At 36.8% G+C, this 141,895-nt stretch overlaps 11 protein-coding genes and 1 long non-coding RNA gene across 20 annotated transcripts; 9 read left to right on the top strand and 3 right to left on the bottom strand.

Annotated features, from left to right (window-relative positions):
• Window positions 1-9,703: 9,703 nt before the first annotated feature.
• Window positions 9,704-11,284, top strand: LOC115976491. The gene is made up of 3 exons (XR_004088324.1): window positions 9,704-9,767; window positions 11,026-11,128; window positions 11,216-11,284. It is a non-coding gene; the product is annotated as an uncharacterized LOC115976491 (long non-coding RNA).
• Window positions 11,285-21,220: 9,936 nt separating this feature from the next.
• Window positions 21,221-24,884, top strand: LOC115976487 (4-coumarate--CoA ligase-like 9). The gene is made up of 6 exons (XM_031097789.1): window positions 21,221-22,360; window positions 23,006-23,195; window positions 23,610-23,755; window positions 23,874-23,941; window positions 24,161-24,263; window positions 24,377-24,884. Exons 1-6 carry the CDS (start codon window positions 21,377-21,379, stop codon window positions 24,500-24,502), a joined length of 1,617 nt encoding a protein of 538 aa, XP_030953649.1. The 5' UTR covers window positions 21,221-21,376; the 3' UTR covers window positions 24,503-24,884.
• Window positions 24,885-26,878: 1,994 nt separating this feature from the next.
• On the top strand, window positions 26,879-28,144 carry LOC115970141. Its single transcript, XM_031089807.1, has 2 exons — window positions 26,879-27,216; window positions 27,358-28,144. Exons 1-2 carry the CDS (start codon window positions 26,879-26,881, stop codon window positions 28,142-28,144), a joined length of 1,125 nt encoding a protein of 374 aa, XP_030945667.1.
• On the top strand, window positions 27,895-43,528 carry LOC115976490 (4-coumarate--CoA ligase-like 9). 2 transcript variants are annotated; one of them, XM_031097791.1, is made up of 6 exons: window positions 27,895-29,618; window positions 30,010-30,199; window positions 30,611-30,756; window positions 30,873-30,941; window positions 31,161-31,263; window positions 31,345-31,433. In XM_031097791.1, exons 1-5 carry the CDS (start codon window positions 29,415-29,417, stop codon window positions 31,167-31,169), a joined length of 618 nt encoding a protein of 205 aa, XP_030953651.1. In that variant the 5' UTR covers window positions 27,895-29,414; the 3' UTR covers window positions 31,170-31,263; window positions 31,345-31,433. The 2 variants fall into 2 exon arrangements, with proteins under 2 accessions (XP_030953651.1, XP_030953650.1); XM_031097790.1 differs by lacking the exons at window positions 30,873-30,941; window positions 31,161-31,263; window positions 31,345-31,433 and adding exons at window positions 42,793-42,860; window positions 43,080-43,182; window positions 43,296-43,528 and having other exon boundaries at window positions 27,942-29,618.
• A 3,505-nt stretch (window positions 43,529-47,033) lies between these two features.
• Window positions 47,034-48,216, top strand: LOC115970134 (plectin-like). The gene is made up of 2 exons (XM_031089803.1): window positions 47,034-47,174; window positions 47,254-48,216. The coding sequence occupies exons 1-2, from the start codon at window positions 47,034-47,036 to the stop codon at window positions 48,214-48,216; spliced, it is 1,104 nt and encodes a 367-aa protein (XP_030945663.1).
• A 6,743-nt stretch (window positions 48,217-54,959) lies between these two features.
• Window positions 54,960-62,892, top strand: LOC115976485 (protein TPLATE). The gene is made up of 7 exons (XM_031097787.1): window positions 54,960-56,332; window positions 57,322-57,918; window positions 58,814-59,175; window positions 59,487-59,790; window positions 60,478-60,600; window positions 61,159-61,614; window positions 62,041-62,892. The coding sequence occupies exons 1-7, from the start codon at window positions 55,208-55,210 to the stop codon at window positions 62,563-62,565; spliced, it is 3,492 nt and encodes a 1,163-aa protein (XP_030953647.1). The 5' UTR covers window positions 54,960-55,207; the 3' UTR covers window positions 62,566-62,892.
• Window positions 62,893-63,759: 867 nt separating this feature from the next.
• On the bottom strand, window positions 63,760-69,837 carry LOC115976486 (COP9 signalosome complex subunit 3). The gene is made up of 11 exons (XM_031097788.1): window positions 69,526-69,837; window positions 68,887-69,002; window positions 68,541-68,787; window positions 67,614-67,671; window positions 67,418-67,507; window positions 67,192-67,257; window positions 65,372-65,461; window positions 65,033-65,191; window positions 64,827-64,948; window positions 64,184-64,256; window positions 63,760-64,082 (listed from the first exon to the last, which is right to left on the bottom strand). Exons 1-11 carry the CDS (start codon window positions 69,708-69,710, stop codon window positions 64,014-64,016), a joined length of 1,275 nt encoding a protein of 424 aa, XP_030953648.1. The 5' UTR covers window positions 69,711-69,837; the 3' UTR covers window positions 63,760-64,013.
• Window positions 69,838-70,917: 1,080 nt separating this feature from the next.
• LOC115976483 (phosducin-like protein 3) lies at window positions 70,918-74,422 on the top strand. The gene is made up of 4 exons (XM_031097785.1): window positions 70,918-71,303; window positions 72,238-72,381; window positions 72,468-72,673; window positions 73,964-74,422. The coding sequence occupies exons 1-4, from the start codon at window positions 71,056-71,058 to the stop codon at window positions 74,122-74,124; spliced, it is 759 nt and encodes a 252-aa protein (XP_030953645.1). The 5' UTR covers window positions 70,918-71,055; the 3' UTR covers window positions 74,125-74,422.
• A 1,427-nt stretch (window positions 74,423-75,849) lies between these two features.
• Window positions 75,850-79,837, bottom strand: LOC115976484 (50S ribosomal protein L13). The gene is made up of 6 exons (XM_031097786.1): window positions 79,713-79,837; window positions 79,511-79,610; window positions 78,299-78,370; window positions 77,813-77,979; window positions 77,271-77,382; window positions 75,850-76,316 (listed from the first exon to the last, which is right to left on the bottom strand). Exons 2-6 carry the CDS (start codon window positions 79,550-79,552, stop codon window positions 76,095-76,097), a joined length of 615 nt encoding a protein of 204 aa, XP_030953646.1. The 5' UTR covers window positions 79,553-79,610; window positions 79,713-79,837; the 3' UTR covers window positions 75,850-76,094.
• Window positions 79,838-81,996: 2,159 nt separating this feature from the next.
• LOC115978235 (mitochondrial pyruvate carrier 1-like) lies at window positions 81,997-84,245 on the bottom strand. 3 transcript variants are annotated; one of them, XM_031100256.1, is made up of 5 exons: window positions 83,998-84,236; window positions 83,199-83,315; window positions 82,995-83,049; window positions 82,738-82,873; window positions 81,997-82,234 (listed from the first exon to the last, which is right to left on the bottom strand). In XM_031100256.1, the coding sequence occupies exons 2-5, from the start codon at window positions 83,289-83,291 to the stop codon at window positions 82,183-82,185; spliced, it is 336 nt and encodes a 111-aa protein (XP_030956116.1). In that variant the 5' UTR covers window positions 83,292-83,315; window positions 83,998-84,236; the 3' UTR covers window positions 81,997-82,182. The 3 variants fall into 3 exon arrangements, with proteins under 3 accessions (XP_030956116.1, XP_030956115.1, XP_030956114.1); XM_031100255.1 differs by lacking the exon at window positions 83,199-83,315 and having other exon boundaries at window positions 82,046-82,234; window positions 83,998-84,237; XM_031100254.1 differs by lacking the exon at window positions 81,997-82,234 and having other exon boundaries at window positions 82,734-82,873; window positions 83,998-84,245.
• Window positions 84,246-101,248: 17,003 nt separating this feature from the next.
• On the top strand, window positions 101,249-117,034 carry LOC115970117 (beta-glucosidase 13-like). The gene is made up of 12 exons (XM_031089792.1): window positions 101,249-101,539; window positions 111,700-111,810; window positions 114,772-114,847; window positions 114,953-115,030; window positions 115,144-115,231; window positions 115,354-115,567; window positions 115,715-115,830; window positions 115,945-116,165; window positions 116,289-116,320; window positions 116,415-116,520; window positions 116,623-116,731; window positions 116,866-117,034. Exons 1-12 carry the CDS (start codon window positions 101,249-101,251, stop codon window positions 117,032-117,034), a joined length of 1,611 nt encoding a protein of 536 aa, XP_030945652.1.
• A 14,895-nt stretch (window positions 117,035-131,929) lies between these two features.
• LOC115976482 (beta-glucosidase 13-like) lies at window positions 131,930-140,544 on the top strand. Of its 6 annotated transcripts, none has more exons than XR_004088320.1 (14): window positions 131,930-132,281; window positions 135,407-135,517; window positions 136,077-136,164; window positions 136,253-136,330; window positions 136,461-136,548; window positions 136,665-136,878; window positions 137,028-137,143; window positions 137,248-137,468; window positions 137,592-137,623; window positions 137,718-137,823; window positions 137,963-138,071; window positions 138,205-138,427; window positions 140,040-140,183; window positions 140,314-140,544. XR_004088320.1 is itself a non-coding variant. In XM_031097784.1 (12 exons), exons 1-12 carry the CDS (start codon window positions 131,994-131,996, stop codon window positions 138,371-138,373), a joined length of 1,620 nt encoding a protein of 539 aa, XP_030953644.1. In that variant the 5' UTR covers window positions 131,930-131,993; the 3' UTR covers window positions 138,374-138,510. The 6 variants fall into 6 exon arrangements, 1 of the variants encoding a protein (XP_030953644.1); XR_004088321.1 differs by having other exon boundaries at window positions 140,305-140,544; XR_004088319.1 differs by having other exon boundaries at window positions 140,295-140,544.
• The last annotated feature ends 1,351 nt before the right edge of the window (window positions 140,545-141,895 follow it).

The following is a 141,895-nucleotide window of genomic DNA, read 5'->3' as shown; positions in this document are numbered from 1 at the left end:
ATTGCAGTTGTCCTTGCAGACTTTGTTTGGAGGCAACTTGGGAGCATATATTATCACCCAGATATCCGTGAAGTCCCAGGTGCCATCTCCTCTCCCTCTGCCCTTGCTCTAGAGACTTTTGAGCAACCTTTGACTATCCAAGCTGCTCTCCCTCTCCCTGAGGCTTCGAAGGGATCCAGCCAAGCTGGTGATCAAGACTAGGGGGCTGAGGGGGACAAAGACAAGGGTAAGGGCAAGAAGAAAAAACCCTCCTCAGAAGCCAAGAACGCTGCCCAGGACAAGGAAGCTGCAGCAAAGATGAAGGAAGCAAAGGCCAAGACCAAAGAAGTTGATCCTAAGACCAAGGATACTCCTACCTCCCAGCCGAGCCAAAAAGAAGACCCTTCTGCTCCCAAGGCCAAGGCTTAGCACTTAGGATTTTCTTTGCAATTTCTTTTGTAGTAGTGTTTTTTTCTTTTTTTTAATGACATTTTGTCAATGTATATAATGTATTCCCTTTTTCATTTAATGAGAATGTTTTTCTCTTCACCTCTTGCACTTTTTCTTTATGTGCTTTGAGGAGTATTACTATCATGAATAGCATTAAACTGTTGTTGCTTTATCTTTAGTAAAAACTGATAACAATACACTGCTAACAATTTAATCAATTTAACCAAGTAACAGCAATAGAGAAATTTACCACATACCTGCACTGTGAATTGATCTTTCTGTAATGAAAGCTAGATCTAATGAAGATAAGTAATATACTTTGTAAAGAATAAGAAGCGCAGATATCCTTCACTCTACCCAACGCTTAGATAAACAACTAAGGACTTTAACTTGCTCAGAGCCATCAATTTGAGGAGTTGGTTATAATCTTGGATATGCCTTGACACTTAGAAGGATGCTAGCAAGTATTAGCTTAGCCAGAGCGTATAGTCTAGCGAACCAGGCCTAACTAATGTTTTGTTTAATACTGAGAAAAAACGAATAGATAGATGTCTTTGAGTGTTAATTTTACCGAAGTATGTGGTCCGGGGATCCTGACATAATTTAGGCTCTGTTTAACACTTAGAAAAGATGCTAGTAAGTATTAATTTGGCCATAGCATGTGATCTGACGAGCTAGGCATGACTTAGGTTCTATTTAGTACTTATAAAGATGTCATAGAGTGTTAATTTCCCCAAAGCATCTAGTCTGAAGAGCCAGGCATGACTAAGGTTCTGTTTAATCACTTATAAAGATGTCAACAAGTATTAATTTGGCCAAAGCATGTGGTCTGAGGAGCCAGGCATGACTAAGGTTTTGTTTAATACTTGGATAAAGATGTCATTAAGTGTTAATTCCCCAAAGCATCTAGTTTGAGGAGCCACGCATGACTAAGGTTCTATTTAAACACTTATATAAGATGTCATTAAGTGTTAATTTCTCCAAAACATTCGGTCCGAAGAGCCAGGCATGACTAAGGTTCTGTTTAAACACTTATATAAGATGTCATGAAGTGTTAATTTCCCCAAAATATCTGGTCCGAGGAGCTAGACATAACTAAGGTTCTGTTTAATCACTTATAAAGATGTCAACAAGTATTAATTTGGCTAAAGCATGTGGTCTGAGGAGCCAGACATTACTAAGGTTCTGTTTAATACTTGGATAAAGATGTCATTAAGTGTTAATTTCTCCAAAGCATCTGGTCCGAGGAGCCAAGCATGACTAAGGTTCTGTTTAATCACTTATATAAGATGTCATTAAATGTTAATTTCTCCAAAGCATCTAGTCCGAGGAATTAAGCATGACTAAGGTTTTGTTTAATCACTTATAAAGATGCCAACAAGTATTAATTTGGCCAAACCATGTGGTCTGAGGACCAGGCATTACTAAAGTTCTGTTTAATACTTAGAAAAAATGAATAAAGGGAAGTACAATGCCTTTATACAACAAATGAACATATTGACAAAGGAAACTTTCATTAATAATAATACATTTTTAGGTTGTTTACATTCCAAAGGCATGGTATTACATGCTCATCTAAGTCTTCCAGAAAATATGCTCTTATACCAGCCACTAAGGTGATGTGATATGGTCCTTCCCAATTGGGCCCTAACTTTCCCCACGCTGGGTTCTTCGCAATACCCAGAACTTTTCTCAACACCAAGTCATCAGGCACTAATGGTCTCAGCTTTACATTGGCATCATAACTTTGCTTGAGTTTGCGTTGGTAGTATGCCAATTGAACCATTGCACTTTCTCTTCTTTCTTCAATAAAGTCTAAGCTCTTTTCTAGCAACTCATTGTTACTGCTTGGATTGAATGAACTGATCCTTAATGTTGGGAAGCCAGTTTCTAAAGGGATGACAGTCTCGACTTCATAAGTCCTTGAAAAGGGGGTCTCTCCTGTTGACCTACGAGGTGTAGTTCTATACGTCCAGAGGACATGTGACAACTCTTCTACCCATTTTCCCTTCACGTTATCCAGCCTTTTCTTGAGTCCGTTTACTATGACCTTGTTTATAACCTCGGCTTGTCTATTTCCTTGGAGATAAGCTGGAGTGGAATATTTGTTTGTAATTCCAAGATCACAACATATTAACCTGAAAGATTTGTTGTCGAATTGAAGGCCATTGTCTGAGATGAGGGTACGAGGGACCCCAAATCGTGTGACAATGTTTTCCCAAACAAATTTCTTGGCATCCATGTCTCTGATATTTGCCAAAGGCTTAGCTTCAACCCATTCGGTGAAGTAGTCCATGCCAACCAGCAAATACCTCTTGTTTCCTACTGTCTTGGGGAAAGGGCCAACGATGTCTAAGTCCTATTGAGCAAATGGCCAAGGGTTGGATAAGGGGTTAAGGACTACTCCTAGTTGATGTATATTTGGTGCAAATTTTTGGCATTGATCACATTTCCTCACATATTCTTGCACTTCTTTCTGCATATTTGGCCACCAATAGCTTTGAGTGATGGCTTTGTGAGACAAAGATCTACCTCCTGTATGGCTTCCATAGATCCCTTCATGTAATTCCTCAAGGAGTAGCTCTGATGCTTCAGGATGAATGCAGAGTAGATATGGCCCAGAAAAAAAGCGCTTGTACAATTTTTAGTCCTCAGAAAGCCAGAAACGAGGTGCCTTTCTCCGTACTTTATCAGCTTCTGATTTATCCTCCGGCAAGATGTCCTCTCTCAAGAATAGTACTATAGGATCCATCCAGCTAGGCCCTACTCTGACTTGTTGAACATGGACCACCTTTTCCTTTACCTCTGTGGGTTTGCACAAGTCTTCTATAAGGATAACCCGAGGTAAGCTCTGCGTCGAGGAGGTTGCAAGCGTGGCTAGCGAATTAGCATGCATGTTTCCACTTCTAAGGATGTGCAGCAGGCTGAATGATTCAAAATTTGGTTGCAAATGCCTAACTTGACTTAAGTATCCTTGCATTCTTTCATCTCTTACTTCTAACTAGCTCTTCACTTGGCCAACAACCAGTTTTTAGTCTGAGAACATCTTTAATGCCTTTCCCCCCATTCTTTGAACCATGGACATTCCTTCCAGCAGAGCTTCATATTCAGCCTCATTATTTGTAGTCGAGAAGTTCAGTCTTAGTGACTTTTCAATGGTGATTTGTTCAAGAGAAATCAGAACTAGGCCCACTCCGGAGCCCTTTAATTTGCTGTACCATCAACATATACCTTCCAAAATAAAGGTTCTTGCAGGGAGATTGTGCCAACTGATTTTTCATCCATGTTCTGTGTCGCTGCCACTTCTTCTAATGGAGGTTCAGCGAACTCGGCCACCAGGTCCACGAGGACTTGGCCCTTGACAGAGGTACGAGGCATGTACTTGATGTTAAAAGCCTTTAGAACTGTGCACCATTTAGCAATCCTCCCTGTGTAATCAGCACTTCGAAGTATAGCCCTGAGTGGAAGTTAAGTCAAGACAACAATTGTGTGTGCCTGGAAGTAATGGGGAAGTTTTCGTGTAGCATGCACCACCACCAAGATGGCTTTCTCCAATGGTAGATAACGAACCTCGGCCTCGTGTAATGACTTGCTCACATAGTAAACTGGTCGTTGTATGCCACTGTCAACTCGTATCAACACCAAACTTAGAGCATGAGGGGCTATAGCGATATAGGCAAATAGGACCTCATCCATCTCTAGACTGGACATGATAGGTGGCCGAGATAGATATTCTTTAAGTTGCTAGAAAGCCAAAGCACACTCTTCGGTCCACTCAAATCCCTTTCACTTATTCATCAAGAGGAACAAAGGTCTGCACCTATTTGCTGACTGAGAAATAAACCGGTTCAAGGTAGCAATCATTCTGGTAAGCTTTTGGACCTCTTTAGGATTTTGAGGGGGTTGTAAACTATTAATGGCTTTGATTTGATTAAGATTGACCTCAATTTCTCTATGAGTTACCATGTAACCCAAGAACTTGCCTTATCTCACACAAAATGAGCACTTGGAAGCGTTTAGGCGCAACTTGTGTTTCCTCAGAATTTCAAAGGTGTTTCCGAGGTCTCCCACATGCTCAAACACCATCTTGTTCTTCACCACCATGTCGTCTATATATATCTCAATACTCTTGCCCAACTATGGTTCAAATATTCTTGCCATCATCCTTTAATAGGTAGACCCCACGTTCTTCAAACCGAAAGGCATCACTTTGTAGTGGTAGTTTCTAATGGGAGTGACAAAAGCTGTCCTTTCCTGATCATCCAGGGCTAGTGGTATTTGATGGTATCCTTGAAAGGCGTCTAAGAAGCTCATCTGAGGGTATCCCACCGTTGCATCCACCAACTGATCTATTCGAGGCATAGGGAAGCAATATTTTGGGCAAGCCTTATTTAGACCTGTGAAGTCCATACATACTCACCACTTCTCGTTTTTCTTTTTCATAACCATTGTATTGGCCACCCATTTCGGGTAGAAAACTTCCTTGATAGCCCCTGCCTACTTGAGCTTTATCACCTCATTTCTGACAGCATCTGCATGTTCCTTGGAGGGGCGCCGAGGTGACTGCCTTTTAGGAGTGATGGATGGGTTAACATTTAAATGATGGCAGATGAAGCTCGGGTCCACCCCCGGTGCTTTGTAAGCATTCCATGCAAACACGTCAATATTTTTCCTGAGAAATTCTACTAGCTCTTCCTTCTCTTGGGGGGCAGCTGAGTTCCGATCAGAAAGAACTTCTCCGGGTCATCACAGACCATAACTGTTTCTAAACTTCACATTTTGTCTCTTCAGTTGGTCCATTTATAGGCAATGCCAAAGCCTTTGATTGCTACGAGCCCCCTCCAACAAAGGCCGATGACTCAGCTTCAAGTTGATTTAAGACGGCAGCCACTAGGCATTGCCTAGGTGTGGATTGACTCCCTACGATTTCTTCAATGCAACCCCCCAACGGATATTTCACCTTCTGGTGTAAAGTGGAAGAGACGGCCTCCTAGAGTATGAAGCCAGGGTCTGGCTACAATGGCCGTGTAGTGGGAATAGGCATCCACCACGATGAAATTTACCTCCACCACTTCTGAACCAGCTTGCACAGGTAGTCTTATCATACCCCTCAGAATGACTACCTTCCCATCAAAACTTACCAAAGGAGAATTGTAGGTCGTCAAGTCCTCAGGTCTCAAATTCAGCCCCCTGTATAAGTCGGGGTACATAATTTCGGCACCACTACCTTGGTCTACCATCATCCTCTTCACATCATACCTACCAATCCTGAGCGTGACCACCAAAGCATCATCACGGGGCTGTATGGTCCCAATCTTATCCTCGTTTGAAAAACTTATTGCCGGTTGAATATCCTTTCTAGCCCTCTTCGGCTCCAGATTATCCTTCTCGGCAGACGGCTGAGCCACTGAGGGACAAGAACCGGTCCACCCGAGAGCAGCAAAGATGACATTGATCGTTCTCAGAGGAGGTCTTGAAGAAGCATCTCTCTGGGGATCCAAACCTGTCTGGTCCGCCTGGCCACTAGAATGGTGCAAAAGCTACTTCAACTTTCCTACTCGGACCAGTTGATCTAAATGGTCCCACAAATTTCTACAATCCTTCGTAGTGTGTCCCTGGTCCTGATAGTACTAGCAATAAAGGCTCTGGTTGCACCTCATGGGGTTTCCAACCATCTTGTTTGGTCATTTGAAGAACGGCTCATTTTTAATCTTCTCCAAAACCTGATGCACCAATTCTTGGAACATCACATTAACCCCCTGAGTATTAGCAAATCTTGACTGCTCAGCAAAGTCTCTCGAAGGCCGGTTGTTATTGTTGTACTGGTCCAACTTGAAATCCCTCCTCTCCTGAGGGATTACCTTAGCTTTTCCTTTCCCCAGCTGCTGGTTTTCCTCAACCCTCTTGTACTTATCAATCTGGCCTATGAGTTGGCACACACTGGTGATAGGTTTGCTAATCAAAAACTTCCTTAAACCATGCTCGGCTGGGATGCCGGCTTTGAAGGTGTTGATGGCCACGTCATCAAAGTCACCATCAATCTTGTTGAACATTTCCTAGTATCGGTCTGAATACGTCTTCAGAGTCTCCCCTTTTCATATGGATAAGGATAATAGGGAATCAATAGGCCGAGGGACCCTGATACACGTAATAAAACAAGAGCCAAATGCCCAGGTGAGCTCCTTAAAGGAATCTATGGAATCTGTCCTTAGGCCGTCGAACCATCTCATCGTAACGGGTCTCAGACCGGATAGGAACACCTTGCACATCAAGGTTTCTTCCTTAGAATGAACAGCCATTCTCTGACTGAAATAGCTCACATGCTCCACCGGGTCTGTTCGTCCATTGTAGATGGTGAATGTTAGCTGATGGAAACTCCGAGGAAGAGTTGCTCCTTCAATCCTGCGCGTGAAGGGTGACTTGGAAATTTGGTTTAACGCTTTGCTCATAGCATCATTTCCTAGTCCTCTGTGAATTGGGCTCTTGTATCTATGCTTACGATGGTGTTCCTCTTCATATGAAAAAGACTCACTAGGAGGAGTCCTTGATCTACGTCGATAACTACCATCCTTCTCATCATCAGAGGAGTCGTCAGACCGAGAGGGAGTTCATCTTCGTCGTGCATGACATAATTCCTTCTTTAGATGGTCAATTTCCCTTTGCATGGCTCAGTTGTTCTGCTCTTGAGAGACATGACTCCCAGCTCAAGAATGACTTTTACTAGTATGTGTGGTGTGTATGCTACCTTTTTTATCTCACTTGCGTTCAAGGTTAAGGAAGTCATCTTGTCGCTGGGAACCCATGGATTCTTGTTGATGGGGACCTGATCCTACCATAGATGACCGTTGCACTCGCTGTTGCAAAAGTTCTTTCCATAAACAGTGACAATTGTAAGGACACGTTTTGCAGCCCAAGCCTAAGATGTATAGGATCTTGGCCCAGTGAGTCCAATACAATAAATTTGTAGAGAGTGTGTCAAAGAACTAGGCCCTAATGAAATGGACAACGCTAGTATGGATTTAAATGATGATCAAACAAGAACAAGAAGCACTGATCTGAATCAATTCACTGTTCGAGGAGGTAAGTCTTTATATAAATCAACTAGACTAAATACAAGTATAATTTTGATAGCTACAATGTTCTCTTTCTATTTTTCCAATCCCTTCCTCATGGAGGGTCTCTTACATTATATAGTTCCCTTTGGACTATCTTGATCCTACACTTGTTGGTCATATAAGCCTTTATTTGAGTACCTGTTTCATCAGACACCCTCTTTGGCTTTCTGTGAGTTGTGGTAGCCAAGGCAACATTATTCAGAGGTTTTCTCCACATAAATGCGACCAGAAAAGTAGCTGCAGTGTATTTAATGTGGTGGTAGCAACTTTCCCTTAAATATTTTTGGGTTCTCCTCCTTCTCGTATGTTCATGATGCACGTCCTTATCATTGGAGCTTCATGGAAGGTCACTCTGATCATTGGAATACATTTTTGAGCTGTACTTATCGTATCCGAAGAGATATTCCTCCTCGGACAACCTTCCCATTTGTATCTTGCTCATTGAATCCTGAGCTTAAACAGTTCTTTACCATTCGTTCCTCCTCGAACCATCCTTGCTCTCGGACAAGCCCAAGGCCCAATATATAATTTGGGCCCTTAATCCTACAAATGTCTTTTCTATATTAAAAAAAAAAAAAAAAAAAAATCACTATGCGTGTAATTTAATTGAATGGAAGAGAAAAACATCTCAAGTTTTATTTTTGAATTATTAAAAAAAAGGTGATTTTTAATGTACTCCTTTTTTTTAATGATTTATTTATGTTGGTGTTTGAATTGTTTTCTATTCACATTTGTTTGTACTACATTTTTTTTCTTCATTTTAATGAATATCTTTTCTATGTTCAAAATAAAAATCACTATGTGTGTGGTTTAATTGGATCGAAGAAATAAATGTTTTAAATTGAGATGAATGAAAAATTATGATACTAAACAAAAAAAAAGCCTCAACGCACGCGCTATATATATATGTAATGTTACTTATTGTTACTTAATGCACAACCTGTTGTTTAATAATTTATAAATATTTATACTAGTTTGCCTCCTGTGGGGAGTGGAAAGATCCCCATCCAAATTAAAGCCCACAAATGAAATGGGCCACAGGAATGAGTTTGGGCTAGGTTGGCTGTAAGGGGGAAGTCCAAGAAGGGAATAGGCTGTAAGAAAAAAGAAGTTAAACCTTATGCCTGAGAAGGAGAATGCCACGGTATAGTGACTCCTGTGAAGAGAATGGAAGGATAACCATGTGCTCAATCAGTTGCACAAATGATCCACATGCTGCCACCAAATGGCACTAGGAACTGTGGGAAACTTCCAGAACACGCAAGAAGATCGAAGATTTTTATCTCTACCTCAATTTGGGAGCCCTCACCTAACCTATGCTGCATTAAATTCATGTAAGATAGCCTGAATAGTAAAAATATCTCACTAAAGGCAGAGTTCAAGGATAAGGAAGGGGAAGAATCCAATAAAGTAAGAAAAATATCTTTGAAGACTAGGCCGGTAGTGTAACAGCTGTAAAAGTTGGAGTAGGAGTGAGGCTTATAAAGAAGAGGAAAGTTCAGCGGAGTGGGGGGATGGGCTTTAGAGGAGAAGAAGAAAAATCTATCTAGGGAGAGTAATAGAAGTAGAAAGAGAGAGAAACACCAAGGGCGTCACCACGGGAACAAGAGAGTTTTATATAGTAGTGCCTGTAACTTTAATTGTAACATGAATGGTCAAAGAAATCCACTGCTTGTGTTTTCCATTGTGGAGTGTTTATTCTTTATTGTTTATTTGTATTTAAGTTGTGTGAACTGTTATAGGAGAATTCCGAGGTGAGTATTGCTACACCTCCCATAGCTGATAGCTCAATGTGGCAATGGTTGGAGAATACCAAAACCTAAAATGAGAGTTGATTGCTGTTCTGATCAACCGTAGCCTTTATCCTTTCTAAAATGACTGTGAATGCGTCATGGGCGTTTTGTGAATTATTGCAGGTTATGTTGGTGATCCCGAAGCAACTTCTGCCACCTTAGTAGCTGATGGGTGGTTGAGAACAGGTGATCTTTGCTATATTGATGAGGAAGGTTTCCTTTATGTTGTAGATAGGCTTAATGAATTGATCAAATGTAAGGGATACCAGGTATTTCTCTTTTCATTTCTTCATACTATATGTTATGTCTTTAAAGAACCTCACCAGCGATCATGAATTGCTTTGTACATATACATTATGCAGGTACCTCCTGCAGAGCTGGAACATGTGCTTCAATCTCATCCGGAGATAGTTGATGCTGCTGTTATACCGTAAGTTTTTTAACTTCCTAGGATTTCGAAAACCCACAAACAAACAAAGAAGACAAAGTTTCTAACATGGTTAAGCCCTCATAACCTACATCTATAGATTGTGTTTTTTTTTTTTTTGGGAGGGGGGGAGGCGGGGCGGTATCAATCCCAATCTAGAGTTAAACCTTAAATTCTCTGGCAGTCTATGTTAATAACATTTTTCTCATTAGCAAACTTAAAGATAGCGATAGTGACTAGGAGGAATATTCTTTGAACTTTCTTGGGTTTACAAGAGCCCCAATATTTGTTAAGATTGAATTTTATAATACACTAAATTCTTTATTGATTATTTATTTATTAAAAATAGTTTGTTTACCTGATTTCATCGTTAGCAACAATTGCAAGGACGTCATGAATCATGATTAGAGGTAAGTGAAAATAAATCCTCCGAAAACTCACCCCAAAGTTTTCAAATGGATTCAATCTTCTTGCTTTGTTTTAAGAAAAGCTTTTGGATGGCGAAGAGGTTAACATTAATTGAGATTGCTATGATACTGTATGAAGTATTAATACAAATTATTTGTCCAACCTTTTGTATTTTACTTTATAATCCATCAATTTGGTACATCATGTTAAAATTTTATTTTTTTCAATTTTAAACTTTGTGTATTTATATAAAGTAAAAAAATTTATATAACAAAATGTGATTAGTGGAGTATAAAGTGGAACACAACGTACATGGGATTTGAATTCATGAAATGCTAGAAACAAAGAAAATAATACAAGGGGTTCAATTTTTTGGTTGCATTTTTTGGGGGATAGATACGCTAAAATTTTAACAAGTTGGTTTTGATAATTACTCTTTATTATCAAGTCAAGACACCAATTTATTTTTGATGTAAATGTGATTCAAACCCTAAATCTCTTGTTTAGCGACAAGAGATTTTATAATTTAAAACAACGTTGAGTTTTTATTTTAGTAGATTATTGAGTTTAAGTACATTAAGAAACAATTATTTTGTATCTATTTCTTATGTTTATATTATAATAAGTTAATAACACTAAATATATGCTAGTTCGAATTTTCATATATTACTTAATTTAGTTTTTGAATTATTATTATTTCTTATCCCCGAAATGGTGGAAATTTCAAATTTGATTCATACTTTGGTCTTCCCAAAGTTGAAATTTTGGTTCCATCCCTGACATCATATATAAAATTTTTATTGTTAATCTTGTGTATTATATTCGATTATTAAAATTTCATATAAATTGGTAGATACCCAGATGAAGAAGTTGGTCAGGTGCCAATCGCTTTTGTGGTGAGACAACCTCAAAGCAACCTTGATGAAGCAGAAATAATGGATTTTGTTGCAAAACAGGTGTCTTCATGATCACTAAAACAAAACTCCAATTGATAAAATAGTCAATTTTTGGTTTGTTAATTAGGACTTTTCTCTTGATTGCAGGTTGCACCATACAAGAAAATAAGGCGTGTAACATTTGTCAACTCCTTACCAAAGAGTGCGGCTGAAAATTATTGAGAAAGGATTTGAGGAAGATTGTTACTTTGAGCTCTTCTTCTAGGTTGTGATTTTTTGTTGTGCAATGTATAGTAAACATATGAAACTCGCCAATCATTTCTGATGGTGATGATGATAAATATGTACTAATTAGTTTGTTGGAATTAATTAAAGTTTCAAGGTAAAGTCTACCATTGCGATGAGATATTGCTAGGTTTGAGCAAAAACCTATGTGAAGATAGAATTCTTTTCCCTCACCCATTAGAGCAGTTTGTGAGGTCTATTCCCACTCCCACCGCTAATTTGCAATGCAAAAAATGTCCAAAACTCTAGGATGTAGAGTTTGGAGGTTATTTTATATTTTCCTCTATTAGTTTTTGGTTAATTACATTTTGTAGACTTATATTTTTGGTCAAGTTCATTTATTAATTTGTTATTTTGTAATGAACCCAAACTGTCCGCAACAAGTCCAGCTCAACCCAATTAAGATGGACATGAGTGAAGATCCAAAGCATGTGAATTTATAAATAAATCAGGAACAAAGAGCAAGACAAACTGACAAACCCAAGAATGCTGTGTTAATTAGTCACAGGCTGTTGTACAATTAGTTAGTTGGTTAAAGAGACAATTTTGATCTTTACTTGATACTTGCATTGTTGTATCCCTTGTCTAACTCTATGTTTGGTTCGAAGGAAATTGATTTTCGGAAAATATTTTGTACATTTACAGATGTTTGGGGCGACAAAAAATGTTAGCTAATTGAGAATTGTTTTCCGGTTGACCATAAAGGAAATTATGGTGGAAAATGGTTTACACTTTCATTTCCTGTAAAACCATTTTTTGCCTCATCCAAAACTTATCAACCAAATCTCCACCCCCCACTATTTTCCACTCAACCACCACCTTCTACTAACATATTCGGTCTTCGGTGGCCAACCATTGCCACTAATGGCCAGTGGCTGCCAAGCTTCGCCATCGCCGGTCCTCTAATCTCGATTTTTTCATAAAAAATTTTCTCAGTTTTTTATTATATATGTGTTTAGGAGATGAGAAAATGTGAGAAAGTTGTATAAAATATATTTTCTATAGTATTTTCAGGAATGCAACCAAACACTAGAAAATATTTTCCGGTGTATTTTTAGGAATGCAACCAAACACTTGAAAACAGTTTATTTTCCAGAAAATATTTTCTATTGAACCAAACACAACCTGAATACTAGGAGCGGTGTAACAATTCTAAGAGCACCCATATAAGTGAGTCTATAATAGAAAAATGTGTAAAATTTATATAGTTTTATCTAAAAATGACTCACATCAGTTAATGTATAATTGTATAAATTTATATATTTGCTACAATAATAGTGTAAATTTACACTAACATTATTCATTTTGCCTTTATTTATTTTATTCCTTCTTTATGATTCTATTGATGAAGGAAGACAATGAATAATGATTATCTGTTAAGAAAATTAAACAATTAAAAAAAATTAAGAAAAATGATATTTTAATCAAATGTGATGTAAAATGGATAATCTTTTTTTTTTAGGAACTAAAATAAATAATCTAATGTAGTGTTTTTTGTAAAGTAAGTAAATAAAATAGAAAAAGTAAGTTTTATATTAAATTAGAAAAAAAAAAATTTAATAAACATTGATGCAATTTCTCTACTTTTGCTCTAGGGTCTTTCCTAAATTCGCTTTCTTTTTTTTCAAAGGGTGACTTCAAAAAATGCTTACAGCTTACTAACGGTTTTAAGGGTTTGGCTTACCTCCAATACTTTTTTAACTGGAATCTCATTTTAATTTAATGAGAGACTGCCATGTCACCTACTAACTAAATAAAATGTGAAGATTAAAACTCAAACCACTTGCTATTGTATATTTAAAACAAAATGACATGTCCAATTAAAAAAGTATTGGAGGTAAGCCAAACCCCAGTTTTAATAAATTATCAAGATTTGATCTGGTAGTTATTTAGTCAAGATTCAAACCACAAGATTTGTGTGGATAAACATAAATAGAGCAATAAATAACCAATACACCCACAGCAAGAAAATGATCTATTCACAATGAAGAAGTGCCAACTATACCAATATAGTTCTACTATACTCATTACACGTGATTTGTGAGTGTAATAATGCTATTTTTTATTTATTTGTTTTTTTGGTTTAGTATTATTTGTATATATTAAGAGGATTTAGAAAATTAGTTATTACCTTTTTTTACTATCAAAAATACCCCTAATTTAATTAATTTAAACCAATCAAAATGAGGTTTCTTTATATAAAAGCAGCGAGCGTGTGGTTTAATTGAGTAGAAGAGAAAAACATACTGGAAACTAAAAGAGAAAAACACGTTCTTTGAGTGATACATCTGTTGAAGTGTGCTACAGTTGAAGTGAAAAAAATTGTTCTACAAATCTTGCTTTATTTCATTAAAAGGTATGTAACTTTTCTTCAACGTATTGTTTTTTTTTTTTTTTTTGGGAGAATTTGTCTATGATTGCTATAATTAAGTATCATAATCATGGTTTTAAAAACTGGAATTGATAAAGAACCAAAAAATTGATTGATTACCGGTTTTATAGTTCGACCGGGGTCGGATCGATGGTCTAACTGATGATGTCATAATTAATATAATTTAAATATTTAAATAATTTTTATATGAATTTTGAATTTTAATAACTTATTTTAAGAAAATATAAAATATAATTTTTTTTATTTTTTTGCATACTACTTTTTTTTTCTAGTCAGTAATTATTTACAAAAAAAAAAAAAAAGAATAATCTACTAATAAGGTTTCATATATTTATTTTTATAAATAGTAGTCTAACTTTAACTATTTATCTATTCCAAAAAAATTATTAAAAAAACCCCAAAGTCAAGCGACTAGACAACTCATTGACTTACCATTTGTTAGGACCAATCCACTTTCCCACCATCTCACTCCCAGCCACACACGTATACCCTTCTTTAATGAATTTTTTTTTTCTTAGGAGTGTGATGAGTACTATGCATTTATAGGTGAGTATGTGCGTGCTCAGATGCTAGTAATGTTTAAAAGTGATATATAAATAACTGTTTATTTTTAAAAAAAAAAAAAGAAGAAGAAAAAAAAAAAGGTAATGTAACATGGAATAACTAGTTATAGACCCGTGCGTTGCACGGTTTTATGAAAAAACTTATAAAATAAATTTATAAATAATTATATATTTTAATAGATTCAATAAAGATTAAAAAAAAAATTATCAAGTGTAAATAATTATCTCACTAAAATAAGGGATAAGATTTATTCCTAAAACTAAATTAAATTGATAATTCCAAATTGAATTTTAAATTGATAATTATTTTTTTTTAAAACGTACTAAACAATTGATAAATCTAAAATTAATATAATCTTGATAATATTATAAATTAAAATTAAAGTTGATAATTCAAGAATACACGTGTAGAATATCTTGATAATTTGATGTAACATAAAAATCAAATAAGAAAATTTGTTAAAATTAATCTATTAATTCTAACCATATTTAATCATTAATTCTAAGACCCTAACCCTAAGCATATAAATTAGATCAAAGCTAAGAAAATTAGTTTAAAGAAAAGGAAACCAATACACAAAACCTAATCGATTTAATAAAAACAAAATACAAAAACAAAGGAGCCTTTAGAAACTTGATAATGTTTTGAATTCATTAATTAAAATCACATGAAGAAAAAAAAAAACCAATAATAACACTAAAGAAAATAAATAAAATGAAAATAATAATAATAATAATAATAAAAGAAGAAAGAATGCATACCTATATTGTCATGGGATTTAGGCATTCACATATTGAAATAAGCTTCACTCCAAAAATGATATATAGGGTTATATATATTGGTAGAGTTCCATTTGAAATATAATTCATTTAAATCTTATTGAAATTAAAGATATCTAATCAATGTGTTTGTTTTTAACCCTTAAAAATTGGAATTAAAAAAAAGGTCATATGAATAGTATGAAAAAGAAGAAGAAGAAGAAGAAGAAGAAGAAAGAGTTGATTCAACATAACATAACATATAAAAAATTAAAAAAAAAAATTTAAAAGAGAGAAAGAGAATGTGGTTGATAACTATAAGGAATCTTGATATATATATATATATATATATTAAATGTTATCAACGTAGAAATTATCAAATTAATGGAGATATATACTGTTTTTTGAGATAGATAGAGATTATCAAATTATTGGAGATAAATACTGTTTCTTGGGATAGATTTATGTAGGGTCGCGTTTTTCTGCCCAAGCCCAAGATGTATGGGACCTTAGACTAGTGAGCCCAGTACAATGAATTTGTAGAGAGTGGGTCAAAGAGCTAAGTTTTAGTGTATGGACAACAGTTAACACGGTGCTTTTCATGACTAAGCTGAGATAAACCGGGTTTATCAAAGGGGGTCGGTCCTCAGCACGGTCCGAGAAGCTTTCTCTGGTGCCTCCTCTGTGGTAGGGGTTCCAACCCCCCTTTTCTGCTTCCCTTCCCTCTCTTTTATAGTAGTTTCCTTCCCCATGAATTGGGTTCGTAATGCTGATACTTGTCCCATCAGCCCTTTCCCCTAAGTTATTGGGGGTGGTTGTAAAGGTAAAAAGAAGTATGGCCATGTCAGGTACAAGACACTGAATGCAATGATAGAAGTGGAGTGGTTGTAAGGGCAAAGAAGCATGGCTACGTCAGGTGTAAGGCACTGAATGCAATAATGACAGCTCTTCCCCTAGACATTTACATTTTCTCCGTTGTCCTTTTCTGTTTTCGTATTCTTCCCGTTCCATGGAGTGACCCGAGGTGTCATTACTAGTATTGGGTTGCTCCCTTTGTCCTCGACTATATCCATGACCAAGGAGGGTTCTTCCTATGGCCGAGGAGGGATTCTTCCTGGGACTGGGCCCCTGGGCCCAATGTAGATATTGACATGGGCTTCCCGGTCTTTTACCCCTTACAATAGCCCCTCGAGATTCTTCTTTTCTTCCCTATGGGAGGAAAGGAGGATCTTGACGTGATGATTGTCCTTTTGCACCCATTTTGCACTATGCCTGGTTGGGAGACATTCTTTTAGTTTATCCAAGTTGCGTTCCTGCCGTTTTGGTACATGAGGTGCGCTTTCATTAAAGTCCCTTCACGTGGTGACGTGAATCCAACGGCTGAAGACTGCTTTGGAAGTTGAGCAAGATTTATCTCGCTTATAATTCTTTCCTGGAGATTTGGACAAATTGATTGCCACTAGTTTTGCCTCCCATATAAGACACATGGGGGGAGGTCGTTCTTCTATATTTGTAGACCCTTGAGTTTTGTGGGAGTTTCAGGCTCTTAACTCTCCAAACGTTCCCAAGGGCCCCACCAAGATAATGTTTGAGATTTAGGGAGTGAGATGGTCAAGGATAAGGGCGAGGGTGAAGGAGTCAAGCCCTCTACAAAAGCCCGGGACATCTCTGAGATTCAGAATGACACAGCTAAGGCAAGGGAGGCAGGGGCCAAAGATTTTTCTCCCCTTCGATTGGATAAGAAAGTGGTTTCTTTTCCTTCAGCCAAAATCCGAAGCAGGTGTAGGTTGCATCAGATTTTTGGTGCGACAAAGTTTGGATTCTATCCGGTGCCGTGTGTCACGCGTGTGTGGATTTGGGTTTCTCATCGCTGGTGCCATCCATACTTGCTTGATTGCTGCTAGAGCGATACTTGCTCGATTGCTGCTAGAGCAAGTATGTGGATTTGGCGTTTCTACTTCTTCCTCTCTTCCATCGCCAGTACCATCCATACTTGCTCGATTGCTGCTGGAGCAAGATTGGGGATCTGGCGTCTCTGCTTCTTCTTCTTTTCCACCGCCGGTACCATCCATACTTGCTCGATTGCTGCTAGAACAAGATTGAGGACCTATCGTTCCCGAGGACTGCTTTCTTATAGTTAGCTTTTGAAATAGGCTTGTTTAAGCCCTTTTGTGTATAATGTACTTCTTCTTTATCTAATAAAAAGATGACTTTATTTTATTTTGCAAACCCTTCCTTTTCTTCAATAATTGTCTTATGAATGGGTGTGTTGGTATCTTTTCCTTCGAATAGCATTTAGAATTGATGTCGCTGATGGTAAAGAGTTGTCACCTCGAATTCGTCAAAACGGACGGGCACACGATTGCTAACGTTAGATAAGTTAACCATATAGGACTAATCTGGAAAACAACCGCATGCTCCTCATTGCAAACAGTGCAACCGCCCAAGGACATGTAATTCAAAGTAAACAATCTGAGGGGATCACCAGGTACTTAGGTTCTTTTCAACGTTTACGATCATGTTTATAGCTTTGACTTCCTTTAGGCGTCTGGTCCGAGAACCAAGGCATGATTGTATTTAGCTTAAACGCTTAGAAAGTTGCCGGTGCGTGTTAGTTTCCGTAAAGTAGGAGGTCCGAGGACCATGCAAGACCTCGGTTCTGTCTAGCACTTAGGTTCTTTTTTGAAGTAACTAGTTTCCCCATAGGTTTGAGTCTGAGGACCATGCAAGACCTTGGTTCTGTCTAGCACTTAGGTTCTTCTTTGAAGTAACTAGTTTCCCCATAGGTTTGAGTCCGAAGACTGTGCAAGACCTTGGTTCTAGAATCATGCAAGACCTTGGTTTTGTCTAGCACTTAGTCATTTAGAAAGTTATCAGCTTGGCCCTCGGCTTCTTTCTCCGAAGGGAATTCGGCGAACCGGACTATTAGGCCCGTGAGAATTAGCCCCTTGACAAATGCACGGGGCAAACACTTGACGTCAAAAGCCCCTAGAACCGTGTTTCATTTAGCAATCCTTCCTGCGTAATCAACACTTCGAAGTGTAGACCTAAGCGGAAGCTGAGTTATGACGATGACGGTATGTTCTTGGAAATAATGGGGTGGCTTTCATGTAGCTTGCACCACCGACAAAATGGTCTTCCTGAGGGACTCTTGCTGATAGGAACTTGATCCCACCATAATTAACCGTTGCATTTGCCAACACACAAACTCTTCCTACAAACGGCACCAATTGTTGGGTCACATTTTTCTGCCCAAGCCCAAGATGTATGGGACCTTAGACCGGTGAGCCCAGTACAACGAATTTGTAGAGAGTTGGTCAAAGAGCTAGGCTTTAGTGTATGGACAACAGTTAACACGGTGCTTTTCATGACCAAGCTGAGATAAATCGGGTTTATCAAAGGGGGTCGATCCTCGACACGGTCCGAAAAGCTTTTTCTGGTGCCTCCTCTGTGGTAGGGGTTCCAGCCCCCCTTTTTTGCTTCCCTTCCCCCTCTTTTATAGTAGTTTCCCTCCCCATGAATTGGGTTCCTAATGCTTATACTTGTCCCATCAGCCCTTTCCCCCAAGTTGTTGGGGGTGGTTGTAAAGGTAAAAAGAAGCATGGCCATGTCAGGTACAAGACACTGAATGCAATGATAGCAGTGGAGTGGTTGTAAGGGCAAAGAAATATGGCTACGTTAGGTGCAAGGCACTGAATGCAATAATGGCAGCTCTTCCCCTAGACATTTCCATTTTCTCCGTTGTCCTTTTCTGTTTTGGTATTCTTCCTGTTCCATGGAGTGACCCGGGGTGTCGTTACTAGTATTGGGTTGCTCCCTTTGTCCTCGGCTATATCCATGGCCGAGGAGGGTTCTTCCCATGGCCGAGGAGGGATTCTTCCTGGGACTGGGCCCCTGGGCTCAATGTAGATATTGACATGGGCTTTCCAGTCTTTTACCCCTCACAATTTATATTAATCACCTCTTGAAGAATTTGGATTGTGTTTATCCCTTAATAATCAAACTTTGTAACTTGATATTCTGATAAAATAATATTAATTTAATAATATTAAAATTTTGAAAATTTAGATTATAAATATTATCTAAATTTAAATTTTTGTATGTTAAATATTATCCTCTAATTAAAGAAATATATCCAAACAAATAAAAAATAATGTTAATTAGATTATAAATATTATCTAAATTAAATTTTTGTATGTTAAATATTATCCCTTAATTTAAGAAATATATCCTAACAAATAAAAAATAATGTTAATCTAATTTTATTTAATGATAAGAATAAATTAGAATCCTGATAGTATACTATTCTTTTTTAATTCTTTAAAAATCTAAAAAATTTAATAAAATTTCTGCAATTTGGTGCTGCCACTTGGCGCAACCACTGTATCTAAACCCAACTTTTATTATATATAATTGTAGGGATATTGGGCCTGGGAGTCTGTCATTTGTTTGTGTTATGGATTTAGGGCCCAATTCGAAGACAAGGGTTTGTCCGAGAACGAGAAATCTTTGTTAAGCAAGGTTGTGTTAGTGAATAAAGGTCAACTTTGACCACTATGGCTCAAGGGATGGGCCGAGGATAAATTCATTCTTAGCTAACCAGGGCCGAGGTTCAAAAAGGTTGTCTGTCACTCAAGAGTAATATTCCAAGCAGTCTTGTCAGTAGTGGTAAGCATTGTTAGAGTGGTTATCAAAAGGATGCCCTAAAATATCTAAAGAGAAAGCAGCTATCACCACATTAAATGCACTGCAGCTAACACCCTGATCGCATTAATGTGGAGGTGATACCTGAACAGTGTATTTCAACCTTACAGTTATTACATGAAGACTTATGAAAGGTATAGATGGGACAAGTATCAACACCGACTGGCTAGGATGCACGTGGAAGAGGAAGAAGAGAAGGAAGGAGAGTATATAAAGAAAAGGGGGAAACAAGAGAGAGGGATCGAGAATTGACAAGAAAAAATATTATAGCATCTAAGAACTAAACTTGAGATCAATACATAAGATCAGACCTCCTCGGATCTTTTCGAGAACGATTTTTCTTCATTATGAACCTTTTTCCTTTTCATTCTCCTATGATCTGAATCCATTTTTGTGTTGTTTGATCAATTAAAGCCCAGCATCCAAACCCATTCTCTATAAATTCATTGTTTTGGGCTTTTTGGGCCTACGTCAATCCATGGAGTGGGCTAGGAGTTCAAATCTAGTCCTTACAATAATATAATATAATATAATATAATATAATATAATAAGAATAAATTAGAATCCTGGTAGTATACTATTCTTTTTTAGTTCTTTAAAAATCTAAAAATTAAATAAAATTTCTGCAATTTGGTGCCGTCACTTGGCACAACCACGGCGTCTAAACCCAACTTTTATTATATATATAATAATATGATATGATGTATAAAAATGAGATAGAGATAATCTCCTAAATTTTAGGTTAAACTGAGAAAATAAAGGAAAAAGCCTAAAACTTATGAATGATAAATTACCATTTTAACCAATTAGTGTTTTTTAATTTAAAGTTATTTAACTAAAAGATAGAGTTTAAAAATTTGTGTGAAGGTATTTTAGTACGCAAAATTTTGAAAACCAAATACAAAATCCTATTATTAATAGTATAGATGAAATATCTAAAAATGAATAAAATAAAAAGAGTAGATCTAGGGTCCTTTTGGATACCACTTATTTTGTTGAAAACAAAAAACTGAAAACACTTTAACAAAATAATTTTTAAATATGTGAATAGTACTATGGGACTCGTGAACAGTGCATAAATAGTGCACTTTGTCTCTTGTACAGTGAGTCCATGTGCATAAACAGTGCAATTACTATTCATACATGCTAGAAAAAAAACGTGAGAGAAAAATGTGAATCCAAACACTTACTTAGTGTTAAAAGCTTTTCTACAATTTTATTACAAATTTGTCACGTGGTGGTGATTCGTGGGTTGTGAAAATAAAATAGTGGTCTATATAGGTGTATAATTTCATTACTTATGAGTCACCGCATAACAAAATTATGGAAAAGTTTGTGAATTAAACTCACTGGTAATCGTATGCAAGAGACCAAGATGACATAATCAGTGACGTGAATCATCTACCATATCACCAAACACTTTCCCACGTACGTCTCCAACAAATACCCAAATGAAACGCGTTTCCTATTTTGACAGCCCCATCTCGGATCTCAATTAACCACGTCCACTACTACAACTCCTAGCAATCCTAGTTTCTACTCTTCAGTCTTCACCACCGCAAACCTCGTTCTTTTCATCACAGGCTCAGCCAATTTGAAATTCAGATGGACCCAAACAGCGGTTTCAACTCAGAGACAAAAACCTTCCACAGCCTCAGACCCCCAATCGATCTTCCACCACAACATATTACTCTATCAGCTTCTGATTACGCTTACTCGCTCCGAGCTAACTCGCCATGGCCTGACTCACTCGCTTTCATCAACTCCTCCACGGGTCAGCGAGTTTCATACTCCGAGTTCACTCGCAAAACCCAAACTCTGGCCTCCTATCTTCACTCATTCATCGGACTCTCCAAAGGCGACATCGCTTTCGTTCTCTCTCCAAACCTCATTCAGGTTCCCATCCTCTACTTCTCGCTGCTCTCTCTTGGGATAGTCATCTCCCCGGCCAACCCACTCAGCACCGAGTCTGAGATTTCAAGCCTAATCCAACTATGCAACCCAGTGATCGCATTTGCCACGTCATCAAGCGCTCACAAACTTTCAAACATTTCTCTCCGTTTCAAAACCATTGTCCTTGACTCGCCCGAGTTCGACTCAATGATGACGAGTCCGGTAATAACGATCGACCGCGTCGAAGTGAGCCAGTCGGATTTGGCGGCGATATTGTACTCGTCGGGGACCACCGGGAGAGTCAAAGGAGTGATGCTGACTCACCGGAACCTGATGGCGACTGTGTCCGGTACCTACGCGCACCGGACGGAGAGGAAGTCGCCTGCGGTGTTGCTCTATACGGTGCCGTACTTTCACGTGTTCGGGTTTTTCTACAGCTTGAAGTCGGTGGCTTTGAACGAGGGGGTGGTGCTAATGGAGAGGTTCGATTTGAGGAAGATGATGAGGGCGGTGGAAGAGTTTAGGGTGACCCACGTGGTGGTGGCCCCACCGGTGGTGGTGGCCATGGCCAAGACTGATGTAACGGACGGCTACGATTTGAGCTCTTTGGAAGGGGTTGCGTGTGGTGCGGCTCCAATTGCGAAGGAGGTCGTTTCCGCTTTCATGGCGAAGTTTCCAAGAGTTGTCTTTTTACAGGTATGTGAGTTTGCCTCCAAGTCAAAGTATGGTTTTTTTTCTGGGCAAAAATTTTCTTTCTACAGGTGCTACTTTGGAACGACAGGTCGTTTTTAATTGTAGCTTTCTTTTAAGTGCAGTGTTTGTTTTACACCGTATGTTAAAAATATTTTCAAAATGTTTTCCAATTGAAAAGTTATAAAATATTTTTATTTATAAAAACTTGGTAAGATATTTTACAAATATATACTCGACACTTCTCTCATCTCATCTGGCTGAGATGGAGTTGTATTTTCAAATTTTTTTTAAAAACAGCTATATTTCACGCCAAACTAAATAAATTAAAAAAAAAATTAGCTATCTTATGAGAAACTAAATAAAATAAAATAAAATAAAAGTTAAGAGATAATTTTTTAAGTTTGTTATCAAATATAGGAAAATAATATAGTTTTTTAGAAAATACATTTTTGAAAAATGATTTACCTTCTAGAAAATGTTAATTCCGAGGCAAACAAAATATGAGTTAAAAAACATGACTTTAAATCCCATTTTCAATTATCAATTACAATGTGATTGCGTAAAATAAGTTTTTGCTTGATTTGAATCACTTCTAATGGAAAAATGAATAGGAGATTTCAAAAATAAATATATAAATGATGGATGCAGGGTTATGGGCTAACTGAATCAACGGGGTCAGCGTGGCGAACAGTGGGTCAAGAGGAGAGTGTTCATTGGGGATCAACAGGCAGACTTTCAGGAGGTTTTGAAGCCAAAATTGTAGACCCGGACACAGGGCATGCTTTGCCTCCGTGCAAGCAAGGGGAGCTCTGGATTAGAGGACCCACAATTATGAAAGGTAAAGAAAAAAAATTATTATAAATAAAACATTTTGTGACTTTGACACTTTGTACTGCATAATCACCATTCACTAATCACAGTTCGCCGCATTACTCGTAATTATCATGTCTTTTTAGGATTAATGTTAATGATTAAAAAGGGAATTACCTTCCAATAATTTACACTACAAAAGATGAAAGTAATTTTCAAACATGTTTACTTTTGAAATGAAAACAAATCCAATGCAATCTCAGCTTGTTGTATATAATTCCTAGTTTGCCTCAGATAGCTGACGAGGCAATGATTATCAGAGGATTTCATATACATCCCAACATGAGAGTTGATATAGCATAGCTTTTCCGATCAACATTTTTTGTAACTATTGTAAATTTACATGTGCCATATATGCGAGTTTAATTTGTGATTACTGCAGGTTATATTGGTGATCCAGAAGCAACTTCTGCAACTTTAGTAGCAGACGGTTGGTTGAGAACTGGTGATCTATGTTATGTCGATGAGGAAGGTTTTCTATTTGTTGTAGATAGGCATAAAGAATTGATCAAATACAAGGGATACCAGGTAAATATAATGTCACTCATCCTTTGCATTCTTATTTTTCTTTTTATAACAAGCATATGTTATTCTTTAAAGAACACAACTAGGAGCTCATGCATTGGTATATATATACTTTCTGCAGGTAGCCCCTGCAGAGCTAGAACATTTGCTTCAGTCCCACCCGGAGATAGTTGATGCTGCTGTTATACCGTAAGTTAATATAACTTACTCATGGTTTATGGATGTCCCCTTGCCCTTGGAATGATAGAGTAGCATTTTTCGGTCTTTAATGTTACAGCATGCCATATATAAGAGCTATATTTTGCTTGTTTGTAGAACTAATATGGCATTAGCTATAAGTTCCTATTGACGATTGTCAAAATTGTGCATCTTATTTGATTATTAAATATTCATACAATAAATTGGCAGATACCCTGATGAAGAAGCTGGTCAGGTCCCAATAGCTTTTGTGGTAAGACAGCCTCAAAGCTCCTTTGGAGAAGCAGAGATAATAGATTTTGTCGCAAAACAGGTGCCTTCAAGTTCTCTGAGCTATAGTAATCTTTGTAACATAAAATTTGAATTGATAAAATAATCAATATTTTGTTTGTCAAAATGAACATCTTCTTTTTCCCTTGATTGTAGGTTTCACCGTACAAGAAAATAAGACGTGTAACGTTTGTCAATTCCTTACCCAAGAGTGCAACTGGAAAATTATTGAGAAAGGATTTGAGGAAGATTGTTTCTGTTAACTCTTCTTCTAGGTTATGATTTCTTGTTGGGTCAATATACATTAAGACAAACAAGAAACTCACTCATCATATCTGATGATGATGATGATTTCTCAATTTAGATTGTTGCAATTCAAGTTTGAAGATAAATTCTAGCATATATATAGCATTAAGATATTGAAAGGTTACCACCTGCCGTCAGTGGATGCTGGACTCAGGGACGGAGCCAGACTATCGTGGGGTTTGGTGTGCTAATGGTTTAGCTAGGATGAGTTTTAGGATGAACAATGATTTTCAATATTATGATAGTCCGCTTGTGGACGTTCTAGATGTTTTTGAGGGTGACCTCAATGGGATGTACTTGAACAGGATATGTCCTGAACCTTGTGTTATTCCTTAGTTGTTTTTCAATGGTATCGTCTTTTCACCAAAAAAAAATATATACAAATAATTTACATCCATGTGGCAACAGTATGTTGTAGGATATGCAAAACCACTTCTTTCTCTATGGAAAAAGGCTCTTCTCTACTCTCTCTTTTGCGAGAAGAACAAGAAGAGCTAGCTCGTAGTAACAAAAAAGTTAAAGACGTAAAACACGCGGGTTTCAGGGAAGATTCAGGCTTCGGCCCGTCATCACCAAACCATGGTCAGGGGGCATGGAATGGATCGGCCACATTCAGAGATAAACTTGTAGGTGAAATACCTGGTGCGTTCACTCAGGCCTTTAGTTTTGGTGAGCTCATGGAAGATGATGTAGAATCAGATGAAGAAGTAGACAACCTACGTACAGGGCTAGTTGCTGTCAAGTTTTCCAAGGATCTTAAGCAGCATATCAGAGCGCCATGGTCAAAAGCTCTTATAGTGAAGGTGTACGGAAGGGCAGTGGGACTTAATTTCCTCCACAGTAGGCTTCTCTCCTTATGGAAATCTGCTAGGAGGTTGAATTGTGTAGACTTGGAGCATGGGTTTTTTCTCACCCGTTTCTCTTTGAAAGATGACTTTGAAACCATCCTCAAAAAGGGTCCCTGGTTCATTGGAGAACATTTCCTCTCCATTAGACCATGGGAGCCAAATTTCCACCTAGCAACGACAAATGTCAATTCAATCGCTGTATGGATACGGCTAAATGCGTTACCTATAGAATATTATAATCCTGAGGCCCTATTGCATATTGGTAAATCCATCAGTATTGTGTTAAGGGTAGACTCACACACTGCTATGGAAACGAGAGGTAGATTTGCGAGGATTTGTGTCTAAGTTGACGTGGATAAACCGCTGGTCACTGCAGTATTAATCAAGAAATTCGAGCAACCTGTTTGTTATGAAGGTTTACAAAGGTTGTGTTTCTCTTACGGTAGAATTGGTCACTGAAAAGAAAATTGTCCATATACAATCCGTACAGAATCATCACCGAGGGTGTTAGAGGCGGAGGTGATTGGGATTCCGGATGACCATCCATGCGATGAGCGTGTTCCTGACAACGTGAGGTTAGAGGTGGAGCCCAGCAAGATCATGTAGGAGAATATGCATGAGGAGGTTCAGGCAGGTACATATGGTCCATGGATTGTTGTAACGCGCAGAAAGAATGGGACAAAGTTTCAGGGTAGTGGAGGGACCCACTCTGTGCAGGATAACAGCCGTTTAAAACAAGAGTTGAGAAAGAATGTTAACAAGGCCAGAATCAATAATGCGAAGGGGAAGTTTAAGTTCAGTGAGGGGCCTGCTAGGGAGGCTAAAAGGAAAATCACACCTCAAAAGCCTATTAATGAAGCCCATATGGCAAATGTTGCCTTCAGTGTAGGTAGTATTGATACTCTCCAAGCCCAAGCCTCTACGGAACAAAGCCCATATGAGATTGAAGTGGGTAAAGCTAAAGGGTGGGTTGAGGCCGAATTAATGTCTAGTAAGCCTAGCCTTATTGCTTCAGTCAAAGGCAAGAAAGCGTTGGCACGAGCTAGGGCTCATAAGGAAGTTTTACAAGGAGCAGCTAGGAATGGCCAAGCATTCTCCACACCAGATCAGCCCGTAAACCAGCTTCAGCAGAAAAGATCGTTTCAAATTAAGAGTGACGGAATGCCAGAGCAGAGAAGTAAAGGTGAACCACAATCAAGAACTCTGACGGAGCTTCAATCCTTAACCATGTCGTTGCCAGAGATGGGTTTTATGTTTAGAGGGAATTATGGTGGAGATTCCAGGAATCGCACTATCAGAGATCTGATGGAAGATAATTTTTCCATGGACTGAGATAAGCATGAGGGAGGGCGACCTGGCCTTCTCGAATCCAGCTTGGTCGAAAGCGACGAACCCATAGTGGGTACATGCGTTCCAGCCGATAATGGTGGTTCAACCGTAGTGGGTACTTATGGTTCAGCTAAAAAAGATGTTCAGTATTCAGACGTTATCGTAGTTATTGGAGATGGGTGTGATTGAACACAACCCTATAGTGTATCCAGGGGAAGGACAGACCATGGAGATATTGAATTGGTTCGGATGGATGTTGAGGGAGGAGGTCATATTGATGCCTCCTTTTGACGAGTGTCTTATCTTACTATACATTGTTTTCCTCATGAATGTCCTCATATGGAACTGTAAGGGAGCTTTGAAGCCCACCTTCCAAAGTCATGTTAGAGAATTGATTCGGATCCATAACCTGGCTATTCTTGTCTTGATGGAAACAAAAGTTGGTGGTGAGAGGGCCAGAGAAATTACTAACCGACTCCTTTTTGATAGTGTAATCCACACTGACACTATCGCGTATGCGGGCGGATTCTGGATGCTCTAGAAATCAGATAGGGTGGAGATTAATCCGCTGTCCAACACCGAGCAAGAGATCCACGCCATAGTTAAGGTACTAAACTCTAATTCTAGCTGGTTAATTTCTGTAATTTATGCTAGTCCTAGAAGTGCCGAAAGGCACATTTTATGGAATAATTTAAATAAAGTCGCAGAGCTTCATGATATGCCGTGGTTCCTTGCAGGTGATTTCAATGAAACTCTTATAACTGAGGATAAGTTCGAGGGTAGAACTGTTGGGGTTAGTAGTTCTTTGCTGTTTAAGGAGTGTCTGGACAATTGCAACATGATTGATATTGAATTCTCTGGTCTGCGTTTCACTTGGACAAATAAAAGAGAAGTCCATGCTCTAATTCAAGAAAGATTAGACAGATTTTTCGTTAATCCTAGCTGGTGCTTACTCTACCCGGATGCTAGAGTTATGCATCTCACTAGGTGCCACTCGAATCACTGCCCTGTCATGCTTGATATGCTCTCAAGAACAAACACTAGGAGAGCTAGACCTTTCAACTTCCAAACCTGTTGGTTGATTGATCCCACTTTCCCAAGCATTGTAACACAGGCTTGGAGACAGCCTCATAACCTTGGGGAGGCAATTGATCTCTTTTCAAAGAATTCCACCGAGTGGAATAGAAATCATTTTGGTAATATCTTTGTTAAAAAGAAGAGTATTATGGCGAGATTGAACGATATCCAATGGGTTGTAGCTTCTAAGCCTTCAAATTTCCTCCTAAACCTTGAGAAAGATTTGGTGAAAGAACTTGATACGATTCTAAGTCAAGAAGAGGAATTTTGGGCTCTCAAATCTCGAGTTAAATGGATGATACAAGGGGATAGGAACATCACTTTCTACCATGTCTCAACCCTAGTGCGAAGGAAAAGAAACTAGATTTTGGCAATTAAAAATGCAGTAGGGGAATGGATATATGAGGACAATGGAGTCAAAGAGCACATTAGGGCTGGTTTCAAGGATATATTTACATCCCCCTTCCTTAGAGCCCCTAGGGTAGCTCCGGCATCTTCCCAATGGCAGGCCAAACTCATGGATGAAGAGAAGCCCAGTATCAATGGGGTTGCAACGGAAGATGAAATTAAAGCTACCTTGTGGTCTTTAAAAGAATTTAAAGCTCCGGGACCAGATGGTTTGCATGCAGGGTTCTTTCATAGATTTTGGTTGACAGTGGGAAGCTCAGTAATTGATGAAGTTAAGAAGGTTTTTGTAGAAAGAAGAGTTCCTGATTATTTGAATAGGACTCACATTGCTCTTATTCTAAAGATCCAAGGCCTGAAGACTTTAGGAAATTATAGACCTATAAGTCTATGCAATACAGTCTATAAGATTATCACTAAGATCATAATGGCTAGACTAAGACCTTTTTTAGACAAACTCATCTCCCTCCTCCAAATTGCCTTTGTTCTGGGAAGAAGGGGTATTGACAATGCAATTATAGCCCAAGAAGTCATACATTCCATCAGCAAAAAGAGAGGAAAGGTGGGTTATATGGTTTTGAAAATTGATCTGTAGAAGGCTTATGATAAGCTCGAATGGAGCATCATTAGGGATATGCTTTTCAGAGCTAATCTTCCCATGGATCTCATTGAGGTCATTATGAGCTATGTTTCGACGGTATCTACCTATATTTTGGTCAATGGTGAAGCGCTTGATCCTTTTTACCCCTCAAGAGGGATAAGGCAAGGGGATCCATTATCCCCGTACCTTTTCATTCTTTGCATGGACTTTCTTGGCCAACTCATTGAGGAGAAATGCAGTAACAATTTGTGGTAGCCAGTTAAAGTCTCTCAAAGTGGCCCGGCTTTCTCTCATTTGCTCTTTGCGGATGATCTTGTGTTTTTTTCCAAAGCGGATCTTACCAATTGCTTAGCTATAAGAGATGTCTTGGATATGTTCTGCAGCTTGTCGGGTCAATCAGTAAATGAAGCAAAGTCAAGAGTTTTCTTCTCTCCTAATGTGGATAGGGACACTAGAGAGTTCTTGAGCGATGTTCTGGGTTTTGCATCTACCCCAAACATTGCTAAGTACTTGGGAATTCCTATGAGGGTGCCAGGTGCCTCTTCCCAAGATTACAACTTCATATTGGATAGAGTAAAGCAGAAACTTGCGAATTGGAAGGCCAATTTACTATCATTGGCTGGACGGAATGTACTCATTTAGGCCTCCTCGGCAGTTTAGGGTGACCCACGTGGTGGTGGCCCCACCGGTGGTGGTGGCCATGGCCAAGACTGATCTAACGGATGGCTACGATTTGAGCTCTTTGGAAGGGGTTGCGTGTGGTGCGGCTCCAATTGTGAAGGAGGTCGTTTCCGCTTTCATGGCGAAGTTTCCAAGAGTTGTCTTTTTACAGGTATGTGAGTTTGCCTCCAAGTCAACGTAAGGTTTTTTTTTGTGGGCAAAAATTTTCTTTTTACAGGTGCGACTTTGGAACGACAGGTCGTTTTTCATTGTAGTTTTCTTTTTAAGTGCAGTGTTTGTTTTACACCGTATGTTTAAGAGATAATTTTTTAAGTTTGTTATCAAATATAAGAAAATATATTTTTGAAAAATAATTTATCTTCTAGAAAATGTTAATTCCGACGCAAACAAAATATGAGTTAAAAAACGTGACTTTAAAATCCCATTTTCAATTATCAATTACAATGTGACTGCGTAAAATAAGTTTTTGCTTGATTTTAATCACTTCTAATGGAAAAATAAATAGAAGATTTCAAAAATAAATAAATAAATGATGGATGCAGGGTTATGGGCTAACCGAATCAACGGGGCCAGCGTGGCGAACAGTGGGTCAAAAGGAAAGTGTTCATTGGGGATCAACGAGGAGACTTTCAGTAGGTTTTGAAGCCAAAATTGTAGACCCGGACACAGGGCATGCTTTGCCTCCATGCAAGCAAGGGGAGCTCTGGATTAGAGGACCCACAATTATGAAAGGTAAAGAAAAAAAATTTATAAATAAAACATTTTGTGACTTTGACACTTTGAACTACATAATCACCATTCACTAATCACAGTTCGCGGCATTACTCATAATTATTATGTCTTTTTAGGATTAATGTTAATGATTAAAAGGGAATTACCTTCCAATTATTTACACTACGAAATATGAAAGTAATTTTCAAACATATTTACTTTTGAAATGAAAACAAATACAATGCAATCTCAGCTTGTTGTATATAATTCCTAGTTTGCCTCAGATAGCTTGATGAGGCAGTGATTATAAGAGGATACCATATACATCCCAACATGAGAGTTGATCTAGCATAGCTTTTCTGATCAGCATTTTTGTAACTATTGTAAATTTAGACGTGCCATATATGCGAGTTTAATTTGTGATTACTGCAGGTTATATTGGTGATCCAGAAGCAACTTCTGCAACTATAGTGGCAGACGGTTGGTTGAGAACTGGTGATCTTTGTTATGTCGATGAGGAAGGTATTCTATTTGTTGTAGATAGGCTTAAAGAATTGATCAAATACAAGGGATACCAGGTAAATATAATGTCACTCATCCTTTGCATTCTTATTTTTCTTTTTATAACAAGCATATGTTAATGTCTTTAAAGAACACAACTTGGAGTTCATGCATTGGTATATACTTCCTGCAGATAGCCCCTGCAGAGCTAGAACATTTGCTTCAGTCCCACTCGGAGATAGTTGATGCTGCTGTTAAAACCGTAAGTTAAAATAACTTACTCATGGTTTATGGATGTCTCCTTGCCCTTGGAATGATAGAGTAGCATTTTTCGATCTTTAATGTTACAGCATGCCATATATAAGAGCTATATTTTGCTTGTTTGTAGAACTAATGTGGCATTAGCTATAAGTTCCTATTGACGATTGTCAAAATTGTGCATCTTATTTGATTATTAAAAATTCATACAATAAATTGGCAGATACCCTGATGAAGAAGCTGGTCAGGTCCCAATAGCTTTTGTGGTAAGACAGCCTCAAAGCTCCCTTGGAGAAGCAGAGATAATAGATTTTGTCGCAAAACAGGTGCCTTCAAGTTCTTGAATTGATAAAATAATCAATATTTTGTTTGTCAAAATGAACATCTTCTTTTCCCCATGATTGTAGGTTTCACCATACAAGAAAATAAGACGTGTAACGTTTGTTAATTCCTTACCCAAGAGTGCAACTAGAAAATTATTGAGAAAGGATTTGAGGAAGATTGTTTTTGTCAACTCTTCTTCTAGGTTATGATTTCTTGCTAGGTCAATATACATTAAAAAAAATGTAAAGACTGAATTTGTAACGACCCCAAAATGATATTGGGTTCGCACATTAGGGGCCCAAACAATATAATTTGTAGAGCGTGGGTTTGAAATGCTAGGCCTTGGTCACCGGACGGTAGTTAATCAGGGTTTCCATAGCGATTTGTACAAGGATGAACCTGACGTGTTTAATAATAATCTCTTCCGGTACGTCATGAGTGGCTCCTGTCCTTAGACCTCGTCCAAAGAGCTCCATGTCCTTATTATTCTCCTTTTTTAGGACTCTATGGTCTGGAAGCCCCCCCCCCCCTTTTTGGCGCATAAGTCTTCACATTATATAGCCCTTCTCGGTTGATCCTGACCCTCCACCTGTTGATCAGGTAGGTACCTATTCAAATACCTGTCCCATCAGCCGCCTCCCCCTGCTTTTTGTTAGTTGCAATAACCGAAACCACACTGTTCAGGAGTCTTTTCCCATTAATACGGCCAGGACGTTTGTGGGCGCATTCAGTGCGGAGGTGACGTATTTACTTTGAACCACCCCCACTCCGTAACCCCATATGGGTCCCATTCTACTCGCCTCTTCTTCTGGGGGCATTTTAGAGGCAACCTTCGACGAGATGTCGCTCTTCCCTTTGAAGTCTTAGGATGCCGAGGACAGGGTCATCCTCGGCTGCGTCTCTAGGCTATTTGGTCTTTCACCACTTGTCCTCGGCAACTATTCTCCTCGGCAAGGGCCCTAGCCCTAATGGAAAGTGGGCCGGGTCATAAGTTCTCTAGCCCCACAATAGCCCCTCAAAATCCTGCTATCCAGATCCTCGGCTGGATAGGAGGGTTTTGATGACATCAGGCCTCTGTCAAAGCTTGTCAATCCTTGTCACCTATCGGTTCCCGAGACTCTTCGTCTACCCGAGACACGTTCCTAGAACCTTTGGAAGGCGAAACGTGTCCTCATTAAATGCGGGCGGCTCTGTGCTTCCCACGTTCAACGGCGTGATGGTGATCTGACGGTGGAGATCTCCTTGCCTTTATGGGCGGGAAAATTCGTGCAGTTACTTTCGATGGGAGGTATAAATGATATTTGGAACTGATTTGTCTCTTCACTTTTGCATTTAAGAGGTCTAGCGCATATACCCTGGGTTCCTCCAAACTTTCATCCAAATTCAAGTTTACCTTCAGCACAAAAAGCCTATCCGAGGCACCTTTCCTCTTTTCTGTAAGTTTTCTGCCTTCACTAACTCGTGCTTTTTCTTTTTCGGGTTTATTTTTCTCTTGTTCCTCTCCTTCTCCCGTCATTGGTTGAGTTTGTTTAGTAACTCTTAGAGATGGTTAAATTGAGACTGAGGAAATTGGTTGATACTGAAGAGGCGATGGAAAAGTTCATCGCCGATTATAGGATTCCTCCCAATGTGAGTTTGAGGCACTGTAAGATGGGGGAGTGGCACCTTCTGAGAAGGACGGGCGAGGTGGTAATTCCTATTCTCGCCTTCGTAGAGGGGGGTATGAGAATCCCCATGGGGCCGGTAACGAAGGGTTACTTTAGGCATTTCCGATTAGCCCCCACTCAGTGCGTCGCCAACATGTTTAGGATTCTAGGTTATGTGGATGCCTTAAACGAAAAGATGGGGCTAAGATTGACCCACCATGACGTGAATTAGTGTTATAATCTCCAAAATTTGAAGGGAAAATCCTATTACATGAAGACGAGAAACGAGAGGGTTCGACTAATCCAATCCTACCCGATTCCAACAAGGGGTTAAATAAGGACTTCCTTATCGTATCCGGTGAATGGCATGATGGCGTTCCATGCCCAATGGTGGAGGGAGAACCAGATGGGGTATAAAGAATGGAAGGGTGCCGATCCTTTGCGCCATTTTAATTTGATGTGGTTCGGTTACTAACCATGTACATGTCTTTTTCTTGCAGATCCAAACGCCTTTCACCAACACTTTCACCTAGTTAACCGGGTGGACTTGGAGACTGTTCTTCAAGCAGTAATTTTTGTAAATGATGAGGATGGTCAAGTCGGAGCTGCTCACAAAATCTTAGGGTATGCTCCCGTTCAGAAGTCATTTGTCGACCCAAGACACGTGATCAACGCTAACCATCATCGGCTTCCAAAAATTACCATAGTCGAATCAGGATTTTTAATCTCCGAAGAATCTTCTGTCCCAGAGGGCATCCCATTGGTGGACTCCTCCCCATCTCACCAAGCAGTGAAGGACGAAGGCGAGTTGGGTCAGTCCGAGGAGGGATTTGGGGCATTTGAGCAAGCCGACCCATCTGAGGATCCTTCTGGTGATCTAGGTGATCCAGCTTTGTCTGAAGCGGAACTGTTGTCAGTGGGAACATCCTCTCGAGCCGAGATGGGTCTTAAGAGAAAGCCCCCAACCAGCCTATTCGACCTCATTGAGGGCCAGCCGGGGAAGGGTGTACAGGGAAAACCGCAATCCAATGCTCCGTCTCCACCACCTCAGCCCCAGACCATCCAGACTAGGTCATCCTCCACTAAGTCGCAGCCACAATCTCCCCGCCACAAACTTCCTGCTCCTTCTCAATCAGCTTTGCCTCCTCGGCCGGAGCCCACTAACTCAAAGAGAAAGAGGAGTCCCAAGGGGAAGGAACCCATGGATGGGGGAAAATCTCAATCCTCTCAGGATAGGGATGAAGCCCCGCGAGTTCAGAAACAGTTAAAGATTGGGCACCAGAGCAAAGGGAAAGGGACCAAGGCCCAATCCACCCAAGGCAAAGGGAAGGGGATTGAAGCCTAATCCGCGTCGAGTGCTTGGCTTCCCACCCCCATGCTTCACGGGGAGCCATTGCTGGAAACCGCGTCCATGAGGGACCTTGGAGATGGCGAAGGCGGTTATGTGGCCGACGCATTAGGGAGAACCATGCTGCTTCCCACCGATGTGGAAGAGTTGAAGAATATGAGGATGCAGGAGGTTTTCCTTAGTGCGAAGAGGTACTTGGATATGGTAAGACTCTTGAAACCTAAAACTCCATTGACTCTTGAAACCTAAAACTCCATTAACTCTTGCTCCCGGTCTTTCACTCACGATGTATTTATCTCACCTGACAGGCTCTTCAGGCCACCTATAGGATGGAGGAAGAAGTTAATAAGCAGAGTAAGGCCGCCGAAGGTGAACGCACCAAACACATAGATGCTGCGCGAACCCTCAAAACTTCCGAGACTGACCTCGCGAAGGCTAGGGAGGACTTGAAGGAGGCTATCCGAGACAGGGATAGTGCCTTAGCGGGTTTAAAGGGCGCCCAAACGCAAGCCAAGGAACAGACAAAGCGCCTACTCGCCGTCGAGGAGCAGCTGTAAATAGCTAAGGAGCAGATCAGTGACTTGAAGAAGAAACTGATCATGGCAGACAACGCTAAGGGCGTGGCAGAGTATGCCAGGGACGAAGCCGTGAGGGCCAAGCAGGAGGCTGAGTTTGCCAGAAACGAGGCCGAAGCTACTAGGGACAAGGTCGAGAAGGAGGGTTACGAGACGAGGGTGGCTGAAACCCAAGCCTCCCTTAAAGCACAAATTCCTGCAGTATGCAGACTATACTGCTCTCAGGTTTGGGAAGAGGCCTTAAAATGAGCTGGGGTGGATGCTTCATCTGACTTGTGGAAGGCGGAGAGCATATTTTACCCTCCAGCCATCCGCGAGACTGCCTCCTCCAGCTCCGAGGCTATGTGCAATCCACAGAAGGCCAGTGCTGTTCAGTTAAAAGCTGCTCAAAGCATCGTCCCCTCCGGCGAGTCGACCGATGGAGGAGAGCCTCTTGATGCGACGGAAGCACTTGGAGGTCTAAATCCCGAGATGCCCAAGGAAGGTGCCGAGCTGACGGTCAGTGCTCAGATTCCTGGTACCGAGGAGCCAGCCATCCTTGCCCAGCCCCTGCAGGCAATTCCCCTCGCTGAGGTCCCCAAGAGCACCGACACCGATCTTGCTCAGCCTTCCCCAGAAGGGGCTGTCCTCCAGGGCGCCGAAGCTAGTCCTGCTCTGCCTTCCCAGGATGTGGCCGACACAAAATTGAAGAAGTAGAAGCCCCGGCCAGCCTCCGTATTTGTTTTTAGTTTAATTATTACCTAGTTTCCCTTTTGTTTTGAAAACTTTATAGTTTGCTTGTAGTTGAACCTGTTGACCACATATATAAAATTCTTTTCTTCCTCTTTTCTTTGGATTACATGTTAGTTGCCCTCGTCGATACTTACTATTGTTACGGACCTTATGATTTTTGAACTAGTTATCTTAATATGTATGTATGGTTACGCATATGATATATTTAGGATCATGTTTCGGAATGCTAGCTCACCCGTACCCATAGGGCATTGAACTCGTGTCTGAACCTATTTCAGTGGGGATATAGGCATCATCCGAGATATCATGTGTGTTGTTAGGACCAACTTGGTATCCAGATTTCCTTTAAGTAGTTGGTTTCCCCATAAGTTTGAGTCCAAGGACCATGCAATACCTTAGTTCTGTCCAAAACTTAGATATTTCTTTAAGTAGTTGGTTTCCCCATAGGTTTGAGTCCGAGAACCATACAATACCTTGATTTTGTCCAAAACTTAGCTTTTTAAGTAGTTGGTTTCCCCATAAGTTTGAGTCCGAAGACCATACAATACCTTGGTTCTGTCCAAAACTTAGCTTTTTAAGTAGTTGGTTTCCCCATAGGTTTGAGTCTGAGGACCATGCAATATCTTGGTTCTGTCCAAAACTTAGCTTTTTAAGTAATTGGTTTCCCCATAGGTTTAAGTCCGAGGACCATGCAATACCTTGGTTCTGTCCAAAACTTAGCTTTTTAAGTAGTTGGTTTCCCCATAGGTTTGAGTCTAAGGACCATACAATACCTTGGTTCTGTCCAAAACTTAGCTTTTTAAATAGTTGGTTTCCCCATAATTTTGAGTCCGAAGACCATGCAATACCTTGGTTCTGTCCAAAACTTAGATTTTTCTTTAAGTTTAGGGAGATCATCCCATCGGCCAAGGTGTGGGACATTGGTTTGGGGGGATTAGCCCCTCGGCCAAGCCCCTAGAACCATCAACGCTACTGACGCTTCGAAGCGTAGCCCCTAATGAGACTTTATGTTAGGGCACTACAACGGGCTGTTGGAAGTGATGGGGGGACTTTCTCGACCCACCGCTTGTGCCAACACATAAGCCTTTCCCACAGACGGCGCCAATTATAAGGACTCAATTTGTAACGACCCCAAAATGATATTGGGTTCGCACGTTAGGGGCCCAAATAATATAATTTGTAGAACGTGGGTTTGAAAGGCTAGGTTTTGGTCACCGGACGGTAGTTAATCAGGGTTTCTATAGCGATTTGCACAAGGATGAACCTGACGTGTTTAATAATAATCTCTTCCGGTACGTCATGAGTGGCTCTAGTCCTTAAACCTCATCCAAAGAGCTCCATGTCCTTATTATTCTCCTTTTTTAGGACTCCATGGTCTGGAAGCCCCCCCCCCCTTTTTTGGCACATAAGTCTTCACATTATATAGCCCTTCTCGGTTGATCCTGACCCTCCACCTGTTGATCAGGCAGGTACCTATTCAAATACCTGTCTCATCAGCCGCCTCTCCCTACTTTTTGTTAGTTGCAATAACCGAAGCCACATTGTTCAGGAGTCTTTTCCCATTAATACGGCCAGGACGTTTGTGGGCGCATTCAGTGCGGAGGTGACGTATTTACCTTGAACCACCCCCACTCCGTACCCCCATGTGGGTCCCATTCTACTCGCCTCTTCTTTTGGGGGCATTTTGGAGGCAACCTTCAACGAGATGTCGCTCTTCCCTTTGAAGTCTTGGGATGCCGAGGACAGGGTCATCCTCGGCTGCGTCTCTAGGCTATTTGGTCTTTCACCACTTGTCCTCGGCAACTACTCTCCTCAGCACGGGCCCTAGGCCCTAGTGGAAAGTGGGTCGGGTCATAAGTTCTCTGGCCCCACAACAAACAAGAAACTCACTCATCATATCTGATGATGATGATGATGATGATTTCTCAATTTAGATTGTTGCAATTCAAGTTTGAAGATAAATTCTAGCACATATATATAGCATTAAGATATTGAGAGGTTACCACCTGTCCTCAGTGGATGTTGGACTCAAGGATGGAGCTAGACTATCGCAAGGTGTTCATGAAAATTCAAATTGGTATATATTTAGTATTAACAAGCTATCAACACATAAAAAGATACAAAATAACAGCTTTTTTTAATACATTACAATGCAACTATCTATCAAAGGGAAATGTGAGGACAAATCACAAATAATCAAACAAAAAGATGCTAAACTAAAATATTAATTTGTTAGTAAGATTGTTGCTTAGATGAATTATTTAGGATAAAGTTTGGGTACAAAATTTTATTGTAGTCTAAGACTACAACTTTACTCAATAAAATAAATGTTATTACATATTTTGAAAATCTAATAGTTGAATTGCATGTTCTTTACGTTCTTAAAATACATGTCAAATTTTGTATCAATCGAATATTATTTGCTATATGATTTATAAGCTTACAGTTTATGCATAATTTTAAATTATAAAAACTTGCAATTTGAACAATTTATTGATGACATATCTATTAATCTTTAATTTTTTTTTAAAAATTTTGTAAGCATTGAGGATATAAGAAGAATATATAATCCAATGGTGGGTTTGACAAAAATTACCTCCAATAAAAATATATTAAGTAAGGTTGTAAATTTATGACAACCACCAATTTTGTAGCTAAATTTTGTCCAATTATTTATGCCTAATAATGCTTTGTTGTCTCTTTGATATAATTATAAAGATGTCAAAATATTTATTAAAAAAAAAGGTCAAAGTAAAAGACAAAACGACACAACCATATCAACAAAAAACAACACCACCACTGCCACGCACACTAAGACAGAATAATGCTAAAGACAAACTATTTTACAAAATTTTTTACATACTGTTTACGTGATAAGAGATTACTGGTAAATGAAAAAGTGATATTAATGGTGGGTTTAGATGAAAATCAATAAGAGGTTGATCACATCAACATTTTGTAAAAATATTGTAAAAGAATTTGTGACTGTAACATTACTCTTAATATATAACCCAAAATCATAATAGGATCCAAATGAAAATTTGAATAATCTCCAAAACATAAACCACCCCCCCCCCCCCACCCCACACCAAAAAAAAAAAAAAAAAAAATCCAAATCCAAACCTACTTTTTAAGGATCTTTCACCTCAGGTTCAAGTTCCACGTCCACCTTGACTTCCTCAAGCAAATTTGGTGGCATTTGGCTATAATTTACTCAAACACTCCCTTCTAATGGTGGTGGTGTGGCTGCTGATTGACTTTTTGTCTCTATTCAACTGAAACACTCTACGGATATTTGGGTTTTTTCTTTCCTTGAAATTTTGTTGGGAATTACGGTGAGACTGAGATACAAATCTGGATTTTTTATTTTTTTTAAAGATTTCAAGGATTTGGGCTGATTTTATATTGTTTGGACTTATTTGTGTTGTTATTTGGGTTCTTTTGTATTGTTATATGGGCTCTTTGTAGTTTTAAAGGGTATGTTGGGGCCTAATTTAATTTTTCATGGGCCTAGATTCAAATTCATGCATAATACATACATATTATTAAAAAAAAAAATGCAAAATACATACATAGAGTGCTAGTTGCTTTCTTGTTGGGTCAGGGGGCCGAACATAGCTCCGTTCGTTGGACCTCTAACACCAGAGGTTTGAGCACAAATAACCTTTTGTACAAATACAATCCTTCACTTTGGTCTTTGTAGCCCATTGGAAAACAACATTAATACATTTTCCTACCCACTCAATTTTATACAAATAATTTACATCCATGTGGCAACAGACAACAGTATGTAGTAGGATTCAGCAAAAAAAAAAACAGTATGTAGTAGGAAATGCGCAGATTGTCGTTGGGTTTGTCGTATTGCAATTTGGCATACTGCACTCATAGTAGCGTATCAACAAGAAGAAAGATACCTTAGCGTTCTTAAGTTTATTTAATGTAAAGTTATTGAAATCTTACCATTCCACTATGAAATGAGTGGTTTAAATTTTAACATATCATTCATCATTGACATTTAAATAGAAGTGGACTCTCTATCATTGATTGAAAGTTTATTCATACCTATAAAAATTTAAACAAAATCACCTGTTAACAAATTGACAACATTGTCTAATCAAAATAATACTTAAAAAAGTTTTGTCACATAATCTGATAATCCTCATATAGATTTAAAGCCAAATATATCATTGTACCCTAAGAATGATAGAAAAGAAAGGGAGCACCAAAACCAAGCCAAGAGAGATTTGTTTCGTTTTCCATCATGGGCCTAGGGTCCTTGACTTGCATGTTTACAATATTCAATCCCTTACACAACATTTCTAACTTTTTAAAATTTTTAACTTTTCTCGATCCAATAGTAGATATCAAAAGCTAACTTTTTAACTTTTGATTTGAATAATTGAAAGGCATTGCATGGTGCAATAACCCTAATTATTGTAACGGATCTCAATTCCTGGTGCATCCACCATCATGTCTAACAAATCATTTTCAATAGTAGATAACGTCATTTATGTCATCATTATATATATATATATATATATATATATTTGAATACAAGATAGAAATTCTACTTTAACCTAATTTATGTCATCATTATTCTTGTCATTTTCATTGTCGTGGTCATCATCATCATCATTATCATTCACAAACCTGGCATAAGTAGGGAATAAAGAAAAGATAAGTGTTCAACCCAAACTTCATTCCATTGAGACTAAGTTTGCCACAACACTAAAGAAAATTTCAATATTCAATGATCCTCAAAACTTCAAGGAAACGATGTCTACACTTGTAAACCTTCTAGAAATAGGTTGTCAATAATGAAATTGAATTCATTTTACAAAATCAGATATGGGAATTAGTGGATCTTATACAGTTATACCTAACTAAAAACTTAGGATATAAATGGATATTTAATAGGAAATTGAAAACTTATGAGTTAACAAGTATAAAGCAAGGCTAATTAGAAAGGGTTACAAACAAAAGGAAGATATGGATTGCTTTGATATTATATATTACTAGATTGTAATCCCATGCATATGCATGGATATACTTAAAAGATATAAATTAAGATGCATAGTATAATTCTTACATATATAATTTAAATATTATTGATAGTCATTCTTTTTTCTTTTCTTTTTTTTTAACTTTTCAAAAAGTCTTATATTATTAGGTAGGAAATGTAAATTGTCCATTGTTTTTATGTTCATTAATTCTAGACTCTTTGATTTTTGTACACAATAACTCACTTGGATGGATATTTATGATGTGGTCCCACATTTGACTCCAATATATATATATATATATATATTTTTTAGGGAGAACCAGATTGGTTTTATTAATTTGAATCAACTACATCCAATTGTAAAATTGAAACAATATGCGATGGGATATCTCCCATCCATACTTGAAAATCTAGTATGCGTAATGCATTTTTCGCCAGACTATGAGTTACCTTATTGCCGTTTCTCTTAACATGAGAATACAACAATCTTACATAATTTTTAGCAATCCTTTTCACATCTTCTATTAGCAAACCCGTTGGATATAGGCTACACTCCTCTGACTTCAAAGCTTGACTCCAAAATTAAGAAATAAAACTCTCTCTAAAAATAAATAATTTAAGACATGGCGCAAACTTAGACTTCAATTGTAGAATTTAATTGAATTTTCTCTCAACTTTGGCTATTAATATATAATATATACATACATATCCAATTATAAGAGTAACAAATGGATCCATTTGTATGTTAATGGATATTGCAATGTTGCATAGCCAATATACATCAAATGGATTATAAGACTATTGTAGGGATAAGGGCCAAAATTTGCATATTGGGCCTTGGGCTTTGGCCGAGAACGTTGATTGGTTCGAGGATGGATAAACAGTAGTGAGAGTGTTAAGTTCAAAGTCCCATAAGTAACATGCAAGCGGGAAGACTAGGAAAGGTGGTTCGAGGAGGAATATCTCCTTGGACAAGCCAAGCATAGATCAAATGCATATCATATCACTCAAAGTGACCTTCCATGAAACTCCACTGCTAGGAGTGAGCATTATGGACGCACTGGAAGAGTGGAAGCCAAGAAATATCTAAGGAAAAGTTGTTGCCACTGCATTAAATACTCTGCAGCTAACTTTCTAGCCGTATTTATGTGGAGAAAACCCCTGAACAGTGCTGCATTGGCTATCCCAACTCATAAAGGGCCAGAAAGGGTGTCCGATGCGACAAGTACTCAAGTAGTGGCCTGGATGATCAACAAATGGAGGGCCAAAATCATTAGAAGGGAGATATATAATGTAAAGGACCCCTGACAAAAAGGGGGATCGAAAATTAAAGAGAGAAATCTAAAAAGAAACACTATAGCAGTCAGGAAATGATCATGTAATCATACTTAAGATAAATATACAAGAACTGATCTCCTTAAACCTGTCCGAGGATGACTTTCTTCAATTGAAATCCATCTACCTTTCTGTTCATGTCATTGGAATCTACTTTGTTAGCCATCCAACTCATTTTAGTCCAGTTTTTCAACTCACTCTTTATATATTCATTGTTTTAGACTTTTTAGGCCCGAGCTTATTCATTTTTTGGGCTTGGGACCTAAACTTGGTCCTTACATAGAATATTTGGGAATTGGGGTGAATCGGTGAAGCTTCTTAAGAGGTTTGATTGACCATTAGAGAACGAAGTTACATCTTCGAGCATAAATTGTTATGAATGACAAAATATACCGGTTGATATCTCCCTCAGATGTTTCTAAAAAGAAGAAGAAAAGAAAAAGATATCTACCTCAGCTCCAATTACGATGAGAGAAAAACTAAAGTAAGAGGTAAGTCCCTAACCTCAAAGTTGAGGCATCAAAGGAAGTATACAATTGTACTTCTGGTTTTAAAATTTTTTTTCCCTCGCAAATCTACGTATTTAAACTTTATGTATTGCTTTTTAAATATATTTTTATTTCTAATTAGACATGTACTTTTGTCCAATGTATATTTTAAACAAAACAAGCTTATAAAAATATTTTAAGTTATTTTTAACCAGTGTCCTTGTGCATTCATTAAAAAGAGCCTCAAAACTCTTCTTATGTCAAATACCAATCTGCACTTTAACCTAATAAAATTCAATTGTATCTATTACCTAGAAAAAAAAAAAAAAAAAACACTTTAAAAGTTTCCACATGCCCTAAGAAGTAGGAAAAACTAATAAAAATATATTAATTTCAAAAAGAAAGATAGCCCCTGCAGAGCTAGAACATTTGCTTCAGTCCCACCCGGAGATAGTTGATGTTGCTGTTATACCGTAAGTTAATATAACTTACTCATGGTTTATGGATGTCCCCTTGCCCTTGGAATGATAGAGTAGCATTTTTCGATCTTTAATGTTACAGCATGCCATATATAAGAGCTATATTTTGCTTGTTTGTAGAACTAATGTGGCATTAGCTATAAGTTCCTATTGACGATTGTCAAAATTGTGCATCTTATTTGATTATTAAAAATTCATACAATAAATTGGCAGATACCCTGATGAAGAAGCTGGTCAGGTCCCAATAGCTTTTGTGGTAAGACAGCCTCAAAGCTCCCTTGGAGAAGCAGAGATAATAGATTTTGTCGCAAAACAGGTGCCTTCAAGTTCTCTGAGCTGTAGTAATCTCTATAACTTAAAATTTGAATTGATAAAATAATCAATATTTTGTTTGTCAAAATGAACATCTTCTTTTCCCCATGATTGTAGGTTTCACCATACAAGAAAATAAGACGTGTAACGTTTGTCAATTCCTTACCCAAGAGTGCAACTGGAAAATTATTGAGAAAGGAATTGAGGAAGATTGTTTTTGTCAACTCTTCTTCTAGGTTATGATTTCTTGCTGGGTCAATATACATTAAAACAAACAAGAAACTCATTCATCATATCTGATGATGATGATTTCTCAATTTAGATTGTTGCAATTCAATTTTGAAGATAAATTCTAGCATATATATAGCATTAAGATATTGAGAGGTTACCACCTGCCCTCAGTGGACGCTGGACTCAAGGACGAAGCCAGACTATCGTGGGGTGTTCATGAAAATTCAAATTGGTATACATTTAGTATTAACAAGCTATCAACACATAAAAAGATACAAAATAACAACTTTTTTTAATACATTACAATGCAACTATCTATCAAAGGGAAATGTGAGGACAAATCACAAATAATAAAACAAAAATACTAATTAGTTAGTAAGATTGTTGCTTAGATGAATTATTTAAGATAAAATTTAGTTACAAAATTGATTGTAGTCTTAGGCTACAGTCTTACTCAATAAAATAAACTTTACTATATATTTTGAAAATCTAATAATTGAATTGCATGTTTTTTACGCTCTTAATACATATGTCAAATTTTGTGTGAATCGAATATTAGTTACTATATGATCTATAAGCTTATAGTTTATGTATAATTTTAAATTACAAAAACTTGCAATTTAAACAATTTATTAATGACATAGCTATTAATCTTTAATTTTTTTTAAAATTTTGCAATCATGGAGGACATAAAAAGAAGATATAATCCAACAGTACTGGGTTTGTCAAAAATCACCTCCAATAAAAGATATTAAGTAAGGTTGTAACTTAAAATTACCATCAATTTTGTAGCTAAATTTTATCTAATTATTTATGCCTAATAATGCTTTGTTGTCTCTTTGATATTGTAAGGACTCAATTTGTAACGATCTCAAACTGGTATTGGGTTCGTACGTTAAAGGTCCAAACAATAAAATTTGTAGAGCGTGGGCTGAAAGGTTAGGCCTTGGTCATCGGACAGTGGATGGTCATGGTACTCATACAGAGGTGAACCATGTTTCCTTAAGAAGTCTTTCTCCTCGGCATGGCGGAAGCGCAGAGATGAACTAAGCTTGTCCATGGATCTTATCCATGGATCTTATCCATGAAGCTTCATGTTTTTACTTTTCCTCCTTCTATTTGGATACCCACCCCCCCTCCTTTTGGCGCATTAGCCCTTACATTATATATCCCTTTCCAGTTGATCCTGACTTTCCATCTGTTGATCAGGCAGATATCTACTCAAGTGCCTATCTCATCAGCCGCCTTTCCCCACTTTCTATTAGTTGCAATAACCGAAGCCACACTGTTCAGGGGTCTTTTCCCATCAATGTGGCTAGGACGTTTGTTGGCGCATTCAATGCGGAGATGACGTCTTTTCCTTGAACCAATCCCACATTGTACCCCCGTGTGTGTCCCATTCTACTCACATTTTCTTCTAGGAGCGTTTTGGAGGCTGCCTTTGATGACGTGTCGTTCTTCCCTTTTAGGCCTTGGGATGTCGAGGACATGGTCATCCTCGGCCGCATTCCTAGGCTATTTGGTATTTTAATATTTTTCCTCGACAACTATTCTTCTCAGCGCGGGCCTTGGGCCCTAATGGGAAGTGGGCCGGGACCACAAATTCTCTAGCCCCACAATAGCCCCTCAAAATCCTGCTGTCCGGATCCTCAGACGGAGAGGAGGGTTTTGATGATATCAGGCCTCTGTCAAAGCTTGTCAATCCTTGTCATCTATCAGTTCCAGAGACTCTTCGTCTGCCCGAGACACGTTCTTGGAGCTTTGGAAGGTGAAACGTGTCTTCATTAAATGCGGGCGGCTCTATGCTTCCCACGTTCAACGGCGTGATGGTGATCTAACGGTGGAGATTTCCTTACCTTTATGGGCTGGAAAATTCATGCAATTACTTTCGATGGGAGGTATAAATAATTTTTGGAACTGATTTGTCTCTTCACTTTTGCACTTAAGAGTTCTAGCACATATATCCTGGGTTCAGCCAAACTTTCATCCAAATTCAAGTCTACCTCCAGCACAAAAAGCCTGTCCGAGGAACCTTTCCTATTTTCTGTAAGTTCTCTGCCTTCACTAACTCACGCTTTTTCTTTTCTGGGTTTATTTTTCTCTTGTTCATCTCCTTCTCCCGTCATCCTCTGAGTTTGTTTAGTAGTTCTTAGAGATGATTAAATTAAGAAAATTGGTTGAGATTGAAAAGACGATGGAAAATTTCATCGCCGATTATAGGATTCCCCCCAACGTAAGTCTGAGGCACTGTAAGGTGGGGGAGTGGCATCTTCAGAGAAGGACGAGCAAGGTGGTAATTCCCATTCTCGCCTTCGTAGAGGGGGGTATGAGAATCCCCATGGGGCCAGTAATGAGGAGTTACCTTAGGCATTTCCAATTAGCTCCCACCTAGTGTGCTGCAAATATGTTTAGGATTCTGAGTTATGTGGATACCTTAAACGAAAAAATGGGGCTAAGACTAACCCTTCATAACGTAAATTGGTGCTACAATCTCCAAAATTTGAAGGGCAAATCCTACTACATGAAGACGAGAGACGATAGGGTTCGGCTAATCCAGTGCCTTCTCGACTCCAACAAGGGGTTGAACAAGGACTTTCTTATCGTATCTGGGGAATGGTATGATAGCCTTCCTTGCCCAATGGTGGAGGGAGAACCAGGTGGGGTATAGAGAGTAGGAGAGTGCCAATCCTTTGCACCGTTTTAATTTGGTATGGTTCGGTTACTAACCATGTACATGCCTCTTTTTACAGATCCAAACGTCTTTCACCGGCACTTTCATCTGGTTAACCGGATTGATTTGGAGACTGTTCTTCAAGCGGCGGTTTTGTAAATGACGAGGATGGTCAAGTCAGAGCCGCTCACAAAATCTTAGGATACGATCCCATCCAGAAGTCATTTGCCGACCCGAAGCATGTGATCAGCGCTAACAATCCTCAGCTTCCGAAAATCACCGTAGTCGAACAAGGGTTTTTGATCTCCGAAGGATCTCCTGTCCCCGAGGGCATCCCATTGGCGGACTCCTCCCCGTCTCGTCAGGCAGCGGAGGACGAAGGTGATTTAGGTCTGTCCGAGGAGGGATTTGGGGCATTTGACCAAACCGACCCATCTGAGGATCTTTCTGGTGATCTGGGTGACCCTGACTTGTCCGAAGCGGAACTGTTGTCAGTGGGAACATCCTCCCAAGCCGAGATGGGTCTTAAGAGAAAGCCCCTGACCAGCTTGTTCGACCTCATTGAGGGTCAGCCGGGAAAGGGTGCACAGGGAAAACCGCAACCCAGTGCTTCAACTCCCCCACCTCAGCCCCAGCCCGTCCAGACTAGGTCCTCCTCTACTAAGTCGCAGCCATAATCTCCTCGTTCCAAACTTCCTGCTCCTTCTCAATCAGCTCTGCCTTCTCGGCCGGAGCCCACTGACTCAAAGAGAAAGAGGAGTCCCAAGGGTAAGGAATCCATGGATGGGGGAAAATCTCAATCTTCTCAGGAGAGGGATGAAGCCCCGCGAGCTCAAAAATAGTTAAAGATCGGGCACCAAAGTTAGGAGAAAGGGATCGAAACCCAATCCGCGCCGAGTGCTTGGCTTCTCGCCCCAATGCTCCACGGGGAGCCATTACTGGAGAACGCGTCCATGAGGAACCTTGGAGACGGCGAAGGCGGTTATGTGGCCGACGCGTTAGGGAGGACCATGCTGCTTCCTACTGATATGGCGAAGTTGAAAAATATGAGGATGCAGGAGGTTTTCCTTAGCGCAAAGAGGTACTTGGGTATGGTAAGACTCTTGAAACCTAAGACTCTATCAATTCTTGCTCCTAGATTTTCATTCACAATATACTTGTCTCAATTGGCAGGCTATCCAGGCCAACTATAGGATGGAGGAAGAAGTTAAGGGGCAGAGTAAGACCGCAAAGTTTGAGCGCGATAAACGTATTGACGCTGCGCGAACCCTTAAAAATTCCGAGGCTGACCTCGCGAAGGCTAAGGAGGACTTAAAAGAGGCTGTCCGAGACAGGGATTGTGCCGTGGCAGGTTTGACTGGTGCCCAAAAACAAGCCGAGGAACAGACAAAGCGCCTACTCGCTGCCGAGGAGCAATTGCAGATTGCTAAGGAACAGATCAGTGATTTGAAGAAGAAACTGGTCATGGCAGACAATGCTAAGGGCGTGGCGGAATTTACCAGAGATGAAGCCATGAGGGCCAAGCAGGAGGCTGAGTTTGCCAGAACTGAGGCCGAAACTGCTAAGGACAAGGCTGAGGAGGAGGGTTATGAAGCGGGGGTGGCTGATACCCAGGCCTCCCTTAAAGCTCAAATCCCTGGAGTATGCAGGCTATACTGCTCCCAGGTTTGGGAAGAGGCCCTTAAACGAGTTAAGGTGGAAGCTTCATCCGACTTGTGGAAGGCGGAGAGCGTATTTTATCCTCCAGCCATCCGTGAGACCACCTCCACCAGCTCCGAGGCTATGAGCGCTCCACAGGAGGCTGAGGCTGCTGAGTCAGAAGCTGCTCAGATCATCGTCACTCCTGGCGAGTCAACTGAAGGAGGAGAGCCTCATGCTGCGACAGAAGCACCTGGAGGTCTAAATCCCGAGATGCCTAAAGAAGCTGCCGAGCCTACGGTCAGCACTCAGATCTCTAGTGCCGAGGAACTAGCCATCTTTGTTCAGCCCCTACAGGCCATTCCACTTACTGATGTTCCCCAAAGCACCGAGACTAATCCTGCTCAGCCTTCCCAAGAAGGGGATGTCTCCCAGGGCCCCGAGGCTATACCTGCTCGGCCTTCCCAGGACGTGGCCAAAATGAAATCTAAGAAGTAGAAGCCCTGGCCAACTTTTGCATTTGTTTCTAGTTTACCTGTTAGCTAGTTTCCCTTTTGTTTTGAGGACTTTAGAGTTTGCTTGCAGTTGTACTCTTTGACCACTTATATGAAATTCTTTTCTTCCGTTTTCCTTTAAATTACATGTTCGTTGCCCTTGCCGATATTAACTATTGTTGTGAACCTCATGGTTTTTGAACTAGTTATTATAACATGTATGAATGGCTATGCATATGATTTATTTGGGATTACATCCCAGAATTCTAACTTACCCATGCCCATGGGACGTCGAACTTGTATCTAAACGTAATTCTAGGGAGCCAAAGGTATCATCCGAGATGCCGAGTGTGCTGTTAGGCCGAGCCTGGTACTTAGCCTTCCTTTAAGTAGTTGGTTTCCCCATAAGTTTGAGTCCAAGGACCATGCAATACCTTGGTTCTGTCCAAAACTTAGCTTTTCTTTAAGTAGTTGGTTTCCCCATAGGTTTGAGTCCGAGGACCATGCAGTACCTTGGTTCTGTCCAAAACTTAGCTTTTCTTTAAGTAGTTGGCTTCCCCATAGGTTTGAGTCCGAAGACCATGCAATACCTTAATTCTGTCCAAAACTTAGAATTTTCTTTAAGTAGTTGGTTTCCCCATAGGTTTGAGTCCGAGAACCATGCAATACCTTGGTTCTGTCTAAAACTTAGAATTTTCTTTAAGTAGTTGGTTTTCCCATAGGTTTGAGTCCGAGAACCATGCAATACTTTGGTTCTGTCCAAAACTTAGAATTTTCTTTAAATAGTTGGTTTCCCCATATGTTTGAGTTTGTGGACCATGCAATACCTTGGTTCTATCCAAAACTTAGAATTTTCTTTAAGTAGTTGGTTTTCCCATAGGTTTGAGTCCGAGGATCATGCAATACCTTGATTCTGTCCAAAACTTAGAATTTTCTTTAAGTTTGGGGGATTAGCCCCTCAGCCAAGGTGTGGGACGTTGATCTGACGTTGGAAGCCCCTAGAACTGTCCATGCTACTGACGCTTCGAAGCGTAGCCCCTAGTGGAACTTTATATTAGGGCAACAATAGCGAGCTGCTGGAAGTGACGGAGGGGCTTTCGTAGGCCCTTGCTTGACGGGAGCTCGATCCACCACCTGTGCCAATGCACAAGCCCTTCCCATAGACGGCGCCAATTGTAAGGACTCAATTTGTAACGATCCCAAACTGGTATTGGGTTTGTACGTTAAAGGCCCAAACAATAAAATTTGTAAAGCGTGGGCTGAAAAGCTAGGCCTTGGTCACCGGATAGTGGATGGTCATGGTACTCATACAAAGGTGAACTATGTTTGCTCAAGAAGTTTTTCTCCTCAGCATGGCGGACGCGCAGAGATGAACTAAGCATGTCCATGGATCTTGTCCATGAAGCTTCATGTTCTTACTTTTTCTCCTTCTATTTGGATACCCCCCCCCCCCTTTTTGGCGCATTAGCCCTTACATTATATATCCCTTCCCAGTTGATCCTGACCTTCCATCTGTTGATCAGGCAAATACCTACTCGAGTGCTTGTCCCATCAGCCGCCTCCCCCCACTTTCTGTTAGTTGCAATAACCGAAGCCACACTGTTCAGGAGTCTTTTCCCATCAATGTGGCTAGGACGTTTGTTGGCGTATTCAATGCGGAGGTGACGTCTTCGCCTTGAACCAATCCCACACTGTACCCCCGTGCGTGTCCCATTCTATTCACCTTTTCTTCTAGAAGCACTTTGAAGGCTGCCTTTGATGACGTGTAGTTCTTCTCTTTTAGGCCTTGGGATGCCGAGGACATGGTCATCCTCGGCCGCATTCCTAGGCAATTTGGTATTTTAATATTTGTTCTCGGCAACTATTCTCCTCGGCGTGGGCCTTGGGCCCTAATAGGAAGTGGACCGGGACCACAAATTCTCTGGCCCCACAGATATAATTATAAAGATGTCAAAATATTTATATATAAAAAATGTCAAAGTAAAAGACAAAACGACCCAACCATGTCAACAAAAAACAACACTACCACTGCCATGCACAATAAGACGTACCCCAAAATCATAATCCGACCCAAATCAAAATTTGAATAACCTCCAAAACATAACCCCAAAAAAAAAAAAAAAAAAAATCCAAACCTACTTTTAAAGGATCTTTCACCTCAGGTTCAAGTTCTACTTCAAGCTTGACTTCCTCCAGCAAATCTGGTGGTGGTGTGGCTGCTTATTGACTTTTTGTCTCTATTCAACTGAAACACTCAAGGATATTTGGGTTTTTTTTCCTTGCAATTTTGTTGGGAATTACGGTGAGACTTAGATACAAATCTGGATTTTTTATTTTTTATTTTTTTTAAACAAATTTCAAGGATTTGGGCTGATTTTATATTGTTTGGACTTATTTGTGTTGTTATTTGGGTGCTTTTGTATTGTTATATGGGCTCTTAGTGGCTTTAAAGCGTATGTTGGGGGCCTAATTTAATTTTTCACGGGCCCAGATTCAAATTCATGCAATATACATACATATTATCAAAAAAAAAAAGCATAATACGTACATAGAGTGCTAGGTTTTTTCTTGTTGGGTCAGGGGGCCAAACATAGCTCCGTTCGTTGGACCTCTAACACCAGAGGTTTGAGCACAAATAACCTTTTGTACAAATACAATCCTTCACTTTGGTCTTTGTAACCCATTGGAAAACAACATCAATACATTTTCCCACCCACTCAATTTTATACAAAAAATTTACATCCATGTGGCAACAGTATGTAGTAGGAAATGCGCAGATTGTCGTTGGGTTTGTCGTATTGCAATTTGGCATACTGCACTCATAGTAGCGTATCAACAAGAAGAAAGATACCTTAGAGTTCTTAAGTTTGTTTAAGGTAAAGTTATTGAAATCTTATCATTCCACTATGAAATGAGTGGTTTAAATTTTAACATATCATTCATCATTGACATTTAAATAGAAGTGGACTCTCTATCATTGATTGAAAGTTTATTCATACGTATAAAAATTTAAACAAAATCACCTGTTAACAAATTGACAACATTGTCTAATCAAAATAATACTTAAAAAAGTTTTGTCACATAATCTTCATATAGATTTAAAGCCAAATATATCATTGTACCCTAAGAATGATAGAAAAGAAAGGGAGCACCAAAACCAAGCCAAGAGAAATTTGTTTCGTTTCTGTATCATGGGCCTAGGGTCCTTGACTTGCATGTTTACAATATTCAATCCCTTACACAACATTTTTACCTTTTTAAAATTTTTAACTTTTCTCGATCCAATGGTAGATATCAAAAGCTAACTTTTTAACTTTTGATTTGAATTATTGAAAGGTATTGTATGATGCAATAGCCCTGGTTATTGTAACAGATTTCAATCCCTGGTGCATCAATCATCATGTCTAATGAATCATTTTCAATAGTAGATAACGTCATTTATGTCATCATATATATATATATATATATTTGAATATAAGATAGAAATTTTACTTTAGCCTAATTTATGTCATCATTATTGTTGTCATTTTCGTTGTCGTGGTCGTCTTCATCATCATTATCATTCACAACTTGGCATGGAGTAGGGAATAAAGAGAAGATAAGCGTTCAACCCAGACTTCATTCCATTGAGACTAAGTTTGCCACAACATTGAAGAAAATTTCAATATTCGATGAACCTCAAAACTTCAAGGAAACGATGTCTACACTTGTAAACCTTTTAGAAACAGGTTGTCAATAGTGAAATTGAATACATTTTACAAAATCAAATATGGGAATTAATGGATCTTATACCGTTATACCTAAATGAAAACTTAGGATATAAATGGAAATTTAAGAGAAAATTGAAAACTTCTAAGTTAACAAGTATAAAGCGAGGCTAATTGGAAAGGATTACAAACAAAAGGAATGTATGAATTGCTTTGATATTATATATTACTAGATTCTAATCTCATACATATGCATGGATATACTTAAAAGATATAAATTAAAATGCATAGTATAATTCTTACATATATAATTTAAATATTATTGATAGTCATTTTTTTTTAAATTTTTAAAAAGTCTTATATTATTAGGTAGAAAATGTAAATTGTCCATTTTGTTTTATTTTATTTTATGTTCATTAATTCTAGACTCTTTGGTTTTTGCACACAATAACTCACTTGGATGGATATTTATGATGTAATCCCACATTTGACTTAAAAATTAAGAAATAAAACTCTCTCTAAAAATAAATAATTTAAGACATATGACGCAAACTTAGATTTCAATTGTAGAATTTAATTGGATTTTCTATCAACTTTGGCTATTAATATATAATACATATAGATATCCAATTATAAGAGTAACAAATGGATCCATTTGTATGTTAATGGATATTGTAGCGTTGCATAGCCAGTATACATCAAATGGATTATAAGACTATTGTAGAGATAAGGGCCAAAATTTGTATATTGGGCCTGGGGCTTTGGCTGAGAACGTTGATTGGTCCTAGGACGGATAAACAGTAGTGAGAGTGTTAAGTTTAGAGTCCCATAAGTAAGATGCAAGCGGAAAGGTTGGGAAAGGTGGTCTAAGGGGGAATATCTCCTCGGACAAGCCAAGCATAGATCGAATGCATATCCTATCACTCAAAGTGACCTTTTAGGAAACTCCACTGCTAGGGGTGAGCATTACAGACGCACTGGAAGAGCGGAAGCCAAGAAATATCTAAGGAAAAGTTGTTGCCACTGCATTAAATACTCAGCAGCTAACTTTCTGGTCACATTTATGTGGAGAAGACCCCTGAACAGTGTTGCATTGGCTATCCCAACTCATAAAGGGCTAGAAAGGGTGTCCGATGCGGCAAGCACTCAAGTAGTGGCTTGGATGATCAAATAAATAGAGGGTCAAGATCATTAGAAGGGAGATATATAATGTAAGGGACCCCTGACAAAAGGGGGATCGAAAATTAGAGAGAGAAATTTAAAGAGAAACATTGTAGCAGTCAGGAAATGAAAGTGTAATCATACTTAAGATAAACATACAAGAACTGATCTCCTTGGACCTGTTCGAGGACAACTTTCTTCAGTTGAAATCCATCTACCTTTCTGTTCATGTCATTAGAATCTACTTTGTTAACCATCCAATTCATTTTAGTATAGTTTTCCAACCAACTCTTTATATATTCATTGTTTTGGATTTTTTGGGTCCGAGTTTATTCATTTTTTGGGCTTGGGATCTAAACTCGGTCCTTACATAGACTATTTGGGAATTTGGGTGAATCGGTGAAGCTTCTTAAGAGGTTTGATTGACCATTAGAGAACGAAGTTACATCTTACAGCATAAATTGTTATGAATGACAAAATATACTGGTTGATATCTCCCTCAGATGTTTCTAAAAAGAAAAAGAAAAGAAAAAGATATCTCCCTCAGCTCCAATTACGATGAGAGAAAAACTAAAGTAAGAGGTAAGTCCCTAACCTCAAAGTTGAGGCATCAAAGGAAGTATACAATTGTACTTTTGGTTTTAAAATTTTTTTCCCTCGCAAATCTATGTATTTAAACTTTATGTATTGCTTTTTAAATATATTTTTATTTCTAATTAGACATGTACTTTTGTCCAATGTATATTTTAAACAAAACAAGCTTATAAAAATATTTTAAGTTATTGTTAACCGGTGTTCTTATGCATTCATTAAAAAAGCCTCAAAACTCTTCTTATGTCAAATACCAATCAGCACTTTAACCTAATAATAATAATAATAATAATAATAAATAATGATTATAAAACAGACATCATAAATTAAAATTCAATTGTATCTATTACCCAAAAAAAAAAAAAAAACACTTAAAAAGTTTCCATATGCCTTAAGAAGTAGGAAAAACTAATAAAAATATATTAATTTCAAAAAGAAAGTGGCTTGACTACATTACAAAATTCTATCTTAATACATGCACAAAAACACCCATAGCAGACCCAATAATCTATACCAAAAAAATCTTATTGGACAACAAAGTTTAATATAATGGAGAAATTTGTTATATATTTTTTATTTATATCAGGTGAGACAAAAGGGCTTATAATTCATCACAAGGTTGGATTGGCCAAGAAAGAAGCCAAGATTAAATAACCAAAAAAGAAAAACCCTCTTTTAAAAGTATTTTTTAAATTTTGGTTAAAGTTTTTATCTGTACCTTAAATTCAAAAAATACATTTTGTAAAATATTATATTTTCATTTACCTGTCAATATATTTATTTCCCACATAAAAAAGTATTTTTCTGTAAACTTATCACAATCAATTTATTGTTTATAAAATTTATATATATATTTACAAACAAAAGAGTTCCAACAGCGCCTTCCTTCTTCCTCAATCCAAAATGACCCTTAAACTCATTAGAGAAGAAATTTAAAAATTTTAAGTTTTAGTAGTGATGAAGTATTTGAAGGATATAAGTATGAATTTTAAGTAACAAAGGCCAAAATATGACACCAATTCTTACCAAATATTTTTATACCTGTTAAGAGAGTAAACTGTGAACAAAATGAATACAAATTTGTCAAATTAATTATTATAAAAAAATTGTGAAAATTATTATAAAAATATTGTGACGTAACAATATTATTACACATTACTAAAATTAAAATTATATAAAAATATTGTATTTGTACTTTATATTTATTATAATATATATATATATATATTGTTTTTGTAATATTTTATAAACTTTTATTTTTTATTTTTATAGTTTCTTTAAAAATTGTCCCTTCCCCATTGCCAACCGGCCCCTGACACAAGTTGACAGAGCCACCATGGCCGCATTTCTCAACAAAAACAGCTTAAGCTAAACTCCCACACACACACACACTCCCTTCCCATCTCTCCTCCAAAAATCCAATCCTCTTCATTCCTCATGTCCAACATTTCCAATTATTTCAATTCCTAACCCAAAACCAAACAAAACAAAACAAAACAAATCCTCTATACTTCAATCTCCCCTCTATTTACAATCATGGACATCCTCTACGCTCAGATCCAAGCCGACCTCCGCTCCAACGACGCCCTCCGCCAAACCGGAGCTCTCCTCCAAGCCCTCCAGCAGTCCGCCGCCGGTCGCGACATTTCCATCCTCGCCAAATCCGCCGTCGAAGAAATCGTCGCCTCCCCTGCCTCCGCCGTCTCCAAAAAGCTCGCCTTCGATCTCATCCGCTCCACTCGTCTCACCTCCGACCTCTGGGACACCGTCATCACCGGCGTTCGCTCCGATCTCGATTTCCCCGACCCTGACGTCACCGCCGCCGCAATCTCCATCCTCTCCGCCCTCCCTTCCCACCGGCTCTCCAAGCTCCTCACCGACTCCACCAAAGAGATCAACACCTGCTTCGATTCCAGCAGCGATAACCTCCGCTTCTCCATCACCGAAACCCTAGGTTGCATTCTCGCTCGCGACGACGTCGTTACGCTATGCGAGAACAGTGTTAGCCTCCTCGACCGAGTCTCCACCTGGTGGACTCGGATCGGCCTCAACATGCTTGATAGATCCGATAACGTCTCCAAAGTCGCATTCGAATCCGTCGGGAGGTTGTTCCAAGAGTTTGATTCGAAGCGGATGAGTAGGTTGGCTGGAGATAAGCTCGTCGATAGCGAGAACTCGCTTGCGATTCGGTCCAATTGGGTTTCTTCAATGGTGGACTTCGTGTGGAAGAAGCGGAACGCGTTGATGGCTAGGTCGTTGGTTTTGCCGGTGGAGAGCTTCAGAGCTACGGTGTTTCCGATAGTGTATGCGGTCAAGGCCGTCGCTTCAGATGCCGTTGAAGTCATTCGGAAGCTATCAAAATCTTCTTCTTCTTCAACTAGTAGTGTATTGGATTCAAATGCGGAAAGGTTCGTCGGGGTTTCGGACGTGGTTTCGCATTTGGCACCGTTCTTGGCTTCGTCATTGGATCCGGCATTGATCTACGAAGTCGGGATTAACATGTTGTATTTGGCTGATGTACCTGGAGGAAAGACCGAGTGGGCTTCGCTCTCCATCATTGCGATTCTCACGCTTTGGGATAGGCAGGAATTCTCTTCTGCCAGAGAGAGTATTGTTAGGGCTGTTGTTACCAATCTACACCTTCTTGATCTTCATATGCAGGTGCACGTGCTCATTTTTCTTTTCTATGGGTGTTATTATTTACTGTTGAATTTGAATTTTTCATGTATTTGGTGTGTACATTGTAGTTTAGAATACTGTGGAGTGGTTGTCATGGAAATTCTTGGGTCGTGTTTGAGTTGCCAATTTGTGGTTTAAAGAGTTGCACTTTACCCGTAATTGTATTTGCATTTAGTTCATGAGTTTAGGCTTTCTTTTTGAAGCAGGTGATTTACATAAGTGGATTTTAACAATGGGTAAAACTTAATTACAGTTCCTTAGGTGCATTATATTAGGTTTTCCCATTAAATTCAAGCACGTAGCTACATTGAAGTTGATTGTCCTTGGAAAAGATAACACTTTTTGCATTTTATTGGTCAATGCAACCATGTGTTTGAATTTTGGAGAACCTACTGAATTGCACCTAAATAATTGTAACTAAGTTTTGCACTTTAACGATTTGGGGATGAAAGGATATTGGTAGATTGGTAGAGTGCAATTTTTCAAACCTTTTGAAGCACATGTTGGTAAATCAAACTCTACCAAACCAGTGTTATTAGCCATTAAAAAATAATTAGTGCCTGAGCTTTAGAAGCTAAAATTGTAGTCACTTTGGCGAGGATAGAGAATGAAACCTGAAAAAATTATGTTCTTGGTTAGTACTATTGAGTTGTGAGCTTAATGCGCTTTATTATTGAAGAATTTCCAGTTAATGAGCTGATGAATGAGAATGTATTGTTTTTTTATGAGCTTCTTATATAGATTAGAAGTGTAAATTGGTGGTCTTATTCAAGGCTTTAGTGCTACTTAAAAAGGAGGAATAAATGGACAAGCCATGTAAAAGTGGTTAAAACATGTGTAACTCTAGCAGCAAGGTTTTTTATATATTATTTTGTGGTGGAATTGGTAGCTGCAGGAAATACTTACAAGTTATCGATGTGTGAGGGTTGAGTTTTGAGCGTGGTCTCAAATTTTAAATCTTCTGTTTGTAGGTTTCATTGTTTAGGAGGTTGCTTCTTATGGTGAGAAACTTGAGGGCAGAATCAGATCGCATGCATGCTTTGGCTTGCATTTGTAGGACAGCTCTCTGTGTTGATCTATTTGCAAAGGAAAGCGTTCGAAGAGGTCAGAAACCTCTTGCAGGAACTGATATTGCTTCACTTTTTGAGGATGCAAGAATAAGAGATGATCTTAATAGTGTAACAAGTAAAAGCTTATTTAGGGAGGAGTTAGTAGCATCACTGGTGGAAAGTTGCTTTCAGTTGTCCCTACCTTTGCCTGAACAAAAGAACTCAGGCATGGAGAGCAGGGTCATTGGAGCTTTAGCATATGGAACTGGTTATGGTGCTCTGAATTGGACGGAGCCTGCTTTGGAAGTTGTGGAAGTGTGTAGACCTTGTGTCAAGTGGGATTGTGATGGTCGGACCTATGCAATTGATTGCTACCTGAAGTTGCTTGTTAGGTTGTGCCATATCTATGATACGAGGGGTGGTGTAAAGAGGGTGAAAGATGGAGCTTCTCAAGATCAAATTTTAAATGAGACAAGGTTGCAAAAATTACAACGTGAACTTGTGAAAGATCTACGTGAGGTATGTGAACTCCAGTTGAACAATTATATTTACACTTACTAATGATGTAACATCTTGGCAATGCATGTGGCTGCTGCAATTCCTCACTCATTATATTTGTATTTATTACTTCAAAGAATTATGGTTATTTCATGTGTTGTAGTTTTTCATTTGCGGTACCTTTTTTTAAGGAAGGGGAAAAAAAAAAAAAAAAATACTGCACAGAAGAAAAAGAATGGTATGGTTCTTGTTATATAATACTATATTACTATGTTTTTCTCGAAATTATATCATAATCAGAAATGATTGAATCAAACTGACATTGATGAGGCTACAAGGCTATGTCCTCTTGTGTGCTACACTGCATGTTGTCAGTAGTTTATTCATGTTTTATGTTTTTTTTTTTTTTTTTTTCGTAATAATTTGAATTTTATCAATAAGCTGATCTTATGAGTGATGCTGATGGGTGATTCCACAGGCTGTTAACCGACAAATGTGGTGCTAAAGAAAGCATTTTATAGCATAGCTATGTATATTATCTATATATAAGCTAACAGAAAGATTCAATGAATCTTAAACTTGATGCTTGAAACACACTGTCATATTGGGTGCAGGAGCCACTTGTTGTTTTTTTCTTCCTGCAACTGCTATCTGATTTCTTAGGAATTATGGAAATGCTTGTTTAGAGGAAGGCGTTATCATCTTCAAAACAAAAGATGGTCATTATTTGTTGACTGATTTTCTATTCCTTGATGTTTATCTTTCTTTTGTTGTTATTTCTTTGTGTCCACACTGTTTTCTTTATTATTACTACCCAATTCCTAGGTCTTAATCATCTTTGTCATTTCTGTATAATGGATATTGAATTGCCTTTATTTATTTTGCATGTCATCTTGAACTGTTGTCCATCTGGCAGGTGAATACCCCAAGAATATGTGCTCGCCTTATTTGGGCTATTGCAGAACACATTGACCTAGAAGGATTGGACCCACTTCTAGCTGATGACCCTGATGATCCGCTTAACATCATTATAGCAAATATTCACAAAGTTTTGTTCAACATAGATTCATCTGCAGATACAACAAATAGGCTTCAAGATGTTCAGGCAGTTATTTTATGTGCTCAGCGGCTGGGATCACGTAACCTTAGGGCTGGGCAATTACTGATTAAAGAACTTGAAGAGTTCAGAAGCAGCAATTTGTCTGATTCTGTCAACAAGCATCAGAGCCGCATGATATTGCAGAGAATTAAATATGTTACAAGTCATCCAGATAGCAGGTTAGCATGTTTCATATTTTCACTTTGCCTATTATGTTCCTTATTTGCATTCGACGTTTCTGTATTAATTCTCCCCCAAAAAACAAAAAAAATGTAGATGTTGTACTGTAATGTACTATCTGATTACGGATTTGTTCACAAGTCAAACAGAGCCTGTTGGAGTGGCAGACAAGAATGATTGCTAAACAGTTGTAGTTTGGCTTTTCTGTGATTGTCAGCCTTTTTTTTATTTTTTTATTTCTTAACAAGCATCTCAGTAATTTAATAGCATTGAGATTGTTGAAGATTTGGATGGTTTGTATCTTTTTCAGGTGGTCAGCTGTTAGTGAAGCCAGGGGAGATTACCCATTTAGCCACCACAAACTAACTGTTCAATTTTATGAGGCAGCTGCAGCTCAGGATAGAAAGTTGGAAGGATTGGTTCACAAGGCTATTTTAGAGCTTTGGAGGCCAGAACCTAGTGAATTAACTCTTTTGCTGACAAAAGGAGTTGACTCTACTTCACTGAAAGTTCCTCCAACTGCAATTTCTTTGACTGGTAGCAGTGATCCATGCTATGTTGAAGCATACCATTTAGCAGACTCAAGTGATGGAAGGATCACTCTGCATTTAAAGGTGGAATATTATCTACTTCTAACTATTACAAATATTTGTGGAGGTCCTTTTATTTATGGTTCTCATTAATATGCAATATAATACCAATTCAAACTCATAAAAAATGCAAAATAGGGCTCATTTAAGATTTCAAGATACTTGCATAGCATGTTGCCACAGTTCCATTTTCGGTAAGAAGAATGAAACAATGACCATATATGGTATGGAGTGTGTTTGTTTGTGGTTCGAAGGTAGCTAGGAATTCACTTCGTTTGAACTCACAAAATTGCTAATTTTCATGAGCTTGTTAACAATCACCTCCTTTTGATAACACACTTTATGGAGCGTACCTGATATTATATTGTGAATTTGCACGATAAAATGTGTACACAGTTTAAGTGGGTAGGACTTATAAAAAAAAAGGGTGGGTAGGAGCTTATTTGTCTTTCATGTTAGTTTATTACATAAGCTCCCATGTATCCTACACAGCTCATTGCCTGGTACACACAATTAATCATGTGCTTCCTATTTTGAACAGTTTGAGGTTGTCTGAAAGAATTAATAGTATTAGGTTTAAATTCACTTAATTAGACTGCTTTAAGGGATGAAAAGTATTACTCTTTCTTTGTAGGATACAAGCTATTGTGTTTATTGCTCTGGTTTTGTGCTTGATTGAAACATTATCAACAATTGATGAACATGTTGCAGGTCTTAAATTTAACTGAGCTTGAACTAAATCGAGTGGACATTCGAGTTGGGTTGTCTGGGGCATTATATTATATGGATGGGTCTCCTCAAGCAGTTCGGCAGCTGCGTAATCTTGTTTCACAGGTTTTATTTCCCTGCCTTTAAATTGCATCTTTTATTATACCTCTTCTTTTTTCTTTTTTTTTTTTTTTTGTGGGGGGTGGGGGGGGGGGGGGAGAGTGGGGTTTGTTGAGTATTTGCCTTAGCAGCTCATCTTATTGGAGGGTTTTTAGAGCCTTCTCCAGTTTTCCTTTAAATGATAGTCTTTCTTAGTCAATGAAATTGTTTTTGATCAATCCCTTAGTATACATATGGTGGGGTCCATAGTTACGAGTATTGTGTCTGTTACCAGGTTTTAACAGGCTTTAGTGATCAGAATGTGTGGAGTTCCTAACTATTATTTTCCATTCATTTTTTTGGCCATAATCTTGGCATTCCCTTGATGGATGCCATCTTCTAAAATTAGTGTGACATGAAGGAGTTGCTGCCTTGTAGTCCATTTTCCTAATGATGTTATTTGTAACATCCTGTACTATCCAGTGTAATCTTATTTTCACTGTAATATAACTTCCCCCCACTGCACAAAAAGATTCTATTTTTTTGTGAGTTTTTTGTTATCCATTTTCCTGATGTTATTTGTAGGATCCAGTACTGTCCAGTGTAACGGTGGGTGTAACTCATTTTGAGAGATGTGCCCTTTGGGTGCAAGTATTATATTATCCATTCTATGGGAGTGGTGCTGCAGCAGATTATGAAGGTGACTACACTGAAGAGGATCCACAAATCATGAGACAAAAGAGAAGCTTAAGGCCTGAGCTAGGAGAGCCTATTATTTTGAGATGTCAACCTTACAAAATTCCGCTGACTGAGCTTCTTTTGCCGCATAAAATCTCTCCTGTTGAATTTTTCCGCCTATGGCCCAGTTTGCCAGCAGTAATAGAGTACACTGGTACATATACATATGAAGGAAGTGGCTTCAAGGCTACGGCTGCACAGCAGTATGGTGAATCACCTTTCTTAAGTGGACTGAAATCTTTGTCCTCTAAGCCATTCCACAGAGTTTGTTCACATATTATCCGGACTGTGGCAGGGTTTCAGGTATAGTTTTCTTGATATATGAGTCAACAATCTCTTTTGCAGTTCATTTTCTTATTCTAGTTTTGTCCTACTGTTTAGTTGTCATTTCTCTAGTGAAACCACTTTTGGTATTTCTTAGACCTATCTTGAATTCAAGTTCTAATTGGAGCACAAATCTGTCGGTGGCAAATTTCAATTTTGGCTTTGATACGTTCTTTTCAGAAACTAAGAATTTCTGATAATTAGTGGAACTTGGTAAAAATAATTGAATATCACTTCTTGACTAGGATCTTAAATGGTTGAAAGTTCAAAGTATTTGGAGCTGAAATTATATGTGAAATATATATTTATTTTGTGGGATTAGACCAGTGCCATTCTTCCTACATGCTATTTTCTTGGAACAAATTATTGAAACAAAATATAAATTAATTCACTGTATTGAAACAGCTTTGTTTTGCTGCAAAAACTTGGTATGGAGGTTTTCTGGGCATGATGATCTTTGGTGCCAGTGAAGTGAGCAGAAATGTGGATTTGGGAGATGAGACAACCACCATGATGTGCAAATTTGTGGTTAGAGCCTCTGATGCATCAATTACAAAGGAGATTGGATCAGATCTACAGGGATGGTTGGATGATCTTACTGATGGGGGTGTGGAGTACATGCCCGAAGATGAAGTGAAGGTGGCCGCTGTTGAGAGGCTTAGGATCTCAATGGAAAGAATTGCCTTACTGAAAGCAGCCCAACCACGACCGAAGACTCCAAAATCTGATGATGAAAACGAGGATGAAGATGAGGAAGATGAGGATAAAAAGAAGAAAAAGAAGAAAGATGGTGAAGAAGATGGAAAAACGAAGGGACCTTCAACCTTGTCAAAGTTAACTGCAGAGGAGGTTGAGCATCGTGCTCTTCAAGCTGCAGTGCTCCAGGAGTGGCACATGTTGTGTAAAGAGAGGAACCAAAGTCAAAATTAATCATTCTTTAAAAAAGAAAAAGAAAAAAGGATACGAATATATTCTTTGTATTCACTATTCATAGGTATTCTTTTTGTGATAAATGATTTAGGTGGTAGTTGAAAATTTGACAACAGAGTGCTCTCGTGTCTTTGCTTTTCTCCCCCCTTTTTTTTTCCTACATATTTAACCCCTTGGGGAAGTCCCTTGTACATCTTGTATCGGCTTGTCATTGGTATGGTGTTCACTTTGAGAAATTGATTGTCACTTGTTAGAAATATGATTTGTGATTAGTATTTCTTATATAGCAGATGTAATTCCACTTTGAAATTTCATTTCTTCTGTACACTCTTGTGATTGTTTAGAAGAAATTTGTTGTTGACATTTGGAATTGCTTGTTGATCTGGTGCATTAAAATTTATACTAGTGCTCTTTGCTTGCCTATCATCTATTACCTGCTTTCTAATGAGCCACGACATGGCTTCTTCTCCAGGCTATATTATAGAATGTAGACCCAAATCCAGAATCTGAGCAAATGATGGGTCTAAGTGTCCCAACTCCCAGCCGTCGAACTTGAAGTTTTGAACCTTGATCTCCGGTTTTAAACAATTATTTACACTTAGATCATACCAAATGTTGATTCTCAAAAAAGATAAAGAAATATATATTTTACCAGATGTTAAATTGTCATCTCGCGGGAAAATTTGCCTTTGTACATATTCTTTCAGCTTGTCTTTCTACTGGACTATAGTGTCTACTGTCTATCTAAGAAAGTAAAGCAATTTCTTCATCAGATTTTTTGGATGATTTGACAGGTTCAACAATAGGAGAAGGAGAATTTGAACCCTAAAATGTCTCTGTAGGATGCATCAAGAAATGTCAATTGAATTACAAGATTATTGGTGATTTCTTTGTTAGTTGATTGCCCACATATTAGATACTTGGTGCAGATTTCATTGCAAGAGGTGTCTTTCCCAACTTATGTAGAGACTAAAGATTAAGATATAAGGGCATTCGTCTTCAAATTGTGCTCCAGCACCATATCAAGAAAAGGGAATATTTTTGGTATTGCACTGACTCATCAATAAGTTTCAATTTGAAAACATTTAAATGTTAACAATGCATAATGCTCAGACCATCATTGAGTTATTTACCAAGACAAAAAAAAAAAAAAAAAAAAAAAAAAAAATCAAAAAGAAAAAAAAAAGACCATCATTGAGAAAGAATACAGGAAACGATATCATAAGTAGTTGAGAAAACACTTCAAAATAAAACATCCTCATAACTAAATAATAATTGAACAAGGTTCTAATCACAGATATCCACATCTCTCATTTTTGGAGTAAAATAACAAAAGAAAAATTTTCATCTCTTTGAACAATAAATGCCGATGGAGCAAAGTATGTGGTCTGGCATCATTCTCGTAATCATGTATCATTTCCATAGATCATAGACTAATCAAGATTACTTCATATGTTAAATTTCTGAGGAACAGTATCAAAGTCATCGAAGTCAAATCTCTGTCTTTCTCTCCCAGCCTGAACATATACATAATAAACATGTATTGTGTGATTAGTGATCAATAATTTATACAAACAAGTTCAGCAAACATATAGCCAAAATGAAGTGATAGGCTAACCTTTGCTAGGTACTGAGGATCACATGACATCTGCTCTTCCATAGTAGTCAGCTTCCTTGACAGTGACATTATCCTGGAACATAAACAATTATAGAAATGGAGATGACTTCCCATGATAAAAGAACAGATACCAACAGTAGAAGGTTGAAATCTTTACAATTTTTACATCCATAGCAAAAAGAAAACAATAAAGAGAAAAAACAACCACTGATATTCTGTTAATCACCATCAACAATGATTCCATACTCTTATATTGATATCATTAAAGAAATATTGTAAGAAATGGAAAAGTAGCAAACAGAGTTAAAACATGGGCTCTGCTCCACATCTCTGATGTGGTTACAATGCTTTATGTGCAGCATGATATATTTTTCTTTTTTGGATACATCTTAAGTGGGGGGAGGGGTATTCAACTCTGGATGCATTATGAGATTTATAATTATACTTTTGGTAAATAATTATAATTTTACTTTATTTCTAAGATATTCACTTCATATAAAATGTATTTGATTTGAACAAGGAAATCATCCAACGCCATCTCACTGGAAATTAAGACTTGGACAATACAGGAAGGACTAAGATATCATGTACCCTTCACCTCTCTAATAAACTTGAAAACTTGAACAAACTTCAAGCTGCATACCTTTGGATGGATGAATCGATACGCTCAATCATCTCACAGGACTTATATTGTTCAGGGTCCTCCAGGAATCTAACCATTCCATCCTTCTGGTTGATTGTTGCAAATATCTCACCATCTTGGATCTAAATTTGGCATAGAAATGTTAATAGCACAACTTAAATGACGTAAGGAAATATTATAATACATAATTGTCTCTCTGAAACTACCATTTGTAGGACATGCATTTCTGCCTCTTTAGGGCTGTTTAATTGTACTGTGTTGGCAATATCTTGGAGAGAGAGGGTCAGGTATGTCTGAGTCAATCTCTGGATATTTCGCTTATACATGGATGACACAACCTGCTTCACCAGTCCAAGATTGTTGTCCTGAAAAGAAAAATAAAGCCACCTTTAGATAACTTAAGTATTTGGGTTAGAGCTTCACCAAATAACTATAAAAAACCCAAGTATAATGTGGCGTCCTACTTGACTTAAGCATAGATCTCAGACTTCTAAGTTCTAACCAAAACAAAGTATAGAATGAATTGTGTATAGTAGAAAGCTCACACTTTCAAACTTCTCCTCGTTTGTCTGGACGTACTGCTCTAATTCTGCAATTTTCCCAGTGCTATAACTATTCGCCAGTTCAATGTAGGGCTGCACAAAGAAGATAATGAACAAATAATTTTTTTTATATTTTTTATAAATAAGATAATTAACAAATAATTGTTTTGGACAATGTTCGCAAAGCTCCAAATTTGAATACCATGAACAATGGCTCAAATATGCACGTGAGAAAGAATACAAGAAAATTTTCGGATATTCTATTTGTGATTTGTTGCACAGAAAGAAGACCAAGAATGAGAGCTGGCGGACTAGTGTTGTGCCTGAATTGTTGTTATGTCTAGCCGAGAAAAGATAGATTTAATGGAGCAGATTAATCAAAGTGGTAAGCTGGCATTAGATGCCCGAATTTTTGTTATGTCAAGGGTCATAAATGTAGCATAGGAGTCACAAAGGTGAATTCGTGTCGCATAAATGAAATATAGGAATCACAATGGTGGGCGCATAAGACAAGTTAAAAGAAAACTACCTACCTCCATATATAGAAACAAATATTGTTTTGAGTGTGAAGTGTGAACAGTAGCCTTTTCAGCTAGTTCACACAAACATCTCTTAGTTCATGTTTTATCGGCACATTAGAACCTTAATTTGGACAACCCAAAGAGATCTTTTCTTGATATATATATTATTTAGTTTTAGTCAATCATCATATTCTAGCCATAATGCTGGCCAACCATTCAAACAAGACAACTATTTTAGTCCAAAATGTCTAAAGATTATTAGTACTAAATTTCTACTTGGAAAGAAGAGGAACACATTGATCTCTATAAGTACAAAATGAAATTAATGAATCCAAGATTTAAAAGGAAAATCTATTTATTAATCAATCCAAGCCTCTCATTGAGGCCAATTATCAAAGTGGAGTTAACAAGCAAACACTATTTTAAAATGGGCATGCAACAATGTGGATAAGAAATTGGTCTTTCCATAACATTTATACAATAACTCTGCTCGCTAAAAGCATTAGTGTTGCTAAAAGTGCTAAAATCTTACTTTAGCAACCCCAAACACCAAAATAGAATTGGTCTCTCTCTCTCTATACACCATTGCTGGGTTTCCCCAGCGTTTTTGTAGTGCTACTATGTGGTACTCTTTCTGTTCTTTAATGTTTTCATTGGTATCAAAAAAAAAAAAGAAAAAAAAAAAGAAAGATATTACGCTAGTTTCAGTTGTAGAGGAAGAGAGAGAGAGAGAAAGAGGAAGAGAGAGTGAAATGAATAAATAAATGAATAGTGTTGATTGTGAAGTGAAAAATAAAAAATAGGATGTAGTGAGTGGTAAAATAGTGTTTTAAAGTAGATAAAGTAGTTTTTTATGTGTTAAAATAGGTATTTTTTACAAACCCGGATGCTAATGCTCTAACCATAACATAAAACTTAGTAGCATAACAGCAATAACAACAACAACAACAACAACAACAAAAACAACAAACAAGCCTTAATCCCAAATTTTTGGGGTTGGCTAAGGATCATCATTAGATTAGTTACGATCGGCTGCATGTATTATTTTCCTCCATTCTATTCTATCTGAAGCCATATTCTCTGTTACTTAATTGATAAGTCCTTTTTTATTAATTCTACTAATGTTACTTTAAAACTTAGTAGCATACATATCAAAAAACTTAAAACTTAGTAGCAAGCTTATAAATCATTAGTCCAACAAACCAAAAAAAAAAAAAAAAAAAAAAAAAAAAATCTAAACCCAGAATCAACCTAAGGACTCCCAGAATCAATAGCAATGCCTAAATTAATATAAAAAAATACCTGACAGTGGTTCTTTAGATTTCTCTGAGCGGCTGAAGAAGTGTACTTAGGAAGACTGGTAGAGAACTGCCATAAAAAATATAAAAAGTAATTTTATTAGTCTAGAAGAGTGACAGCAATTTAGTTGCCCACAAATTGTATCCCGACTGTGAATTATTTGACCACATTTTCTTTAATAGCCTTCTCTTCAGTCCCATCAGTATGAGGGTAAAGAAAAAGAGCATACCTGTCCATTGTGAATGAGAGAAACCAATATGTATTTTTTGTAAGCTTCAACAGCTATGGCATTTATACTTGACATTGGAGCAGTAACAACCTGAAAATAAGCAATGAGCAATTAGGATGGCCATGAGCATAAAAAAAAAGTCAGATGTCAATGACAACCTTTAACTTAACTAGTGAGCTGAATAGATATAACACACATTATGTAGGAGCTCCAGTGCCTTGCGAAAACGCTTTTGTCCTATGCATATCATCCCCCTGTAATCATAACAAATGCGAAAATCTGTAAGCAAACTTCCTTACTAATATCAATAACCAGAAACCCTATAGATTGATAAAATCACACATAAATTGAGAACTGATATTTCCCCATATTATTAAGATGATACCACCTTAGAGATGATGAAATTGGTTGCATTTGCTCACAAACAGTAAATAAATACAATTTTGAAATTAACCAAGTAGAGGCTTCCCCCCACCCTATGCTTTTTAGAGTAAAATAAGAAATTATTTTAGGATTTAAAAGTTCCAGACTTCTCATGAGACCATTCTGCTGCCATGTAGGAAACCTATCATTTGTAAACAAGAAACAATGATTCCTTATCTTTGAATAAAAATAACTAGCTATCAACAGCTTAATACACTCAATTTTTTTTTTTTTTTTTTTTTTTTTTTTTTTTTTTTTTTCTGAAGGACCATACATTATGGGATTGTACTAAAATTTGACATACATACTTAGGCAACTAAGCAGTAATTTCTTCCCATAAAAATTTCTTTCATTGAATAAATTACCAAACTATCAAACCCTTGATGCATCAATGACGCCTCTCACATCACCAAGATATAAATGCCTTACTTATCTTAAAGGTAAAATTGCACATTATTAAATTTGTTAAAAATGCACTGCAAATGCATCTAGTTATACAACAAACATCAAGGAAGTAATCAACTAAGCATACAATCAAACAAGAGCGTTCCCAAGAATTTACACCATATGGATAAAGAAAGTAAAATGACAAATGAGAACAGGAATGCTACCAAGAAGATTAAAATGGACATGATAACAAGAAGAGTTCCCCAAAAAAGATAACCACAAAAGCTGAAAAATCTTTGCAGAAACAACCCACCCATAATAACAGTAGAGAAAAAGGTCCCTTGGTTGATCAACTTCAAAGATATCTTCCTCCAAAATTGACAGACCAGTTTTGTAACACTTTGCCAATAAACAGAGAAGAAGAAACTCCGGATGCAAAGTAGTCAAATGTTCTGAAGAATTCTGAAGTTTCCGTACAGCTGCCTGCAATGGAGCCACCCCACGCATTGGTGTTCCAAGTAGCATGACCTGGTCCTTGAACCTCTTACAAACAGCTATGACTGCAAACCCGACAATAAATAACATCAATATGCATACTAAACATGATTTAACGGCATTTGTGCCCATCAAATAAAATTCACGCAAGTAAAGATACATACACTTTTCAGGGGCCAAGCGAATTTGCTCTGGAGCACAATAACTAATAAATCTGGCAATGTAGGGAACCAGCATAGCAGCTTGCTCTTTCGAAACCGAAGCAGATGTGCAAGCCTCTCTGTCACCACAAATATGCACTCCATATGAAAAAAAAGCAGGATCACCACAAATACATACAAATTCCCATTGTAATCAAGCGCAACATCACACATGACCGCCAAAAACGTCTCAATTATAATGTGATATATTCATTTTAGTTAAATAAAAGCATTCTCTAAACTGTATCAAACCAAATATATATATATATATATATCTTTTCTTTTCATTATTGAATGCTCAAGAAAATTTAAAACCCCACCCAATTGAACATAACCCAAAAAAAAAAAAAAAAAACCTTTTTTCTTAAATTCTGTTCATTATTGAAAGCACAAAGAATTTCTTTCCTAGGTTTTCCACGCAACCAAACAACTTCACAATCTCACTCCAATAAAAAAAATTTAAAAAAATTATTAAAAAGTAATAATGTCTCGAATATATAAACCCTAACACACAGTGTATATTTACAGATAAAAAAGTAAATAGAAAAAGAAAAAAGAAAAGAAAAGGAAAGAGTGTAATTAGGAGAGTGAAGAAGAGCATACAGGATATAGAGATAACCGAGAGAGTGATTGGAAGGGTCGAGCTGGTTGAGAATCGGAGACAGCCGAGTCGACTCGGAGCGGAGCGATTCCTCGGCTTGTTTTAGGATGACGTGGAGGCGTGAGATGTCTCCGGCGCTGCTCGACAGCCCTTGGATTTGCACCACCACACCTTCCAACGAATTCATCGTTTTAACTCGCTGATGATACCACCACCACCACCAACAACAACAACAAACTCAGTCACTCACTCACAGCTGTGGAGACACAGCGAGCCAAAATATATAAATAAAAAAGTCGCAAATAGAAGAAAAAGGTATGAGTCAGACCGATCTAGTTACTGACGAATGGGCCCGTGAAGTGGGTCCATCGTCCAACAATGTTATGTGGGCCCTTGTTTATGCCCCGATTCGGCCCCCATAACTCTAGTTAAAATATATTTTTAAAAAATGTTAAAACATATAATTAGCTTTTGGCAAAAATTCCTTTCAATTCTCCAACTTTGTTTTTATTTATTTAATTCTTCTAAAATTTAAGTTTATTACATTAAGATCTCTCCATCAATTTTCGTTAATTTTTAAAAAAATAAAAATTATGAAAAATATTTTCAATCATTAGTTTAATTTTTTTTTAATTTAAAAATATTGAAAATAAAAATTTGAACAATTAACTGCAATATTTAATAAAAGTTGATAGAGAGTTCTTAGTTTTTTTTTTTTTTTTTTTTTTGTGCTCTTAAAATAGATAAAATTATACTTTAACCTAATTTAAATATACATGTTTGTGAAACTTTTTCTTAAAAACTTGAACCTTAGCCCTTCCTATACTTCATAAGTACTTATACTTGTAGAAAATTTTTAATTAAGGATTTGTTTGGATACCATTATTGCTGAAAACTGAAAATACTATAGCAAAATAATTTTTAAATGTGTGAATAGTACCGTGAAACCTAATTTTAAAGTTATTTTTACTGAATAAAATACTTACAAGTCTAGTGAACAGTACACAGGACCCACAGAAGAACAACATAAAGGCACAATGCAAGCTCAAAAATGCCATCCAAACTCCACCTAAATAAACTTGAAACTTATATGACTAAAATGAATGAAAACAAAGTTAAATTTTGGTAAAACATAGAGAATGAGTTTTATATTTTAACTTAAATTTTTATAATTTTATTTTGGTCTTTATATTTTTAAATTATTTGTTTTGGCCTCTATCATCATTTCACTTACCAAAAACACAATTTTTTTTAAGCTAATAGTGCAGTACATTAATCATGTATGTGTTTTTTGTAAGTAAGATTACAGCACGAACCAAAATGAAAAGAGGTTTAAAAATGTGAGGACCAAAATGAAATTATAAATATTTGAGAAGGAATTGTGTAGAGAAAAGGGTATAATCGCCATTAGATTTTTGAAACAGTGAAAGTTGTCTTCGTTGTTCTGGAAAAAAATTAAAAGGAAACGAGACTCGCACAGAGGGAGAGAAGGAATAGGGTAGAGAAAAGTGAGTAGTGAGAGGTGAGCAACAATGGGGGATTATCACTTTGTGTACAAGGATTTAGAGGGTGCGTCGACGCAGTGGGACGATATTCAACGAAAGCTTGGAAATTTACCTCCAAAACCACCAGCTTTCAAGCCCCCATCATTCACTCCTGCCCCAGATGAATCCTCTGCTCCGAAAGACAAGTCTTGGATCGATAACAAAACCGAGGATGAGCTCGAGGACCTCCAGGACGACCCAGATCTCGATGACGATCGATTCCTCGAAGACTACAGGTAATAAATTTTGTATTTTTATTAACACCCTTTTGTTAAAAGTGTAGGAAAATGAAATACAGATTGGAAATTTGAAAAGTTTCAGCTCTATTTTTATAGAACCTCAACTGGGTGGTGTTTTGTGTTTTATGTTAACGTTGTATCAGTTGTTTAATCATACAGGCGGTGCATTGATATGGGACTTTTTTTAGTTTAATCATACATGGGATGTTTAGATTTTTAGTTTTACTTCAAAGGTAAATTATATAAAATAATATTCATGAAGTGGGTATATGATATCTAATCATCTCCTGAAAGAAAAACATGGTATGATCGGAGTTAAGACTTTAGAGTGTAATGTAATATCTCTTGATCAAAAGAGAATCAAACTGATATGAAATACAGTATCTTTTGCCTGGTCCTGGGATTAACTCAATTGTGAATATCTTAACCAAATGTAGGATAATAGAAAGATCTCAGTCCTTATCAACCAGGCAATACTCAATTAATGATTTGTTCTTCTTAAACAGCAAGGATTGTATTGCATGTGCACCACTATTATTAAACTGAGGCTGGGCTTGAGCCTTGGTCAGTCTTCTCTTAAATCTTGACATATAACTTATAATGAGCAGACTCCATAGATACTGACTTTTTTTTTCCTATTGATAAAATTTATGTATGGATTTGAGCTTTAATAATATGTAGATTTGAAATGACTGGGGGTAAGACGTTATTTTAAATCGATAGTATTACCAAGTGTTTTTGTTTGAGCAAAATCTCCAATGCTTACGTCATCAAAGTGTTGTTTTAATTTATATCAAGCAATTTGTACTTGCAATTGTTCTTCAAATCCCTCAACTTCATATCCTTAAATCCAATTACAACCCTTGTGAATTTCAGGGTCTTTGTTGGGTTTATTTTTTATAAAATATATTGGATGGTGTTTGCTAATTAGGAAAAAGAGGTTGGCTGAGATGAGGGAAGCAGCTAAGGTTGCAAAGTTTGGATCGGTGATTCCAATTACAGGATCAGATTTTGTGCGAGAGGTTTCACAAGCTCCATCTGATGTTTGGGTTGTTGTGATCCTCTACAAAGAAGGGTACTTTATGAGAGATCTTAATACCAAACTTAGTTTCTTTATGAGGATTGTAGTTATGTTAATGTTTTTTTGGAATTTTCTGATAGAATCCCGGAATGTACACTGCTAATGCGATGTTTGGAAGAGTTGGCAACGAAATACCCAGCAACAAAATTTGTTAAGATAATATCTACAGACTGCATTCCTAACTACCCTGATCGTAATCTTCCAACGTTGTTAGTGTACAACAATGGTGCAGTGAAAGCAAATCATGTGGGCATTCATAGTTTTGGCAGGAGATGCACTCCTGAAGGTATGTTATATTTAAGCACGCCTCATATTGTCATTAGCTCATGTATTACCTTGCTGCTTCTCTTAATCAATTGCTATTCTTTAATGTGAGATTGTTTCATCTCTATGCGGATAATCAGTCTGTGATGACTCCCAAAATTGAGGTCAATCACGTATTATGAATATGTAAAATGTCTTGGTGAAAGAAATTAAGCCCAAATGAATGACAAGTTGGGTACTAATGTTTTTTTGGCACACAAACTAAGCTTGAATTTATGTTATCTCTAGACATGATAACTGGAAATTAACTCTTTTTTATGGGCATTTTTAGTATGATCTTTGAGGTTAGTTTGCTGTGCACAAACAGCAGTGCTTATAGTATTGTACTTAAGACTTACTTTTGTGAACTTCAAATGGTGGATTATTTAGTGTTTTTTTAAGTAAGTTTTGGCCCTAAGGGGAGGGGAGATTATCTTATGAAGCGTTTGCATGGAGCCACTCTCTAACAGCACATGGGATCTACACATCTGTGCTCCCACATGCTGTGAGAGGATGGTTCATGGAGCGGCTCCATGAGATACCTCCTCCAAGGGGAGGAAGGAGGGGAGAATGGTGGATAATTTAAATGAACTTCATGTATCATGTATTGGAGTATTTAGTACCACTCATCTTACTTTCTTGTTCTTGAAATATGTATTGCAGAGGAGAAAATTTTGTGAACCTTTTTTCTTTTTTTACAAGTAGAAAAATTTGTGAACCTTATCCTGGAAATTGTAGTTGAAAGTCAAGTATTAACATTGTCAGTTGAACTTTATGTAAGGTGGTAGATGTTGGTACTTAAAAACTTAGGCTGTATTATTGGATGTTTTGGCTGGGAGGTTTTTCTTTTTATTTTATTAAATTCCCAAGTCCTGTACCCCAAATTTTTTATTTTTATTTTTTATATTATTATTCTTTTTAAAAAGTTAGGAAGATTTGAATCTAAGACACCTCACCCCACCCTACCCTTTTGGCACTTGAGCAGAGGCATCATGGCTGTATCCAGAATGTTGGTTTCCTATACAATTAGGTGGATTTTATATCGTTGAGTTGGTGTTCTTGCCTTGTATCTCTTGGCATGATATCTGATTTGGAATTATTAAATTGGAGAATACTTTTCCTGAACCTTTTCTTTTCTCAGCCTTATATCATGATACCCAATTACTATGCTCTTTGGCTCGTTATATTGTAATCCTGCTGGCTTGTTACAAGTATTCTGATGAAACTCTTAGCATTTTTATTATTAAATATTTCTGTGTTCACTTGAAATTAGGTGTTGCATTAGTTCTTTGCAATTCAGATCCTGTACTTAATGATGGCCTAAGTGGGAGTGATCCGTCAAGTAAAGCTGTGATTGATGGAGTTCGCAGGAGTTTCTTAGAGAAAGTTGTGAAAGCGCATGAAGATGATGATGATGGATTTTCAAGTGATTAAATTTTTAGACTTTCTTTCAGGTTTAGCAGAAAAAAGTTGTATTCAATGAAGATGAAGCCATGTTTGCTTAGTTGGTTTTGTTGTTTGGCTGCTTGCACACCTTGTCTGGTTTTCTCATCATCAGTGAAACTAGGATGTCTGATCCTGATGTATGACATTGTGTAACTTATGCATCTCATGGCATTAATGTATTATGTTCGATCTTAGATTCGAAAGTTTTGTTGATGAATTTGTATCATGCCAGTTGCGGACATTATACATGATTCAGCAGTAAATGTGATAAATTAATGTGGAATCATGACACGCCTTGTACCAAATGATTAACTTTAAACATGTATACCACTTTTTTTTTACCAAACTCAAAAACAAGGGCAAACAATTTGGCAGAATATTCACAATAATATAGAAGACAAAATTTAACTTGGTAGATTGCGAAATATGTCTACCACTCTGGTTAAAAATGTATCAGGGAGGGAGGTTAACAATCTGTGAGGAAAGGTTGCTAATGCGACCTCACATTGATGATGATGATGATGATGGGTGTTGGCCTGTTGGGTCATTAAGCTCTGTATCAGCTTTTGGGCGATCTTTGTTGGTTTGTTTCTATTCTGACTTGGCGATTTGCTTATTATAAACATGAACCCTTTGTATCTGAATTTAAACCTACAACCCGTTGAAACCTCCTAACATCTTAGGCCTTCTCCTGCATTATGTTTATGACATTGTGCAAATAAAATGAAGACACAATATAGGAAATCTGGGCTCAATCTCCACTACATTGAAATCAAATCTAATTGGTATCTTTGTTTGATGATAAAGAGTAATCTTCATAGGTTGAAAATTATCATACCTTGGCATGTGTCTACTTAACTAAAAAATACACTTCTATCCCATGAGAAAAAGTCCACATGATAGAATCTTAAGATAGAAACCTAAGAAACAGCACCTAAGTATTATATCTAAGTCTTGTCCTATAATAAATATGAATATTCGTGATAGATTTAATGAAAGTGATCTTTTTAATAACCACAATAAGTCATGAATGACATAGGGATAAGATCCTCTCCCATTGAATCTTTATCTTATTTTTTATAATTTGATAGTTACAATGAAAGAGATGCAATTTAAATCTTGGACATCTTCGTTAAAAACAATAGAATGTGTCAATTGAGCTGTCTTTTATTGAATTTTCTAATTTTTCTTTAAATGCAACACGTGGCATTTAAAATTCAAATAAATGCTACTAATCTCACATCGGGCTAATAATTAGAAGAAATTAGAAGATTTAAGGAGAAATGATCCTTTCTTGCTTTTATTTGTATAGTTTTTAACAACAAAGTCTTAATTCCAAAATTTGGGATTGACTTTTCTGTATAGTTTTACCAGACTAATAAAATGAACTATAAAAAAATCTTTATTAAGAAAAAGAGATGAATTTGGTATGAATTAGGCTGGCACTATTGTAAAATTGAAAAAAAAAAAAAACAAAAGAAAAAGAAATGGCGACACTTGCTCAATCTAATAGCAGATGGTCATTACCGTTCGGCATGAACCTTCTTTTGAATTTAGTTTTGATATGCATTGCTCCTTATTTTGTAGTCTTTATTTTCACAACTTGTAGTTGTAGCTCTTTTATCTAAACGAAACAAATGCAAATTTTATGCATGCACAAGCTCAAGGCATGAGTATGCGTTTTTTAGAGGCTGCCTGAAAGATCCTGCACTCTGCCTTAAGAAGTTTCAATAGACAATATCAAGGGCAATTGATCACTGTTTTCCTTTCCTCAAGGTTTTGACACCTCGATACAAACATTTAATTAGAATTCTGACAAACCATAAAAGAATTTCATAAACCAAACATATTCGATTGTCCTTCCAGATAAGAGCTGATCCATGCCCACATTTACGGTGGATGCATAAACGACAAGAAATTGCCATCTCCCAGAAAGGTGAACAAACTACAACTACTCTTTATGCTTTCACTTCTTCTTTAACTACTCTCCTTTTACCTTTCACTGTCTCATTAGCAGTCTGTTTTTGCAGCTCCTCTTTTTTCTGAGCTCGAATCATTGCTCGCCTTGCACGGGGACGCATTTCACGTACTCTTCGAGGAGGCATTATGTATGGTTCAAGGGGCCTGTCACCAAAGGGGTGCTCACTGTCAGCAAATATCCTCAACTTTCGATCTCTATCCTGCATCCACAGTGAGCTAAAGTGTAAGATTATTTGATTCAAAAGGCTAATGCTTCTAGTAAAAAAATCACACAAAACCGAAATAGATTAGGTGCCAAGTAAAACTCAGAAAGACTTTTTTTTTTGTAAAGAAATTATGGTGTGATTATTGTAACAAACCAGTTGCATGGAAGAAAAAGCACATGAATTAACACTTTAAAATTAGCAGTGACTTTATTTGTTCTAAATTCCCTGTTGTCCTGTCAAAATAATCCAAGTGATATCTAATCCAAAGAACAAATTAGCCCGACTCTATAACTGAAAAGCAGCAACAAGCAAATAATCTCAATTGCCAAAAGTAGTCTTGGATTGGGTCTAAAGCCAACAGTCAGCTCTCAATTTTCCAGGGACAAATCAAATCATGCCACGCAATCAATTAAACCATTACTCATATAACATATCTGAGATACATGAGACTGGCAACACAACTTTTGGCCTTGAACGAGCGTCATGTCCACATAAAAGGAGAACAAAGTTTATTGAGAGAAAAACTATAAAGATAACTAATGATTTGTTGGTCAACAGCAAAATAGTCAAACTTTTGGGGACCATATTTTTAAAGGATTCACAAAGCTTGTTGAGATATAGATGATGATAACCAAGGTGATCTACATGTTATGGATGCAGAGACCTATAATTTTTCAAGCCATTTTCTTCCCCTCAATACTAGCACATCAAATTGCTTCTACTAATTTATTTGAATTAGAGAAATGATCTACTTTATTGTTTTTATATAATTTAATAGCTCTTTCAGGCATCATAGCACATGAGAGTTATACTTGTAGAATAATGATAGTGTAGATTTCCTACAACTGAAGATGTCATTAATTGACTGCTCAAAGATTCAAGGTCATGCAAACCAGCCAGATAAAGAAGAGCATCTGAGAGGGCGTAGCCTCAAATTCAAACACTCACATCACGCAATTTGTTTCTTGGAAGCATGCGTAATACAGCTTTTCGGATGACTTCTGTTGGATCTTTAGCCATCTGGTCCTTTAAACTCCTTTCCTTGAGGTGGCCCACATACCTACAGGGCACGTAAGTTCGATGTCAACATTCAAAATGCATAAAAATGGCACATATTAGGAGGCAATGGAAGCTGCATGAATAGTTTCTACATAGATGTACTTTAAAAATGCGTCTACTTTGTTTCAAGTGGCACTTAAAGGCAAGTAAACCTTTTATTCTCACCACTAATCATCAACAGGTCTTTTTAATATATTTTTAAAAACTAAATCTTTAGACATTTTTTTTAGGCTATGTTGAACAAGTAAATACAAAATGTCTAGATTTGAAATTCACTGTTGGAATTAGGTTATCCACATTGTGATGAGAAAGTTGTGCACTCAACTTATACAAAAACCAAACAAGACTTAAATCATTTTATTTTCATTCATTCCCCCAACTTTCCAATCATTCCTACAGTTCACAATCCAAGAATAAAGAGCAATACTTGCCCAGTATGCCAGCGATAAAACTTGTTTGTAAGTTTTCTCCCAGTGACAGAAATATCCTTTGCATTAAGCACGATGCACATATCCCCATCATCACGATTTGGAGCATACGTCGGCTTATCCTTTCCTTGAATCACAGTAGATATTTGAGATGCTAATCTGCCAAGGACCTACGGAAAGATGTACATTACTATAATCATCTGTAAACTTCTTCAAGTGGATAAATTGGAAATATGAATAATTGAACAAAATTTACATTAAGAAGCCAGCCGCTACAGCAGATACAATCTGCCTCATTTCATTATAATTCACTGATCAACTAGGGTACATCTTTTCCCAAAAGGGAGTAGAAAGAACAGCATCTTTGAAATTTGAAGAATAAAATTTATTTTATTTTTCATCCAAGCCAACTGGGATGCATAAAGATCTTATAACTTTATAATTTACCAAAATTAGTGGCATAAGGAGAAAATGATGGTATATGCAAACCTGGTCTTTGGCATCAAATACCCTCCATCGCAGACCATCCAGGTTTATGCGTCTCAGCCCAGCAAGTGCTTTCTGCAAGAATATTGAGTCATTAACTCTGTTATTGATTTGTCATCTTAGTTAAACATTAATCAGCAAGTTACAGATTCAGGGGCATGAAATATAAATTGAAAATTTTGAAATGTTTTATTGAGATCAAGTACCATTTACCATAAAGCATATTGTATGGAGCTTACACAGATGTATACGAATCTAAATTCCCTATGGCATTCCCATAATACATAAAGATGACTTTAGGCAGGCCACTCAGTAGGTGATATCAAAAAATATGTTTAAGAACCTCATAATGCATGCCACTATAATCCATTACATAGATTTCACAACTGAGAACTTCAGAACATAAAGAATCATAATTCCCCTTAAAAGGAAGTTTTGGCAACCTGTACGAGGATAATTTATTATCCAAATTACCTTTCCATTAACCACAAAAAACAAGAAGGTGATCGTTGAACTTTATTGTATCAATGTAAAGCCATTTGATATTTAGTTTCTTGTGAAAAATATAAGTTAAATTTTATTTTTAATTGCCCATAGAACCAAATTTGGCTAATATTTTGCGTTCAGGCACTACACTGCCCAAAATATAAGCAATACATAACATGCTGTAAATATTAAGATCATCAATCTAATTGATGTCAACCAGAGAAAAAAGAAGTGTACTTTTCTTGGGTTTTACCTATTAATGGATCTTGCTAGAATGCTAACTAATAAAACCTACACTATACCACTTAATTGTGGCAACCAAAAAAAACCAAATAACAAATCCAAAAAAAAAAAAAACTATCCATGATTTAAAAAATACGCATATAGTCTACTAGACAGTAGAAGTCATATATCTATCTTGATACAATTCAAAAACAGGCAATTCAAAGATTCAAGACCTCTGAAATGCAAGTTAGCAGCACTTTCAACAGTAAAGAAGAAATGGGTAGTGATAATACAGCACAAAAACTCCAAGACTTAACCATAAAAGCCCATAACAGCTAAAACAAGTCATTCAGTACATTTCACAAACACGTGGAGTGCTTCAGTAACACCCTACTCCAAGCTGTGAAAATCGGTTTCGGGTTAAAAAAAAAAAAAAAAATTTAACAGAGAACTTTTCACAATGAATGAAATCTATAAACTTTGAAACATAAAAGGGAAAATTGCCTTGACGTTGCCATTGAAAGAGCTAGCTGCTTGGCTTGCCATTTCTCTTGTGTCTTTTCTTTTCTTTGAATCTCCTTCTTCACAGGTAAATCATTCAACCCTGAAAATTCAATTCAAGTTTAAGCTTAAGACTAAGTAAATTGAAAAGTTAAAAGCTTGTTAATTCAAAGCAAAATATAAATCGAAAGGAAAAATTTTCGACCTGTAAAACCCTGAAGAGAGAGAGAGAGAGTAGGGTTTGGCAAAGAAAGAGAGAGTGAGTTGAGCTCTGATCCAGTGCAATTCTCTGTCTCACTTGGGAGGACTTGATGCCGTCAGATCTTCAGATAATCTAGGATGATTAAATCGGACTGACTCTGCACTATTGGGCTCTGAAAATACACTCTATCATGGAGCCCAAGGCCTATTGACTATGGACCAAATTTTGGCTTTAAAAAAAAAAATTATTTTATATTTTTTTGTGAAATAGGTAAAAAATGGGGAAAACCATAAACAATAGCATTAATATTGAGCTATCAATTGAATCCTGCGAATTTTACATAGTAAGTTATGATTGAAGCATCATTTTCCAATGATTTTGTTATACCCCAAATATCAAATTATAAAAACTTATTAAAAGAAAAATTTTGTTTAGTTATTTTGTTTAGAAAATAAATTAGATATAAGTATAATTATATTTTGAAAAATGTGAAAATTTTAAAAATTGTATGTATAAAAAAACCAAAATAAGTCATGTAAGGACTCGATTCGTGACGAACCGTAGCGGTGTTGGGCTCGCACGTAAAAAGGCCCAAACAATATCATTTGTAGAGCGTGGGTTTGAAAGGTTAGGCCTTAGTCACCAGGCGGTGAGTTTTTCATGGTGTTCATGCATGGTTAAGTTTTCTTTACCCCTGGAGTCTTTCTCCTGAAGGGGGGCTGGGAGGCTCTGGTTTTTGGCCCTTTTTCCCAGCCCCTTCTCTAGGTTACTTATTTTTCCTTTTATATCCGCCTGCGTTCATTGTCCTTTGTCCACGTATAGGGTTAACCTTTCCAAGACTGATACTTGTCCCATCAGCCCATATCCAAAGTCGTTGGGGGTGGTTGTAAAAGCCAAAGAATACGGCTTTGTCAGGTTCAGAGTATTGAATGGCAGTAAGGGCAGCTTTCCCTAGATATTTTATATTTTTCTTCCAAGTTTTAGTCCTATACCGTTTTTACCCCCCTCTTTCCGGTGGGATTTTGGGTCTGCCGAGGACTGAACTGTCCTCGGCTGTATCCCAAGGCTATCTTGTCGAGCTTGGGCCATAGCCCTCCTTGGCTTGGGCTTTTGGTCTCCTCACGGGTAAATGGGTCTGGCCCATAAATTATTTGGGCCCCACAAGTCAAATAAAACATATATTATTACTAATATATTGTATCCACCACTAGACTAATGCATTTATGACAACATACTTAATCCTTGATGGTAATAAAGACAATTCGTAATCTCATTCCATTATCTATGGTAACTTATAAATTATTAAAGTATCATAATCTTTCTAAGAATTTATATTTGAGAATGGGCAATTGTCCCAATGTAATGTTATCTTCACATGTGCCAATAATTTCATGTTATGTGTTCAAACTTTTTAAAAAGGAAATGGTTTGGTCCAAGTTAGATTCCACACCAGCATTCTGTTAGACAACATAGAATATAAACTATTAGACACAGATGAAAGGATATAAAATAGTTAGTTTTGAAAGTTTAGGAACCAAAAATGAACTTTTAAATTTTAGTGATGAAAACTGAACTTTTCGTATAAATGAAGGCGCTATTTTAGCCAAATATATATTTTGTAGACATATCATTTCTCTATTTACAACATTTTTACAACAAATCACAGGTGATTAGTTGTTATTGGTTCAAATTTGAAATTAACACTAAGATTACTTTTTTGTCCTAACAATAACAACCAGTAACAACCTGTCACCTATGATTTATTATAAAAATATTGTAGACATATCATTTCTATATTTTGTAAGTATAATCCCTACAAAATAGGGTACTACCACCAAGTCCGACCCTCATGGTAACAATGGACAGTTATTCTATATTTAAAAAGAAAAAAAGAAAAAAGAGCAATGGACACTTCTAACCTCTCACACAGTCCTTCTAGTTAGGGAGAAGAAAGGAAGGACAAAGGATGAGGAAGCTATTAATTATCTATTTAATTTCAAATTTACCAAAGAGTTTTACCCAAAAAAAAGAAGAAGAAGCCCAATTCGAGAATTTTCTATTTTTGTTTGGTCAAATTGAAGATGTCCAAAATTAGATTTGATTCTAGAGTCTAGATCGTTGAAATGAAAATAAAATACGAAATTAATTTTTTGGTCTTGTGTCACAAATGATGCAGTCGTACTCTAGTTTCTGTTGTATTGAGAATGTACAGTGCAATCTAATCAGTTTTTTATTTTTATTTTTTATATATAAATACATAGAATTATAACTTATCGTCCACTATACCATATTTTCTCACTTTATTTATGAAACAAATTGCGGCTGAAAACCACTTGAGAAAAGAAGCAAATCGTCCAGTTATGATAAATTATATACAAAAGATTAGGCCCAGGAAAACATAAATCAATCATCTCTGAATCACTATGTTTCAAAGATTCGACAAAGAAAATATAAATCAACCATCTCTGAATCACTATGTTTCAGCTTCCTCGTTCTTCTGCTGCAAGCTTTTGTCACCAAGAAACCTGTTAAAATAAAATGAGGAAAAAATAAAATATGTTAAGATAGGAGAGAGCAGAAACAGGGAGAAATGAATTCCTAGGCCAAGTTGCTTGCTTTATATTATAGATAGGATTATAGCAGTTGGTTTGTTGCATGGCTTAACTTATTTGTCCTCGAGTATTATTTGTGTCAATGTTAAGGAGGATCATCCAAACAAAGGAAAAAGGTAAATTTGGTATAATTATCATGTAATGGTGATTATATGAAATACAAGAAATTGGAATGGAATTACTATTCCCATTTATCTATCTGGCAACAATATATGAAAAGAACCATTGAACAATACAGCTCATGTTTCCATGAGCCAAGCACAATTCAACACTCATCGGTCATTGTTCTTTTTAACTAATTATTAGAATTCAGAACCATGGGATTAGATTGAAAGCACAAATGATAAAACTAAAGTCGGAAACCATTCCAGTCTGAGTTGTGTGCTTAGAATTAGTGAATAATTAGATGCGCTCACCCTTGAAATTTCAACCAACGTGAGAGCTGATAGAGCTGTACACTCTCATTCGCGGCATGCAATGCAAGAAGGTGGAGATTCCGTGGCTGTACCATCCATGCAAACCTCATGAACAATGCTGAATAAACACACATAACTGCAACACAACCACAGAAGTGATAGTTCTAAGGTCACATTACAAGGCTAAAAAAAGTAAAAGTTCAAATTGAATTTTATCCGTTCTTGATTAGCCCAAAGCCTTAAAAATTTAGAGAAACCTGTTGTCATATTGCCAGAAATCAACTCTGGGGGTTTGTTTGTGTCGACCATTGCCTGTCAGAATCAGCAATGATATTAATCTGAAAGTAGTTAAGTTCAAAATCTATGTGTACTTTAAATTGTTTGGATAAAGAAACTACAATAAACATTTGAAGTTAGTATATATGCATTAGTGTGGCATCAGTATAAGTATTGAAGCATACTGCAATAGGAATGCCCCAGCCCACAACAGGGCCCCAAAAGTGTGTTGTTTTAGGGCCAATGGGACTGTTCAAAAAATTCTGGAGGATTTTCATTATAAGCTATGACAACTTGGAGACCTGCACATAACAGCCAGTCAACGCTGAAATTAATAGTCAAAATGATATTAATTACACTCAAGCATACCTTAAATTAACAAGTTCACTTGAAAAAAAAAAAAAAAAATTTCTAAGTTGCATTTCGGCTTCTTGAAATCACACCTCTAAAAAAAAGAAAAGAAGTTCATGTCGCAGGAATTACAAAGAAAGACAGGGTTAGAGCTTATTATAAGACATAATAAAATGAGAAAGTCAATAAATTAATGGTAAGCTTATTTTGAATTGGACCAATCTCAATAATTATAACAAGTCCACATGTGTCTTAATTTACACCCCCAAACAATAAAGGTCCAGCCCATACAACAAAAGTTGAAAGCATATTAATTGTCTATAGATCATTAAAAAGATGGTAGACTGGTAGTTGGTGCTACAAAGCTCCACTTTTTGTGGAGCCTGATATAACATAAGTTTGCTACTTATTCTGAAAAGTTGGATGTTTTCTGGTTTTTTATGATTCACTTGATTAAAATTCTGATGCATATTTTTAAGTGGGTCAAATAAAAAATCAAACACAATCATATTATCATAAGAAAAACAAGGCTGATCTAGGAAAAAAAGAAAAAAAGCTTCAATCAGTTTCTATGGTATTGGGATGAAGAACATCCATGAATCTTAATCAATATAAAAAGAGAAAGAGTCTTACTAGATGGAAGCTGCAGATGTAAGCTCAAGAATCCAACAAGATATGCAGAAATGAGAGTTACAATGCATCAGATGAACTGTCTCAGTATGCAAGGAAAATTTGAAAGCTTCAAATGTGGATTTCAAGTCAAAGTTCCTCCTAATTCCTATCCAATACGCTATAATATCTATTCGTTAAAAGACTATTCACACCCTTGTTTCTTCTTCTTTTTTTGATGGATCCACTCCCTTGTTTCACTTTCACACGCTTCCCCCCCTACATATGTGTGAAATAATACACTCCATCTATTATAATTCAATGAATAGTAATATATCTTTTTCTTTGTATATTAATTTGTTTCACCCAATATGTGTCGGCACTGATATAGTTGATTCTTTAAAATATACTACGTATTAGCTATTTTTATCAATGAAAATGTTCTTAATTAAGGAATCTGACGTTTTATCTCCATCCTCATATTTTAATGATGTTAACACATCAATGTCTTTCCCCCCGCCCTCTAATTGCCTAATATCATGCACTTCTTTGTCTCAGTGCTCCTATGCAATGAATTTGTCAAGATCATGATGCATAACTAAAAGTGGACACGTGTTATAATCTTATCGGGTTCAATGCACAGAAAACTGAATCCAATCTTTGTCCTAATACGAGACCCATAGGTCTCACATACTATTGTGGGTCTAGTTGCAGATCATATTGGGGCTTGGTTCAAGCTTTATATTACTTGTTAGACCATGTTGGAAATATTTTAGTAAATGTACAAACTCTTAGTCAAAAACAAGTTAAGCCAAATAATCAATAACAAGAACCGTTTGTGCCACTAGGAGTAAAATCTGGTACGAACAGTTCGCAAACTGAATAACCCCTTAAGATTAGACAATACAATCGACCTTTGTCTTGAACACAGTTCCTCCCACAAATGTTCAAGAATAACCTTTTAATAATGTCTTTCCTTTTTAATTGATCAAGAAAATTATCTAAGATCAAGAGAGTAATAAATAGGAAAGAGCAACAACACTTGAGGAAGAGATAAAGAATTGTTCTCAAGTAATCTAATCGAGAAAGCAATAAATGAACAGATTGGGGAAGTGTTAAAGATCAGAAATGAAAAATAGAGTATCACAATTAAGCAAATATCAAAGAAACTATGAGAATCTTCAACAACGAAGAGAGAAAAATCTTCTGAATGAGAGAGAGATTTTATTGCTTTGAATTGTGATTACAAAGAATGAATGAATTACAAAGTATACCTTTACATTTATACTACAAATCACTACTGTACCAGAAAAATAAAAGAGCGGGAAAACTAACAACCTCCTCTAACTACCTGTAACAACTTCCTAAATTCTACTCCTCCAATAACCTTAAGCCATCTGTCCACTAACAGCTCCACAGATACCCCATGTGCATCTCTCGTGCTTAACTTACTCCTTTTAATGCTACAAGTAGCTTTCTCAGTAATATACTAATGCTATTGTTGCTATTGTCGTTTAATCCCCTTTTCTTCTTTTGTTCTTTAGTCCTTCTTGCACGAGTCAGTCTTCCTTTATTCATCACTGCTTCAGGTTTATTCTTTTGATTGATCTTCTTAACAGCCCCCCTCAAGACCAGAGCTGCTTCTGTTGTGGAAATAGCTTCTGAGTCTTGCCATGATTGTGGATAAGTAATATTAGGACTGAAAATGTTGAGTAATCCTAATCTACTAATCAAATCCAGGAATGCAGGTGCACCAAGTGCTTTAGTAAACACATCACCTAGTTGTAAATTGGTCCTGACATGGAAAGTCTTAATCATCCCTGCCTGTATTTTTTCCCTGACTAAATGACAATCTACCTCTATATGTTTTGTTCTCTCATGGAACACTGGGTTTGCAGCTATGTGCAAGGCTGCCTTGTTGTCACAGTAGAGTAGTGCAGCCTTGGAGTGCTCAATCTTGAAGTCTTCAAGTAGATATAGCAACCAAGTGATTTCACAGCATGTTGAAGCCATTGATCTATACTTAGCCTCTGCTGAGAATCTTGATACTGTGTTTTGTTTCTTGGACCTCCAGGATATCAAAGTCTCACCAAGGAAAATGCAATATCCTGTCAAAGATCTCCTAGTGTCAGGGCATCCTGCCCAGTCCGCATCACAAAATGCCTTCAATTGAAAATCTGAGTTAGCTGAGAAAAACAACCCCTGCCCTGGAGCACCCTTGATGTATTGTAAAACCCTTAGTGCTGCCACCATGTGAGGATGCCTAGGCTTGCTCAAAAATTGACTTAGCCTATTCACTGCATAACAAATGTCTGGTCTTGTCAAGGTTAAATACATCAACCTGCCTATAAGCCTTCTGTACTATGAAGGATCATCAATTAACTCTCCTTCATCCTTTGACAATCTAAGGTGCTGCTCCATAGGAGTTTTCATAGGCTTGCAGCCTATCATACCCGAATCTGTCAACACTTCTAAGGCATATTTTCTCTGATTAAGAGTAATGCCCTTATCACTCCTTGCCACTTCTAACCCCAGAAAATACTTCAAGATTCCTAAGTCTTTTATCTCAAACTTAACATCCAAGAGTGCTTTCAAATCTGCTACACATTGAGCATCATTGCCTGTGATCAATATATCATCTACATAGACCAAAAGGGCAGTGAAATTAGAGCCTTTTGAATCTACAAATAGGGCATAATCAGATTTTGATTGAACAAAACCCATTTCAGTGATTGTTGTGGATAGTTTAGCATGCCAATGCCTGCTGGCCTGCTTCAATCCATAAAGTGACTTTCTCAACCTGCATACAAGAGGTCTAGCATCTGTTGAATAGCCCCCCTTGCTGTGATAGCCCTGTGGTAGGGACATGTACACTTCCTCCTCTAAATCACCATGGAGGAAGGCATTATTAACATCCAACTGATGTAAAGGCCAACCCTTGATAGTAGCAATACACAGCAACACCCTCACAGACACTGATTTGGCAACTGGTGAGAATGTCTCAGAGTAGTCCAGCCCCTCCTGCTGTGTATACCCTTTAGCTACTAATCTGGCTTTGTATCTCTCCACAGAGCCATCCGGATTATATTTAATCCTATAAACCCACTTGCAACCTATTGGAGACTTCCCATGAGGTAGAGAGACTACATCCCAAGTATGATTAAGTTCCAAAGCACCAATCTCCTTGTCCATTGCTCCCTGCCAAGCCTTTGAAAGCACAACCTGATGGTAATACTCAGGTTCAACTTCAGCACTAGCAGCATGAGCAAAAACTTGATAGGAAGAACTAAGGTTAGCATAAGAAAGATGATTATGGATATCATAGGGACTACCTGGTGAAGGCTTGGTGGTAAGCAAGGAACAAGAGTAATCATGTAAATAAGTAGGTAGTCTATGAGTCCTACTAGACTTCCTAATTTGAGGTGGAGAAGTATGAGGTAAGGCTGGAACAGTGACAGTGTCAGATGCAAGAGATGAAAAGCTAGAAGTATCAATGGAACAATCCAAAGGAACACATTCTGCAGTAGCAAAAGTGCTTGTTGCAGAATCTGGAAAGTCAGGCAGAATAGGGTCATTTGAGATAGTAGGCAAGGGAATGGGGTTTAAAGGGACAGGTGAGGACAAAGTGTTGGAATCAAAGGGATCAAGATATTGAGGAAAATCAGAAGATTGAAAAGGAAATAGTGACTCATAGAAGTGCACATCTCTTGAAATAAAAACTGAATGTGTGGTTAAATCCTTCACTTTGTAACCTTTAACACCAAATGGGTAACCAAGAAACACACATTTAGTGGCTCTAGGTAAAAACTTATGCCTTTTATGTGCAAGTGTGGATGCATAACATAAACAACCAAACACTCTAAGATGTGAAAAGGTAGGCAGCTTACCAAAAAGAGCTTCATAGGGTGTTTTATTGTTAATAGTAGAATTAGGCAACCTATTGATGAGGTATACAGCTGTGAGCACACAATCTCCCCAAAAATTCAAAGGAACATTTGATTGGAACTTAAGTGCTCTAGCCACATTTAGAATATGTTGATGTTTTCTTTCCACAATTGAGTTTTGTTGAGGGGTTTCAACACAACTCAATTGATGGATAATGCCTTTGGACTTGAAAAAATCTTTTAACAAAAACTTAGTGCCATTATCAGTTCTAATGCACTTGATTTTCTTGTCAAAATGAGTTTCAACATAAACATAGAACTGTGGCAAAAGAACTTGAGTTTCTGATTTAGCTTTTAACAAATAAATCCATGTACATCTAGAAAAATCATCAACAATTGTAAGGAAATACTTGTAACCATCAATAGTAGGAATGGAAAAGGGACCCCACAAATCACAATGTATCAAATCAAAAGGATGATCAGAAATATGAGTACTAGCTGAAAAGGGCAATCTTTTTTGCTTTGCTATTGGACAAATGTCACAATGAGTGGTTTTATTACACTGTACAAAAGGCATGATCTTATTCACAAGTTCAAGTTTACCACTTGAAGGGTGCCCTAATCTAGCATGCCAGAAATCAAAATGAGAAGCAACAGAATTACAATAGGTAGAGGCTGGAGTAGAAGACAAATCCTGGTATTTGCTATCCAGCAGATACAATCCACTTTGTTCTCTACCTAGACCAATCGTGCTCCAATGAGCAAGATCCTGAATAAAGCAAAATGATCCAAGAAATATAAGGCAACAACATTGTGATTTGTTCAATTTACTGACAGAAATGAGGTTGAAAGTAAAGGAAGGAACACACAACACATCAGTAAGAATTAGAGTGTCATTGATATGCACAGTTCCTATGTGAGTCACTAAGACCTTTTCACCATTGGGTAAGTAGACATAGGAGTTAGAAACACAAGTAAAAGAATTTAAAACGGATTCAGAGTGGACCATATGATTAGTAGCACCTGTATCAATGATCCAATCTGTTTCAATGTAAGCTGATTTGTTTACTGTTTTAGCTGAAAAAACAGTTGAATGTGGAATAGGATTTGGAATGGTAAACGAGGAATGACTAAAGATTTCACCTAAGAAGTTGTTGATGTAATTGGAAGTAGATGCACTTAATGCCAAAGGTTGAGAAGTGCCAGTTCCTCCAGTGTTTAAGTAAGCTGACTGCTGTGAAGTTGAGGGCTGAGCTATTTCTCCAACTGATTGTGAATTCAGAAAGGCTAAAAGCTGTTCACATTGAGATTTAAAGATTGGACACTGTGGAGTTGAAATCACAAACTCCTCAACAGATTGATTAGGATTGGTAGTTCCAAAACCAACTACTTGATTGGCCATGGACTTGTTCTTGAATTTGAACCCTGGAGGAAATCCATGTAACCTGTAGCATTTATCCACTGTATGCCCTGTCTTCCCACAATGAGTACAAATAGGTCCTTCCCTTTTGTAATTTCCTTTGTTATTGTGGTTGTGTTTGAAACCAGAACTAGCATTTGAGTACAATGTTGTGGCTTCAATTGGATGTGTGGAACCAGTGAATTCACCATTCTTGAAACTCCTTTGCTTTTCTTCTTGCAATATCAAGGAAAGAACTCGATTGATATCAGGTAGAGGTTCATACAGCAAGATTTGACATCTGATAGCTGAATATGAGTCATTCAATCCCATCAGGAATCGCATCACTTGATCACGATCATATAAGTCTGAAGTGGTTCTTTGAGCTCCACAATTACAGGGACATTTACACACAGGCACAATTTGATAGTTAGCCAATTCATCAACCAAGGCTTTGAACTTCGTGTAATAATCTTCCACAGACAATTGCCCCTGAACAAGGTAAGCTGATTCCTTCTGAAGTTCAAAGATTCTAGGGCCACTTTTCTAAGAAAACCTATGGCGAAGATCCAGCCAAATTGTTCTTGCATTGTCAGTGTACATAATGCTAGAAGCAATGTTTGGTGATACTAAATTAATAATCCAACTGAGCACTGTCATATTACACCGAGTCCACAAAATGAATTGTGGTGAATCTGGACTTAGTTTTGCTATGGTGCCATCGACCAAGCCAGTCTTGTGCCTAGAAGTGAGTGCAATTACCATTGATCTTGCCCATGGAAAGTAATTTCTACCTCCAATCAACTTCTGAGAAACGAGTTGAACAGTGTTGTTATCGCTACTGCTGAGAAAGAATGGATTTACAGAATCACCATTCGCAGCTGTTGTAGTTTGATTGTTGCTTGATGAATGATTGTTTGAGGTTTCTTCAGCGGTCGCCATTGTTGGAGCTTCGAACCTTGAAGAAGATTAGATGAATTCTCAGAGAATCCAAAAGAAAATAACCAAAAAGAACAACAAAAAAAAAACGATCTGATCCTGATTAACACTCTGATACCATGTTAAAGATCAGAAATGAAAAACAGAGTATCACAATTAAGCAAATATCAAAGAAACTATGAGAATCTTCAACAATGAAGAGAGAAAAATCTTCTGAATGAGAGAGAGATTTTATTGCTTTGAATTGTGATTACAAAGAATGAATGAATTACAAAGTATACCTTTACATTTATACTACAAATCACTACTGTACCAGAAAAATAAAAGAGCGGGAAAACTAACAACCTCCTCTAACTACCTGTAACAACTTCCCAAATTCTACTCCTCCAATAACCTTAAGCCATCTGTCCACTAACAGCTCCACAGATACCCCATGTGCATCTCTCGTGCTTAACTTACTCCTTTTAATGCTACAAGTAGCTTTCTCAGTAATATACTAATGCTATTGTTGCTACTGTCGTTTAATCCCCTTTTCTTCTTTTGTTCTTTAGTCCTTCTTGCACGAGTCAGTCTTCCTTTATTCATCACTGCTTCAGGTTTATTCTTTTGATTGATCTTCTTAACAGGAAGTGTTCTGATGATGTGTTTAATAAGCCATTAATTTAATAAATTAATAGATTAGTTTACAAAGGAAGCTATGCACAACGGTCAAACTAAACGACTACAAATGGCTATAAAGGCCCAAAAGCTATCCACAATCATTTATAAACACAAGTAAGAGCACGCTCCAAACTAATACAGGAGAGTTTGGAACACACCCACACCGACAATCCCCACATGTTACGAACACCAACTAGGAAAGACAAGCAACTCAAGAAAACATGCATCATTATGGACTCGGCTATTACAAGTGTGTTATATAGCATGGACATGGCTAAAGCACAATGTGCCCATGTCAAACATAACTACCTACGTGTCTGATAATTTTGTTATTGCTTTTGGACACGGTCAAGACTTGTTTAGGACATAGTGGCAACACAAAGAGTTGGATTTTTGACTCTGTTGGCCCATCACTACTCTCTCTCTCTCTCTCTCTCTCTCTCTCTATTAATACCATATTTTGTCCAGCCCTAGATTTTGATGGAAATTTGAGCTTTAATTTAAGGGACTTTATGAATTTAATGGTTAAATCCCTTTTTTTTTTTGTTGATTTCAATAAATTTTATGGGGTTAACCGAGTTTTAAATTAAAGATCATGAATTTCCCTTCAAATTAACTGTTCGTATGACAAAATTAGATTAAAGACAATTGAGATATCATTAAAAGTTTATTTTATTGGGAGACATGCAATATTTTATAAATTTTGATTTAGTTTCCCTTGTTGAACTTTTCTAAGATATTTCCATGATTATTCTTGTGACTGGGTGATCCTGAAACTTTGGCCAAAAATTAATCTTTAAATTACCTTGAGATGTGTGTCTTATAATTGCAATTCATTGGGGAAGTTAATTGATTTTCCATGGATCCAATTACTTTCAAAAGGAAATTTAAATTTATTTAAATTGGTTCCATGAATTTAACTAAAAAATATACGCACCTTGGTTCATTGGAAATTCATTCAATTGTCCTCCTATTTTGATTAAGGGCATGGCCAAAGTTAATTGACCTGGTCCATTACCATTTTATTGTGCTATGCTTTAAATTAAGGGTTATGTTAACGGATGCCATTAAGACAATTATTAATAAATTATATTAGGAAATTTTTAACACAACTTTCATGGACAATAAAAAAATCTGTCAGAAAAATTAATTGTTTTATCATTTTTCCATAAAATGTTTCTAAAAATAATTTATAAATCAATATCCTTAGAGCATCCATTAATATTTCCCTTAAATTAATTACTTTAAGAAATGCGCACTTAAATGTGGTATGGTCCATACCGCTACCATGTGAGAGACTGAGAGTTCACAATTGATGCAAGTGTTTTAACTCTAGACTAGAGTCTTCCCATAACAAACCATGTAGATTTTTATCTCATACTGCTATAAAATGAGGACATTTGCCCAAATCCTAGGCATGAAGGGAATGAAAGAAAATCAATTCCCTCTCCCCCAAGTCATAACTTGTCCTCATTCACCCTTCCATAAATGGAAAATTCCACTCACATCACCACCAAATTTCCCTTGCTATGCAATTCCTTATAAGACACTCTCTAGGTCAGCATACCAATCGGGTAGGCCAAACCAACAACTGACTAAAAAGTATAAAAAAAGAAGTTCGGCTCGATATTACCTTCAAAATTCGTAATGGTGTCTATTACACATACTTTAGTATACATATACTTCACACAAGTCATATATGTGACTTGTATGTACTATGCATAAAGCAGACTGTGCACTAATAATCATCCCAAAATTTCAATCGCCCTCTAAAGTATTCTAGGCATTTTTTTTCTCTCTCCAACTTGCTCCCATTTACCTTAATATTGAATTCCAATTTCCAAGACTTTATTGTTCTTGTATCCTATCTATCATCTAACCACTCATGTCTTTAATTTGTCACCCTTATCTGATCATCCCTCTAGAAGTCCAAGTCAATTTTAGCATCTTATGATCTTATCTCCTTCAATCCCTCACGTCTCCCACTATCTTCTCTGTTTTATTTCCTTTTCCTCGATCTAAATTTGTCACTTCCGTTATCTGTTTGTCTTTTTCCCACTCTACCCATCCATTTTAGAGATGTAATGTAACAAATTAAGAAGTATATATGTCAACGTCAAATTAGAAAAGAAAACCATGGACATTGACATTAATTCGTTGAGCATCTCTTTATAGCGTCCATATAAACCCAAGAACACGTATGTTAAAAGAAATTTATTACGACACAAATCTAATTAAACCCATATGCTGAAGCAAAACAAAAATTCCCACATTTATTGTCACCTCAACCTATAAAGAAAAAAGTTTACCACCTATGGTTTAAAGAAAATTTCCCTCAAATCATTGTATGACAATTAAAGAGACCATGAACTAATATTTTAATCATACGTGGATTTGTGGCGAGAGATTGGGGAGGGACATTGGTTTTTGCTATGTCCAAAAGGGTGGAAACCATTATCCCACTTCAAGTCGAAGTTGAAGCCATCAATTGGGCAACTCAACAAGCCTTGAAGGCTTGAAGCTGAATGCCTACTCTGTAATTGTGGAAAGTGATGCCACAGTTTGTGTGGAGGCTATTCAGAAGCAAAACAGAGAGGATCCGTGGAGAATTTTCATTCTAATTGCTAATACAATTAGGCCGGTGCATTTCTCATAAAATATTCAGTTTAATTGGGTTCCAAGAGAAGCAAATGATGTGGCCCACTGCTTAGCAACCTGGTCTTTATGGAACAAGTTGGCTAGTTCTTTTGTTTTGGGCTCTGCCCCTCAAGTGTTCTTTGATGTAGTTATAGATGAGCAAGTTTAATTGGATTTTCAGTGTACTTTGTACCGTTTCTGTTTAAATAAAATCTTCTTGATTTTCATATGAAAAAAAAACTCATTATATGACAATAAAAAAGACCAGTACTTATAATTATATAATCTTTTAAATGAGTCATGCAATTTATTTAAGATAAGTACATATAGTTTACTAGCCTCTTAGCACGCACGTTGCGTGTGTTCAAAGGGTTTTTATTTTAAGGTAAAAGTTAATAATTTGCATCAATTATAATTTTGATATATATATTTTTTATTTTCAAACAAATAAAAAGATTAGCCTCTGAGCACGCGCTCACGCGTGTGCTTAGAGGCTCTTCTATTTTTTAGGTAAGGATTAATTTAGAGCATTTATTATGCTTTGGGATTACTACATTTTCCAATCACAAAAAAAACCTAGGGGTGTGATGAGTATTATGTGTGGTGAATTGGAGAACTGAAGAAGAAGCAATTTGAATTTGAAATCCAACGTGAGTATACTGGGAGTGTGGTTTTATTTTGTAGATAGTGTTTTATGTGGAAGTTAAAGAAGCATTTTTACCAAGTTTTGCCCCTACTTAAACATAGGCTGTAGGGGTATTTTGGAACAAAAAAAAATCCGGTCCAAACATGGGCAGTCCCTTAAATAGTAGTATAGAATAAACTTTAGAGATAAGCAAAAATTGTAATTTAGTTTTTAAATGTGTGTTTGAAAGTGGTGCAGGGTGCAGCGATATAGAGAAAAATTTGGGTAAGAAAAATAAGATGAAAGTGAGGGGAAACAAGGCTAAATTTTAGGAGTTCTCTTAGTTTTTTTATTTTATAAATTGGGGCTGTTTTACTTTTATTTAGATGAAAAAGGAATAAAAAGGGAGAAATTTTAAGGAATAAAAAGATGAACATGAAGAAAAAATATCCTAAATTTTAGGAATTATTTTTTTGAATTCAAAATAAAATTCGTTTATTAATGATGATATTTTTGAACTATATAAAAGTCCAGTTAGAGGTGTCCACGGGTCGGTCGGACTCGGGTTGAGGGTCAACCCGTGACTCGACCCGATCTCATCGGGTCCTGGATTCTGTCACCCGCTGTCGGTGGGTTCGGTCGGATTAGCGGTTGGCTTCAAATCTGCAACTACACACAGAAAACCCCAAACATAGTACAACACAAAACATCAAAATACATCACAGCTACTGCCTCACCCACCTCACGGTCCTCACCATACCCAAATTACCTATGGCCAACTATTACAGTCACACCACCAAAAAATTGCAAAAGTGATGATCAAACTCCGAGAATAAAATGAAAGGGGGAGAGCAAGAGAAGGTGACAGTCATTGCACAGAGAGAGAGGGAGGAGTTGTGTTTTACTTCTGAGAGAAGTTTGGCAAAGGACTCACACCGCATGATGAGTGGTTTTTAGCTTTTGATTTCAAAGAGAACCAGAAGAAGAGTCAGAAATGATGTTTGATAAGAATGGGAGACAGGAAGAGATAAGTTTGCATTATAAAAATAAAGAAAGAGAAAGTTTGCTAAAAAGATGGAATGGAAGAGACATGGCTGGTAGGACGTGTCAGCCATGCAAAGAAGTAAGAGTTTCAAAAAGTAGAGACACGGTTACCAAGTAAGAAAGTTGTTAGTTTAATATATTCGGTCGGTTCGGTTTTTACTGGTTGCCATAATTGAAAACCGATATCCGAACCGAAAATGGCCGGATTTGAAAGTTCACAACCGTTGCCGACCGAAACTTATTCGGAGCCGACTCATATCTAATCGGGTCGAGTCGGTCAGGGCGGTTCTGTTTGGGTCTGGGTTGGACTGGACACCCCTAAGTCCAGTTCAAAGAAAATCCTATTATAGATAGTATTGAGCAGTAAATTGGAAGAGACTTTTTCAAACTAATTTAGATGAAAACTTGGACTACATAAATACGAATACCCCTAAGCTGAAGAAAAAGTTCCCAACCCATCTATCGATCCTCTCTCTCTCTCTCTAGATATGGCTCGCAACGTTGAATTGCCAATGAGGCCATCAATGGCAGATTTGGGATTTTTTTTACAGAAGTCAGAAATCCAATTTTTGGCAGCAAATTCGAAAGTTCAATATGAGCTAAATGAAAGCAAGAGTTCCAAGTGGTATTTATATGATCCAAGTTGAACTTGCAGGTGGGACGGTAGGGGTGGAGTAAACCAAGAGGGAATCAACTTCTACAACAGTTTCATTAATGAGCTAATACAAAAGGGTAAGGGCCGATTTTCTTTTCAATCCTATCGAGCTTCATATGAGTAATGGCAAGTTTTTCTTCCTAAATTTTCATACTAAGCTTGTTTTAGTAGAAAATGTTTTCTAAAACAAGAATTTCATATTTTCTAATGTTTGGGGTGACGGAAAACACAAATTAATAGAAAACAAGCCTAATAGATCACAAAATGATTGTCGCTTTTTAAGAGTACGTAGAAAACGTTTTCTGAAACGTTACATGTATATAGTCAACAGCAACAAAGAGGAAACGCAACAGTAGCTGCAATGGGTGATTCGTTGACATGAGTTTCATATTTGACTATCGCCCTCAAGACTGATTCTCTCTTAACATATCAAATTTGTTTAGAGGATTGATTACATTGATCTTATTTGGTTAATATCCCCAAGGGGAAATACTATCAGTGGAGAGGGGAAACTAGCTAGGCTTCAGGTGTGTTTATTCAATGTCTTGTGTCAGTGTGCTTCTAGAGCCTGCAAATCAAGAACTGACTTCAAAAGTAATTATATTGGAAAGATGGAAAACAAAAGAGAGAAAAAAGACTATTGATTGAGAATGATTCAGAAAGAGAGAGAGATTGAGCTGTGATTTACAGGAGCATGCAAACTTGGCTGTGACATGGTTTTTCATGCAGGGATAACCCCATTTGTGACATTGTTCCACTTTGACTTACTGCAAGCACTGCAAGATAAATACAAAGACTTCTTGAGCTACCAGATTTTGTAGGTTCATTTTCTTCCGGTTGATAAGAGTTACTATTTTAGGGCCCGTTTGTTACTATTGTTTAAACAACAATTTTTAATATTTAAACAACATTACACATATTTTTACACTTTTTCAACTACAAGTATTTTCAAAAATACAAACAACGTTATTAGAATTTTCTTACCAAACAGATCCTAATCACCTAAACTATCAAATTGTTTCTCTTAAAAAAAAAAAAAAACTATTAAATTGTTGTGAGATATTAATTAATGTACTTTGTTGCTGCCTTACTATTAATAGGAATGATTTTAAAGTCTATGCCGAAATTGTTAGTTGTTACCAATATTTTGGTGATCGAGTGAAGCACTCAATGAGCCCCAAGTCCTTGGGACAGTACGGTTATAAAGTAGGAATGTCTAACCCGAATGCAACTGTGACAGATCCTTTCCTTGCTAATCATCACATTATATATTTATATTAGCCCATGCTGCAGCTGCTAAACTCTACAAAGAAAAATACCAGGAGATAGTTCATTGATCAAAATTTTCGTTTTGCTGCATTTCCAATAGGCCAATAATAATTAAGCTAACATTCGCATAAGATATTATACATGCCAATTTTGTGTTAGAATAACTAATTTTGTTTTTGTTGTTTCTATACAAAATTAGTTGTATAATTTGTTTTTCAATCCATAGCCATTCCAAGGAGGAGAAATCGGTATTTCGCTAGTGACACAATGGTTTGAGCCACCCGGGCATACATGCCATGATAAAGATGCATAAAACAGAGCATTTGACTTAACTTCTTGGTTGGATGGTTTGTCACCCTTAATGAAATAGATACAAATGATCTTTGTAAATTTTTTTTTTTTAATATAAAAAAAGTCTTTCTCATCTTTTTTTAAGTCGTTAAACTCTATCCTAAAAATAGGTTTATGGAGCCATTAATGTTTGGAGATTAGCCATTCATTATGAAGGCTTTGGTAAGCGATGAACTTCTTGAATTTACGGAAGAAATTAGCTAAAGTGGCATTCGACGTTAACTTGACAGTTAAACTTTTGTACACAACTTCTAGAGGATTTCTATTATTTATAATTAGTATGTAATGCCCACAATTATATTGGAATTTGTAAGGTTGAATTTATTCAACTATGTGTTGGTATTATTCTGTGCCAAATTTACTTATAATTCAGCAATTAGATACCTTGTATTTAAGTGGGAATTATGTAAGGGTTGTGAGTGAGAGAGCGTGAAGAAATTCAAGTGTGTGAGCATTCAAGAGGTTTCTTGCGACTGTATCTTGCGAGTGACTCGCGACTGGCAACTTGCCAAAATGCTACACGTGTGAAGCATGTAGGAAGCTGAAGGGTTATGACAGCTGGAGCACTACAGGACAAAAAGTACAGTCTGACCTGACAATTATCTCGTGACTCAAACTCGCCACTCATCCCACTCGTGAGACTAAGTCGCTAGAATGTCCTGTTTTGCAGAAAAAAGTGTCTTTTCACATTCCTCACATATCATACTATAAATACCCTTATACTCATGAAATGTAGAGAGCTTCCAGTGAGAATTTTGAAAGAGAAATCCTAGAGAAAACTAAGATTGACTCATCCACAATCTTAAACATTTAATTATCCAAATTCCTCTACTCTCACCCTCTCTATTAACATATCCTTGAGAGGTTCATTTGCTAAATCCTTATCTCACCATACCTATATCAGTGAGGAGGTATTTTGGTGCTTGGGAAGCAATTCAAAGACGACTAATTCACTTGATTGATGCAATGGGCTTATTGCGGGATTTGGAAAGCTAGAGAAGACACGGTTAGGCTTAACCAGTTGGTAACAGGAGCTTGGAGGGCTCAAGTACATTGGGTAGACTAGGCTTGAAGGGTCTTTTGTTATCCATGTACTCCAACTTTATTCTTTAGTGGATCATTTTATCGCTTGGAGGATGGTAGAGAGGTTTTTCGTCGAGTTCTTCAGTTTCCTCTTCGATAACACGTGCCGGTGTTATCTTTGTGTTTGCATCTCTCTAAACCTTGCTCTTGCCTTTCAATTGCTGCTGTGTTGTGATTAATTATGGTGTAGAGTTGTTTATTTGTTTGGGTTTTTGCTTATACCTATTATTCCGCACATCTATTGTTTGGGTGTAAACTTGTATTGGTTAAATTTGAAATTGGGGGGGTCTAAACATTCATTAGTGTTTTTCACACTAATTGAACTTTCACAATTAGATCTTATTTAATGGCTAGGATTATCTAATCCATCTTTACTGTTTGTTGTATTTGTCATAGTATAGAAATGGGGCACTCATTGGGGATCTGGGAAGATCATTTTCTTTTAAATTGACATGTTAAAATAGATTTAAATCAAGGACTTACCCTAAGAACATATTATTTCATTGTTAATCCAGACACTAGGTTGCAGACAAATTTATGTCTATCCACAAGGATTAAGGGATGCATTGATTTATATGAAGCAAGAGTACCATAATATCAAATTCTATGCTGCGAACCGAGAATAGTTGGTGGGTTGGTTTAAGTTCAAAGTATATTTTTTTTCTCTTCTTTGGAAATGACCAAGTTATGCCTTGCAACTTGCAACAGGATATCCAGATAATCGAGATGACACTATTCCCATAGAGATTGCATTAGATGATAAACAAGGTCAAGAAAATTTTCTAACTCTTGAGTGTAGAAAGGGAGTCAACGTGAAGGGGTACTTTATTCGGGCAGGGCTTTGAGGGTTTGCATGGAGATGGGGTAAGGATGGAGCTAGGACTTGGAGTTAGAGGGGTATAAGTATAAACCAAAAAAAAAAAAAAAATTATGAAACTTCAAATAAGCATTCATTTAGTATTAACAAACTATTAACAAAGACAAATACACAAATCATTATTATTATTTTAAATAAATTACAATGCAATTATTTAAGAAAAGGAATCTCGGCGTTTTTTTAAATCTTTGAAATCATTTGAATCTTTTCTTTTTGAAAAAATCAAATATTTGTTGTTGACTTTTTCATAATCTAAAAATAAATATAATTTGAATTTATCATCTCATTAAATATTCAATAATCTACAAATCACTACACACAACACACCAGCACTATGCACACAAGCACTCAACAACTAACCAATAAATTTCAAAGTTGCAGATATCTCTTTCTCTCTTTAAATTTATTAAAGAGAGAAAGAGAGAGAGAGATTGAGCATTCTACCTCTCTCTTTCTTCTATTTTCGGTGAGTGTAATTTGTGGAGAGAATTCTCTCATCTCTGCCTCTCTTTCTATTTTCTTCATAACTTAAATTATCAAATCAAGCTAATCAACCAACAAAGCTTAGCAATTTTCGGCAATAGAGATTTATGAGAGAGATAAGATATTCCAATAAAAAAAAAGGAAATAATACCAAATTTGAGGATAGTGGACTGGTGGTGGCGCGGTGCTGGTCTATTTACTGCTACGACTGTGTTGTGTTGTGCTGCAGTTGCCCACTTGCCCAGGCCCAACGCCTCCCTTTTCCTGCCCCTAGTCCAAGGTCTCACTTAGTTTAAATTTTATTTATTTATTTATTTTAGTGTCTTGCGTGTCGGGTGCCTTTTTCTTTTTAGACCATTTTTCTCTCTTTTTGTGTATGTGTTTGTCATGGGTTTGTTTTGGGGTGTTGTTTGGTCTTAAGTTTGCTATTAATAAATTTTGTTGTTATGCTAATTTTTTTGAGCTTGTTAAATTTATTTTAAATTTTAGATCAATAAAATTTTTCTTATAGCCTTTAAAAAGGATCAATAATATTGTTGAGGAGGGCAAAGTGCAATTTTATTGAAACAAATTACTAAAATTAATAAATATATAGTAATAGTTATTTTCAGGAGAGAATATGAGAGATAATAACAAATTTATAGTAAATAAGATGAGAAGAAAAAGATTAAAAATAAAATATATAGTAATAAATACCAAATTATCTAAATTATGCTATGTATAGACTAACATTATATTTGTATATACTATCTTTGTAATGCAAGAAGATAACATCTATGAAATCAAATAAAAGGAAAAATATAATAATTTAAAAACACAAAACTAAACCACATCAACCCAAAGTAGAGTTCTAAAAAATACAAAAATTAATCAACCTAAAGTAGAGATGCAAGATAAAAAAAAAATCCATCAAAAAATAGTAAAAAAAATTGAGAGAGAGAGAGAGAGAGAGAGAGAGAGAGAGAGAGAGAGAGAGAGATAAATAATATTTTTATGTGGGAAAGCCATACATAGAATGGGAGAGAGAATTGCAAATTTGTAGTAAAATGATGTGAATAAGAAGAGCCAAAAATAAAGGAGGATAAAAGGTAAGTTGTGAATTAATAAAAAGAAAAAGAGTTAAAAATAGACAGGGAGAGTTTAAAATTGTGTGGATGATGTGGTTTAACAGCAGCGTAACAATAATAAATGATATATTTTAGCTCATATATATATATATATATGTAGAAATAGATAGATAGATGAGACAAAGCTAATGATGTTAAACAAATTTTCCGAACTCTTTTATGATCACCTTAAATCTATAGATAGCCCTTAGCTCTAGATCCCTAACCATCCTTTGAAGTTTCATATATCTCTCTCTCTTAATATGGCACTTAACCTTGCATTGCTTGATCTCTCTCTTTATCTATTTCTTTATGTGGCACTTAACCTTGCATTGACAATGAGGCCATCTATGGCTGATTTGGGTTCTTTAAAGAAATCAAAAACTACCATTAAAAATTGGAAAGGACATGTTGTTCCACCAACTACAACTCTTGATGAAGTTCTCACTGGAGTCCAAGTAGTTCAACCTACAGTAATTTCTAATCCCAAGAAAGTAAAAAGAAAGGACTTCCCTGTTGATTTCAAGTTTGGTTGCTCCACTTCTGCTCTTCAGGTCTCTCTCTCTCTCTCTCTCTCTCCCTCCCTCTTACTTATAAATACACATACATTTGTGTATATATATATATATATATATATTTATATGTTAGGTTCTAAAGATTTAGGATTAAATGTTTAGAATTTCAACTTGTAAGTGTTGGCAAACTGAGAAAAAAACAAGTCTAGGATAGGTGTTAGACATCGCTCAAAGCTATAAAGGTCAAAACTCAAGAATGTACAAGCTGCAGGAAAAAGAATTAATTTTTTGTGAAGCTCGACTGATTGAAGGATGAGGCTCAACCGATTGAGAATTGCAGAAAAATAATTTTTGCAGAATTTTTAAATAGGCCCAAGCTCGTGAAAACGTTTAGGGTTTTAGTCCAACACTTATACATATAAAAGGAAAACACTAGCCACGTTTTGAAGACTCTTGGAATACTTGTGAGTTACTCATGTGAGATTTGAGAGGTTCTGTACCTTCTAACTCTCTAAGCATCTATCGGAACAAGATCTACAATCAAGTGCTAGTGGAATCTAGCTGATGCATAGATTATCAAGCTGTGTTCTGAAACCTTTGAGTGAGATCTCAAAGTTACAAGCGTGGGTACTTATGTGCTGCAAATCCAAGAGAGAAGGAGTCTGTGGATTCCTAGCTTGCACATGATCGTGTTAGTAAGTTACTATTGGAGGTAGTAATAGATTTAGGGTTAAATCTTTTGAAAAAACTTCAATTCTTTATTAGTGGATTTGTTTTACCTTGAGAATAGCTAGGTCAAATCATCCCCAGGTTTTTACCTTGAAACTGTTGGTTTCATTGGTTTTCCTAGGTCATCATATCGTGGTGTTATTTATTTTCCGTTGCTTTGCATCATATGATTGATTATCGTTTAACCTAGATTTGGATAATTAACCTAAATATCACTTGGCTAATATATTATGTTAAACAATTTTCTTTAAGGGGTCTAAACAAACAAACAAACAAACAAACAAGTGGTATTACAGTAGGTTAGCTCTTGTTTGGGTGTGTCTTTCTGTTGAGAATGGTTGGGAGAGACCTACCACTCTTGTTAGTGAATGGATCACTACTCAAAAGGAAGCAGCAAGCTTTAATAACAAGGTTATGAATGCTATATTCAATGTTGTTTTTATGTTGTTTTTATGGAAGAGTTTACAAGAATTTCTAATGTAGAGGTTGCTCATACTGCTTGAAATATTTTGCAAATTGTGCATGAAGGCACTAAGGCAGTAAAAATTAATAAATTGTAGCAATTGACCTCTAGGTTTGAAAGCATTAGGATGTTTGATGATGAAACTTTAGATGAGTTCTATGCCAAACTGAATGACACAGTGAACTTTGCTTTTTAATTTGGGTGAAGTATATGATCAACCTAAAGTAGTTAGAAATATTCTTAGATCCTTAACAGAGGATTTTAGACCTAAAGTCACTGCTATAACAGAAAGCAAAGATGTGGACACCATCCTTGTTGATGAACTTGCAGGATCTCTACAGTCTTATGAGTCTGACCTACCCAAAACCAACAAATCCAAATCTATGACTCTTAAATCTGTTGATGATGGTGGATTTGATGATGAAATCTCTTCTACAGAGATAGCTTATATTGCCAAGAACTTTAGAAACTTTTTGAGGAACAATAACAGAAGGGCAAGAAATCGAAACAATGCTGACACTAAGAATGTGAAGAAGAATGAAACAACCAAAAATAAAAATTTTGAAAAATCAAAAGATAAGGTTGTTCAATCCTCTAACAATTCTTTAGGTCAACAGTATTTTGGTTGCCAAGGTTATGGTCACCTTAGGTCAGAATGTCCTACTTACTTGAGATCTAAGGGAAAGCCTATGGCTGTTACCCGTAGTGGTGATGAAGTTTCTAATCACGAGTTTGAAAGTGACCAAGAAGGAAATTTCATGGCTTTCACTACTATTGTTGAAGTAAGTGAGCCTGAAATTGTTGAGGAGAGCCCTTTTGATGGGAACTCTCTGAGAATGCTAACTTGCAAGAGGCTTATAATAAGTTTTGCAAGATTGCAGCAAAGGATGCCATGAATGTTGACATAGGTTTAAAGAAGATAAACATTCTTAAACAAGAAAAGAAAAATTTGTTGGTCAAATTGTTTGATGCTAATGAACTCATAAATCTCTGTTAAGATTGAGAACTTGTCTTTGATTGAGAAAGTTAAAAATTTAGAATCTGAATTATCTGTTGCTAGAGAACAACTCGATAGGACTTCTACTTCTAAACTAGATGATATGTTAAATGTTTAAAAATATTTTTATGATAAGACAGGGTTAGGGTTTGTATAGAGTGTTTCTACTTATGTTGTTCTTCCTCCTAAGTTTGTACCTGCTACATTTATTATTTCTTTACCTGAAGTTAAGGTACCTAAGAAAGAAGTTCTAGCTATTAGGAGAACTAAGGTAGATCTAAGTGAGTCAAAACCCAAGAATCCCAATCATCTTGGAAGCAAGAAACAACATAAACCTCAATGGTTTTGTCATTTTTTGTGGTGGAACTGGGCATACTCGCCCAAATTGTTTTAAGTTGCAAGCTTCAAAGTAAGCAACCAAACAAAAAATGTTTGTGCCAAAAGCACAAGATTCTATGACACTTATTCATGAATTGGTAAAGGTTCTTAACCTTTATGCCAATACAGGAGTTGAATTTAGACCTAATTCATCTAGAAACTCCAATTCCAAGTTTACATCTAAAAGAGTGTGGATGCAAAAGACTCAGTCTCAGTGAGTCTATCTAACATGGTCTTTGTGTAAATTCTTTTGATCTCTTGTGACCAAATTTTTTTTTTTTTTTTAATTTTTAATTAGGATTTGCATTTGCATTACATTCATGCATTTCATTCTAAGTCTATTTATGATGTTTTTAAGTTTTCCCAAAAAAAGAAAAAAAAATTTGTCTGTATTACACATCTTCAAGTGTGTAATTGAGGTTGGCCTATGAAATTTGCATTTCATGATTGTGTACCTTGTTTAGTTTAGATGAGCTATTTTTTCTATACTTTGCTAATTTGTGCTATGTAGTGCTTATATTGTGTGAGTTGTATATGATTTTAAACACATGCTTTTGATTTTGAAGTCACATTCTTTTGATGGTAAGGACTAAAAATATCTTAGGAGAAAGGTATAAATAACAATCTCACTACTGTTACTTGTCAAACATGAACACCTATGTGTAAATTATAAAAGTCGTGCTCGATAAGGTATAGCACTTGCACAACAAGATTAAACGAGGTGTTAATTGTGAAAAGAATGTGAAAATCAAAAGAGAATTCAAAAGAAAAAAAAAAGGAAAAAAAAAAGGCATCAAAAGAAAAAGAATAAAAGAAAAATGCTTTTACATGATTGCAAGTTTTCTAGGAGATGTGGGAGTTATATGATGTAACTTTTTAGGTGATAGTCACTTTCAAACTTATGTGATTGATAATGTAGAATTGCATTTAATTTTCATCTACATATCACATTTTTAGGTATTTCATACACTTACTAGCTGCACACACCACAAGCAAGTATTTGTTAAACTCTCTGCACGTGATTGTGTGTTACCTTTTGTGGCCATCCAAAATTGTGCTTCTTGAAATGTTAATACTTTTTGGGGTTTTGAGGTAAAAATTGTGTGAGGAAAATTTTTGAAGCTTGATAAATTTTTTTGATTTGATTGAAGGGAAAGTGTTTTTGAAAATATTTGGAATCATTAACATGCATCTCATATCATAAAAACCATTTTAAAAAGATTTCTACAGAAAATTCCTAGGTTTTCAAAATTTTCTGATTTTTCAAGATTTGATTGATTGAACCTGTTTTTCGACCGATAGAAAAAAAAAAAAAAAAAAAAAAAAAAAAAAAACCAAATTTTAAGGCTAAAACTCTTTGTTTGACTCGATTACTCCTTCGATTCTTTCCAATCAGTCGAACCTATTTTTAAAATATTTTTGATTCCTGGCTTGTTTCCTTCCAACTGATCGAAAATCATTTTTTGAAAAGAAATAAGAGGAATCTAAACCTTGTTCTTCATTTTTTTTTTGGTCATCTTCTTCGATCCCTCTCTCAATTCCTCTTAGTCATTTTTTTTTTTTGTTTTTTTTTTTTGTCTTTTTCTGAGTCAAAACTTCAAAGGTTTTTCTCCTAAACATTTGGTAAGACTCTTTTGACCCTCTTTTTTTCTTATATTATATGCATTCATGAATTTTTCATCAATTTTTCAAAAATTTCGAACTAAAGAGATTTTAGGGTTTTTGATTGTTTTGATCCAATTTGTTGGTGGGTTTTTGTTCGTGCATCATGTAAACATGATTCACATACTTTAATTTAAAAAATTTCATGATTTCTTCAAAATTTTGAAATTAGGGTTTATGTGTTCTTGAGGAATTTGGGGATTTTGTTCAATTGGATAAAATTGATTGAAATTGGCTTATGATATTATTTAATTGAGTGATTATAACATGTTTTTATACTTTTTGTGTTGTTCAATTGATCAATATAAGGGTTTTTGGAAAATTAGGGTTTTCAAGATTGAGATAAAATTGAACTATTTTAGAGCATTAGATCATGCATCATATGTGTATATACATCATGCATCATATAGTTTTTTAAAATTTCATGTTAACTTGTGCTCTAACTCTATCTGATGTTGTCTAACCTTGGTTTTTGTTTTTTTTTTTTGGTTTTTCCTTTTTCTTTACCCTTAGTCATGTCTCCTAAGGTTGGTAAAAAGTATAAGACCAAAGCCAATAGAACCACATCATCCTTTTCTACTCAGGTTGATAGGGTTAGGTTTCCTACAGCTAGGTCTGAGGAAATTTTTGAGACCTTAACCAAGTTTAGGTCTATTTGGGGGGAAAGACAGATTATCCTAGATGAGTTAGATCCTTCCATTCGTAGGAGTCTAGTGTCTAGGAATTCGGTATCCTTGTGTGATGTTTTTGATCCTCCTTCTACTGCCTTGATTAGAAAGTTCTACTCGAACCATCTATGTTTATTCTAAGGATACAGGTAGTCATTATTTGACTACATGGATTAGAGGTAAAGAGTTTAGGATAACTAAACGTGTAGTTTCTAAAACTCTAGGTGTACCTTTGGTTCGTAGACCCACATATCCATACAGTGAGTCTCCTTCTATAGATGATGTGATGTCTTTACTCTGTGAAAGATCAGTAACTTGGGGATCTAAACCAAGGATAAACTCATGTGAGTTTACTAAGCTTAACTATCTTTACTTAAGGATAGCTTGTCATAACATCTTCCCTATCTCTCATGTTCACACCATTCCTTTAGACAGATGTGCTTTCCTTTATGCCTTCATCATAGATGGGTCCATGTGTTTTCCTTTCCTATTCATTTAGACCATTGTTGAAATTTATAGGAGTAAATCCAAAGCACAAAAGCTGTTCTTTCCTGTGTTTATATATAGGGTGTTGAACTTTCTAGGGTTAGAAGACTTTCCTGCTCTAGAATTAGTTCATATCATTGCCCTTATAGGAACCACTTTTCTCAGATAGCGACAGGCTCAGATGAAGAGTGTTGAACCAAGCCTTGGGACTTCAAAGAGACCAAGAGGTGAAGCTTTTACTACAGCTCTTGCCTCTGGTGATCAGCCTGCGGCTGAGGAGGTTCATGTGGATCATATTGCAGCTATGGATCCTATTGGTGATGATGATACTATTGACCCTACTGTTACCCCTCCTTTCTCACTCCGTGCCATTATAGAGTCATTTATGACTACTCAGGTGGCTCATGGACAACTTATTGATGAGCTACTCACTGAGGTTGCTACCTTGAGGGTAGACTTTGTCGAGTATAGGAGTGCTTTTCCACCTCCTCCACCCTCTGACCCTTGATGGTTGCCTTTGGCAATACGTAACAAAAAGGGGGAGTAGGTTTAGGTTAGGGCTCTTGTATTTAGGGGTAGGGTAGAGAGATTTTGTATTTATGGGGAGTTGTTTAGTGTTTTGTCGATGAGAGATTTTGATATTTTTTTTTCTTCTCATTGTTTTGATGTATATTTGTTTTAATTTATTGTTCTTGTTTCACAAACATTGCTGGTTCATTGACTATGATAGTTTATTTGATGTTTATTCTTTTGATATTCTGTCTATCTCTTATGTTTTGTGAATTCAAGTTCAGTTTTTATTTACTGGATTTATATTGTAATTTCCACACATGCGTTTATGGTTTTGTTTTGAGTGTTTTAGGAATTTACAGGTTAATTCTTTCTCATCTGTTGTCTATTCTAGCAACTAATAGTTAGTGGATTGTGATGGAATTGTATTTGGGCAATAATGTGTAAGTTGAGCTAATTCTTGAGTTGAGCAATCCTTTTTTAAAGTGTGTTATGTCACGGATTGCCAAAGAGGGAGATTATTAGGTTCTAAAGATTTAGGATTAAATATTTAGAATTTCAACTTGTAAGTGTTGGCAAACCGAGAACAAAAACATGTCTAAGATAGGTGTTAGACATTGGTCAAAGCTGTATAGGTCAAAACTCAACAATGTACAAGCTGCAGGAAAAAGAATTAATTTTCTGTGAAGCTTGACCGATCGAAGGATAAGGCTCGATCAATTGAGAATCGCAGAAAAATAATTTTTGTAGAATTTTAAAACAGGCCTAAGCCCGCAAAAATGTTTAGGGTTTCAGTCCAACACTCCTACATATAAAAGGAAAACCCTAGCCACGTTTTGAAGACTTTTGGAGGACTTGTGAGTTACTCCTTTGAGATATGAGAGGTTTTGTACCTTTTAACTCTACAAGCGTCTACTGAAATAAGATCTACAATCAAGTGTTGGTGGAATCTAGTTACTGCATAGATCAACAAGTCATGATCTGAAACCTTTGAGTGGGATCTCAAAATCACAAGCGTGGGTGCTTATGTGCTACAAATCTAAGAGAGAAGGAGTCCATGGATTCGAAACTTGCATGTGGTCGTGTCAGTAAGTTACTACTGGAGGTAGCAATAGATTTAGGGTTAAATCTTCTGTAAAAACTTCAATTCTCTATTAGTGGATTTGTTTTACCTTGAGCATAGTTAGAACCAAACCTCCCCAAGTTTTTACCTTGAAATTGTTGGTTTCATTGGTTTTCCTAGGTCATCATATCGTGGTGTTATTTATTTTCCGCTGCTTTGCATGATATGATTGATTATTGTTTAACCTAGATCTGGATAATTAACCTCAGTAATTACTTGACTAATATAGTATGTTAAACAATCTGCTTTAAAGGGGTTTAAACACACAAACAATATATATATATATATATATATATGTAAGATTCATGCGTTTTGGTATTGTCAAACTATGCCAAATTTTGTTATTTTATTGAGTTTTAATGTGTCTTAAAGTTGTAATTGAAAATCAAGTTCAAGACACAAAGCCTGCTTAAGAAAAGCTCATAAAATGTCTATTTTCAGCATGTACCTCAATAGCTAACTGAATACCTCTCTATAACTATCTCAATACCTCCTCATACCTTTCGATCTATCGAGCTCTTTTAGGCCCCCCTTTTGCCTCCTCAATAGCTAGCTCGATACTTCTCGATAGGTATCTTGAAACCTCCATGATACCTCTCAATCTACCGAGATTCGCATTTTAGCAAAAATTAGCGACATGAAAAAGCTCATAACTTGTCTATTTGAAGCATGATTTGAGATCTATTTGAACTGATTTTTAAAGAATGTTATAAGCCATCTATTAGAAGGATTTTTATAGAGAGAGAAACACACCATTTTTACGACTAGGTTTTTTGTAACCAAGTTCTCTTAATTTCACCATACCAAAGATACAAAGTAAATCTAAAGTTTGTTTGGTGAATAAGCTAAAGCTATAGCAACCATCACATACTTATTGCTATAAAGAAAACTCTTAAGAAGTTCTTGAAGTCAATCAAAGGTTCTGATTGTGTTTGTGGGTGCATTATTCATGGAGGGTTCATATATTGAGAGTTCAGGGGTTTTAATGCAGTAGAAGGTTTCTATTGTAAGTTTATCTATTAGGATTGTAAAGTTTAGGGATAAGGGTTTTACTAGATCTTAAACTTATCTTTACTATAGTGGATTGCTTTTTGGGAAGATTCCCCCAGATATATATATATATATATATATATATTTTTTTTTTTTTTTGGGTGGTAAAACTAGTTTGTTTTATTGGTTTTCCTTGGTCAATACCCTTTGATTGATTTGAAATCCTTGGAATTTTTTATAATGTTTCTTTTCATAAATTTTTCTCTATTTTTGAGGTTGATATGATTTTATAAGACACTGACCACATGAAAACCCCTTGTATGCGTGAATTTTTATTTCATGGAAAATAGTCTTAAGTGATCATGCTTAGAAGTGTTTGTATACCTTTGTTCATGGGTCACATAGTGTCAAGATTTGCATAAAATGAAAGAGAGAATATTGGTATTCTATGTGCAATCTTTTTTTTTTTTTTTTTGTGATTCATTTTTCTCCTCAAAATGTTTTTTCTCTAACAGTTTTTCTATAATTTTTTTTTTTTTTTAAAAAATGGAAGAATGTTGTTCTTATACCCTTGCTCTTTATAGTGGGAGTTTTATTTGTTTGCATTCCATGAGTGTGTCATTCTTATTTACCATATGTTGTCCCCTTAGTATCCATAGCATCTTGTTTTCATTCTATTGATGTTTGTTTATGGATTCTTTGTGCCTCTTTGATCCCTTTTATGTTTCCTTGGTAACACTTTGTAGCATTCTGTCAATCATGACAAGAAGGGGGAGAAAATTGGTATTTGGAGTTTCTACATGTTAGGGGAGCAATACATGTTTTTGTAAGGGGGAGATGTGTTTTATTTACTTAGGAGGAGCAATACATGTTTTTGTAAGGGGGAGATGTGTTTTATTTACTTAGGAGGAGCATTATGTACTTTGGGGTTTTGTGCCAATTTTTATTGGTATACATAATCTTGAGCTTTACTTGTGTATTATTTGTCTTATTTTCCACATAATGTGCATAATGTGTTTGTTAAGTGCTTTAAGAAAAGACAAATATGAAGCCAATCAAAACTATCAATCCTAGTTTGTGCTATGATTTCTCGAGACAGGTTGTTAGATTAGGCTAGTTTAGTTGAATATGGATTCATTCTTTGTAACTGGGATATTTTTGTAATTGAGGTTTTGTCTTGGATTGACAAAAGGGAAGATTCTAAGGTTTATGTGTTTTGGTATTGTCAAGAAAATCCAAATTATGTTCTTCTATTGAGTTTTGATATGTTTTAAAGTTGTAATTGAAGATTAAGTTGAAGACACAAAGTTTGCTCAAGAAAAATGAATTTCAGCATGTACCTCAATAGTTGGCTCAATACCTCTCGATACCTTTGATAGCTATCTTGGTACCTCCTCGATACATCTCAATCAATCTAGCCCTTCTAAGTCACCTTTTGCCTCCTTGATAGCTGGCTTGATACCTTTCAATCTATCAAGATTTGAGTTTCAACAAAAATCAGCGACGTGAAAAAAGCCCATAACTTGTCCATTTGAAGCCTGATTTAAGATTCGTTTGAACCGTTATTTACAAGATGTTATGAGCCAATTATTATAAGGTTTTTTTAGAGAAAGAAACGATCCATTTGTGTTGCTAGGGTTTTTGTAACCAAGTTCTCTTAATTTCACCATATGAGGAGTTTCAAAATAAATTTGAAGTTTGTTTGGTGAAGAAGTAGAAGCCTTAGCAACCACCACAGACTTACTGTTGTGAAAAAAATCTTCAAGAAGTTCTTGTAGTTAGTCAAAGGTTCCGATTGTGATTGTAAGTGGATCATTCGTGGAACGTTCATACATTGAAGAGTTCAGAGGCTCTGATGTAGTAGGATATGATAGAAGGTTTCTACTATAAGTTCATCTTTTGGGATTGTAGAATCTAAGACAAAGGTTTTTTACTAAATCTTAAACTTTACTTTACTATAGTGGATTGCTTTTTGGGAATGTTTCTCCTTAGGTTTTTTTATATTGTGAAACTAGTTTGTTTAATTTGTTTTCCTAAGCCATCATATTTTGTGTTATTTACTATTCCGTTGTGCAGGATATTGATGTTTGTTTGTTTAACCAAGTACTATTCATAATAGATCTAATTAACAATTTGGATTTAATATAGAATACTTGTGTTGCATAAATAGTGACATGTATTGACATGGTGTAGACAGAAGGAGCAGGTGATGAAGGAGGGAGAGGACCAAGCACCTGGGATCATAATATCGATGATGGAATTGGAGACAAGGACAGAGCAGTTGATTCATACCATCGTTTCAAAGTATATATGAATATTGCTACATAATTATTAATAAATGATAAAAACAACTCTACTCTACAAATGGTCAAAGCAAGAAAACTAAAGTTTTTTTTTGATACACAACTAAAGATAGAATATAATTAAAGCACTTAAGCACTACCCATGTATTTCAAAAGTTTGACCTTTTTTATATCTCATGCTCATCACATATCATTTCCTAAGTTCGACCAAAAGGAATTATTTGTTGTTTATTATCAGAATGAAAAAGATCATACTTATTTATAATGGATATATTTTATAAATCGATTTAGATATATTATAAATCTAAAAATATATCTATTGTTATATTATTTAAAATTTTAAATAACATGTCACACTATACATATACGATGAGACTTGTTTTTTTTTTGGGTGGTTCTATTTTGTAGCAAAAAAAAAAACAAGTTTTTATTTTATATATATAATTTTTATTTTGAAAATTTAATTTATAAGTGAGGCTTTTTTTTTAGTGGTTCTATTTTGTAGCAAAAAAAAAGTGTTTTTATTTTTTATATATATATATATATATATAATTTTTATAAGGACACGATTCGTGGCGGACCGTAATAGTGTCGGGTTTGCACGTAAAAAGGGCCCAAACAATATCATTTGTAGAGCGTGGGTTTGAAAGGCTAGGCCTTAGTCACCAGGCGGTGGGTTTTTCGTGGTATTCGTGCGTGTCTAGGTTATCTTCACCCATGGAGTCTTTCTCCTGGAGGTGGGCTGGGAGGCTCTGGTTTTTGGCCATTTTTCCCAGCCTCCTGGTTGCTGCACCTTCCTTTTTATTATATAGTCCGTCTTGGTTGATCCTGACCCTCCATTTGTAGGTCAGGCAGGAGCTTATTTCTGTATCCATCCCATCAACCGTCCCGTCTAACTTTCTATTAGTTGCATGGATCGAAATTTACACCGTCCAAATGTCTTTTCTCATTAATCAGTTCTGAGTATTGGCAGGTGCATTTAGTGAAGAGGGGACGCATTTTCCTTGGTCCAATTTCACACCCTGCTTCCCTATGGGCCCCATTCCGTTCACATCCCCTTAAGGGGGCTGTTTGGGGATTGCCTCCACCATGATGTTGGTCTTCCCATTGAAGTTCTGGAATGCCGAGGACAGGGTAAGTTCTCAGCTGTTCCCCTTGCTACCCCGGCCGTTGATCATTCGTCCTCGGTAAGATACCTCCTCGGCACGGGCCCTGGGCCCAGATAGAGTTTGGGCCGGATTGCAGACCTCTCGGACCCACACACAACTTTACTACAATTTTCCATGTGTTGACTTGTGAGTGGTACAATCATAGACCCACATGAACTTATCATTTTACTTCCACTACTTTTAACTTGTTAAATAAGCAAGTTATAACAAAAGTAGTAGAAATTTTTGTGTCAATGGACTTATGGCTACCTGCCGACCTGGTGGGATTCATCTAGACCAAAGTTTAATTCGTACCTTTTCTATCTTTGTAGGTGGCCTTTTTTTTTTTTTTTTTTTTGGGTGGTTATGAGTCATTCTGTTAAGTTTCGTGGTCATAGTTTGTTTCTAGCTTGCCATTGGCTAACACTAGTATCAGGCGTTCTATTAAAATGAAATTTTAACACATTAAAAATTTATTTATTTTAATACACCATTTTATAATGCTTCTTATATCACTTATTTTATTTTTATCATTGTAAGGACACGATTCGTAACGAACCGTAGCGGTGTGGGGTTCGTACGTAAAAGGCCCAGACAATATGATTTGTAGAGCGTGGGTGTAAAGAACTAGGTTAACTGTGGTATCTACCTCCAAGATTTTCTCTCAAGCCCGTACAAGGTTTTTTTTGTTGTTGGTATAATGAACGTTTTTCTTTAGTCCCTAGTGCAACTCTCTCTCTCTCCTCTTACTTCCTTCTCTCCAGTTTATGTCTGTTCTTTTCTTTCCTTCTTTTTCCGATCCCCTTCTTCATGTTCTTCTTTTAGTTTATATACTCCCCTTTGCGCTCTATCCTCGCCGAACACGTGTAGGTTGTGTCCGGGGGATTTCTTTCTGTCCCATCTAGCACCTCCTGGAACTTCCTATGGGCAGCTGTAAGGCTGCTTCCCTACTGTTCAAGTATCACCTCCACATCAATGCGGCTAGAAAGTTGGTTGAGAGGTCATTAATGCGGAGGCAGCTGTAGTTTCAGATATTTGTTTGCCTTATCTCTTTCATTTTTAGTCGGCTACTCTACCCTTTGAGATGACCTAATTCTGAGATCTGATCGCGGCGAGACCACGTCCTGATCGTCCTCGGACGCGATCGTCTTCGGATGCGTACCGCCGAGGAGCATGATGTCCTCGGACGGGTATACGGCCTCGGATGGGCCACTGACCCAACAATCCTCAACCAATTCTGAATCCTATGGGCCTATCAATCGAACGATCCCCACAATTTTTATTTTGAAAATTTAATTTATAAGTGGATAAAGCAGTTTGAAAATAAATAGGAGAGTGACCCTATTTTTTAGGCAATGTTTTAGTAGGAGTTAGAGTTGTATTTTTACTGGATTATCCTTTAATTTTGTCTCTACTGAAATATAGGAATGTAGGGGCATTTTAGAACCATGAAAATGAGGAATGTAATTTATAAGTGGATAAAGAAATTTAAAATTAACAGGAGAGTGATCCTATTTTTTAGGCCATGTTTTAGTGAGAGTTAAAATTGTATTTTTACCAGATTGCTCTTTAATTTTATCTTTACTTTAATAAAAGGCTATAGGGGCATTTTTGAACAAAAAATTAGGAATCCATATAGGAGAAGCCCTTTAAATAATAGTATAGATGAAAGCTTTACAAGTAGAACAAGTTTTTGCACTAACCTGGTTTCAGAAAATAAGCTTGTTTAAATTGTTGTCATTTTCTGGTCACCAATTTGTACCTTATACTTATAGTGTGTTTTTCTTTCTTTCTCTAATTGGTTGGTGTCACAGGAGGACGTGCAACTACTAAAATATATGGGGGCAGACACTTACAGATTTTCCGTTTCCTGGTCAAGAATCCTCCCTGGTACTTTTTTCTTCAAAATTGCCACCCTCAAATCAACAAAATATTTCAAAAGAAAAGAAAAGAAAATTTATGTTCTATTTATATAATCAATCAACTTGCATGCAGATGGGACCGTTGCTGGTGGAGTAAACCAAGAGGGCATCAATTTCTACAACAGTTTTATTAATGAACTCATAAAAAATGGTATGAACCAATATTTGACTTTACAACCCTAGTTGCTGCTTGTGCTTCATATATGCAAGGACCAGTTTCCTTTTCAACTGCTCAAAAAATGAGACTCTGAATTCCCCATGCAGGGATAACCCCATTTGTGACACTCTTCCACTTTGACTTACCTCAAGCACTGCAAGACAAATACGAGGGCTTCTTGAGCAGACAGATTGTGTAGGTTCATGTGATCCAGTTGATCAAACTTCTTATTTGAACTATCAATATCAATATCTCCAAAGATAATAATTATTAATCAGTGTATGTGTACTTGGATGTTACCGTACTATTAATAATAGGGATGATTTTAAAGCCTATGCCGATATTTGTTTCCAAAATTTTCGTGACCGAGTGAAGTACTGGACTACTATCAATGAGCCACAAATCTTTGGGCCGTACGGTTATGAAACTAGGAACCCAAATCCAAAACCTGCAACAGATCCATATGTTTCTAGCCATAACATTATCTTAGCCCATGCCGCAGCTGCAAAACACTACAAAGAAAAATACCAGGTAAAATCAATATGAATCATCTTCTTTTTTCGTTTTGTAGAATTAATTTCCAATAGGACAATCATAAGCTGACACCCATTTTGTTTCTATACAACGTCATTTATATAATTTAAGATTTTTATTTATTTTTTATTTTTTTATTCATAGACAACTCAAGGGGGAGAAATCGGTGTTTCGCCAATGGTACAATGGTTTGAGCCATATGGAGATACACTTCATGATAAAGATGCAGCCAAGAGAGCATTTGACTTCCTGGTTGGATGGTGGGAATATTTATCACAGTCAATAAAACACACACGCACTCATATAATCAAATCCTTTTGATAAAAAAAAAAATCATGTCTAATTACCCCCCCCCCCCCTAATTATATGTATAGGTTTATGGAACCATTAGTGTTTGGAGATTACCCATTCATCATGAAGGCTTTGATAAGGGATGGACTTCCAGAATTCACAGAAGCCGAGAAGAATTTAGTTAAAGGGTCCTTTGATTTTATTGGAGTCAATTATTATACATCTAGATACGCGCTTTCCCAACAGTTTGAAAAAAATGATAACTATTCTACCTTTAGTCAATACCAGTATGCTGAGCTCAAAGGTAAACTTTGTGGTTTCCTTTGCAAAACATCTTAATTTAGCTTGTAATTGAATTTGGCATAGATATGATTTTGGTAGCTAGTATTATCTAATCCATCTTTCCTGTTTGTTGCATTTGTCATAGTTGATAGAAATGGGAAACCCATTGGTGATCGGGTAAGATTGTTTCATTTTAAATTGTTTACACATTGATTAAACTCAATGACTTGAAGAAATCATCTAAGAACATGTTATTTCATTGTTAAACCAGACACCAGGTAGCACTCAAATGTATATCTATCCACAAGGGTTAAGGGATGCATTGATTTATATGAAGAAAGAATACAACAATCCCAAGTTCTACGTTACTGAAAATGGTTAGTAATTAACTTAAAATAGTTCCAGATAAAAAAAAAATTCACAAAATATATAAATTTTTTATCTTGATATATAATCAAGTTATGCATGCTTTGTAACAGGATATCCAGAGAAACGAAACGATACTATCCCAATAAAGACTGCATTGAAAGATAATGCGCGAATTAAATATATTAAAAGCCATCTTTCTGCTATTTCAGAAGCCATGAAGTAAGTTCAAATTAAGTGCTAAGTACTAACAACTACCTTTCGAAGATAGCAATATTATTCATAAATAGGACCATAAAACAAGTTTGTCCCATAAAACAAAGTCATCATAAAGGTTATTTGTTGTTTGAGTGCAGGAAGGGGGTAAACGTAAATGGATACTTCATGTGGGCTTTAATGGACTGCATGGAAATGGGGTCAGGCTACACTGCTCGATTTGGGCTTGCTTATACAGACTACCTTAACAACTTGAACAGAATCCCCAAGAAGTCTGCGAAATGGCTCAAGTCCTTTGTGAAACGTTAAGCTTAAGATGGACTACCCAGATCTCATATGCAGACCAATTTTCTTGAGTGACAATTAGTTCCAACCTTCTTAATTATCATAATAAATTTGAACCTTTTCGCTTCGGAGTATTCCAAGCACTGTGGGTCTGAGTTGAGCGTAAACAGCCCAGTTCTCTTTGAATTGATCTTTTGTAATTCTCTTGATAATAATAATAATAATAATAATAAATATTGTGATTCACTCTCGTTGGCCATCTTCAATTCTTCATCGTAAAAACTTATCAATTTTTTTCCTTCACTTTTTATGTTTTAAAATCGATAACTATTATTAGCTTGAAGGGTCACAAACTCCCTCATGCATTGTTCATCAAATGTTTACGTATGTAAAAATTGTTTTTAATTTTATCAATAAAGCTGCAGCATATTATTTAAAAAGTGTTACGTGTGTCCATTGAAAATTGTTGATTTTTGGTAACTTATTTGCATAGCATTTATCAAAAAATATAAATTTTGGTAATTTTTATGTTAAATGTATTTCAAAATGATAAAAATTAGTTTATTTTAAAAAAGTTAAAAGTTAGAAGGAAGAAAAATAAAAGATGTTGAGAGAGGAGAGAGCAGAAACAGGGAGAAATGAAATCCTAGGCCAAGTTGCTTGCTGTATATTAGATAGTGTGGGGCCGGGGAGCTTATGATCCAGTCCACGATCTATCCGGGCTCAGGGCCCGTGCCGAGGAGGTCGTGTGCCGAGGACAAATGGTCAAGTGTCGAGGTGTCAAAGGGAACAGCTAAGGACGACCCTATCCTCGGCACTCCAGGACTTCAATGAGAAGAGTAACGTTTCGATGGAGGCAATCCCCGAACAGCCCCCTGAAAGAGATGTGAATGGAATGGGGCCCACATGGAGGTACAGTGCAAAATCGGATCAGGGAAAATACGTCCCCTCCGCATTAAATGCACCCGCCAGCGTCCTGGTCATGTTAATGAGAAAAGACTCTTGGACGGTGTAAACTTCGATCATCGCAACTAACAGAAAGTAAGAGGGGATAGCTGATGGGACGGGTACAGAAGTAAGCACCTGCTTGACCCACAAGTGGAGGGCTAAGATCAACCAAGAAGGACTATATAATGTAAAAATTAATGCACCAAGAGGGGGGCTGGGAAAAATGGTCAAAAACCAGAGCCTTCCAGCCCGCCTCCAGGAGAAAGACTCTCAGGGCGAACACGATTTAAACCATATATGAACGCCACGTAAAACCCACCGTCTGGTGACTGAGGCCTACCCTTTCAAACCCACGCTCTACAAATGATATTGTTTGGGCCTTTTTACGTGCGAACCCAACATTGTTACGGTTCGTTACAAATCGCGTCCTTATAATTGGCACCGTCTGTGGGAAAGGCTTGTGTGTTGGCACGGGCGGTAGGTCGAGAGAGTCCCTTTCTCATTTTCAACAACCGATTGTAGTGTTCTAGCGTAAAGTTCCACTAAGGGCTATGTTTCTTTGCTAGGGGCTACGCTTTGAAGCGTCAGCCGTATAGATGTTTCTAGGGGCTTGGTTGAGGAACTAATTCCCCCAAAACCAAGGTCTCACGCCATAGCCGAGGGATTAATTTCCCCAACTACTTATCAGAATCAAGTTTTGGACAGAACTAAGGTATTGCATGGTCCTCGAACTCAAACCTATGGGGAAACCAACTACTTGGAAGAAAAACCAAGTTTTGGACAGAACCAAGGTATTGCATGGTCCTCGGACTCAAACCTATGGGGAAACCAACTACTTATCAATACCTATCAAGTTTTGGACAGAACCAAGATATTGCATGGTCCTTGGACTCAAACTTATGGGGAAACCAACTACTTATCAAACTCAAGTTTTGGACAGAACCAAGGTATTGCATGGTCCTCAGACTCAAACCTATGGGGAAACCAACTACTTATTAATATCTATCAAGTTTTGGACAGAACCAAGGTATTGCATGGTCCTCGGACTCAAACCTATGGGGAAACCAACTACTTATTAATATCTATCAAGTTTTGGACAGAACCAAGGTATTCCATGGTCCTTGGACTCAAACCTATGGGGAAACCAACTACTTATTAATATCTATCAAGTTTTGGACAGAACTAAGGTATTGCATGGTCCTTGGACTCAAACCTATGGGGAACCAACTACTTATCAAACTCAAGTTTTGGACAGAACCAAGATATTGCATGGTCCTCAGACTCAAACCTATGGGGAAACTAACTACTTATTAATATCTATCAAGTTTTGGACAGAACCAAGGTATTGCATGGTCCTCGGACTCAAACCTATGGGGAAACCAACTACTTATCAAACTCAAGTTTTAGATAGAACCAAGGTATTGCATGGTCCTCAGACTCAAACCTATGGGGAAACCAACTACTTATGAATATCAAAATCAAGTTTTGGACAGAACCAAGGTATTGCATGGTCCTTGGACTCAAACCTATGGAGAAACCAACTACTTATCAAAAATAAGTTTTGGACAGAACCAAGGTATTGCATGGTCCTCAGACTCAAACCTATGGGGAAACCAACTATTTTAAAGAAACCTGGGCACTAAGCAGGACTTAGCGACTACACGTGACATCTAAAATGATGCATATATCTTCGTTGAATGAGGGTTAGAAATGAGTCTAAGGCTCTGCGGGTGCAGGTAAGCTAGGGTTTTGAAACATGATGTTAAATGTATCGCATGCACAAATATTCATACGTGTTAAGATAAATTAGTTCAAAATTCATAAACAATAGTAAGTATCGACAAGGGCAACTAACAAGTAACCAAAAGGAAAAAGGAAGAAAAAGATTTCATATATACATGTTCAACAGGTTCAAACTACTAATAGATTACAAAGTTTTCAAAATGAAAAAGGAACAAGTTAATCGTTAAACTAAAAACAAATACGGAGCCTAGCTAGGGTTTCTATTTCTTTAGTTTCGCGTCGGCCACGTCCTGGGAAGGCGGAACGGAATCAGCTTTGACGCCCTGGAGGATAGTCCCTTCTGGGGAAGGCTGAACAGGGTCAGTATCGGTACTCTTGGGGACCACAGCAAGGGGAATTACCTATGGGGGCTGGGCAAGTATGGTTGGCTCCTCAGCATTAGGCATCTGAGTGCCAACCACGGGCTCAGTAACCTCTTTGGGTGCCTCAGGATCCGTATGCTGAGATATTTCTACCACATCCTGAAGTTCTCCCTCTTTGAGCGTCTTGCCAGGAGAGCCGCCGACCTGTAAGTCTTCCGACTGAGTGACCCCTTCCTCGGGTTGGTCACCCATAGCCACGGAGCTGGAGGAAGTGGCCTCGCGGATGGCTGCAGGGTAGAATATGTTCTCCGCCTTCCACAAATCGGATGAAGCATTTACCCCAGCTCGCTTCAATGCCTCTTCCCAAACCTGGGAGCAGTAAAGCCTGCACACTCTGGGAATCTGGGCTTTAAGGATGGCTTGGGTTTCAGCTACTCCCGCATTATAACCATCATCCTCGACTGTTTCCTTAGCAACCTCAGCCTCATTTCTGGCAAACTCGGCCTCCCGCTTGGCCCTTATGGTTTCGTCACAGGTATACTCCACCACACCTTTGTCATGCTTGGCTGCGGCTAGCTTTTTACTTAAATCCTCGATCAGGTCTTTAGCTATTTGCAATTGATCCTCGGCTTCAAGTAGACGTTTTGTTTGGTTCTCAGCCTATTTTTGGGCGCTAGCTAGGCCCGCCGAGGCCCTATCCCTTTCACGGATAGCAACTGTTAGGTCAGCCTTGGCCTTGGCGAGTTCATCCTCAGAGGCTTGGAGAGTCTTCGTGGCCGTTATGCGCTTGGTGCGTTCATTCTCGGCCGCCTTACTCTTATTATTCACCTCTTCCTCCATCCTATAGGTGGTCTGGAGAGCCTGACAAGGGAGATAAATGCATAGTTAACGACAAATCAGGAGCGAGAGTTAATAAAGTTGTAGGTTTCAAGAAACCTTACCATGCCCAAGTACCTCTTAGTACTGAGGAAGACCTCATGCATCCTCATTTTCCTCTGACCATCCATGTCAGTAGAAGTAGCATGGTTCTCCCTAGTGCGTCTGCCACGTAACCACCCTCGCCATCTCCAAGGTCCCTCATGGATGCAGTTTCCAGCAGTGGACCCCCGTGAAGCATTGGGGCAGGAAGCCAGGCGCTTGGCAAGGACTGGGCCTCGATCCCCTTTCCCTTGCCTTGAGAGGATTAGACTTCAGTCTCTTTACCCTTACTTGGGTGCCCAATCTTCAATTGTTTTGTACGCGGAGTCTCCTCCTTCTCCCTAGAAGGTTGGGATTTTCCCCCGTCCATGGTTTCCTTGCCCATGGGGCTCTTCTTTCTCTTTGAATCAGTGCCTTCCGACCGAGGAGGCAGAGATGGTTGGGAGGAAGCAGGAAGTTTGGGGCAGGGGGATTGCGGCTGTGACTTGGTGGAAGATGACCTAGTCTGGACAATCTGGGGCTGGGTGGTGGGGAAGGAGCCTTGGGTTGTGGCGTTCCCTGCGTATCCTTCCCAGGTTGACCCTCGAGGAGTTCGAGTAGGGGGGTCGGGGGCTTTCTCTTGAGTCCCATCTCGGACTGAGAAGAGGTGCCTACTGACGACAATTCCGCCTCGGACAAGGACGGGTCACCTATATCACCAGAAGGATCCTCGGATTAGTTGACTAGGTCAAATACCCTAAAACCTTCCTCGGGCTGGTCTAGCTCGCCTTCGTCCTCTGTTACTTGATGAGACGAGGAGGGGCCCACCGATGGGATGTTTTCGGGGACAGATGGTTCCTGGGAGATTAAAAATCCTGTCTCGACCACAGTAATTTTTGGAAGCCAAGGACGGCTGACGCTGATCACGTGCCTTGCGTCCGCAAATGACTTCTGAACAGGAGGGTACTCTAGTATTTTGTGAGCGGCTCGGACTTGACCATCTTCGTCATTTACGAAACTGCTGCTTATAGAACGGTCTCTAAGTCCGCCCGGTTGACTAAGTGAAAATGCCGTTGATAGGCGTGTGGATCTACAAAAAGAAAAACACGTATGCATGGTTAGTTACAGCACAACATCAGATTAGAATGGCGTAAAAGGTCATCACCCCTCCATTCCCAGTACCCCACCTGGTTCTCCTTCTACTATGGGGCATGGGTCACCATCGTGCCATTCACCAGAGACGATAAGGAAATCCTTGTTTAATCCCTTGTTGGAATCAGGGAGGCACTGGATTAGTCGAACCCTCTCGTCTCTCATCTTCATGTAGTAGGATTTCCCCTTCAAATTTTGGAGGTTATAGCACCAATTCACGTCATGGTGGGTTAGTCTTAGCCCCATCTTTTCGTTTAAAGGGTCAACGCAATCCAGAATCCTAAACACGTTGCCGCCGCACTGGGTGGGGGCTAATCGGAAGTGCCTGAGGTAACCCCTCGTTACCGACCCCATAGGGATTCTCATACCCCTCTCTACAAAGGCGAGGACGGGAATTACCACCGCGCCCGTTTCCCTTTTATAGTGCCACTCCCCCATCTTACAATGCCTCAGACTTACGTTGGGAGGAATTTTGTAATCGGCAATGAACTTGTTCATCGCCTCCTCAGTATCGACTAATTTCCTTAGTCTCGATTTAACCATTTCTATGATCTACTCAACAAACACAACCAGCAATGGGAGAAGGAGGGGAACCAAAGAAAAATAAACCCAAAAAAGAAAAAGCACGAATTAATGGAGACAGGGAACTTACATAAAAAGGGAAAGGCGCTTCGGATAGGCTTTTTGTGCTGGAGATAGACTTGAGTTTGGACGAAAGTTCAGATGAACCCAGAATATACGCGCTAGAACTCTTAAGTGCAAAACTGAAGAGACAGATCCGTTCCAAAAAATCTCTTATACTTTCTAGGGTAACTGCACAAATTTTCCCGCTCATAAAGACTAAGGGATCACCACCGTTCGATCTTTATCATGCCGTAGAACGTGGGAAACATAAAGCCGCCCGTATTTAATGAGGCCACGTTTCGCCTTCCAAAGGCTCTAGGAACGTGTCTCGGGCAGATAAAAAGTCTCGGGAACCGATAGGTGACAAGGATTGACAGGCATTAGCAGATGTCTGATGTCATCAAAACCCTCCTATCCGTCCGAGGAGTCGGATAGCAGGATTTTGAGGGGCTATTGTGGGGCCGGGGAGCTTATGATCCGGTCCACGATCTATCCGGGCTCAGGGCCCGTGCTGAGGAGGTCGTGTGCCGAGGACGAATGGTCAAGTGCCGAGGTGTCAAAGGAAACAGCTGAGGACGACCCTATCCTCGACACTCCAGGACTTCAATGGGAAGAGCAACGTCTCGATGGAGGCAATCCCCGAACAGCCCCCTGGAGGGGATGTGAATGGAATGGGGCCCACGTAGAGGTACAGTGCAAAATCGGATCAGGGAAAATACGTCCCCTCCACATTAAATGCACCCGCTAGCGTCCTGGTCATGTTAATGAGAAAAGACGCTTGGACGGTGTAAACTTCGATCATCTCAACTAATAGAAAGTAAGAGGGGACAGTTGATGGGACGGGTACAGAAGTAAGCACCTGCTTGACCCACAAGTGGAGGGCTAAGATCAACCAAGAAGAACTATATAATGTAAAAATTAATGCACCAAGAGGGGGGTTGGGAAAAATGGTCAAAAACCAGAGCCTCCTAGCCCGCCTCTAGGAGAAAGACTCCCAGGACGAACACGATTTAAACCATGTATAAACGCCACGTAAAACCCACCGTCTGGTGACTGAGGCCTAGCCTTTCAAACCCACGCTCTACAAATGATATTGTTTGGGCATTTTTACGTGCGAACCCAACACTGTTACGGTTCGTTATAAATCACGTCCTTACAGATAGGATTATAGCAGTTCGTTTGTTGCATGGCTTAACTTGGTTGGATGTTTTGTCACTCTGAGTGAAATACATTCAAATGATCTTTGTAATTATATATATACATATATATATATATATATATATTTCAGTTTCCTTCTTCTTTTTTTAAGTCATTAAACACTCTTAAAAATAAGTTTATGGAGCCATTAATGTTGAAGACAATGGTGGCTCTAGGAATTTTATTTAGAGTGGTCACTAAGAAATTTAAATTATCGCAATATTTTTCTTGGTATCATTTTTTAAGGAAAAATGAAATTAGAAATTATTTTTATTGAATATGTTGAATGAGCTACAAATTTTATCTTTTTGTTTTATAATAGATTTTTTGTTGAATAATTTTTTTACTTGTTGTTTTTTGGTCTTGTATTTTTTTGTTTGGTTTATGTTTATTGTTATTTGGGATAATATTTATTGTTGTTATTTAAGCTTAAAAAAAGGGATTAAGAATTATGTTTGGGGGCAAAATTAATTTTGAATAATGCTATATCTACAACATTTTTACAATAAATCTTATGCAAAAAGCTGTTATTAGCGGGTAAAAAAATAATATTAGTATTTGGCCCAAATAAGAATCAATAACAACTTACCATATTAGATTTATTGTAAAATTATTGTGAAAATGTTGTGAATGTAGTAACACTACTCTTATTTTTGTTAAACCCAAATTTTTGTAATTCTTAAGTCAAGGTGTTCAAGGTTTTTATTAAGGTAGTCATAATAGATTAGTTTAGCATATAATATTTTTTTAGCAAGTATATATATACATTTTTTTGCAAGTCACCACCTTGATGTAGAGCACCCACTAGTTGAAGATTACCCATTCATTATGAAGGCTTTGGTAAGGGATGAACTTCTTGAATTTACAGAAGGAATTAGCTAACGGGGCATTCGTCTTTATTGATGTCAATTATTATACATCCAATTATGCGGGTTCCATTCAATTTGATAAAGACGATACCTCTACTAGCTTTATTCAGTACCACTATACCAGTACGTTAACTTGACAGGTAAACTTTTTGTACACAACTTCTAGAGGATTTCTATTATTTATAATTAGTATTGTGAAGTTGTAATTTTCAATTATGTTTTGTTTTGGCATTAATTCTATGTCAAATTTGGTAAAGAATTGTGAATATCAGGGCATCTCGCGACTGGCTTGCGAGTGGACAACTCGCGAAAGGTCATGTGAGGAGCATATGTTGGAAGCTAAAGAGTCAAGTGTCAGGAGGCATCTTGTGACTCATCTCGCGACTAGGCCAACTATCGAGATGACCCATGAGATGGACTGCCAAGCTGTTTAAGTGTGCTATCTCTATTTCTTTACCCACAATATAAAAGTCCACATTAGCCACGAAATTGTAAGGAGACTTTCAGAGAGAAAACCCTATAAATACACTTAAGAGTTAGAGATTGTAAACAAACAATCATCTATACATTTCACTTAATTTTCCTCTACTCCTCTCTAATCACAAATCATCGAGAGGTTTTAAGCCCAAACACATACCTCACCTGATCTAAGTGTTGAGAGTTGTTTTGGTGCATGTGGGAAGCATTGGATGAAGCCATTCTTTGGTGGATGCAATTTGGAGCTAATTGTGGGGTTTGGATAATTAGTGAAGACAAGATTCGGTGAAGTCCGTTGAGAGCTAGAACTCGAAGGGATCAAATACAGTGCGTAGATTAGGCTTGGAGGGTCTTTTTGATATCCTTGTATTCTAACTTTATTCACTAGTGGATCATTTCGGTTTGGAGGGCCACAAAGAGGTTTTTATGCCTAGTACTTCTGTTTTCCTCTTCAATAACATGTCTTGGTATTATCTTGTGTTTGCATCTCTCTTCTCTTACTACTTGTGCTATATAATTACTTGTTGATTATGTATGCATATGCACTAGGTAGTAATCCTGGTTAGTTGCGCATTAAATACTCTTATTCTGCATTTAGTCGAGTAGTTTAAAAGCAATTTAGCCATAAGCTTAAAATTGGATGTCTAAACAAGTTATGGTGTTTTGCACTAGTGTGCTTTCAAGTATGTAATGCATGCAATTATATTTGAATTAGATCTTATTTGATGGCTAGGATTATCTAATCCATCTTTACTGTTTGTTGTATTTGTCACAGTCGATAGAAATGGGGCACTCATTTATAATCCGGTAAGATTATTTTCTTTTAAATTGACATGTTAAAATAGATTTAAATCAAGGACTTACCCTAAAAATATATTATTTCATTGTTAATCTAGACACCAAGTTGCAGTCAAATTTGTGTCTATTTACAAATATTAAGGAATGCATTGATTTATATGAAGCAAGAGTACCATAATATCAAATTCTCTGTTGCCGAGAACAGTTGGTTGGCTGGTTGGTTTAAGTTCAAAGTATATATTTTTTCCCCTCTTCTTTATGCCTTGCAACAGGATATTCAGATAAACAATATGACGCTATTCCCATAGAGATTGCATTAGATGATATGGGTTCCAGTTAGCTCAATTGATAAAGTATTTGATGGTTGAATAAGAGATCTGGGGTTTAATCCCCGTCTATACCAAAAATTGATTGATGTATTAGTCTGATAATAGTGAGCTATCATCAGTACCGGACGCCATAGGTTAAAACGCACTCAAAAAAAAAAAAAAAAAAAGATTGCATTATGATAATGGACAAATACAGTAGATTCTTGGTCATCTTCTTGCTATTTCAGAAGCCAGACGGTATGCTCATAAGTGTTACATTACATATATGATATATGAACAATACTACATTTTGATAGCACCTATAATAGGCGTGGATAAGACTAGAAAAATTTCTTCGTAAAACAAAGTCAAAAAGATTTTCTAATTCTTTAAGTAGTGCAGAAAGGGGGTAAACGTGAAGGGGTAGTTAGTGTGGAGCTTTGATGGACTGCATGAAGATGAGGTCAGGCTACACGCACAAAGAGAAAGAGAATAATAAATTTTTTCATTAGAAAATGTGAGAGATAATAACAAATTGGAAAAAGTTTAGTTACAAAATTAGTTGTAGCCTAAGGCTACAACTTTACTCAATATTTTTTTATTGGAGGTGAATTTTAATAAATCCACCGTTGGATTGCATCTTCTTTTTCTATCCTCCATGTTTGCAAAATTTCTAGAAAATTAAAGATTAATGGCTATATCATCAATAAATTGTTTAAATTGCATATTTTGTAGTTTAAAATTATGTATAAAATATAAGCTTATAGATCATACAGCAAATAATATCCAATTAACACAAAATTTGACATATGTATTAAGAGTGTAAAAAACATGCAATTAAATGGTTAGATTTTCAAAATATGTAGTAATATTTATTTTATTGAGTAAGGTTGTAGTCTTAGGATACAATAAATTTTGTAACTAAATTTTGTCTTAACAAATTTATTACAAATAAGATGAGAAGAAAAAAAGTAAAAAGTAAAAAGTAAAAATTATAGTGATAAACACCAAATTATCTAAGTTATGTTATGTAATAGACTAACATTATATTTGTATATTTGCATTGAGCGATTGAGACTTATCCATCCTAGAGGTCAAGGATCACACTAAGGATATAGAAATCCGTCAAAGTGTACTTGCTCTGATACCAAGTGAAAACTCACTTAGTGTATGAAACACTTGTGAATGTTTAGACCCCCAAATACAAATTTTTCAATACTACCTTATATTCAAACAATGTATGTGCAGAATATGAACTATAAGCAATACCCAAATAAGCAAACTACTCTAAGCCATTAATTAATCACAACCAACAGAGATTAAAAGTAAAGAGTAAGAGATTAACACAAGATAACACCGGCATGTGTTATCGAAGAGAAAACTGAAGAACTCGGCGAAAAACCTTTCCGCCGCCCTCCAAACTGTAAATTATCCACTATAAAATCAGTTGGGATACATGAATAGAAATAAACCTTCCAAGCCTAATCTATCCAGTGCACCTAAGCCCTACAAGCTTCTTGCTCCAACAAGGTTACGCTGAACCGTGTCTTCTCTAGCTTTCTGGATCCCTCAATTAGCCCATTGCATCAACCAATATAAATTGGTTCTCTCTTGAACTGCTTCCCAAATGCCAAGAACCTTCTCACTACTCTGAATTGGTGAGGTGAGGATTTGGTTTATGATCCTCTCATAGGTATTACAATGGAAATGGTGAGAGTAGAGGAATTTGGAGAATCAAGTGTATAAGATTGTGGATGAATCAATCTTCTTCATTTTTTTTTTTCCTCTAGGGTTTTTCTTTCAAAATTCTTTCTAGAAGCTCTCTACATTTCGTGGGTATAAGGGTATTTCTAGTAGAGTATGAGATGGAATGTGAAAAGTTATTTTTCAGCAAAATATGGTGCATTGGCGAGTCACTTCACGACTGGGATGAGTCGTGAGTTCTAGTCACCAGTTATCAGACTAGACTAGACTGTACTTTTTGTCTTGTAGTGATCCAGTTGTCCTGACTCTTCATCTTCTTGTATGCTTCACACGTGTGCTTCATTTTGGCTAGTCACCACTCGCAAGTTAGTCGCGAGTTCCAGTTGCGAGTTACCATCTTGTTGCACACTCTTAATTAAATCTTCACACTCTCTCATACACAATCTTACATTATTCCCACCTAAATACAAGGTTTCTAAATGCTGAATTACAAGCAAATTTGGCATGGAATAAAGCCAACACATAGTTGAATAAATTCAACTTTACATTTATAATGCAATGGGATAACATCTAGGAAATCAAATAAAAGAAAAGAAAAACTTAAAAACACAAAACTAAATTAACCACATCAACCTAAAGTAGAGTTTTAAAGAACACAAAAATTAATTAACCTAAAGTAGAGATGCAAGATAAAAAAAAAAAAAAAAAATTTGAGAGAGAGAGAACATTTTTGTGTGGGAAATCTATGCATAGAATGGGAGAGAGAATTGCAAATTTATAGTAAAAGGATGTGAATAAAAAGAGTAAAAAATAAAGGAGGATAAAATTATAGATGAATTAAGGTAGATAGTATTGGGAAGTTGAAAAAGTAAAAAGGAGGAGAAATGTTAGAGAAAGGGTAATAAGAAGTTAAGAGTTAAAAATAAGAAAGAGAGTTAAAAAAAAAAGGTGGAAGATGTCACTAGCGGCTCCACATGCAAGGCAGGGTGGTCATAAGACCACCTTGACTTGCACCTAACTTGCAAAAATATGTATATATACACTTGCTAAAAAAAAATATTATATGCTAAATTAACCTATTGTGACCACCCTAATAAAAATGTTGAATACCCTTATTTGAGAATTATAAAAATTTGAGTTCAACAAAAATAAGAGTAATGTTACATTCACAACATTTTTACAATAGTTTTATAACAAATTCAATATAGTAAGCCGTTACTAATTCTAATTTGACCCAAATACTGATATTATTTTTTTACCCACCAATAATAGTTTTTTGCATAGGATTTATTGTAAAAATGTTGTGGACATAGTATTACTCCAAAATTTACTCTCCCCCCCCCCCTAACATGATCCTTAATCCCTTTTATAAATTTTTAAAAAAAAATCTTAAATAACAATAATAAATATTAGCCCAAATAATAACAAACATAGACAAAACAAAAACAAGACAAGACCAAACAATAACAAGTGAACAAATTGTTCAACAAAAAGCTTATTATAAAACAAAAAGATAAAAATAGTTGTAAAGTGGTGGGCTGTGTTAGTAGTGTTGGGCTGCTTCCTGTTGCACTAGGCCTAAGTTTTCTGGATAAGGGAGTTGGGACCGGTCCAACTGCAACTCAATTTGGTCCGGCTTGTGCGCAAACTATGCCTGGTTTGCCAGGAATGTGCTTGCAGCAGACAGAGCTGTTTCAGATAAGTTGTGGCAGATTGACATAATAACAAAAAATAAAATATCTGGCTACTTAGTAAGAAATGACCAAATGATCCCCAAGCACAATTACAGTAATAATAATCACTTTTACAAAAAAGAAAGAACAAAAAGGAGCAAATAGTAATATGTATGGGTTAATCAAAAGATAAAGAAATTAGTTTAAATTTGATCTGCAGGAGCAAAACCAAAGAGGAAAAAACGTTCCTTCTCAATGCAATTAATCTCCCAGAAAATTTCTGCTGTGGAGATTAACTACCTTGAGGGAAACGGACCTGAATGGTTGATGCACAAGGGCTTCTTTTGGTTTTGACAGAGAGCAGGATTTCGTGAGAGAGAGAGGGAATCAATCTACGGATGCATGTCTACCGTTCTAATTCTCCCTCTATTTTCTTTCTGGTTGTTTTCTTTCTTTCCTTCACACTCGTTTCTTTTCTATTTCCTAGTATCCTTTCGAATTCCTATTTCTTAGTTATGATTTCCGTTGTTCCTCCATCTTTTGTTCACGACAAGATTATCTTTTTATAGTGCCTGCCGTGATCGGATTTTACTGTTTTAGCCCTTAATCTCCTTTGTCTAGTCTGGGTGTACTGGCCGACTACCACTGGTCCATCTGTATGCCACCCCCCATCACTAGATAAAGAAGGGTATTTTGTTTGTTTGTTTGCCGTGGCACTCTTTCCTGCTACGGTCTGGGTTCTTTCTCTCTCCCTATCTCTCATGGCACGCACCTAGTGGTTCCAACTCAGCTTGCTTCTTTTGGGTAGAATGTCATCTCAGTAGGACACTTCTCCTAAAAGAGCTTGAGCTAGAATCTCAAAAATAGATTTTTCCCCTCTCCCCACCACCAAACTATGCCCTCTGACCCACAACCTCACCATGCCCTATATTAGCTGGGTACAGGCTGATGGTACTTGGGCCTTGCGCGTGCCTCTCTTCCATATGTGTCCAAAATCTGTCTGCTGGTTGTTCGCATGCTGTGGTCTAGAGGCTTACCTGCATAGTTTGCCGTTCGTTCCTTTTGACATTTTATGTGAGCTGCTTTTTGATTTCCCGCTCCCCTGAGGAGCTGGGCTTTATTTGATACTGGGCCTTACATTTCTTTCGGCCCATTTCTTGATTACCTTCATTTCTTGCCATATTACTTTGTCACTCCTACTGTAATGACTCAATCCTGTTGGGCTTCTTTAGACCAGCCGTTTACTCTTTCCTCCAGTGGCTTGGTATGACCATTGGTTTTCCTACTTATGGGCTCTTGTGTCCCTTTTGTCTTTCTCTTGGGCATCCTTGGCCCATTTGCTCTCTTTGGGCTTCCTTGGTCCTTTTACTAACTCTGCATTCCCATAGACTTTTACTAACTTCATTAGGCTTCCTTGGCCCAATTACCTTATTCTCATCTTTGGGGTTCATGGGCCTGCCATTAACCTCTTACTTTCTTTGTTTGCATTACTTTGGGCCTGCGGTGGCTCTTTCTCACTTTTCTACATCATATACTGCCCATGGGTATGCTATTTCTCTATTTTCGGGCTTCTTTAAGCCCACTTGCCTCTTCAAGGCCCATCTATTTATTTCATGGGCCTGTGATCTATTATTTCTGCCGCTTGAGCCTAATGGTTTTGCCATCTGTTTGCCAATTCTTTGCTGCTCTTGTCGTTGGGCTTTCTTCTTTCTACTTGGATTCTAAAAAATGACCCTCAACAATAGCTAATCATTTAAATTTGTAGATCGTTCAACTTATTCAATAAAATAATCTCTAATTTCATTTTTCCTTGAAAAATGGTACTAAGAAAAATATTGTGGTTATGAGTTTTCTTTGATGGTGACGATAGTTATACTCATTTTGGCTTTACAATGCAACAATTTTGCTCTCCTTAGTGACTTGACTCGCAATTGTAGCAAACATTCAAGTTATCGCTTTATTAGATTTTGTATAATTTAAATTTCTTAGTGACCACCCTAAAAAAAATTTCTAGAGCCCCATTGAATGATATGATTGTTAATGTAGCTCAATAAAAGTGTAACAATAATAAATGTAATGATTCATCATATATATATATATATATATATACACACACACACACACACACACACACACACACACACACACACACACGAGACAAAGATAATGACGCCAAACAAATTTTCCTAACCACCCTTCAAAGTCCCATCTTTCTCTATATTTCTCTCAATATGGCACTTAACATTGCTCTCCTTGATCTCTCTCTCTATCTGTTTCTTTATATCGCACTTTACCTTGCAATGCCTTCGAGGCGATCTATGGCTGATGTGGGTTCTTTAAATACATCAGAAACTACCGTTAGAAGTTGGGAAGGACATGTTCCAGCAACTACAATTCTTGATGGAGTTCTCAACGGAGTCCCAGTAGTCCAACCTACAGTAAATCCTAAACCCAAGAAAGTACAAAGAAAGGACTTCCCTGCTGATTTCAAGTTTGGTTGTGCCACTTCTGCTCTTCAGGTCTCTATCTCTCTTTCTTTCTTTCTTTCTTTCTTTCTTTTCTTTTCTTTTTTTTTTTTTTTTTTTTTTTTTTTTTTTTTTTTTTTTTTTTTTTAATGTGACGGTCTCTGTCTCTCTCTTAAATACACACATATGTAAGTTCATGTTTGGTATGGTCAACACATGCTAAAAATTGTTCCCCTTTTATCATTTTTCGGATCAACATTTGAACATTCAAAACCCAACTGGTAGAACACAAAAATATCAAAAATATCAGATCAAGAATTAGAAAAAATTAGCAACAAAAGTTGTGAAAAAAATTCCATTATCAATCCAGCAAAATTGTGTTCCAATGAATTGGAACCAAAAGTAGATTTGAAATCTCATGCAAAGAATTAAATCATTAATTAGACCCAAAAAATTTAAAATTTCGAACTAGCAACATATCGATTTTCCCAAAAAAAAAAAAATCGAACCCAAAAAACCGAATTATCAAAGCAATGCAATTGGAACTGTTAACTCCGTAAACAGTAAACACCATCAAACCCAAAAATCCTTCAAACCCACCAACCCATCAAAGCAAACTCATAGAACAAACCCATCAAATCCAGTACTAGTATTGAACTATTGATAGGTGTAGCTGATTCAAACCCATAATCCCACAACAAACCCCTGAGCTCTTTGTGCACCGTTGAACCCATCGTAAATCCCAACAAAAATCCACCCATGCTCCTCTGAAACGATGAAGAGTACTCTATCCTCCCCTGCTTTCCCTTAAGCCCATTCTAGATTTTGATTCTCCAGTGACTCATTGTCTTCCAAACTACCATCACAGCTCAAAAACTCCACGCTATTCTCCATCAAAGTTTCATTGTGTTGTTTCTCTAATGACTGCAGCCGAGTAGCTTAAGGAGCACAGAGTGACTTTGTTTGAGAGATTTGAGATATTTTGTTGGTATGGATCTAGGTGAGAGGCTGTGAGTTGATAAAGAGGTTTTCTGGGCTTGAAAGGTTGAGTTTTTGGGTGAGATACTCGGTTTTTTGGGATTTATCAGTGTTGCTCTTTGTGATTGGTTTGAGAAATTATGGGCTTTTGTAACTTTGGTCGTTGATGTTGTTTAGGTTTTGTCTAATTCTTGATCTGATATTTTTGACTTCCAACATTTGGGTTTCTACTGTTCATCCGAAAAATGCTAAAATGGATAATAATAATAATAATAACAGAATTGTTTAAATATTTTCAAAGTTTTATTTATTTATTTATTTTTATTTTTATGTTACTTAATTACTTGAAATAGTGTTATACACATGTCATATTTTTATTGGATCAATAGGCATATGTGGTAAGTTGATGTGTCACACATCAGCCAAAAAAATAGTGAAGGGGCTGTTGATAAACGGTATAAAACTTTAGGGTGCAAAATCAAAATTCTGAAATTTAAAAATGTAAAATCCAAATACTACTAAATTTCAGAGTATATTTTGTATTTTACCCTATATTCTTTTATTGAGTTTTGATGTGTTTTATAAAGGTTATAATTTTTTTTTTTTTGGGAGAATCTATTAAAGTTGTAATTGAATGTCAAATTGAAGACAAGTCTGCTCAAGAAAAGCTTAAAAAAAAAAAATTCTATTTTCAGCATGTACCTCAATAGTTGGCATAATGGGTCCGTTTGGATTGAGCTTATTGTTACTGAAACTGAAAACTGAAAACTGAAAACACTGTAACAAAATAATTTTTAAATGTGTGAAAAGTATCGTGGGACCCATTTTTAATATTTTTAATGCATGAACAGTGTTGCTACAGTACATGAACAGTATTGCTACAGTGCAAAACAGTAATTTTTGTCCACCAAAGTCAACATATGTGGGCAAAAGAAAAAAAAAAAAAACAAAGAAAACGCAAAACCAAAACGTGGACGCAGGAAAACAGGGAATCCAAACGCCCTCAATATCTCTCGATAACTATCTCAACACCTCCTCGATACCTCTTGATCTATCGAGCCCTTGTAGGCCACCTTTTGCCTCTTCGATAGCTAGCGTGATACCTCTCGATAGCTGTCTTGATACCTCATCAATCTATAAAGATTCATGTTTTAGCAAAAGTTAGCAATGCAAAAAAGTCCATAACTTGTTTGTTTGAAACTCGATTTGAGATTTATTTGAACTGTTATTTAAAGGACGTTATAAGTCATCTATTAGAAGGCTTTTTAGAGAGAGAGAAACACTGTTTTTATGGCTAGGTTTTTGTAACTGAGTTCTCTCAATTTCACCATACTGAAGTTTCAAAATAAATTTGAAGTTTGTTTGGTGAAGAAGTTGAAGGTATAGCAACCACCATAGACTTAGTGCTATGAAGAAAACCCTCAAGAAATTCTTGGAGTCAGTCAAAGGTTCCGATTGTGACTGTTGGGCGCGTCATCTGTTAAGAGTTAATATAATTGTGATTGTTGGGTGTGTCATCCGTTAAGAGTTAATATATTGAAGAGTTAAAGGTTTTGATGCAGTAGAAGGTTTCTATTGTAAGTTCATCTATTGGGATTATAAAGTTTAGGGATAAAGGTTTTATACTAAATATTAAACTTATCTTTACTAGCGGATTGCTTTTTGGGAAGGTTCTCCCCAGATTTTTGTTGTGAAATAAGTTTGTTTTATTGGTTTTCTTAGGTTAATACCATTTGATTGATTTGAAATCCTTGGAAATTTTTACAATGTTTATTTTCATAACTTTTTCTCTACTTTTGAGGTTGATATGAGTTTACAAGACACTTGACCACATGAAAACCCCTTGCATGCGTGAATTTTTATTTCATTAAGAACCATACGGTATAGTCTTAAGTGATCATGCTTAGAAGTGTCTGCATACCTTTGTTCATGGGTCACATAGTGTCAAGATTTGCATAAAATGAAAGAGGGAATATTGGTATTCTATGTGCTATCTGAATTTTTTTGTGATTCATTTTTCTTCTCAATTTTTTTGTGATATTGATGTTTGTTGGTTTAACCAAGCAATATTCATAATAGATCTAATTAACAACTTGACTTTAAAACTAGTTAATTCTATAAATTAGGATATATATATATATATATATATATATAAAATACTTGTGTTGTGTAAGTAGTTGACATGTAATGATATGGTGCAGACAGAAGGAGCTGGTGATGAAGGAGGGAGAGGACCAAGCACCTGGGACCGTTTTATCCAAGATGGAGTTGGAGATAAGGACATTGCAGTTGATTCATACAATCATTATAAAGTATATATGAATATTGTTACATAGTTATCAATAAATTATAAAAACAACTCTACTCTACAAATGATCAAAGCAAGAAAACTAAAGATAGAATATAATTAAAGCACTTAAGCACTACCCATGTATTTCAAAATTTTGACCTTTTTTAGATTTCATGCTCATCAGTCATCACATCTCATTTCCTAAGTTCGATCAAAAGAAAATATTTGTTGTTTATTATCAGAATGAAAAATGATCATACTTATTTAGAATGGATCTACTTTATGAATCAAATTAGATATATTATAAATCTAAAAATATATCTATCATCACATTATTTAAAATTTTAAATAACATGTCACACTAAACACATTCATTATTGAATCATGAAGTTCCAATTAGGAAATGTCACTAATGTGTCGCCCAGATTCATAATCTACTTTATAACCATAATAAAAGCTTTATTAGTAGATCAAGTTTTTGCACTAACCTAAATTCAGAAAATAAGCTTGTGTAAAATATTGTCATTTTCTAGTCACCAATTTGTAGCTTATAGTGCGTTTTTCTTTCTTTCTCTAATCAGTTGGCATCACAGGAGGACGTGCAATTGCTGAAAAATATGGGAGCAGACACGTACAGATTCTCCATTTCTTGGTCAAGAATCCTCCCTGGTACTTTCTTCTTCGAAATATGCCCACCTCAAACCAACCAAATATTTCAAAAGAAAAGAAAGTGAAAATTTATGTTCTATTTATGTAGATGGGACCGTAGCTGGTGGAGTAAACCAAGAGGGAATCAATTTCTACAACAGTTTTATTAATGAACTGATAAAAAATGGTATGAACCAATTTTTGACTTTACAACCCTAGTATGCTTCATATATGCAAGGACTGGTTTTTGTTCCTAAATTTTCACACCAGTTTACTTTTCAACTGCTCAAAATATGAGACTCTAATTTCCCATGCAGGGATAACCCCATTTGTGACACTTTTCCACTTTGACTTACCTCAAGCACTGCAAGACAAATACGAGGGCTTCTTGAGCAGGCAGATTGTGTAGGTTCATATGATCCAGTTGATCAAACTTCTTATTTCAACTATCAATATTTCCTAAGATGATAATTATTAATCAGTGTATGTGTACTTGGATGCTACCTTACTATTAATAATAGGGATGATTTTAAAGCCTATGCTGATATTTGTTACCACAATTTTGGTGACCGAGTGAAGTACTGGACTACCATCAATGAGCCACAAATCTTTGGGCCCTACGGTTATGAAACCAGGAACCCAAATCCAAAACCTGCAACAGATCCATACCTTGCTACCCATAACATTATATTAGCCCATGCCGCAGCTGTAAAACTCTACAGAGAAAAATACCAGGTAAAATCTATATAAATCTTCTTCTTTTTTCGTTTTGCAGAATTAATTTCCACTAGGACAATCATAAGCTGATACCCATTTTGTTTATATACAACGTTATTTATATAATTTAAGTTTTTATTTTATTTTATTTTTATTTTTATTCATAGCCAACTCAAGGGGGAGAAATCGGTGTTTCACCAATGGTACAATGGTTTGAGCCATATGGGGATACTCTTCATGATAAAGATGCAGCCAAGAGAGCATTTGACTTCTTGGTTGGATGGTTAGAACATTTGTCACAGTCAATAAAACACACACACATATAATCAAATCCTTTTGATAAAAAAATCATGTCTAAAATTTTTCCCCCTATTATTATATGTAAAGGTTTATGGAACCATTAGTGTTTGGAGATTACCCATTCATCATGAAGGCTTTGATAAGGGATGGACTTCCAGAATTCACAAAAGCAGAGAAGGATTTAGTTAAAGGGTCCTTTGATTTTATTGGTGTCAATTATTATACATCTAGATACACGCTTTCCCAACAATTTAATAAAGATGATAACTATTCTACCTTTAGTCAATACCAGTATGCTGAGCTCAAAGGTAAACTTTGTGGTTTCCTTTGCAAAACATCTAAATTTAGCTTGTAATTGAATTTGGCATAGATATGATTTTGTTGGCTAGTATTATCTAATCCATCTTTCCTGTTTGTTGCATTTGTCATAGTTGATAGAAATGGGAAACCCATTGGTGATCGGGTAAGATTGTTTCATTTTAAATAGTTTACACATTGATTAAACTCAATGACATGAAGACATCATCTAAGAACATGTTATTTCATTGTTAAACCAGACACCAGGTAGCACTCAAATGTATATCTATCCACAAGGGTTAAGGGATGCATTGATTTATATGAAGCAAGAGTACAACAATCCCAAGTTCTACGTTACTGAAAATGGTTAGTAATTAACTTAAAATAGTTCCTCAATTTTTTTTTCCACATTAATCAAGAGAAAAAAAAAAAACATCACAATTTTTATTATATTTTTATTTTTATTATCTTGATATATAATTAAGTTATACATGCTTTGGAACAGGATATCCAGAGAAACGAAACGATACTATCCCAATAAAGACAGCATTGAAAGATAATGCGCGAATTAAATATATTATTAGTCATCTTTTTGCTATTTCAGAAGCCATGAAGTAAGTTCAAAGTGCCCAGTGCTAACAACTATCTTTCGATGATGGCAATATTATTCATAAACAGGACCATAAAATAAGTTTGTCCCATGAAGCAAAGTCATCATAAAGATTATTTGTTAATGTTTGAGTGCAGGAAGGGGGTAAACGTAAATGGATACTTCATGTGGGCTTTAATGGACTGTATGGAAATGGGGTCAGGCTACACTGCTCGATTTGGGCTTGCTTACACAGATTACCTTAACAACTTGAATAGAATCCCCAAGAAGTCTGCAAAATGGCTCAAGTCCTTTGTGGGACGTTGACCTTAATATGGATCAGCCCAAATCTCATATGCAGACCAATTGGTGATAATTAAGGTTTGTTTGGATATTGTTTATTTTACTGAAATTGAAAAATTATTATTAAAAGTACTATATATAAAGGTAAAAGTTAGTTAAAATAGTATAGTGGGATTCATGAATAATGTCAAAAAGTGCAGTGAGACTTATGAATAGTAACAAAAATAAGCTGAATAGTGAAATAATTTTCATTTATAATTCCAATCCAAATGCACACTTAGTTCCAACCTTCTTAGTTATCAAAATAAATTTGAACATTTTCCCTTTGGAGTATTCCAAGTTTGAGTTGAGGCTAAAACAGCCTAGTTCTCTTTGGATCGATCTTTTGTAATTCTCTTAATAATAATAATAATAATAAATTAATGTGATTCACTCTCGCTGGCCATTTTCAATTCTTCATTGTAAAAATTATCAACTTTTTTTTCCTTCATTTTTTATGTTTTATAATCAACAAACTATTAGCTTGAGGGGTCACAAACTTCCCCACAAACTTCCCCTTGCATTTCTCATCAAATGTTTATGTATGTAAACATTGTTTTTAATTTTATCAGTAAAGCTATAGCATATTATTTGAGAAGTGCTATTATGTGTCCATTTGAAAATTGTTGATTTTTTGTAGTTTATTTAATTGCACTGTATTTATAAAAAAAGTATAAAAAAAAAAAAACATAAATTATATATTTTTTGAAGTATTTGGCTTGTTTGAGGTTGGGTTATGTCGAAGAAGAAAATACCAGGGAGAATTCTTGACCAGGAAATGGAGAACTTGTAAGTGTTTACCTCTTAGATATCTTTTTTAGTAGTTGCACGTCCTCCTATGATGCCAGAGAGTTAGAGAAAGAAAGAAAAAAACAGTATTTGTTAAAAATTAGTGACAAGAAAGTTGTGCAAGGAAGTCTCTCATGGACGTCACCCGATACATGGTTGATGGTTAAGTAAAGATTCTACTAGGTGCTTGTTGCTAATAGTGATGCATGACTTGGTAAAGGGCACACTATTGATGATAGTGATGCATGACGCTTGGATTGTAAAGAAAATGCTTTCATTCAAGGGAGAATCTAACTAAGGTGCCACAAATGACTTGATAAAAGGCTCACACGTGAAGGGGAAGTATTTTTGTGATATTTACATGTGAGTGGTGTTGTTGGTTAAGTAGTGAAGTTCCACATTAGATACTAATGAGATTACTATTTTTTTTTAAGATCTAAATTTTATTATAGTAGTATATGGTATGATACTAATATGAGTTAAAATGTTGTTTCCCTTACTTTGATTTAATATCATATTGGCGATCTTGAGGGAATCAGCTTAGCACCGGTAATATGAAAGCTCATATATAATATATGTATTATTTGGACAGTTAATTTGCAAAATTTTATATTTGTTTCTTGTTTTTAAGTTTTTTTCACCGCAATTTTTTATTTATTTACTGATGTTAACATTAATAAACAAAAGAAGAGTCTAAAAAAGCAAAGGGCTGCTGGAAGATCATTAGAAAAATGCTGAACAAACCCAGCAATGATGGAGAGGCATCTTAGCAGCCACTGAGGCCAAATCATAGAAATTTGACATGATAACCCTAGGGACCAAAATAGTGGTAAATCTCATCCCTGTTGGGTGAATTGTGCAGGTCTGTTATCATTGTCTTCGCCTGCCAATTTGGGTTCCTCTTACCATTGTAGACCAGTGATAATAAGATGGTAACGAAGTTCTCTTGCCCTTCAAAACAGCTTGAGGAGTAACGTCACAAGACTCACTACCAAATCTTTTAGGGGTACAATGTGAATCATGTGAATATAATATGCATTTTTTATATGCTACATTATCATATATTAGACAATTTAAACATGAATCTAGATGGTGTATATGCCAAATGTGAACACAGCTCGTTTTAGAACTGGCAGAGCTATCCCCAGGGGAGCGGGTTCGCCATGTGGTGCCGATCGAGCCAGATACATTTTGCAGATTTGGTCAACTCATTATCACCAATTCGATATTGAAAACCATGTAACTCATTGGAACTTGATCAATATTTCTCCAATGAGTTTGTCTCTTTTCTAAGTTGTCTTTTTCCTTTTCTGACAACCTACCAACACCCATTTGTCAAGTGTAATGTAATTATGTAAACTTTTTTTCTTCTTTGGTTTGCAATTGAAAGTTCAAATAGTGTATAAAACACCCTTAAACGTTTAGACCTCTAATTACAAAATAACCAATTCAAGTTTTATAACAAACAACTAGTGTGCGGAAAATGAACAAAAACTATAAACAGAATTGGTAAACAATCTAAGCCAATTAAAATCACAACCCACAGCAGATAATAAAAGGCAAAGATAAAAGAGAAGGAAGATGCAAACACAAGGACAACACACGATGTGTTATCGAAGAGGAAACTGAAGCCCTCGGCGTAAAACCCCTCCGCCGTCCTCCAAGCGGTAAGTAATCCACTAGAAAATGTAGTTGGGATACACGAACAGCAATAGACTCTCCAAGCTTAATCTACCCAGTGTACCTAAGCACTCCAAGCTTCTTGCTCCAACGAGGTTGTGCCAAACTTATTTCTTTTCTAACTTCCCGGATTCCGCTACTTGACCATAGCATCAACCAATGTAGATTGGTTCATTCCTAACTGCTTTCTAGAACACCAAACAGCCCTCTCACAGTAATGGATATGGTGAGAAAAAGTTTTGGTAAAAAACCTCTCAAGGGTTTAACAATGGAGAAGAAGAGAGTTAAGGAATTTGAAGAGTCTCTTATGTGAAGATTGTGGATGAATCAATCTTGTATAACACTAAGGTTTCTCTCTCAAAATTCTCTCTGAAAACTCTCTTTCTTTTGTGGGTATAAGGGGTATTTATACTGGGATGAGAATGGAATGTGAAGAGTCAGGTTTTTCAAAACAGGAGTAGCTTGCGACTTGGCCTCACGGCTTGATTGAGTTGTGAGATCCAGTTGCTCGATAACAGAATGGCCAGTTGTCTTATTTTGTCCTATAGTACTCCAGCTAGCATGACACTTCAACTTCTGGCATGCTTGGCACGTGTGCTGCTTCTGGAGGTTTGAAGCCGCGAGTCACCCGTGAGAGCCAGTCGCGAGTTTCTGTTTTCTTACACACTTTTGAGCATTTCAACACTCTATCTCATTCACTACCCTTACAACAATCCCACCTAAATACAGGGTTACTAAATGCTGAAATACAAGAAAATTTGACACGGAATAAAGCCAACAAGATGGTTGATTAAATTCAACCTTACAATCTCCCCCTTTGGCTATTCTATGACAAAACCCTAAAACAGACTCTAAACTTAACATGTGAGTTGGGAACAGTTGAGCAAAACTCACTCACACCTAACTCTAGAAACTGTGAAGCTCTTGAATCATATGAATATGAAACTCCTGAAACACAACAATATACCATGATCATTGTATGCAGAAAAGTATGAAATGCATATGAAACAGACAATATATGATCAAGCAAAGATAGAG

Source organism: Quercus lobata, chromosome 2 (genome assembly GCF_001633185.2).
Source record: "Quercus lobata isolate SW786 chromosome 2, ValleyOak3.0 Primary Assembly, whole genome shotgun sequence".
NCBI lineage: Eukaryota > Viridiplantae > Streptophyta > Magnoliopsida > Fagales > Fagaceae > Quercus > Quercus lobata.
This window is presented reverse-complemented; position numbering and strand designations above follow the sequence as displayed.

What these genes read in the sequence shown, in the direction of transcription:
- LOC115976484 (XM_031097786.1), bottom strand. Translation starts at nt 79,552, where the DNA reads ATGGCAAGCCAAGCAGCTAGCTCTTTCAATGGCAACGTCAAG. An exon ending in TATTTGATGCCAAAGACCAG is followed by an intron (nt 77,980 to 78,298) that starts GTTTGCATATAC and finishes ATCTTTCCGTAG; the next exon opens with GTCCTTGGCAGATTAGCATC. An exon ending in CAAGAAACAAATTGCGTGAT is followed by an intron (nt 76,317 to 77,270) that starts GTGAGTGTTTGA and finishes CTGTGGATGCAG; the next exon opens with GATAGAGATCGAAAGTTGAG.
- LOC115970117 (XM_031089792.1), top strand. Translation starts at nt 101,249, where the DNA reads ATGGCACTTAACCTTGCATTGCTTGATCTCTCTCTTTATCTATTTCTT. An exon ending in ACTACAAAGAAAAATACCAG is followed by an intron (nt 115,568 to 115,714) that starts GTAAAATCAATA and finishes TTTTATTCATAG; the next exon opens with ACAACTCAAGGGGGAGAAAT. An exon ending in TTTGACTTCCTGGTTGGATG is followed by an intron (nt 115,831 to 115,944) that starts GTGGGAATATTT and finishes TTATATGTATAG; the next exon opens with GTTTATGGAACCATTAGTGT.
- LOC115976485 (XM_031097787.1), top strand. Translation starts at nt 55,208, where the DNA reads ATGGACATCCTCTACGCTCAGATCCAAGCCGACCTCCGCTCCAACGAC. An exon ending in TTGTGAAAGATCTACGTGAG is followed by an intron (nt 57,919 to 58,813) that starts GTATGTGAACTC and finishes TCCATCTGGCAG; the next exon opens with GTGAATACCCCAAGAATATG. An exon ending in GGATCACTCTGCATTTAAAG is followed by an intron (nt 59,791 to 60,477) that starts GTGGAATATTAT and finishes AACATGTTGCAG; the next exon opens with GTCTTAAATTTAACTGAGCT.
- LOC115970134 (XM_031089803.1), top strand. Translation starts at nt 47,034, where the DNA reads ATGAGGAACCTTGGAGACGGCGAAGGCGGTTATGTGGCCGACGCGTTA. An exon ending in CAAAGAGGTACTTGGGTATG is followed by an intron (nt 47,175 to 47,253) that starts GTAAGACTCTTG and finishes CTCAATTGGCAG; the next exon opens with GCTATCCAGGCCAACTATAG.
- LOC115976487 (XM_031097789.1), top strand. Translation starts at nt 21,377, where the DNA reads ATGGACCCAAACAGCGGTTTCAACTCAGAGACAAAAACCTTCCACAGC. An exon ending in CAAGAGTTGTCTTTTTACAG is followed by an intron (nt 22,361 to 23,005) that starts GTATGTGAGTTT and finishes TGATGGATGCAG; the next exon opens with GGTTATGGGCTAACTGAATC. An exon ending in TCAAATACAAGGGATACCAG is followed by an intron (nt 23,756 to 23,873) that starts GTAAATATAATG and finishes TACTTTCTGCAG; the next exon opens with GTAGCCCCTGCAGAGCTAGA.
- LOC115976486 (XM_031097788.1), bottom strand. Translation starts at nt 69,710, where the DNA reads ATGAATTCGTTGGAAGGTGTGGTGGTGCAAATCCAAGGGCTGTCGAGC. An exon ending in CTCTCATTCACAATGGACAG is followed by an intron (nt 67,258 to 67,417) that starts GTATGCTCTTTT and finishes TTTTTATGGCAG; the next exon opens with TTCTCTACCAGTCTTCCTAA. An exon ending in ATCGATTCATCCATCCAAAG is followed by an intron (nt 64,257 to 64,826) that starts GTATGCAGCTTG and finishes TTTATGTTCCAG; the next exon opens with GATAATGTCACTGTCAAGGA.
- LOC115978235 (XM_031100256.1), bottom strand. Translation starts at nt 83,291, where the DNA reads ATGAAAATCCTCCAGAATTTTTTGAACAGTCCCATTGGCCCTAAAACA. An exon ending in TTCTGGCAATATGACAACAG is followed by an intron (nt 82,874 to 82,994) that starts GTTTCTCTAAAT and finishes GTTGTGTTGCAG; the next exon opens with TTATGTGTGTTTATTCAGCA. An exon ending in CGTTGGTTGAAATTTCAAGG is followed by an intron (nt 82,235 to 82,737) that starts GTGAGCGCATCT and finishes TTATTTTAACAG; the next exon opens with GTTTCTTGGTGACAAAAGCT.
- LOC115976483 (XM_031097785.1), top strand. Translation starts at nt 71,056, where the DNA reads ATGGGGGATTATCACTTTGTGTACAAGGATTTAGAGGGTGCGTCGACG. An exon ending in CGATTCCTCGAAGACTACAG is followed by an intron (nt 71,304 to 72,237) that starts GTAATAAATTTT and finishes TTTGCTAATTAG; the next exon opens with GAAAAAGAGGTTGGCTGAGA. An exon ending in GTGATCCTCTACAAAGAAGG is followed by an intron (nt 72,382 to 72,467) that starts GTACTTTATGAG and finishes ATTTTCTGATAG; the next exon opens with AATCCCGGAATGTACACTGC.
- LOC115970141 (XM_031089807.1), top strand. Translation starts at nt 26,879, where the DNA reads ATGGGTGTGATTGAACACAACCCTATAGTGTATCCAGGGGAAGGACAG. An exon ending in ATCCACACTGACACTATCGC is followed by an intron (nt 27,217 to 27,357) that starts GTATGCGGGCGG and finishes AATTTATGCTAG; the next exon opens with TCCTAGAAGTGCCGAAAGGC.
- LOC115976482 (XM_031097784.1), top strand. Translation starts at nt 131,994, where the DNA reads ATGGCACTTAACATTGCTCTCCTTGATCTCTCTCTCTATCTGTTTCTT. An exon ending in GTGCCACTTCTGCTCTTCAG is followed by an intron (nt 132,282 to 135,406) that starts GTCTCTATCTCT and finishes GATATGGTGCAG; the next exon opens with ACAGAAGGAGCTGGTGATGA. An exon ending in TTTGACTTCTTGGTTGGATG is followed by an intron (nt 137,144 to 137,247) that starts GTTAGAACATTT and finishes TTATATGTAAAG; the next exon opens with GTTTATGGAACCATTAGTGT.
- LOC115976490 (XM_031097790.1), top strand. Translation starts at nt 29,415, where the DNA reads ATGTACTCATTTAGGCCTCCTCGGCAGTTTAGGGTGACCCACGTGGTG. An exon ending in CAAGAGTTGTCTTTTTACAG is followed by an intron (nt 29,619 to 30,009) that starts GTATGTGAGTTT and finishes TGATGGATGCAG; the next exon opens with GGTTATGGGCTAACCGAATC. An exon ending in TAGATTTTGTCGCAAAACAG is followed by an intron (nt 43,183 to 43,295) that starts GTGCCTTCAAGT and finishes CCATGATTGTAG; the next exon opens with GTTTCACCATACAAGAAAAT.